This window comes from Pithys albifrons, chromosome 18 (assembly GCF_047495875.1).
Source record: "Pithys albifrons albifrons isolate INPA30051 chromosome 18, PitAlb_v1, whole genome shotgun sequence".
Taxonomy (NCBI): Eukaryota; Metazoa; Chordata; class Aves; order Passeriformes; family Thamnophilidae; genus Pithys; species Pithys albifrons.
Window position 1 is genome coordinate 9733383 of NC_092475.1, and position 137868 is coordinate 9871250.

General features: G+C 50.9%; 9 protein-coding genes across 17 annotated transcripts; 5 read left to right on the top strand and 4 right to left on the bottom strand.

Annotated features, from left to right (window-relative positions):
- The first annotated feature begins 1853 nt into the window (after positions 1-1853).
- On the top strand, positions 1854-4322 carry SYS1 (SYS1 golgi trafficking protein). Its single transcript, XM_071572789.1, has 3 exons — positions 1854-2035; positions 2815-2882; positions 3453-4322. The coding sequence occupies exons 1-3, from the start codon at positions 1874-1876 to the stop codon at positions 3691-3693; spliced, it is 471 nt and encodes a 156-aa protein (XP_071428890.1). The 5' UTR covers positions 1854-1873; the 3' UTR covers positions 3694-4322.
- A 3733-nt stretch (positions 4323-8055) lies between these two features.
- LOC139680423 (neuritin-like) lies at positions 8056-13159 on the bottom strand. Its single transcript, XM_071573005.1, has 3 exons — positions 13117-13159; positions 12579-12726; positions 8056-8995 (listed from the first exon to the last, which is right to left on the bottom strand). The coding sequence occupies exons 1-3, from the start codon at positions 13157-13159 to the stop codon at positions 8770-8772; spliced, it is 417 nt and encodes a 138-aa protein (XP_071429106.1). The 3' UTR covers positions 8056-8769.
- Positions 13160-18127: 4968 nt separating this feature from the next.
- DBNDD2 (dysbindin domain containing 2) lies at positions 18128-25769 on the top strand. The gene is made up of 5 exons (XM_071573144.1): positions 18128-18276; positions 18608-18929; positions 23657-23812; positions 24276-24419; positions 25176-25769. The coding sequence occupies exons 1-5, from the start codon at positions 18136-18138 to the stop codon at positions 25382-25384; spliced, it is 972 nt and encodes a 323-aa protein (XP_071429245.1). The 5' UTR covers positions 18128-18135; the 3' UTR covers positions 25385-25769.
- A 1870-nt stretch (positions 25770-27639) lies between these two features.
- On the top strand, positions 27640-32719 carry PIGT (phosphatidylinositol glycan anchor biosynthesis class T). The gene is made up of 12 exons (XM_071572656.1): positions 27640-27855; positions 28260-28437; positions 28966-29093; positions 29576-29676; positions 29833-29919; positions 30151-30238; positions 30324-30421; positions 30681-30846; positions 30945-31145; positions 31678-31843; positions 31959-32042; positions 32175-32719. Exons 1-12 carry the CDS (start codon positions 27672-27674, stop codon positions 32425-32427), a joined length of 1734 nt encoding a protein of 577 aa, XP_071428757.1. The 5' UTR covers positions 27640-27671; the 3' UTR covers positions 32428-32719.
- A 2705-nt stretch (positions 32720-35424) lies between these two features.
- Positions 35425-44045, top strand: BLCAP (BLCAP apoptosis inducing factor). Of its 3 annotated transcripts, none has more exons than XM_071573002.1 (2): positions 35425-35630; positions 42511-44045. In XM_071573002.1, the coding sequence occupies exon 2, from the start codon at positions 42593-42595 to the stop codon at positions 42854-42856; it is 264 nt and encodes an 87-aa protein (XP_071429103.1). In that variant the 5' UTR covers positions 35425-35630; positions 42511-42592; the 3' UTR covers positions 42857-44045. The 3 variants fall into 3 exon arrangements, with proteins under 3 accessions (XP_071429103.1, XP_071429104.1, XP_071429105.1); XM_071573003.1 differs by lacking the exon at positions 35425-35630 and adding an exon at positions 36426-37713; XM_071573004.1 differs by lacking the exon at positions 35425-35630 and adding an exon at positions 40328-40587.
- A 5320-nt stretch (positions 44046-49365) lies between these two features.
- On the bottom strand, positions 49366-79001 carry SRC (SRC proto-oncogene, non-receptor tyrosine kinase). Of its 4 annotated transcripts, XM_071572799.1 has the most exons (14): positions 78762-79001; positions 65947-66025; positions 62071-62320; positions 61740-61839; positions 61263-61280; positions 57856-57954; positions 56675-56778; positions 54989-55138; positions 54548-54703; positions 54207-54386; positions 54053-54129; positions 53519-53672; positions 53226-53357; positions 49366-52821 (listed from the first exon to the last, which is right to left on the bottom strand). In XM_071572799.1, exons 3-14 carry the CDS (start codon positions 62309-62311, stop codon positions 52613-52615), a joined length of 1620 nt encoding a protein of 539 aa, XP_071428900.1. In that variant the 5' UTR covers positions 62312-62320; positions 65947-66025; positions 78762-79001; the 3' UTR covers positions 49366-52612. The 4 variants fall into 4 exon arrangements, with proteins under 4 accessions (XP_071428900.1, XP_071428901.1, XP_071428903.1 ...); XM_071572800.1 differs by lacking the exon at positions 65947-66025; XM_071572802.1 differs by lacking the exon at positions 61263-61280.
- Positions 79002-88782: 9781 nt separating this feature from the next.
- MANBAL (mannosidase beta like) lies at positions 88783-95805 on the bottom strand. Of its 3 annotated transcripts, none has more exons than XM_071572644.1 (4): positions 95760-95805; positions 93793-93841; positions 91933-92127; positions 88783-89371 (listed from the first exon to the last, which is right to left on the bottom strand). In XM_071572644.1, exons 3-4 carry the CDS (start codon positions 92080-92082, stop codon positions 89264-89266), a joined length of 258 nt encoding a protein of 85 aa, XP_071428745.1. In that variant the 5' UTR covers positions 92083-92127; positions 93793-93841; positions 95760-95805; the 3' UTR covers positions 88783-89263. The 3 variants fall into 3 exon arrangements, with proteins under 3 accessions (XP_071428745.1, XP_071428747.1, XP_071428746.1); XM_071572646.1 differs by lacking the exon at positions 95760-95805 and adding an exon at positions 93614-93655; XM_071572645.1 differs by lacking the exon at positions 93793-93841 and having other exon boundaries at positions 95760-95794.
- Positions 95806-106253: 10448 nt separating this feature from the next.
- On the top strand, positions 106254-110228 carry GHRH (growth hormone releasing hormone). The gene is made up of 6 exons (XM_071573006.1): positions 106254-106343; positions 107148-107279; positions 108137-108241; positions 108832-108969; positions 109263-109322; positions 110225-110228. The coding sequence occupies exons 1-6, from the start codon at positions 106264-106266 to the stop codon at positions 110226-110228; spliced, it is 519 nt and encodes a 172-aa protein (XP_071429107.1). The 5' UTR covers positions 106254-106263.
- A 3227-nt stretch (positions 110229-113455) lies between these two features.
- RPN2 (ribophorin II) lies at positions 113456-133673 on the bottom strand. Of its 2 annotated transcripts, XM_071572925.1 has the most exons (18): positions 133604-133673; positions 133290-133495; positions 130512-130607; positions 129671-129846; positions 128578-128653; positions 128059-128193; positions 125533-125709; positions 125058-125176; positions 124597-124702; positions 122117-122208; positions 121875-121989; positions 121348-121542; positions 120755-120841; positions 120148-120243; positions 118976-119051; positions 117939-118068; positions 116090-116174; positions 113456-113828 (listed from the first exon to the last, which is right to left on the bottom strand). In XM_071572925.1, the coding sequence occupies exons 1-17, from the start codon at positions 133614-133616 to the stop codon at positions 116123-116125; spliced, it is 1947 nt and encodes a 648-aa protein (XP_071429026.1). In that variant the 5' UTR covers positions 133617-133673; the 3' UTR covers positions 113456-113828; positions 116090-116122. The 2 variants fall into 2 exon arrangements, with proteins under 2 accessions (XP_071429026.1, XP_071429027.1); XM_071572926.1 differs by lacking the exon at positions 116090-116174.
- Between the last annotated feature and the right edge of the window lie 4195 nt (positions 133674-137868).

A 137868-nucleotide genomic window follows, 5' to 3' on the forward strand; every position in this document is an offset into this window, starting at 1 on the left:
ACATCCTGGTGCCCGATGGGCTAAAGCTAAAAAATGAGCACAGCTGTGCAGCAGCTGCCAAACAGCCTCAGCACTTACAGGAACTGACCCAGAGATGAAAGGAAATATCCCAGGACAATAATTTCTTGTATGTTTGGTATTTGTGTCTTTTTAGCAAGGGCTGCTCTGCCAAGTTATTGAACATGCTGACATGAACACAGATGGGCAGGTAGCAGGATCTGGGGAAGCTTTAGCTCCAAAATGCTCTGTTGTCCCACAGACCCTTGGGGATTTCACTATCCAGACAGCGACATTTCTTGTATCTGAAGCCAAACAAGCAGGATGGCTCATTGAGGCCACTAAAACAAGACTCAGCAGCCAAGGGCTGATCGCAGAAGGGGTATGGCAAGCACGGCATCAGAGACTCTGTGTCTTTTTAGCAAGGGCTGCCCAGCCAAGTCACTGAATGCACTGGCCCCAGGGCAGGGTGCAGGACTGGGTATGATCAGGGCAGGAGAGGGCTGGGGTTGGTCACTGGGCACCACCTGCTGCTGACAAACCTCTCCGTGTGACAAACCAAACCATGCTGGGGTCCCCTCCCTGCCTCAGCCACCGGGGCAGTGCCCGAGGGGTCGGGGGCAAAGCCCCAGTGCTCACACAGAAACACAGAATAGTCTGAACTGGCAGGAACCCAAAAGGATCATTCAGTCCAGCTCTTGACCCTGCGCAGACACTGCAGGAATGCCACCCTGCTCACTCTGCACTGCTATCTGAAAGGATGTTGTAGCCAGGTGGGAATTGGTCTCTTCTCTCAGGCAACCAACAGTAGGGCAAGAGGGCATGGGCTTAAGCTCTGCCAGGAGAGGTTTAGGTTGGATATCAGGAAGAAGTTATTTACAGAGAGAGTGGTCAGGCATTGAAATGGCCTGCCCAAGGAGGTGGTGGATTCTCCAACCCTGGAGGTTTTTAAGGTGAGACTGGACATGGCACTGAGTGCCATGATCTAGTAATCAAAGTGGAGTTGGTTTAAGGGTTGGACTTGATGATCTCGGAGGTCTCTTCCAACCCAACTGATTCTATGATTCGATGACTCTGTCCCTGAGAGAATCGTCCAAACACTTCCTGAGCTCTGTCAGCCTTGGTGCTGTGCCCACTGCCCTGGGGAGCCTGTTCAGTGCCCAACCACCCTCTGGCTGAAGAACCTTTTTCTGACATCCAACCCAACCCTTCCCTGAGCACAGCGTGTGCCCCTGCACTGTGCACCAGGAGGATGCTGGAGACCTCAGCAAGGTCTCTCCTCTGCCTCCTCTCCTCCAGACTGAACAGACCTGTGAGAAATGCTCACATTTACCAATAAAATTTAGAGGGGACAAAGTCATCAAAGCAAAACTGAACTTTTATTTAACAGATTCGGCCAAACCGTGTGTGTCTCTCTCTGGCCCAAGAGACAGACCCAGAACAAAAAGAAAAAGAACTTTTTATACCCTTTCCCGGCCGAAAGGTCCCTGCCCCCTCTTCCTATTGGCTGGGAATTGGGGTTCGCCTGCATGTCCAAGACCTCCCACCCCTCCAAAAGCGGGAAAAACCGATAGAAACTAGTTACTTCTTAACTATTCTCTTATACCTTCAGCAAAACTCTAATTCTGTTTCTAACAGGCCGAGTGCCCTGAGCCGCTGCTGGGGCGTCGGGCTCATTATAAACCCCCTGAAGCTCCAGCGCCCTTTTCGACCCGCAGCTCCCCGAGCGAACCCGCGGGGGGCGCGGCGGGGGCGGCGCCGGGTCCTCCGGCCCGGCAGGGGGCGCTGCGGCGCTGCGGGGCGGTGCGCGGGGCAGGCGGCGCCGGGTCCTCCGGCCCGGCAGGGGGCGCTGCGGCGCGGCGGGGGCGCGCGGGCCATGGCGGCGCAGTTCCGCAGCTACGTTTGGGACCCCGCGCTCATCGTGGCGCAGATGGTGCTGCTGCAGGCGGGCTACTACAGCTCGCTCGGGCTCTGGCTCGCCCTCCTCGGCACCCTGGGCAGCACCGGGCCCTCCCTCCAGCAGGTCTTCAGCGACGAGGTGAGGGCGCGCCCCGGGAAGCTGCTGTGGGCACAGGCCCCTGGGCTGCGGTGGGAGGGCCTGGCTGGGGCTCTGCTGAAGGAGCCGGATCCCGCTCCCGTTCGGACATTCCCGGTGTTTGGGAGAGCCCAGGGAACGCTGCGGTGTGGGGGGAGAGCTCCCCCTAATACACGGACCCGCTGTCTGTGTAGGTGCCCCCAGTATGGAGGTAGAGCCCTCCCTTTGAGTAGGGGTTACTCCGGGTAGAGGCAGCACCTCGAGGTGTAGGTGATATCCTGGGCTAGAGGCAGCACCTGGAAGTGTAGGTGATATCCTGGGCTAGAGGCAGCACCTGGAAGTGTAGGTGGTGCCCTCCATATAGAGGTAGACACCCTGTATAGGTGATACCCCCTTATAGAGACAGCACCTCGGTGTGTACCTGGTACCCCCATATAGGGATAGACACCCTGTATAGGTTGGTGCCCCTGCACAGAGACAGCACCTCCCTGTATAGGGGATACCCCCATACAGAGACAAACACCTTGTACAGGTACCCCCAGTAAAGAGACAACTGCCCCTCCCCATATAGGAAGGCCCAGTATGGACACACACACTCCACACCTGGTTCCCATCAGAATAGAATCGAACCTTTCCCTTTCCCATAGGTACCCCCAGACAGACAGACAGACCTGCCTGGGCTCCTCGTGTAGATCCTGATTCGTGTGGGGCCGTGCTGGGCCATGGGAGCAGATTTTGGGCTGCAATTTGTGCCGCGGGTTCCTACTAATAGTCCCATGTAGATTTTAGGCTTCTCAACCCCGCCGGGGAGGCTCTCCATGATGGCTTTCATCCTCAATGCACTCACCTGGTAAGTGTGCAGTAGCTGGAGCACCTTGTCCTTTCTTAACATTAAACCATAAGAGAGCTCAGTGTGATGTTCTGCCTCTCCCAAACCCCCTGTGCCTGGCTGACCATGTGTGCTAAGGGCAGCTGGGAACTGCTGACTCCCGGCCTTCTAGAACCTGGAAAAGTAATTTCCCTTCACTGCCTCAATTTCCCAGCTAGGAATGAGCTTTGCTTCTGTGAGAGATTTTACAGACAGTTAGAATTAATGGATCGCAAACAAACACTGAGCTCAGCAAACACTGATCTGTAACGTGTTTTGCCACTGCACAGAGATTACTGGGGGAGGTAGTGTAAACATTCCTGCCTCTTCTTTGTGCTAAAATACCCTTTTCCTGCCATCATGTAATTAAAAAGCTGAAGCATGTAAGTCTTGCTGCTGTGGCCAGGAGAGAGGTCAAAACCAAGCTATTCTTAAATTATTTTAAGAAGTTCTAAAACTGCTAAATAACCAGCACTGCTGACAGCTCTTGCTGCACCCCCTTTTCCGTAGGTCTGGTGCAGTTTTGTTAACCTCTTGTCTTTACTTTTGCAGCGCTCTGGGCTTGCTGTACTTCATCCGCCGAGGGAAGCAGTGCCTGGATTTCACAGTCACCGTTCACTTTTTCCACCTCCTGGGCTGCTGGATCTACAATTCCCGCTTCCCCTCGACACTGACGTGGTGGCTGGTGCACGTGGTGTGCACGGCGCTGATGGCGGCCATCGGGGAGTACCTTTGCATGAGGATCGAGCTGCGGGAGATCCCCCTCAACTCCGCCCCCAAATCCAACGTATAGACTCGTTCTGGCAACAACGTGCTGCGTTATGTCATTGTTTCCAGCACAAGTGCATCTAATATGCCTCAGAATTGCCCCTGAAGAAGCACAGCAGGTCTGTTTAGACTTTATTATTAATTTTTTTTTTTGGACCTCGGTGACTGCATGAGTGTGAGCGACTCCTCTGGCATCAGCTGGCAACGGGGGAGGAGCAGATGTTTATTTTGTTAACACAAAGCATTAATATGACTGTATGGAGAGTGTGCCCTTAAACCCTTCACTCATGAGACTGTTAAAAGCCAGGTAGCAAAACTTGGTGTGTGAGGAGCATTTTGGAATTTAACGATGTGGGAGTGCCCTGTGTGGGTCACACAATGGTCAACTCTTCTTGTGGGAGCTGGCATGGTGAGCAGTGGGGCTGGGAGCTGCTGCTTCCAATCTGTGACTTATTTGGGCTTTGGTTGGGAAAAAAGTCAAGGAAGTGAATGGATGGGGAAATGTTGTACTTACCTGAATCACCAGCTGAGACACTAAATAACCTATAATGTTAGATGGGTTTGTTTGCTGTTTCCATGTTTGATACACAGAGGTGACAGACAGCAGTTTGCTGAAGAAATCTTTTGTAATAATAAAATAATATGTTGCTGTGAGTGTGTTACGGCTCTCCTGGGAAGCTGAGCACTTCAAGGAGTACCACAAGTGTCTGTATCATGGCAACAGAAGGATGCAGCCAGAGAATGCCTGGCTGTGAAATGCCCACTGTTGGGGCACATAAAATTTCCTACAATAAACATTTCATACCTCTGCTCTGAAAGAAAGGCATCAGTGAGTGCTGTCTTGGGAAGTCAGCTGGCATAATCCCACTGCAGGAGGAGTGTCAGCAGTTCAGGGTCTCTACTTGAGCCTGGAGGTGTCCTGGCCAGGCTGCTCTTCCCACTTGTCTGGGTGTTCCCATCAGGCTTCAGAAGTTCAGCGACAGATCTCTGGTAGAGGTGATGTCAATAAGAGACTGCTGTTATTTCTCAAAATAACAGGATGTGCCTTTATTTAGAGACAGTTCAAATAAACTTCGCCCTTACTGCTGCAGGGCCAGAGTTGGGTGGTTCCTCCAGATCCCAAGCAAGGAGACCCACATCACCCACATCCTGCCTGGTTTCTGCTGAGGGATGACCAGTTTATACAATCCCAAAGAAGGGCCAAGCCAGGTCTAAAGACACATTTTTCTCCTGTACAGCACCTTGCTGTAGTAACTTCCCTTTGTATGTTAATATTTGTAAGTGTTAATTTGCATAAATTATTTGCTAATTCAGCTTATTGAAAAGTGGTGGGATGATATGAAGATACAGAAGTTGATGAACTCTTTGAAGCTGCTCTTTTGACTTTTGTTACTGGGGAACTGAGGTGTATTTCAGTCCCTGCTCTCACACTCACACTCTGTAAATTGGAGGATAACATCCTGCTGCTTTACATACTCGGCAGGGCTGCCTCAGAGCAGGATTTCTGTCTAAACAAATGTAACCAGCACTTACTGTATTCTGGGATTTCATCAGGAGCCCTTCCTGCCCAAACCCCCTGTAAGCAGTTTCAGACAGCAGCAGCCTTTCAGAGGAAAGAGTTTACACAAGCGTTTTTCTGGGCAGGAGCCAGCCTGGAGGGCCACCCCGAGGTCACTTCTTGGAGCTGCCCCTGCAGCAAGACAGTCCATCCCTTCTCAAAATCTGCCCATTTATCATATACGGGATATTTGCCTTTCTCCCAGTCACCTCAGCCTGGATATAAACTGGTCTCCAGTAGGTGCCAGTATCTCCCTCAGAAACGAGACGGGAGTGTTGGTGTGGCTGGGATGGGTCAGAGCAGAGGGCAGCTCTGCCTCGGGGTGACAAGGACTGGCACGCTCTCAGTCGTATTTTAAGACTCCCTCAGGGTCATTTTGTCCTCTTCTGCTTTTTATTGCTGTTCTTAAGAAAGAACATCCCAGTCCTGCAGGAACAGGGAAGGTTTGCAGGTTTCCTTCAAGGCATAACATGACACCAAAGCACTGGTGTGAACTCTTGTATTCTCCTGGGCTGTTCTTGAGGCAAGTGGGAGCTAAATAAAAACTACAGTGAACATGAGAGCAAGGAGGCAAAGCCACATTCCTCCAGCTGGTCCCAGAGTTACTGTGAGCCTGCATTAATAGAGCTGCTACCTTTGTTACCCTGCAAGAACAGAGATTGAGGACTTTGAACCAAGGAACACTTAACCCGTTTCTTTTTGAATATACAAGATATCCTGTAACTGCTTCAGCAGCCTCTCCGTGGGGTGAAATCTGGGTACAGCTTTGTATCTGGAGAAACTCAGAGCAAGATCCTGAGAAGAATCCTTGACAAATGTGGATGTAGCACTGAGGGTGCAGGACATCCCAGGACCTGCACTGCGTCAGCATGAAGTGTGCTGTGGGGTCAGAAATGCTTTCTGAAAGAATCATAGAATCGATTGGGTTGTAAAAGACCTCTGAGATCATCAACTCCAACCCTTGGTCCAACTCCAGTCCCTTTACCAGATCATGGCACTCAGTGCCACGGCCAATCTCAGTTCAAAAACCTCCAGGGATGGGGAATCCACCCCCTCTCTGGGCAGCCCATTCCAATGCCCGATTACTCTCTTTCTGCAAACAATTTTTTTCTGATCTCCAATATCCCCTGGCAGAGCTTGAGCCCATCGTGCCCCCTTGTCCTATTGCTGAGGGCCTGGGAGAAGAGACCAACCCCCACCTGGCTAGAACTTCCCTTCAGGGAGTTCTAGACAGTGCTGAGGTCACCTCTGAGCCTCTTCTTCTCCAGGCTAAACACCCCCAGCTCCCTCAGCCTCTCCCCACAGCACTTGTGCTCCAGTCCCTTCTCCAGCCTCGTTGCTCTTCTCTGGACCCACTCCAGCCCCTCAATATCTGCTGACTGTCTAGGAGGTCTGAATCTGTGTATTACTTTTTTAAAAAAGGAATTCTACTGTAATTGTTCTAGTCATAGAGGAAGTTCTGCTAAAAATGAAATATTGATTGAGGAAACTCATCACTCCCATACTGTGAGACCTAATTTTCTCTCACATGCTTTCAGTCAGATTTAGAAGTACCTTTGGCTTTAAAAAAAAAATCTGCTGCTCTGTACCAGAACAGTGACAGATGGTCTTTGTTACTTAATGAATCTTTGTGGGTTTTTATGTGCAATAGTTGAGGGATTTGCTTCCAGGGAAGATTTGTCCCAACACCTGCTTTTCTCAAAGACAGTGGCAGTGTCAGCCAGTATCACTATTTGCATCCATGGCTTTGCAAAAAGAAGACTCAGAGATCTGAGAATTTTACCTTCCCTTTTCTCAAAACTGTTTTAAAGTAGAAAGTTTTAACAGAGAGGAATGCCAAATTCAAAGAGAAAATAAGGGTTGCAGGATACTGGGGGGCTGTGCATGTTTGTTTTCCTAGAGGCATTAAACAGCTGTTCTCAACAAAAAGTACAGGATTTGGACCCAAAATACTCCAGTCTTGGTTGTACGTGATGCCCCACCTGCTTCAGGTTTCCCCAGTACAAGCCACAGGCAGGACAAGAGAGAACAGAGAAGGGGGAACAGGATCAAACAACAAGCACTGCTGGAAGAATAAAATGAATCATCTGAGTGGTTCAGCTCCAGGTTTTGCCATGTTCTGGTTTACCCTTTCTCCTCTGCTCACCCCAAGGCTTTGTGTCCCAGGTGCTGACCACAGTACAAAAGTAACAACTGTGTTATCTGTAGGAAGTCAGGGTGCACTGAAGTGCTGTCTGAACAGCTGCTTCTCCCTGACTTATTTCTTGGAATTTGCCTCAATTTATTTGTCGCCTCCTGCTGCTGCAGGAGTTGTGTTGAGTGATAGTGAAGGTAAGAGGAAGAACACATGAATGCCAGAGGAGAGCAGTGTGACCCAACACCACTGTTGGCAGAAAGATCCTTTGCTGTGGAAACTTGCCCACTGCTGGAATGCATCCAGAAGGATCTGTGGAGCTGGCAGGGCCCAGGATCCCCTGCTCACACTGCAGAGCTCACACCCCATGAGTTACAGCTCCCATCGCCCTCTGCAGCCACGAGGGCACAGAGCTCCATCAGCATCCTGAAAGCACAGACTGCCTTGAAATGTCCGATAATGTTGTTGTGTTTCTTTAACAGACTCAGAAATCACTTGCAAACACCCCTCTGTTCCAAAAACTTCCATTGCTTGCACTGAAACTGCAAAACTAAACAATGCTCTGAGCTGCAAATGAAGAAACTGTGCTGTCAAGCAAAAGCCAGGACAAACAACTTCTAGCATGCTGTAGGCTCTACAACACACTTTAATACTCTGCAATTACACACTTGTACCCACAGAGTTGCTTACAGGTACCTTGGGGGAAGCTTCAAAGCAGAAGAGTGGCTATAAATCCCTTTTGTCCTGCTAGCTTGACATTCTCCCTCCCTAGAAGTATTTTTGCCCTCTATGTCCTTAGAAAAGGGGTTTACACATAACACAGGAGTTACTCAGGAATTCAGATGTGTGCAAGTCATGCAACTGTGATTATTCTTCAACAGAGGTTTCACCATGTCCTTAAATAAAAAAGACCAGTACAGGGCAGTAGGGTCTCCCTTCTGTCTGTGACAGGACAGGCACCATCTTCTGCACTTCAGAAAACAGTGGTAACAATGTCCATCTTGTTTTCACTGCCCAAATCCACTGGAGAGTTGATCTGGTGGAAAGAGTCAGCAAAGTAAACAGGTTTCCTTCCTGTAGCCATAGAAGAGTGCAACAGAGTTCAGCATTCATCATTTTCCCAAAATCTCTAATTTTCCCCAAAATCCTCTGTCCTGTATGTACAAGCTCCCAGATTCTCCAGACAGCCAGATCTGTGCCTGTGTCTTGAAGCAGAAGTGGACAAGCATTATTCCAAAGTACAGAGAAACAGCAACTCCCAGGAGATGCTGCCAAGCTCTCCCACAGGTTCAGGAAGGAGCTGAGTGTTTCTGAGCTCCACACAGTGTATTCCTCAGGTTTGGATAAACAATCAGGTGCCCCAGTACATGCTGCCACCACCTTTGTTGTGATAATCACAGAGCTGCAGTTTATAAGTTCACCCAAGTGACGATGAGGGGGATACTGAGGATGGAAACGTTGGGAACGTGGGTCCAGGCAAAGCTTTGGGCCATGCTGGGGTTGCAGAGGTCGAACAAGCTGCCTTGAAATCTGTTTTTTCGAGACTCCCTTCTCAGCATCTCCCAGACGGCTGCTGCTTCCTTCTGGCACTGCCAGAGCGCCGTCAGGGCACAGGTGTGGAACTCATCCCAGTACCTGCAGCCACAGGAGACACCAAACCATCAGCCCTTTGCATTCCCACAGTGCTGGATGCCAGGCAGAGCCTGCCCTCTGAACAGCAACAACCCCTGTGTTTTGTGCAAGCTGCCCAGACTATGCATCCCCTCCATCATCTGCCAGAGCATCTTGACAAAAACTCCAAACCTCAAAACACTGAAATTATTTAATTTCTTTTTCCCTTTCTCTGGAAGTCAATAAAATCCATTATTTTCCATCAACAAATGTTTCTCTTCAGCACCAAGCACCCTGAGTATCTCACACAGGCTGCAAACAAAGGCCCAGCACATCTCATTCACTGCTTTCTCCAAGCTTTCTTCAAGTGGAGTCAAGGGCAAACACAAGCACTAAGCACAGAGAAGGACAACAGCTCCCACAGACCATTGCAGTCATAGCTGAGGTAGGGGCAGAAGGAATTATTCACTGTGTTCTCATTAGAATCATCTCTATTTATCTGCTGGGTATTGCCTGTGTGAGTAGAAGATGTTCAGTGTACAGAAGCTTCTGGGGGGAAAACAAGACAGGCAAAGATAACCCACAGTCCTGCAGGAATAAACTGGGAGCTGCTTGCTGAAAACCCCCTTGGTTGCCTCCCCTGTGGGCAGCAACTTGGATTTTATTGTCTCTTCTAGACTAGAGCCAGGAAGGGAAAAGCCCCAGAAGAAACAGGGCTGAAAACCACAGCCCCAGGACTCTCCCAGGAGGGGCACAGGGACATCATCCCAGCACACTGGGGCCAGCACCATCTGGAATGACCCTGTGTTGCATTTATCCAGAGTAGTATCCAGCCTGCCAAGGCTTCCCTGAGCTCCTTCCTACCCTTGGTGAAGCAGCATGACTGCTTTGAAGAAGCTGGTTTTGAGCAGTTTCCAGTAAGCTCCTTGCCCACAGGTAGCAGGCTGAGCAGGGAGAGGTGGGTTCCAGCTGTCTGGGAATGAGGACAGTAGGTACCAGGTTGGGCCATATCCCCCTCCATGTGGTGTGAGGAAGGACCAGAACAGGTACCCCTCCTGTGTTTGGGGTTTTTTTGTCTGCTGAGTATGGAAGGACCAAAGTCTGCACCAGACTCCCCAAAGGGTGCTGTAAGTGCTGCTTTGCAACAGGGAAGGCTCCCACAGCCTGGCAAGTTCTGTGCCCTCCCAAGCATGTCTAAGTCCCAACAGCTGAATTCACAGTCACGGTCTCTCTTTTGTAGGTGTGGACTCAGGAAATAAAATAGCAGGAGCCCAAGTCTTAGCCAAAGCCATGGGAACCTCTGGAAGTGGTTCGTCTCCAAATACTTACTCATGGGACAGATAATGCTCTATGACACACTTGCCACTAACCTTCCCCCACGTCTTATTTCAGAGTTTCTTACACCTGAAAGGTAAATCTTCAAAGCAGTGCATGCCCTGAAACTGGGGCAAGGCAAGGACTAGCACAGGCAGCCACCCCTGAGTCCCAGCCAGCTTCCCAGGCTCTGCCAGCCCACAGCACAGAGCAACCTGCACCCTCAGGCACCTCCCTCCACCTTGGCTCTGCTGTCCTGTCCTGTGTGGGCTGGGCACCACTCTAGCCCCCTGCAAGCTGGGCACTGCCTAGGAGAGAGGAGCAATTGCTCTGTCACCTTCCCTGTGTCTGCCAGGACCCCAGGCACATGTTCCACCCTCGGGAAGAGGTTGCAGCCCAGCTGAATGAGCAGGGACCCTGCGCACTGGAAGGAGAGAGGTCAGTGTTGGTGCCCTGTGCTGGAGATGACACCTTGTGCATACAGGCAAACATGAACATTCTGCTTGCTTAGTTTTCCTACCAGGGGTTACATCAGAACACCAGCTGTGAGAGAGTTCATTAAACCGAGTCACTGTGGCAGAATAAATGTCCCCAGATAATGAGAAAAGCTGGTGCCAACCCAGGCAACCTCCAGTGCTGGCTCCCAAGCTGCAGCAGCAGCAGAAGGCAGCTCTGCCAGGTGAGAGTTAAACCCAGCCCATGCCTTTAGGCAAAAGAAGCTTGGAGAAAGGTGAAGAGGGATGACAGCTCCTGCCTGGATCTATTTTCAGCTGGGATGGCAATTCCCAATGTTTCACCCTTTGCAGCCCCATCTGCTCAGGCAGGCTGTTGACAAGAGAGTTGCTGCTCTAGGGCAGCACCACACACAGAGCTGAGACACCACCAGCCCCTATAGCAGCTACTGGTTCCCTGTGCATTCCTCACCCACACTCCCAAAGAGAGGACCACGGCATCAGGAATGCAAACAGCAGTGGATAAGGCTGAGGGTCAAAGGGAAATAATTCAGAAATACCTGGCAGGAAGCAGGGACATCATCAGCTTGCTCCTCCAGGCACAGCAAGCCTGGCTATCAGCACATTAGGGACCGGGAGAAGAAGCTGGCATGTCCCTGAAGGTGCAGAGCAAGGAGGATCCCTGGACCTGTTCTGCAATGGTTTGTGCCCCAGAGCTGTAAGAAAATCTCAGTTTGCACATTTCACATGAGTTTCAGCAAAGGAATTGCTCCTCTGAGCAGACAATGGCAGCATGGGCTGGGCTGCCAGCTCGGGTGTGTTTTCCTACCAAGAAGTCTCATTTAAGGAAACCAGAAGGTATGAATTGCTGTCAAAACCAAAGCAGGTCCCGTTTCAGGCCAGCCTTAGGCACATCCTAGACAGGCTATTCATCCTGAGCCAGGCTGTCTCCCGTAGAAGGGGGAATTCAGAGCAGGTCACAGCCCAAGGAGTGGTTTTGAGCAGCATAGAAAACCTGACCCCAGGCCACTCAGCCCTCTGCCTTGCCCTGCCAGGTTTCCACTGCTCCCAGGCACCTGGGTTTTCCCTTCATTGCTGTCTACATTTCCTTGTAACTCTGTTCACTCCCCACAGCTTGCTGCTTGGGACACAGAGCTGCCTCCCTTCTGCAAAACTTCCACCTTGCTACTTCTGCTTGTCTGCTATTTAAGCAGACCTTTCCCCAAACCTGCCCAACACCATCCCTCGTTACCCAGCTCTTCTTCAGTTCAGCTGAAGTTGATGTCCTCTTAACACCATCATCTCAGGGCATTGCTACAAACTCAGGAAAACCAGGACTGAGGCAAATCCAAGCCGGAAGGATGGAGGGTCTGGGCAGGGAGGGAGGAGACTTGGTTTGGGCAGCAGGACCCACCTGGGGCTGGGTGCAGGCTGCTCCTGGCAGCGCTGGGCCCTGGGGCAGAGCAGCCACCTGCACACCACTGCCTGAAACCCAGGATCCAGGGGAGACTTCCCTCGGCTGCAGAGCAGGTCGGGTCCTCACCAGTCCTGTACCCCCAGCTGTGAGCGTGCGGGGGCTGGCTGGATCTCCTTGATCAGGGATACAAACTCCAGTGGGAGATAAGCAAGAGATGGATGGATGGATGGATGGATGGATGGATGGATGGATGGATGGATGGATGGATGGATGGATGGATGGGAGCTCACCAGGTCTATCTCAAACCGGAGTGAGGTGTGGAACAAATGTGTATATGCAGGCATGACAGGACCCAGAAGGGCAGGAGGAGAAGACTCACACAAGGGCAATGTCAAAAGCCACGCTGGCCATGCACCGTACTCACCTGCAGACTCGGCGAAGCCCCTGCAGCTCGATGCCCTCCTCCTCCTCGTACCTGGCCATGCTGTCCCCCAGCTTGAGGACGCAGTCAGAGAGGCCCCGGTAAGCGCCGGCACACACGGGTCCTGCTGCCATCAGCCCGGCCAGGTGCCCTGTCAGCACCGGGGGCCGAAGTGAGCACTGGCACCTTGGGGGATGGAGCCCACCTCTGCCCCGGGGTGTTCCGGTCCAGCGAGCGGCCCCTTCCGCGGAGGATAGTCCCGAGCCCCCGCCACCCCCCGCCCGTGCCCGGCGCTGCCGGTGTTTGCCGAGAGCCCGGAGGGCTCGGAGCGACCCGTGCCCAGTCCGCCCGGGCTGCAATCCCGGCACCGGCACCTCGGACCCGGGACCCGGCGGGGAGATCCAAGCGGATTCGGCCCGGGACGGAAGGAGAAAAGAAGAAAGGGAGAGAGGGAAGGAGGGAAGGGACCACGCATCACCTCGCCCCCCCGCTCGGACAGCCCAGACACCGCCCTGTTCCCCCGGCCCGGGCACCCCCTCACCCAGGGCAAGGAGCAACACGGCGGGACCCCTGCGCTGCCCCATCCCGCCGCCGGCTCCGCCCGGGCTCGGGCTCCAGCCCCGCTGCCGGTGCCGCTGCCCGCACCCCCGGGGCCGGCAGCGCTCCGCTCCCTTCCCGCCTCCGCGGGGAGGGCGCCTCGCCCCGGTCGCCGCTAATGAATGGCTTCGGCCGCGGCTAATTAAGGAGGAGGCTGGGCCGCGGCTAACGAGCGCCTGGGTCAGGCATCCTGCAGCCCTGGGATCCCGCACCCCTGCCTCTCCCAGCATCGCATCCCTTCTGGGACCCTCTGCCAGCACACACAGCTCCCCACACACTGCACCCACCTCCAGGCACCTGCACCTCCATGGCACCGCGGCACCAGCACCCCCACACCAAAGTCCCCTGTCCCCTCTCCACCACAGCTTGTACTGCCCACTCCACGGATCACCCCGAGTGGGGGACATGGGCCAGTGCCTGCTGCCCGCAACAGGAATCTGTAAAGGCAAGGACCACCTCGCTTGGCTTTGGTCTCTTGAATGGCCCAGAGGAATGCAAGGCAGCGTGGGAAGCAACCAGGAGAGCTTGAAGGTTGAAAACCTTAAACATAAGCACCAACAGCTCCAAAGCTTTTGCCCAGATCCTGGCTACAGCAATTCCCAAGGCTGTCATAGCCTTCAGGGTAAAAGTTGCAATTTTACATCTCTGGCCTGACCATGGCTCATCCCAGGAGTCCCTTTGGCTCCAGCAGGAAGGGGAGCAGGAAGTTCCCTGCCTGCTTTGAGGGCATCGCTGCAGGAGTCTGTCATGTGAGACCTCCCTCTCTGCTGGTGACAGCTTTGCTCTTGGGGACATTGCCCTGCACCAGCCCATGAACTGCAGCACTGCCCAGGAGCTCTGTAAGTGGGACCCCTCTGAGCACAGGTACCCCCACTCCTGGGATGACCATGCCAGTACCACCAAACACCTCCAGCCCCAGGAACCCAGAGCAAGTGGAAACCACAACTCTGCAAATGCTGTGTGTGCAGAAAGCAAATACAACAAGAGCTGAGGTGTTAAAAACAAAGACTATTTATTTACAGAAGGGAGGCAACGTCCATCTCCTCTTCTGCATTCTCTTCCATATCCCTTCCATCATATCCTCAAGATCCACCTTCCTACAAACTTCCATGTCCTCCTCAGTGCCTCTGACACCCTGCATCAGGTAGCAAAACTGCAGAGTGGTCCCTGTGTCATACCATCCCCACAGAACTCCAGCGCTCTCAAGCAGTTGGGGCGTGCTCCTCTCCATGGAATGGCACTGCACCTTCCTTGGGACAACTGTGCACATCCTGCAGGCACTGATGCTGACATCCAGATGGTAGATAGCATTCAGGATTGATGGGCATAGCAGGAAGCATGTGAGGAGAGCTCACTGGCAGCAGGTGAAGATTGTGATGGCAGCAGGCAATTGGCTGCATTCTGCTCCTTGCCAGGCACTGGCAGTTCCACAAGGAACACAGGCTGTGACCTCTCAACTCACAGAAGTTCTGGGGCCACTCTGCAGTGAGGGATGGGGGCCATAGAATGATCGAATTCTTGAATGGTTTGGCTTGGAAGGAACCCAAAAATTCATCTTGTTCCAGCCTGAGCAACTTCCACCAGACCAGGTTGTTCAGGGCCACCATCCAGCCTGGCCTTGAATGTTCCCAGTGATGTGGTGTCTGCAGCCTCTCTGCACAGACTCTGATAGTTCCTCACCATCTTCTTTGGAAAAAAATATCATCCTTAGATCTACCCTAAACTGACCTCCTTCAGTTAAAGCCATCACTCAAGAAGAAGGTAGGATAAGAAAGAGAGAGTGAGAGAGAAAAAGAAGAGAAAGGCGAGTAATCACCAGCTTAGGCTCCAGCAACTTTGAAGTCCAAGAGAGTGGAGCACACCACTTGGAAAACGCCTGCCGGCTTTTACTGGTCCTGGCTGCCTGGAGCCCTCCCCCAGGTGAACTGTGCTAGTTTTGGCACCAAAAGGTGGGAGTGGCTCATATTTAGCACCAAAGTCTCACACCAGTGCTTTACACAGTGCCAGAATGTTCCTGGCACCATTTTGGGGATTACAGTGGTCCCGTGCAGTCAATTGCCCCATTGCAGTTTATTATTTCATAACCGAGTCATGAAATCTGGAAGCAGCAGTCACAGGAGTTCCGGGAACACTCTGCAGCGGGAGTTTGGGATCAAAGAGGATTGAATCCTCGCCTGGTTTGGTGTGGAAGGGACCTTTAAGATCATCTCATTCTGACCTGAGCAATTCTTCCACTAGACCAGGTGTGGTGGGTTGACCCTGTGTGGACACCAGGTGTGCACCAGAGCTGCTGTGTCATGATTCAAAGAAATTCACTCAACATCGAATTTGATCCATGTTAAGTCCTTTTTATTCAGTGCTGGAGAAGTAGTCCTTCATAGGTACTTCCAAAGGAATTACAAAAGCAAAATCCTTGTGTTTTCAAAGGTCATTACATGTTCATGTTAAATCCCACCTTTGCACAATTCCTCGCTTTATAAGTCCTTTGTTTCTAGCCCATAAAAATCCTTTGTATGATGTATCCTTTTCATCTTGAATAAATTGCTTCCCAGCCTTGAATGTCGAATGCTGATTGGTTACTTGTCAGTTTGAAGAGGTAAATCCAATGTCCTTGGTTGTTAGAAAATGGTTAGTTTCTAAAAATCCTAACAATTAAAATCATAAAGAAGAAAATTTATCCACAGTAATAAATACAGTCTTAACTGGGAATGTACACGATTTAGCAGCTTTTTCAATATACGATATTTAACAGCTCTCTTTCAGTCACCCCACTCCACGACTGAACAGGAGACAGAAAATATAGAAAAAGGTTCATGAGTTAGAGGCATTACCACCTGGCAAACAGGGATGTCTGCATGGGTTGGGGCTTGAGGACGTGGGGACATAACATCCCAGGGCTTGGCAGGATTCTCCCACAGCAGGGACTCTTGGCACTGGGACTGGGATCCTTCCTTTGGGACAAGGCATGGCCAAGGCACTGGCTGGTTCCTGGCACAGAGTGGTGCTGTGAACCCTGTCCAGGCTCCCTCCACCTCGCCTCGCCTGTGGACATGCTCGTTTCTCAGCAGCCACATTCCTTCGAGGGTGTTTATGGCTTTTCTGTCTCCCTGATGTCCCGGGCTAAAATCGCCCCATTTAAGGGAGCCACAGGACCACGGGTTACTGGAGCCTTGCCTGGTGCGGGCTGCAGGCTGCTTCCTTGAGATGTATTGCCTCGTTTACTGGGAAAACAGCCTTGCCTTGCCTTGCCTTGCCTTGCCTTGCCTCTTGTTTTTCTCTTGACTCCACAATTTACTGATGGAGTAAAGCTGCAGCTCACTCCCAGCCCCATCCACGCACGCCTCCTAGAGAATAAGATCTATTTTCACCAGCAAATGATTCACCTGTGCCTGGAACACATTTGCCTTTCCCTTAGCAGCCAATTCCTCTCCAGCTCCATTTTCACCCCACAGTTCCCTGACTCACGTCCCAAACCTCTAATAGACGGGAAAAACCTGAGTGGGAAGGTCAGGAGGAACAGGTCACCTTACATTTTCTTCCGGTGACAGGTGCTCTTTGATGCTGGCTCCCCTGGGGATGTTGGCAGGAGCTGGGCTCTATGTTGTGGAGAGAAGAGGTATCATTCTGCCCTGGGCTTGTGACCCAAGGACCTGGGCACTTGCGTTTAGGACAAGGGATGTTGACACAAGACAGTGCTGTGAGCCTGCACTGGAGGCACAAGGGAGGCAGGGATAGTGCAGCAGCCAAGACAGACCCTGTAGGTATCTGGTAAGGCTTGTTCTTAGGGCTCCCTACCAAAAGTGGAGATTCTCCACTGACTCCAGTGCCACCTCTGATCCCTCTCACCTTTTGGCCAGGGGCAGTCGAGCTTTGCTATGAGGAAAAAAAATAATTGTGTGGAGCTGGCTTGCCTGCAATGGTTTAATTGGAATAAAATATGTGCCGCGCTGAGCGGCACGGCTTGTGCTGAAGAGCCAGGATGAGTCAGGCTCCGTGCCGATGATATCACTGCTTTTCCAACGCCCTACCAGCAAGGCAGGACTGAGGGGCTACAGCAGTGAGGGGCCTGGGAACGTGTCTGCTTTGCATGGGTAGCACTCTCATGTGCTGTGCCCGCAGCAGGGATTTGGGAGCCCTGGGGAACTCGGGGTGCTCCAGAAACTCGTGTGTCCACAAAGAGTGTCCATGCCTCGCAGCAGTAACCGGTGCCAATGGACACAGACGTGTCACATAGCATAGACCTGAGCTAATTCCCGGGCCCTGCCTCCTCGCCTCCCTGCTGGCAAGGCAGGGCAGGGGGACAGCAGGGACGGTGGCGAGTGGCTGGTGCTGCCCGGAGGGCACAGGGAGTTACGAGCAAGCCAAGGCTGGCAGGTACCCAGCAGAGATTTGCTCCTGCAGCTCCTCAGAGACCGTAAACCCCCACTCCTGCTACATCAGCCTGGTTCTCTCCCCAAGCCACACTGCTGGCATCCCACGCTGTGGTACAAACCACCAGGCAGATCTGAGGGTGCATATGGATGGGGATAAACCTTTACCTGGACAAAACCACCGTGTGAGCTGAAGCCAGCAGCTACAGGCAAGTGCAGAAGCTGAAGGTTCCGGGTCCTCAGCACAAAGCCGGTTTTTGGCAGCAGGAGGTCCCAGGGGGCGTAGAGGGGGACAGCAAAGCAACAGTAGCCAAAATAGGGCCGGGACACAAACAATACCGAGTTATCTTTCTGTTATGCAGACAGTGAGAGGAACACACTGAGAACGGGACAGGCGAGACACGCCACAGACACTGGAAACTCCCTTCCAGCTAGAGTAAAAGGGCACAGTGGGTGCCCCCCCGTCCCGGCTTGGCAGTGACCAGGCTGTGGGCAGAGCTGGCGCTGGGCACGGCGAGGCACTGACTCACCCTGCTGAGACACAGGAAGGAGGCGGGCGGCCAAGTCCTCTCCTCTGCCAAGGAGCAGCCCTGATGTGCAGGGCTGAACGTGGGAGAAAACACACCAGAGCGGGGTCTGCTGGGGATGAGGGTCTCACAAGTCCAGGGAGTGAGCTGAGGAGGGATCCCCTGGCCCATCCACGCAGCGTGCTGTCCTCTCTCCCGAATGAATGGGTGAGCTGGGCCTTTAGAAAACTAAAGCAAAGCACAGGAAAAGCAAGCATGAATGGTAACTGTGCTCCCTGGCAGAGCCCCTGTCTCTCCCATGCCTTCCCCCTACCAACCTCCTGTCACGCGTGGCACAGCTCCTGCCAGACCAGGGCACCTGCAGCCCAAAACTGCGGGTACTGAGCTCTCCCTGGAGCGGTTGTGGTGGTGGGGACCCTCTGCAGCGACCCTCCTGGGGGCCAGGGACCCTGCATGGGGACTCTCCATAGATCCTGGGGAACATGGAGACCCACCGTGAGGACCGCGTTCCTCGCGCAAGGGACCTTGCTCTTCACAGGGGCTGGGGATCGCGCACGGGGACCCTTTGATTCTACAGGAGGACCGGAGACCCCATCCCTGCATCAGAACTCCCGGGGTGCTCCGGCAGCGGCGGGGCACCAACCGGGAGGGGCCGGGGCCGCGATGCCGCGGTGATGGGAGCGCCGGTCCCGCCCCGCGCAGCGCCGAGCACCGCCCCGCAGCGCGGCTTTGGGCGAACAGTGGCGGCGGCGGGGGGGCCCGCACCGGACCCCGCGCTGAGCCCCGTCCCCCAGCACGGTCCGGTCGCAGCAGCCGCATGTCGGGGCCCGGCGCGCAGAGCCGCAGCCGGCGGCTGCCCGGTAAGTGCCGGCCGCGGGGTGGGCTTGGTGGGATGGCACCGGGGGCACCGCACCGGGCGGTCGGGCATGGCTCGGGTGCCACATCCCCTTCATCCTCCCCGCAGCTCCCACCCAATACCCCTGGCAAAGCAGCTGCGCTCTCCCGTGCCGTTCCTGGAGCTTCCAGCCCCGGCCGCCCCCGAGCCGCCGCCGCACCAACCTGCTGCCGGCCCCGCTCCCCGGCGGCTTTAACGGGGGGCTGCCCGGGGAACGCCGTGCCTCGGATGGGGATGCTCGGGAAACGGAGGGATTTCAGGGACACCCTTCTGGGAAGGGGTTGAGCTCGGGCACCTGTTGCGCAGTGGCATCGGCACCCGTCGGAGTCACAGGGCTTCCGGCAGGAGCGGATCGCCCCGCACCCGCGGAGCTGAGGGGATGAGGATGCTGAGCGGAGCAAAGCCGTCAGCGAGCGGCGGGGCGAGCGGTAGCCAGGGGACTGGGGCTTGCTGCGGGCAGCCAGCCAGTGACAATGCCAGGGTCATACCCGCCGTGCCTCGGGCATCGCGCTGGCCGCCTGGCTGCCCCGTCCTCACGCTTCTCTCGCATGAAAGGAAGCAGCGCCCCGCAAATAGCAGGGTCTTATGACACAGCCTCTGCCGGGGAAGGAGCTCCGGGCGGCAGGGAGGGATATTTTTAGTGCTGAGACGCAGGGGATTTGGAGATCGCTTGGAGGAGTGCAGGCAATCAAACCGCGGCACACACAGGGGTTACGAGGTGCCATGCACTCCCGCTCTAGTTCTTCCCCCTTCCCACTCTTCCCAGCAAGCAGCTTTGCCAAAACCACTGCCTCCCTCGCACTCGCCTGGTGCATTTCCTCTCACCAGGGCTACGGTTATTTTTTGCTGTGCTGCAACACGGGGTCAGACGTGCCGATCGAGAACCGTGCAAGGAATTAAAGCTCTATCAGCCGGTGCATCCAGCATTCTGTCTCTCTGCATGACCTGACCCTGAGTGATTCTCTGGGGCATTCCCAGCTCTCCACACCAGCCACCTCTCCCAAGGCTGAAGGAGCTGAAAGCCCTTGGGAATTACCCTTGTCCCATAAGGATTGTGCTGGGGCAGGGTGATAGGGAAAGGCCATCTCTGCAGAGCCTCCCAGAAGATGCCGTGGCAGCTGAGGAGCTGCATCATCTCCCACACATCTCCTCAGGGGCCTGCACATAGGGATCAGGAGGGCAAGGCACTCTGGCAAGCTGGGCAGCAGTGGGACTATCTGATATTTTCTGGAGGAGCAGAGTCAGAGATTTGAGCTCCAGGAAAGCTCAAGAAGAGAAAAAGCCAGTCTACTCCATCTTTTTTATTCACCAGGGAACTGGTCCATGTTTGGAGTGACCCCTCACACTTAAAGTCTTCTCACCTCGCAGCACCCACTGTCCCTTTCACAGCCCAGATTATTTTCCAGGACCTTTAAATCCTTTGAAATCTTTGCAAAGTATTGCAGAGCTGTGGCCTCAAGAAAAGGCCATCCCCATCCTCTCTTGGCCTTGTGCCTTCACTGACAAGCTTTCTCCCATCCCAAATACACCCCTCCTATCTACCAGCACAGAGGTGGGGGTCCTGTGGGCCAAGGAGGAATGAAAAGCACATCCACGCCCAGTGGAAACACAGCCAAATGATTGAAATGTGCTCCACTCCCAGTCCAGATGCTGGGTCAGAGTACACCCTGAGCTGGTGCTCCCAGCACCTTCCAGCCCTGTCTGGCCCTTGCCCCGTGCTAAATTGCACCCCTGGAGTTGCTCCTCTCGCAGCCCACTTTGGCGAGGGTGCAGATCAGACAGCTTGCAGAACTTTGCTTCTCAGCCAGCCCTCCCACGCCTTTCCCCACCGCAGTGTAGCCATGAGCCCACACCATGCGAGGAGTGGCTCCTTGGTGTGCCCTGGCAGGGCAGAGGGACCGGTGGGGCCATTGTCCTCACCCACAGCCTACCCGGGAGCAGGTGAGAAGGAAATCCCTGCCTGCACCTCCTGGTAGGGATCCTGCCCTGCCCTGCCCTGCCCATCCAAACTCTGCAGCAGTGTTTGGCTCCGGCTTCTCTCCAGGCTGCACTGGCTATTAAGCCATGGGAGCCGGAACGATCTGAAGGCAGCGGGGCTCTCGGTGCCGTCGCAGCCGCGCTGGGTGGTTCAGCCAGCGGAGCGGAGTCCGGCTCTGAATGCTGATCAGGCTCCAGCCGCTTGGCTGAGCGGGCTGTAGTAATAACCATGACAATAGTAATAAAAGCCAGGCCACCAGCAGGTACCGACAGATCCCCCACGGTGCACAGGGGCCGCATTGTGTGTGCGAACGTGTCCCGCGGTGGGAACATGCCAGCCGGATGAGACAATCCCCACGGCTGACAGCCGCGGAGTGTGACCGGCCGTCACATGGGGAAGGGCCGCGGCAGGGAATGCCGCGCTCCTTTATTTCCCCGGCAAGGGTTGCTGAGAGGCAGCTACACTGGCAGGACTGTTCGCTCCCTCTGGGCCCGGAAGAACCCTGGGAGGGGGAAAGGCTCCATCCCCGGCTCTCACCGCGGTCACGGGTCAGGCAGGGCCAAGCACAGCCCCAGCTGCTGTCTCCCGCTGCCGGCATTCCTTACATAATGGGATCTCAGTGCTCGTACCCAACTCCCTGGCGAGAACTCGAAAACAAGTTCATAAACAGGTCCTGCTAATTTCTCCCTCAAGAGAAACTCTGGCGCCCACAGGAATGCTGCCACCAGCAGCCGTCCTCACTCTCCCCAAGCACCTTTACTGCGAGTATCGGTCACGTGCTGGGAGGCACGGGCAGTGCGAACATCAACAGCACACACTTAGGGCACTTGGGACAGCAGCCGATAGCATTTTGGTTTATCCTGTATTTGCACTGTGCGAGAGTTCAGACACTCCTCCTTACCTCCACGCTGGGGTCCCTTTGGCAAGCTGTCCCACAGATGCCCCGAATCCGGGAGCCAGCACAGCCTCTGCCCTGAGCTCAGCCTCTGTATGGCTGGAGCCCGACGGGCTCTCCTCGGTGGGGTGAACAGCGGCAGCTTGCCATGGATTCAGCACAGCTGGGCTTGCGAACACAGCTCTGCCTGGGACAGCCAGGACAGGGCTGGCTCCAGCTGCTGAAGGAAGTCAGTTCCATAATTCGTGCCTTGATCACTCTCTCCTCGTCCCTGGCTCCACTCTGTCCTGCAGATAACACAGGGAGAGGGAGGTTTTTGCTGTACCCCAGTGGCACTGGGCTGCAGCTGCCCGGCGAGACAGCTTTCCTATGAGGAGACCTTCACCGGCACCACAGCTGTTATCCTGGGTCCTGCACAGCACACCAAGCCTTGGCACCAGTGCTGTGGTCAGACATACCAAGGCAGAGATGCCTTCAGGCAGCCAGGAGTGCTGCCCCAGGCAGTGCAGGAAGACGCTGAGCAGCCAGAAGAGGACCAGAGCCTCTTTCAGAAAGCGGATGGTGACTGGCCCTGAGTCATGGTGCATCCCCACGCTGTGCTGCCAGCACAACCCAGCCCGCTGGGGCAGACACCTGCAAATGATGGTGTTTCACTGATGAATGCCCCAGAAACGGAGTGCAGAGAAACCCTGAAAGGGCTCTCAGAAGATGTGACATTAATCTCCAGGACATTTCACCAGGCTCAGTACCTCTCTCCAGTTTGGGTCCTGTGCTGCTCCATACTGGCTGATGGCCAGGCCCTGTGCTATCCTTGCCCCCACTCCTGCCAGACAAGGTGGGGATGCTGCTCCCCAGCCTGGGAGAGCACAGGGTTTGGGTCATGCTTAGGCAGAGCAGAGGGTGTTTGTTTGGTTTCCTTGGTTACTGCACTGCCTGCTCCAGTAATCACATTTTCCTTGTGCTGGCTGGGCCAACAGCACTAGAGAGGAAATGTGGAATGACTGAGGTCAAACACCAGCCTGGGAACAGCTGGGGCCACCAGCCACAGCCCCTCTGTGCCTCTGGGGTCCTTGCTGTTGTGGGTGCCCAACCCAGAAGGGAGTTACCAGGCCCAGGGATGCAGCAACAAGCTCCTTCAGCAAGAGGGCTTCCATCACTCCCTCCAGTGAGCCAGGGACACAGGCACCGGCGGTGAACTGTGTGAGGAATTACAGGAATGAAAATGTTTGTGCAGGCAGAAGCCAAGCTGGCTGTGAGCACGGATGTGAGCGGGAGCCTGCAAGCGTGGGTGCAGCTGTATTTATAGCGGTGGTGGTGGCAGGGGTGTGCACAGGCAGGAGTGACAGGGTTGTGAGCAGCTTTTATTCCTTATGCAACCCTTAGCCCAGAAATCCTGGAGCACTAAGGCCAGTTCTTGTCCCTTGGACTTCCCCTGCTCGTTAGCATTCACAGACAGCCCTCAGTTTGGTAGCAAGGAAACTGAAACTTGAATGTGTGCAAAGTGCAGCTAATCTCTCTCATCAGCACCCTTTACCCCTTGATAATTCCCTTCAGCAGTCGTGAACGTATGAGCTCCCCGTTCCTGGCTGCCTTGCACCTCAGGAGCAGGATATGAGTGAGGTTCCAGCACAGCAAGTGCTGGTGACGCTGCTGTTCTGGTGTGTAACATCTACCCACGGTGGCTAAATCAATGTGTGCTGGTAAAGCAGAGCAGAGGGGAACCACCAGCCCTCCAGCACAGCCATATGGTGTGAGCTGGGACAGACAGGAGGACTCAGACAGCCCTGCCTGGTCTGACTCTCCTTGCCTTTCTCCCCAGCCGACATGGAGCAGCCACAGCGGACCCTGGATGCAGAGCAAATGCAGCAGCAGCAGCTGAAACTACGGGACCGGCAGAAGTTCTTTGAGGAGGTTTTCCAGCATGATGTGGATTTCTTTTTCCCAATGTCTCACCTGCAGATAGAGCATCGGAGACGTAAGTGCTGTGGACACCAGCACAGGACTGGGGGTGTTTCAGGGAATGAGGACTCAGGGGTTAGAGATTGGTGGGACATTCCCAGTCTAAAGGCGGTGGGGACATGCATGTCCTGCACTGAGATGGGACCACACAGGCTGTGTGTGGGTGTGCTGTGCTGTGGATTACTCACACCATTTGCACATGGGTGCACAAGCTGGTGCCCTGCAGAGTCACTGGCTTCAGGCAGGCTCCTCTAGACAGCAGTTTGGAGCAGGCACAAGGACTGCAGTGATACATCAGGGGCTTCCAGAGGAGTGTTTTAAGGAAACATGATCTTCCTGGAGGTCCCTTACCAGCGTGTAGAATTCAGTTCCCTGTGGCAAGGCTGATCTCCCTCCTCCAGGTCCTGCCTGCACAGCGCTGATGGTGCCTTTTGCCTGGCACTGGCACTCACATTTTCCCTGGTCTCTGTCTCTTGCAGCCCCCTTAGGCAGCATTTCCTCCATGGAGGTGAATGTGGACATGCTGGAGCAGATGGACATGATGGACCTGTCAGACCAGGACACAGTGGACGTATTTCTGGGCTGTGGGACAGAGGAGAGCAGCATTGTTGGATCCCTGCCAGGTATGTGCAGTATTGTGCTTTTTGTGGGCCAGGCTGGAAGTCCTTCCTGCCCCCAGTGCCCACACTGGCTTGTTCCTCAGCCCTGGCCACCCTGCAGGCAGATCCACACCCACTCAAAGGCAGACACTTGGTGCTGGGGTCTGTGAGATTGGAGGGGTCCCACCGTGGGCTGCTGCACATCAGTGTCCACGTCCACAGCACAGACATACAGGTCCCTGTAAACACCTTATGCTGCAGAAGACAGGAGAGCCCAGGCACTTTCCAGAGCCTATGGGCCAAATTCCCTTGTCCTGAAGTGCTCCTGGAGCAGCCACTGCGCTAAAGTGCTCCTTGTGCTGAGCAGGAAGACTGCAGGACCCTCTCCACCTCCCAGCCAGACTCCAGGGAGCTGGGCTCGGGCCCACAAGGTGAGCCTGGAGTGCCAGCACCTTCCTCCCCACTCACACACTGTAGTGAGGTTAAGCCAAATACCTCCTCTCCCGCTGCAGCCAACGGCCTCACACAACATGGCTCTGAGTTGTGTTTCTGAGACGGAAAAGGCTCCCCTGCCAAAAACGGGGAAGGAATGTGCAGCAACTGCCCTGAGCCAAGCCGGGGGTGTGAGGTGGGGAACAGCCACAGCAGCCGCATGGGGAGCAGCCAGGAATGCACAGCCTGCTGAGGAATGACATGAGTTTTGGAGGGGCTATCCATGAAGCTTAGAGAGCAATAAACCTCCAGAAGCGTTTTGCTTTCTCATGCTGATTTCTTCTCTAGGGGCAGATGCCAGCAAGTGCTCAGAGGAGATCACCCTGCAAGTGCCCAGTGCAGCCGAGAGCAAGTCTCGTATTTCCTCCACATCCTCTGCCTCCACGGATCTGAATAGCCTGGACACCAGTGAGGAGGGGGCTGAGACCCCCGTGGTGCAGTCAGATGAGGAGGACCTACAGGAGGACAGTTCCAAAGAGCAGGTGGCAAGAAGCTAGCAGCCAGCTTTGGCCTGCTCCCAGCCTCCTCCGTATGGACTTGCCAGCCCAGAGGAAGGGAAGCTGCTGGTGCTCAGTAAACCCCATCCTGGACTGCTGCCCTGCCAGAGAGGAGAGATGGTTTTCCCCTCCTCTCCCTCCACAGGTTCTCCTGGCAGCCAAAAGGAGAAGGAAAGGGGTATTGTAAGCTCCCAAAATTAACTCTTCAGGCTTTGCTGCTAACACTCCTTGCTTCACCTCCCCCAAAATGCTCAGCATCCCACAGCCCCACTATTCCCAGAAAGCCATCCCTTGGGATCCCAGTTGACCCTGTTCTACTGACAAATGTTCTGCCCAGACAAGCACTTAACAACGGCACACAGAGAAATAACACTGATCTAACCAAGCAGTGGTGTGCGTGTCATTGAGAGAAAACAGTGCCATGGGTGAGGGTTTGGAGGGGATTGCAGGAGGGAGAGCAGTCCAAAGCCAGCGTGCAAATGGTGTCATGTAGGAGCAAAAGAATGTTCCTGTTGCACAGCCCAGGGATGGTTCCTGCACCCAGGGCAGACAGCACAGCCCTTGGCAGAGAAGGGCTGTAAGTGCAGCAGGTGCTGAACAACCCGAGCTCAGCCTCCAGGAGGGAGAGAACCAGCACAGACACAGCCAGCCTGAGCAGGGCTGGGGGGGATGGTGACCTGGAACCACCAAACATGAGCACACAGGGGATTTCCCCCAGAAATGCGATGAGTGGAGAACACCAGTACATGCAGCACCAGATGCTGCTGCTCCCCCACAGCTGGGTGACGGCAGCAATGGCTGGAGGCTGCTCTGGATGAATGAAGAGAGTATGAACATGAAGCCACTTTGCAGCTGTGCTTGGTCTCTGCAGGCCAGGCCAAGAGGAGTTGGGCACAAAGCTGGCACTGCCCAGGAAAGGGCTGTCCCTGCTCTGTCTGCATCAGCACAGCCGTGGTCACCACAAAGAAGGGGATTGGGAGATAAGCAGCAGGAGTCGGAATGCTCCTCATCCTGGCTGCTTCCCATGGTGTGTTCAGACATTCCTGCACTCCTGTGTCAGCCAACCCATCGTGACACCAACTGGGTGCCCCATATTTAACGTTGCAGCATAAATATGTTGCATGTGATGCCTTAAGCTGGTTATTACATGGGAAACTGATCCAGAAAGGAGGGACAGGCTTCATGACTTTTCAAGTCCTGGCACAGGGACTTCCCAAAATAGGTATAGGGTAATTAATAGCTACAGATGGATGTTTTCACCTTCAATTTGGCTGATCACTTCCAAAAAGCATCTAAACCTTTATTACTACCAGTATCCTGTTGGAAGGAGTTGCCTGGTTTGGAAAAAAAAATCCAAAAGAAAACCAACAAGCAACAATGAGTAAAGAAACATGACCTGTTTTTTTTTTTTTTGGGGTGGGGGCATGCTACCTTTCTGTTTTCATGTGAAGCCCCTAATAAGTAAGAGGGGGAAAAAAGCTTATCCTTTAGAAACACTGAAGCAATTGGATTTGATTTCAAATTAATGTTGCATGAAGACCTTAGATCTGAGCAAGTAAGTGGATAATCAAATAGGTGTAGCAGCTGGTAAGTGACAACCACGTTGTTACAGTTTTTATGCTTATTTTCTACTGGAGCAAACCACCACTATCCTCAAATCATCACCGGGAATGCCCAGCTAGACTGGCAGTCGGTGTGAGCTCCAAGGGGCTGCAGTGCCTTGCTGGAGCTGTCCTGGGATGGCCGGCGGTGGAAGGGGATGCTCCCGGATGGCTCTGGACCCGGAACAGGAAAGGAGCCGCCAGCAGCGAGGAGAGCCGAGCAGAGGAAGGACCCGAGGGCAGGCAGCGTCCTTGCAACGTCAAGCAAAACAAAGCCTCGCAGGGAACCCCCAAACTCAGGCCCCGGGACTGCCCCTGCAGCACCAACTTCCACGGCGGTGGGAGGGAGCCCCGGGGGGCACCTCACACCCCTCTGCCACCCAAACCATCAGAGATGGACTCGATGATCCTTGTGACTCCCTCCCAACTCCGAATATTCTGTGCCTCTGGGCGGGGCGCGGGCACAGCCAGGCAGGCGCTTCCCTCCGCGGAGGCTCCAGCTCCGCGCAGCAGCTCCCGGTCCCAGGCAGGGGCAGCCCCCTCGGCCTGGAGGGATGAGGGGAGGGATGGATGGAGGGAAGGTCTCCACGGTCCCGTCTCCATGGAGCCCCCAGACGCGGCGCCATTGGCGAGCCGGGCGGAAGCGGAAGCGGCGCGGGGAGGGCCGGGCCGGGCCGGGCCGCGGGATGGCGGCGGCGCTGCTGCTGGTGCTGCTGGCGGCGTGTCCCGGGCCCGGGCGGGCGGGCGCGGGGCGGGAGCGGCGGGACGCGCTGCGGGAGGAGCTGCTGCTGAGCCCGCTGCCCACCGGGGACGTGGCCGCCACCTTCCAGTTCCGCACGCGGTGGGACGCGGACCTGCAGCGGGGCGCAGGTACGGCGGGGCGGGCCGGGGCGGACCGGGCCGCTATTGGCTGGTTGGGGGGCGGACCGGGCCGCTATTGGCTGGCATAGGGGGCGGACCAGGCCTCTATTGGCTGGGGAGCGGCGCAGGGGTGGGGGTCACCGTTGCGTGACTGGTGGGTTGTGGTTTGCACTGGGTGATGACGTCAGAGGGGTGAGTGACGTCAGGGTCGAGCAGGGACAGGGCACAGCAAAGCTGTGGGAGGCTGAGTATTGCCGTGACGTCACACGGGAGGGTCGGGGTGGTGATGCAAGCAGGCTGCGTGTCATGATGAAAGCAGGGGCAGGGATGATGTCATGCTTGGCCAGGCCCGGGTGTGACGTCGCGGGAAGGGATCAGGGGATGAGATGGGCAGGGACTAACGCTGCCCACAGTCTCTCACTACAGGCTCTTCCCGAAGGCGCTGGGGCGGCTGGTGGCGGCGCTGGGCGTGCGGGAGCTCCACCTCGCCCTCACCCAGGGCTTCTGGCGCACGCGGTTCTGGGGGCAGCCGCCCCTCCAGGCACCCGCCGGTGCCGAGCTCTGGGTCTGGTTCCAGCCCACGGTCACTGAGTAGGTACCCCCGCCGTGGATCTGTCTCTGGGTCCCCTCTGTGGCCACCAATCCCAGGAGCTTTTGCTCATTTCTCATGGGGCAGCTGTGGTGTGTGAGGAGCCTCCTGGATTGGAAAATGTCTGCTGGAATAAAGAGCCTGGAACCCCGGGATTAGCCCTAATTAAAATCAGAATGTATCCCCACTCAGTGCACCAGGCAGGATGTGGTGTTGAGGACAAATGCTTGTTCCCTAAAGGACTGAGTAATTTCCTTATGGGCTCTGTGATGACAAACCCCTCACTATGCTAATGGGATGGGTTTATATCTCGACTTCTTAGCCATGACTCGCTTCCTTTCACTCCCAGCCAATACCTGTCACCATCTCCCTTAGCACTCAGCCCCTGTACAAGCTGCAGCAGCTCTGTGGGGACTCACCGAGCTCTCTCTTCACTACAAGTGTCCTATTTATTGAATGTTGCTGACTTAATGCTTGTTGTTCCAAGGATTTGAGCTGCTGAGCAATCTTTGGTATCTGTTCTCACACAGCGTTGACAAAGCCTGGAAAGAACTGAGCAATATCCTCTCAGGAATATTTTGTGCTTCTCTCAACTTCATTGACTCGACCAACACAGTTATTCCAACAGCATCCTTCAAACCCCTGGGCTTAGCCAATGGTAAGCCCAGCTCTTCTCTCTCAGTCTCGCCTCTTGCTTTTTAGTTCTGCCCTGTGTCACTGCCAGGATTCTGGGTGCAGGTCCTGCAGTGACTCTGGGTCTGGGTGCAACAGACTGGGTCTATTAACTTCCTCCTGGAAGCATTTCCTCTCCCTACAAACAAGGTTTGCATTTGAACAGAGTATACCCACACGTGGTACATGGCAGATGCTCCCTGGCCCTTGTCTGTCTCTCTGAAAAGTATTTTATGAAACAGTGAGAACTACAGGATTTAAGGCACTCAGGGAAAAAAATCTGCTAGGATACATCCTTACATGTACATCCATCCTCTTTTCCAAATCACTCTGTACAGAGTGGGATTTATTTCTGATGGACCTCATGGCATTTGGGGAATATTGAGAGGGTGGTGGGTGTGGCACGCACTGAGGGGTGGAACAGCCTGTGGCAGAAGCAGCCTGTTGACCCTCCACCTCCCTGCCCAGGGACAGATCACCATCTCCTGCGATATGCCGTCCTGCCCCGGGAAGTCGTCTGCACAGAGAACCTCACACCTTGGAAGAAGCTGCTCCCATGTGGCTCAAAGGTAACAGCAAGTCCTGCTGCCTCCTTGGGTCACTCCCAATGGAGTTGAGCCCCCAGCAGCAATCTGGGAATGTGTACTGGGAAGTCTCAGCTGGGCCTTTCTCCCAGTGGGAGCAGAGTCAAAGCACAGGCTGAGTCTCTCCTTTGCTCCCTGCAGGCCGGGCTCGCTGTGCTGCTTAAGGCTGAGCGCTTGTTCCACAGCAGTTACCACTCTCAGGCAGTGCACATCCGCCCCATCTGCAGGGTAAGTGCCAGGCTCAGCTTCCTCCTTGAACATCCCAAGAGAACATCCAAAGCCACCTTGTCACACTGTAGGGTGACACACCAGTTTGCCCAGCTCCGCTGTGGTGGGTTCACTGTGTCCTGCTTCTCTGGTTTCACTTACATCCCAGTGGGGTTCTTGTGGAGTTCCAGCTCCATCATGGTGGTGTGCCTTTCCAGAAACTGTGATCAGAGCCACTTGTCTCTTATCCAGGATGCCTCCTGCATGGCTGTGTCTTGGGAGCTCAGACAGACCCTCACTGTGGTCTTTGACGTGTTCTCCAGTGGCCAAGGAAAGAAAGGTAAGGTTGGGGGTTATGCACTGTGGTGCTCAAGTGCCCCCAGCCTGTAGCACTTCACTGCCTGCCACTGACTTTGCTTCCCCAGACTGGTCCCTCTTTAAGATGTTCTCTCGCACACTGACCGACGCGTGTCCTCTGGCCTCGCAGAGCAAGGTCTATGTTGACATCTCCCCCAAGAACAAGGTAAGGTCCCAGACCAGAGAGCACCTCCCGCTCCCTCGTGTGGCTCTGAAACATCCCCAGCTCCACCCCCTGCACAGCCCAGTTCCTGGGAGCCCTTTGGGGCTAACAATTGGAGGTGGTTTCCTTGCTCTGATTAGGGCTGTGGGAATGACCCTGCTGGTGTTAGTAAGAGCACTGAGCTGCCACCTCAGATGCGTGGGAAGGCTCAGGGGTTGCTTCAAGGGACGCTTTTCTATTCATGGCCCATTTGTTTTCTCAGGAAAAGGAGCTGCTGGAAGTCACACCTGCTCCAACATCTGTACACGAAGCTGTTGTCCAGGGAGACAAGAAAACCTATGCTGTCTATGACCTGCTGAGCCCCTCGATCTTCAATACATCTCGCAGCCTCAATGTGCAGCTGAAGTGGAAGCGGCCCCAAGACAGCTGTGAGTGAGCAAAAACTTCACTCCATTTTTAGGCCAGGACTCCAGGCCTAAAAATCACCTGGCCTGGCCCCTCATTTCTGTCCCTTTCTGTCCCACAGCGGAGATGCCGATCCCTGTGCTCCATGCCCAGCGGTACGTGGGTGGGTACGGGCTGCAGACAGGGGAGATCTGCACTCTCATCTACAACACTCACCCATACCGGGCCTTCCCCGTGATCCTGCTGGAGACTGTGCCGTGGTATCTGCGTCTCTACGTGCACACTCTGACCATCATCACCAAGGGGAAGGAAAATAAGCCAAGTAAGTAAATGCTTCTTGGAGCACGTGGCACCCAGTTCCCTTGGCACGAATGCCTCATTCCAGAGAGGGTTTAGTCCCTCCCTTGGGCCCCAGTGATCTCTGGGAAACGGGATTGTGAAATAAAACATCTTGGGATGTTTTCCTACCCTTGAGTTCACTGCTCACAGCAGATGAGACCATTAAGTCTGTTTCATAAGAGGCACATGAATGGTGTTTCACAGTCAACAAGGGTCTAAACCAAAGTGAATTATTTTTTGTAGTACAGGAGGCTCAATTTAAAACTGATGGCTGGGTTTTATTTTGCATTTGTACCTTTCCTTATGAACACCTGACTTTTATGGGTCACCAGCCCTAAAGACCAGCTAGATTTAGCTTTAACACGTGCTTTTTGCTACGGGTACATCTTCACTTGCCTGGAAAATCTCTCTCAGGACAGTGGAAACAGGAGCACTCACTCCATAGGAGATGTCCTGGCAATGTGAGATTGCACAAGGTCTCCCTGGTGCCATTGACAACATCTCTTTGGGGTTAGGTTACATCCACTACCAGCCAGCCCAGGACCGGAGACGGCCTCACCTCTTGGAAATGCTGATTCAGCTGCCAGCCAACTCTGTTACCAAGATCACAATCCAGTTTGAGAGGGCCTTGTTGAAGTGGACAGAGTACCCACCTGACCCCAATCACGGCTTTTACGTCGGGTAACATTCCCCAGCTCCTCAGTCCCTTCTGGGTCTCTTGTAGGACTTGCTGCCCAGGTCTCTGGTGATGTCTTTGTTGGAAGGACTGACACTGGCATATTCTTTGTCTCCTTAGTTCATCTGTGCTCAGTGCCCTGGTGCCCGGTGTCATTGGGATGAAGGATGTGGATGTGGAGCAGAGCCCTCTCTTCACTTCGCTGTGAGTGTGCCTGTGCTGGGGAGTGGGGCTGTACTGCAGCCTGTGGGCTGTAACCACTGTCATCCCGTTTGGTGAGCACAAAGCAGTGGTCCTGTGCAGACTGACACTCCCCTTTCTGCTTCCTCTCTCCAGGTTTCCTTCCTCTGATGGCTCCAGCTATTTTGTGCGCCTGTACACAGAGCCACTGCTGGTGAACCTGCCGACACCAGACTTCAGCATGCCCTACAACGTCATTTGCCTCACCTGCACCGTGGTGGCCGTGTGCTATGGCTCCTTCTACAACCTGCTGACCAGAACGTTCCACGTGGAGGAGCCGATGCGGGGCGGGCTGGCCAAGCGTTTGGCCAACGTCATCCGGAAATTCAGGGGGGTGCCCCCGCTCTGAGCGGAACCAGGACAGCCAGCACTGGCTGTGGGGCTCCATGGGGAGAACCAGGGATCAGAGCACTGATGCCACTTGCCTTGGCTGGAAGTAGCCTGCTCCATTTTGCTCCCTAGATCTCTCTTTGGGATCCAGCAAGCTGAGAGACGGCTTCCATCCTTAAGATGGAAAATGGCTCTAAGCCCATTGACTACTGAACTGCACTGCTATGGGATTGGGAATGGTACAGGACTTCTGTTTGGGAGAGGTGTAACGTGCTGGGAATGATGCTGGAAGTAAACTTGAGTGTTTTGTACATTTGTGCTGCTCCTGGTTGCTTTTACTTTCTCAGCCTCAAAGGCAGAGTTGATCCTGTAAGACTCTGAGCTGCCAAGTCTCTACCCATCTGGGTGAGCTGGGAGGAGATGCAGGCATGACCAGGGGAAGGGCTGTGATCTGCTGCAAAGTGAGGGATTCATCTTCTCTAACATCTCACGTTCCACAAGCTCCCTTCTGTCACAGGTCCCTTCTGTCACACATCACCACATTTGAGCCAATTTGTAAGTTAACTTGTCCACAGTGTATGTCTGTCCCCTCACCCATTTTAAGGGGTTATTTTCTTTCTCAGGAAAAAGCTTCTCTTGCTGCACACTTCTATTTCCAGCATTTATAAACCCATCCACCTGCTCGCCCTTCTGCTGCAGCACAAGATCCTCCTCAGTATAATTTCTGCATTGCCTACCCAGGGGCTCCACTGCACCCATGGTGTCCCCAAAGCTTTGAGGAGCCTTGGCTGAGCAGACCCCGAGTGGGCTGGGAATGCAGGAACACCAGCACCGCTGTGCTCTACAGTTATTTTCACAAAATACAGACTACCACCTTGTGGTTCACAGAGAGCAGCAGGAGGAGGCTGGTGCTGCTGCTTGTTCTCCATCAGTGCTGTTTTCAGAGATACATCGTTTCTATCTTGGATGTGGCTTTTGTGATAGGAACAGACAACAAGCCGCTAAAGAAAGCACAGGGAAACCATTAGACTATTAGAAGAAATATTCCTCAGAACGAAAGCAGAGCACAGCCAGAGGTCCTTTAAAAGCTTCTATTTTGAGCAGAAAAACCATAAAACCCCCACTGTCTCCTTCCTTGCACAGAACAAAGTGTTCCCACTGGCCTGGGATTACCTTTCCCTTTCCTGCCAGAGATGCCCTTTTCTCTGCAGCTCCTTACAGATCCAGTCCACTGGATGGCTCCATGTAGCCTGCAGAGCTGCTGAAATACATGAGTTTTGTGTGATCCCTCTCTGTTCCTACTTGCTGAAAAGGATGCCATGGGGCTGTGAGCTCACACGACTTCCAGCCACGGCTCTGCCAGCCAGGCTTGAAGTGCAAAATCCAATTTCTTTAGAGAAAGCTAAAACTACAACTGAACAAAACCTGAGTGAGCATGCAGCTCCCACAGCAGGGCAGGGGGATGCATCCAGGAGAGTCCCCATTGCAGTTTGCAAAAAGATTTGGAGATCCCAGGTTGTTTAGGTTAGGTCTAGTATAAATCCTGCAGACTGCAACCAACAGCATGTGCCAGAGCAGCTCAGAGCAGCCCAGCTCCCTGGGTGTAGCCTGCTTGCTGCAGGTGCTAGGTGGGATCCAGAAAGTGCCCTGAGTGCGTGAACTGCTCTGGGAATCATCAGCCAAGCACCCACCACCAGAGCTGGCATCAGCCAAAGGCTTTATGGCCATTCCCACACACTGCCATAACCCAGGAATTTCAACGCACCATAAAGAGGTCAGCCCAGAATCATGGCAGAGCAGGAGGAAATTGGATACACACCTGCTGGGGCATCGGGGGAGCAGGTCTTATCACACTCATCAAATGCATGGGCCAGCCAAGCGCAAAACCCTGCGGGGAATGGGTTTTATATGGTTGTGAAAATGCCAAATCTTAGTCTTTGTTTTTTGTTGTTTTTTCCCCTGAGCTTGGGTCCCTTCTCTGTATGACCCCCTCGGGCTCCTCAGTACAGGACAGACATGAAGCTCCCAGAGGTGGGTCCAGGGGACGGCTGTGAAGATGATGAGGGATCTGGGTCATCTCTCTTACAAGGAAAAGCAGAGGGAGCTGAGGCTGCTCAGCCTGGAGGACAGAAAACTGAGAGAAGACCTTATCAATGTCTGTGAGCAGCTGCAGGGAGGATATTGAGGATGGAGCCAGGCTCTTCCTGGAGGAGCTGAGGAACAGGACAAGAGGCAGTGGACAGGAACTGGAACAGTGGATGATCCCCACTGAGACTCGAACTCAGGTCCTTGGGATTTGGAGTCCAGAGTGCTCTCCTTTACACCACGAGACCAACCCTCTCCTCATTCCAAACCCCCATAAACACACACACACACAAAAAAACCCTTAAGAAAACAAGAAAACACTCATTAAGTGATCCTCCCCCCGTACTCTGTGTTGGTGATGCCACACCGTGAGTGTTGTGTTCAGTTCTGGGCCCCTCAGTTCAGGAAAGATCTTGAGGGGCTGGAGGGGGTCCAGAGAAGAGCAACGAGGCTGGAGAAGGGACTGGAGCTCAAGTGCTGTGGGGAGAGGCTGAGGGAGCTGGGGGTGTTTAGCCTGGAGAAGAGGAGGCTCAGAGGTGACCTCAGCACTGTCTGGAACTACTTGAAGGGAAGTTCTGGCCAGGTGGGGGTTGGTCTCTTCTCCCAGGCACTCAGCAATAGGACAAGGGGGCACGATGGGGAAATTGAAGTTGGAGATCAGAAAAAAATTCTTTGCAGAGAGAGTGATCAGGCATTGGAATGGGCTGTCCAGAGAGGGGGTGGATTCCTCATCCCTGGAGGTTTTTAAACTGAGATTGGCCGTGGCACTGAGTGCTATGATCTGGTAAAGGGACTGGAGTTGGACCCAGGATTGGACTTGATGATCTCGGAGATCTTTTCCAACCCGATCGATTCTATGATCTGTAAAACACACGCCCCAACACGCACCCGCCCAGGCCCCGCCCGGCGCAGGCGCAGTGGGGTGCGCGGCGCGCAGGCGCACAGGCGCTCCCGGCGCGCGGCGCTGCCGGTCCCGCAGCCCGCTCGGTCCGCACCGAGCACCGCACCCCGGGCCGGGCCCAGCACACACGGACCGCCGGCCGGGCGGGCAGCGGGGCGGCCCCGGCTGCCGGGCGGCCTCTCCCTCCCTCCCCAGGGCGGCCCCGGGATGGCGGCGTGAGGCGGCGGCTCCGCGCCGTGAGTACGGGCCGAGGGCAGCGGGCGGGCCGGGCTGTGCCGAGCGGGGGTGGCCGCGCTGGCTCCGGGGATAAGGGGAGGACGGGCGGAGGTTTTCCACCTGCGGGAGCTCGGAGCCACCCGGGGTGTGGAAAAGGCTTGAGCCGACCCTGAGCTCGGTGCCGGCACGGAGATAACAGCGCTGTGTGCGCCCTCCCCGCTGTCCCTCTCGGTCGGTTGCGTCTCGTTAGCGCCGGGCCCGTTTCTCCCCAGAGGGACACAACGCTCTGACATCCCAGCAGGGTCAGCAGCTGGACTTGGGTGGTCCTTCTAGCTCAGGAAGTTTTGTGATAGTCTATGAACACAGCGCTGCAAAGCTGCTGTGCCCGGCCAGGCGCCTTCTCCGGGCCCCCGCACATGCTTTGAGCCAGTTGGAGGGCGGGGTTACAACCTGTTCTGTCCTACAGCGTTGCTCGTGACATCCCAAACGTGCAAAATCAAGAGAAGGGAAAGGACAAGCTGTTAAATGCAGTCCGCAACACACTGAATTCTTCCATGATACTGCAACATTACAATGGATCTTGCAAATACTATCATAGGTTGAGTAACTTTTGTCTTTCCAATCTATATGTGATACCTCCTCATAACCCCTTGCCCAAACTGCATTTTTGCCTCTCTATCTGAAACACAGAAAACTGGCCTTTATCAGGCAGTATTCAGACCTCTGAAGCCTGGAAGGCACAATTAGAGAAAGAATCCAAATTGAAACTACTTTTTTTTTTCCAGGGAATGGGCCTGGAATTCCTCATCTTTGGTTGTTAAACAAGAGCTAAAGGCAGGAAATAAGGACCACTGATAATTAATAAAGTAGTACAAATGAAAGTAGCAATACTTCAGATGACAGCTATGAATGCTGACATCCCTTCCCACCACAGCTGATTGAAGCTTCTGCTCTTCTGATTCCAGGCCCATTCCAAGTTCTCTGAAAAAGAAGTACTTTTAGTTTAGATCTCTACCTTTTGTAGAGAGAAACACACATCCTACTGCTGCCTTTCTGCTCACAGGTGGAGGTTTATTCACCTTGATGCTAATCCATCCCTCATCAGTAACAAACCTTGAAGGGCAGTTGTGGAAGGGATGAAAAGAGTGGTTCAACAGAGACCCTCCACTTTTCACAAACTGAGTTGCTTTGGCTTGTCTGTAGCTTGAGAAATCAAAACACTCTGTGAACCCGAGGGTTGGTTAGTCAAGGTTTTGTTGCTCTTTTGGAAACTGCAATTCTATTGCACCATTTCTAAGTCTACATCAAGTGTTCAAGGCATGAACTTATTCAAGACTGGGGTAAGGCCTTTGCCAAAAATGATAGACTCACTCTTTCCAGCTGAGTCATACCAGCAGATAAAGCTTTAAAAAAGTTTTTAAAAATAGCAGAAAGGCTAAAAGAACCCTTGAAGAAATTAATCTCTGATACTGCAAATAGGTCTGAAAGTTTGAACAGCCATGATTCTTAGGTTTACGACAGAGGGTTGGCATCCAGGAAGCTGCTCTGCTGTTACTTTTCTTAGCTGAACTCCTCAAACTTGTCACTTGATAGCTCTTCCCCTCTCTTTTGGTCCCAGTGCTTTGGATGTTGTGTGTTTTTTGGCAGCTGTTTTTGGGGGCTGTGTGGTATTTGAGTTGGTTTTGAGCACACACTGACAGCGGGAAGTGCTGCCACACACAGCAGTGAGTGGCTGTTACGAGGGGTTTGATTTAAACAATGTTAATAAAACTGCTACAAGGTAAGAAACAGTGCAGGGACCTGAGACTTACTCTGAGGTTTGGGTGCACTGTACGCTGAGCCTCACCTAAAAATCCACTGCGCAGGCTGGAAGGGCACACCCACGTGGGGACAGCCCTTCCCAAATCTTCCTTCAGCGAAGCTGAGCCACACACACACACGTGCACTGTATAACTGGAGAGATTTATATCTAACCAATGTGTCTTTTCATTCCCAAGCAGAAACTGCAGCTTTTGGAAAAGGAGGAGTGTGAGATAAAGGAAAGGTTTTTGAGTTGAGAAGAAGGTTTTGGAGTTGCAGACAAATTCTAAAGCCTTCTAGCAGGTACTAAATTAGTTCTGTGAGAAAAACTAGCAAGCTACCAAAACCAAAATGAGATTAAAAAGTTTTGGGTCAAGCTGCCCATGAGGAAGAATATAGAGGAGATAAAATTCACACAGCAATGAGAGCATCTGTCCAGAAAGTTTCATCCAATTAAAAGCTGTAATAAAGTTTATAGACACTGTGATACAACCTATAGAACTTGGCTGTGGGTGAGATTTGAGAATATATATTGCGTAATTGGAAGTTAGAGTGGTCTTTCACCTTTACCTATTTTTTCCTTCTTTCTTTTCTTCATGGAGTGATTTAATAAACTATTTTGTGTGACACCTTTGAACTGTGCCCTCAGTAATATTTTCAGCTGCCACGATGTACTGGGAGCTCTCACAGAGGAGAATGGCCCCTTCACGCCCCAGTAAAAGGTTACTCAGTGTTTCAATGCAGACCTTTCAGCTGCCAGACTGGGTGACTCTTTTGTAGCTTCTGCCAGGGGAGCTCCGTGCAGACAGTGCTGGCTTAAAGGCTGCCTTAGTAAGGTCTGAACAAGCCTACCTTTGAAGTGCTCAGGGGAAATCTGGCTGATCATTCTCCCCTGTAAGGGTAAATGGGCTGTTACGGAATTAAAACGTTCTTGAGAAAGGTGCAGACTTGGTATTGGCACACTGATGTTTAAAACCTACAGTGCAGGAGAACCTCTTGGCATCTTAATTGCTGAATTAGCTTGTAGGATGTGAAGGAACAGATGGATTTATTCCAGAATGTGAGTGATCAGTTTCAGGACAGTACAGACTTGCACTGGCTACACTCTGCACTTCTCATAACTGAAGTTTGTTTCTGGCTGGGAAAGGTGTCACTGCCCTCGCACTGGAATTCCAAAATCCTCCACACAAACACGTGCCAGTAGGACCAGCTGGTTTTGAATAGTCTGGGGAAGGAAAATGACAGAAGGAAGGGCTGGGAACACGATGGAAGGTGATTAATAAGCATGTTGAAAAGTATTGGTGTTTGCTTACAAATGAGGTGCACAGGGCACCTCCCAGGCTGCTGCTCTGCCTGCAGGAACTGGCAGGGAAGAGGCTCTGGCAGCACGTGGAGATCAGAGGGAGCCAACAATGTGGGAGGAGCAGCTGGAGTTGCTCCAGCCCCGCTGGCAGGGGGTCTGGAGTGAGTTCAGGTGGCTCTGAGAGCTGTGGAGGGGCAGAAGAGGTGGTGGTGGTGACGTGGGAAGGAGCCCTTGGGTAAACATGAGTGGCCACCAAGTCAGATGACCTGAGGAGGAGCACAGGAGGCTTGAGGACAGCAGGACACCAGCCTGGCTGAGGAAGGAGGTGAGTCAGGCAGGGGAGAACCAGAGCAACTGGTTGAGGAAAAGCAGGATGCAGTTGTGAAAGTGTTGGGTGACAGGTTATTTGCTCTGGGACATGGTAATCTTTGGCTTAGATCATAAGGAGGGGACAAAGACAACGAGGTAGGACTCTTATTTGCAAGTTTCACCTTGTCTGAGAATCCAGGCAAAACTGAATATTGTTGTGGCTTCCAGAAGGATTTGCCTCTCCTGGGCACCAAGGAGAACGTTCTCGGCTCAGTAAAGAGCTGATGGCAGGAGACTCTTTCTCTTTGATCAATAGTGTGGAAAGAAAACTGCCTCCATTTCCAGCTGTACAAAAAAATCTCTAGTGAAGAGAGTGTATCTTACTAGTGGAAAATCCCTTGAGGGAGACAGCTGCAGGAGTTTCCAGTAGTAGGTAATTTATCTGGGATCAGCTGTGGGATACAGCAAAGGGTCATCAGCCTTCAATTAGTGGATAGTGAGGGGGCACATGAAAATACAAGCAAGCTGACTACAGGTACAAAAAGCAACTGTTCAAATATCTGCATTTGTCAGAAATCCAAGAGGCTTCCAGGTTGAAAGGCATTGGAATTGAAACTTCATAGTAAAACTGCCCGCTATTAAATGGTTCTTTATTCTGCAGAGTGGCTGCATTTGTTGGTACAAGCAACTGGCTCTTGTAGGAAATACTGAAATTTAAAAATGGGTAGCTTGTTCTGAGATGGCTTTGTGTTTGTAGGAATTGCTTAGGTAAAGCTTGGATGTTAAAATCAGCTCACTGTTTAGGGTGTTACTGTGAAAAGCATTGAGGAGCAAGGACACCAGGCCATGAAGTGAAGCTGCATCATGAATTATAATTTTCAAACTGTGGTCAGTTGTAAAGTTTGGAGGCTGAAGGCTCAACAGTGACACATGACCCTGTTTAAGCTGAGGGATTTATGCCATTGGTTCCAAAAGATTCTACAGCTTCGTTCCAGCTTTGTGCTACTCTGACAGAAATATTGTGTTAGAGGTTTTTGACTAATTTCTTTACTCTGGAGACAGGAAGCCCAAAGCAACTGTCTTTAGGCACTGGAAATTAAAGCTTCAAGAACAGGTGACACAAACTGCCACAGAAGCCAAACTGATGCAACTCAGGGCTGGATCTGGCAAAAACATGACACAATGTTTATGCAGTGCTTGTTAGTGCTCAATATTTGGAGCACTTGAGAGGAAAAGATTGCAGGAAACCTCAAGAAAGGAACATTTCAGTTGCTGCAGATCATTGATTTGGTACAATTTTGTTGCATTCAATGCAATCTGAACTAAAAAGTTGGGTGATGAGGTTTAATTACCTTCCTATTCAAATATTTGTTAAGTCTTTTCTGTCCATTCTTTCCCTTTGGAAAAAAGTTCTCCAGTACTGCTACAATCTGTTTACTCCAGGAACATCTGAGCAGTTCACAAAGGCAGAAGACGGCACGTTGTGGTATGAAATAAGGAATTGCCATTTCCAGTTTATAGATGGAGAAAAAGTCTTGGGACTAGACTAGACCTTAAAGATACAAGTGAGTGACCTGCATAAAACAGGACTGATATTGGGAGCTTTATTCCAGTGACTTGGCTTTATCCATATTGTAGTGTAAAGTAACGTCTTCCTTACTCTTTGGCTGCCAAGCTGCAGTTTAGTTTTACCACCTGAATTCCAGCTGCCCTCCCTGTGCTGGAGAACACCCTCCTGCAGGAGCAGCAGCACAACACACTCTCCCCACATAATCTGTGCTGGGAGAGATGCTGGCCTGCATTCTCTGACTAACATCAAAATAAAACAGTGCACGTTGCTCGGCACACAGGGATGGCAGAGTCTTTGTGCTGCTGAGCAGAGCCTGTCGGTACCAGCGAGCTTGCAGAGCTGTGAGATGTGTCTGACCTCTTTTGGAAGAGAACCACGTGTGGTTTTCACTTGGCTTTTCTATGCAATCCCTCATGCTCCCTCCCTTTGCCAGGAAATCCCTTCTGCCAGCAGGAGTCCGTGGAATGTGCTGTTTACCTTCTCACTCTTTCATCTTACTAACCTTCCCACCCTCAAGCTGTAATTGTGACAGACTCGGCTCAGCCCTTCACCCTTCTGACAGAGCACTGCTCTGTTGGGTATCTGCAGATAAAATGCTGCAAGGGCCTGTCCTGACCAGACTCTCCTTAGTGGGGATGAGGCCATGGTATTCCACAAAGCTGGGGCTGGCTTGGCTTTCTGTGCCCTGACTGCTTCCTTCAGTGTTGCTGCCTGTCACCATAAAGTGCTACAGGATAGCAAGGAAGAACACGCTTCCCAGGCTCGTCCCTTTCCAGCATCCCCCTGCAGGGCTTTTCCCCGTTTGGGGGCCATAAGGTAGGAGTGCCCTCTTCTCATGGTTTTACTGCACAAATTGAAGGATAACTTCCAGTTGGTCCCTCCCAGACATACTGGTACCTTCTATCCTGCCCTGCTGCTGCTATCCCAGACTGTTGAACTCCACTCTTCTGCTCCCTTCCAACTATTCAGCACCTGTAAACACACCTGTCAGACGTTTATTATTTTTAAAGCCATCTGAAATTTTCGAAGATATTTGTACTGCTTTGAAAGGAAAAGCAAAACCACACATTTAGGGTTGCTGAAATGGTTGCTAAAGGTAGAAACATGTTTTCTGGACTTAGGGTGTGCTGCCATCCCTGCTTAGGAAAGCCCTCAAAGCTCACTGTTGCCACAGGGTTTTATAATAATCCAAGTGAGGAAATCCTATGTTTACAGCACTTATGGAAATTGCCATTTTGAGCCTGTCCCCTCTTTGATCTATTCACATACTTTGTCTTATCCGACTTGAGCTGTTTGGCAAGGATTATAAATCCTTAAGCAGAGACTGGCCTTCCCTTTGTTTTGGACACTGACAGGGCTTTCCTGGGTAGCCACGTGTGTAGCTGGACCGTTGTGCTGTCCTGGTGGGAGAGACTTTATTGTCTGTGCCTGGGAGGAGGCAGTTTGTGTGCTGAACATTTCCTAGACACTTCTTACACTAACACTTCCTTAACACTTCTCTGTAGCACCCAATTTATCCCTCAGTTGCATTTCTTTATACTGTCACTCAAGTCTTTGGATGGCCTTGGATAAATACGAGTGTAGGAAGGCTGTGGCAACATGTTTTCCTTTCCATTTCCCCTTTTCCTTTTCTGTTCCTGCACCGTGCTAAAAGGTCTCACAGTTGTTAGCCTGGGTAAAAGCCTAAAAAACAAGGCACACAGGATATGCTTCTACACCAGCAATACCTAATCTTGTCCCCAGCTCAGTGGTTCAGAAAGCAGAAAATTTTCCACCAGCTCCAAGACACACTGAAATTTAGTACTGGGAGTTCAAACATCTGCATATGATGCTTGGGAGTAAATGAAGCTGTATAAGAATGTCAGCTGGGTTTTTTGCTGTGCTTCCCTGACAGTCTGACATTTTACCCTCCCTACAGACAGCCTGCCCACCGGAGGAGTTGCCGGAGACTGTTCTGGAGCACGTCCGACTGCTGCTGCCACGAGACCCCAGCCAGCACAATGTACTGCCTTCAGTGGTTGCTGCCTGTTCTGCTCATACCCAAGCCCCTCAACCCAGCATTGTGGTTCAGCCACTCGATGTTCATGGGATTCTACCTGCTCAGTTTTCTCCTGGAACGGAAACCTTGCACAATTTGTGCCTTGGTCTTCCTGGCAGCTCTATTCCTCATCTGCTACAGCTGCTGGGGGAACTGCTTCTTGTATCACTGCACAGGATCCCAGCTCCCAGAATCAGCTCACGATCCCAGCATAGTGGGCACTTAGGAAACCATAGTCTTCCAGTCTGCTGAGGGCTCTTGTTTGGCTTTTAAATAGGGGGTAGGGCTGGGGAGGAGGGAGGTGTTAGGTGTGGGCCTGGAGTAAGGACAGCCTGTTTTTTTGTAACTGTGCATGGACTAGAGTGGCAAATTCCTCCCACTCTGCCTGTGAAATTCGACTCGTTTACTGTGTGAACTCTGGCAGCACCACCTGCTTTTTTAGAAGCAGAAGTCCTTCCCGTATCACTGGGAACAGACACCAGCCCTCCCAGCTGAGAACTGCTGGAGGCCACTGTGGTCTAACTCAGGGCTCTTGGCCCACTGATCCTGCTCAAATAGCTGCAAGATTCTCTCAGTCTGTTTGTGGGGAGCCAGCCTTCCCACCTTGCTGACCAAGGGCAAATGTGACAGCTCTCAGATGCACTTGGCCAAAAGCTGCTGGGGCCAGAGGCAGTTGAGTCATCTCCTCCTGCTCAGCCTGCCAAAGAGATGTGTGCACTGCCCAAGTGCTTTCTGAACTCCGTATGCTCCAAGATGATCCCAGCCTGAAAGCCTAAGTTATGCTGCTGCTTTTATAAAGCCTCACAGGCAGTAGAGACTCTCTCTCCTCCTTCTCCTGTATGTCCAGGGTTTACAAAGGTATTGACTGTTGGGATGTAGAGCTGATGTGCTGCAAGACACAGGGTTTTAGAAGCCACTGTGAGCTTCACCCTACAAAAGCTGTGCTAGGCCAGAAGGCTGGGTGTGGGTGGGGCAGGAGAGGATCCTGTGGTGGAGGCTTGAAGCAGTGAGTGCTTCAGCCTTTTTCAGTGGTAGCAGTTTGGGGCCAGAGGTGACAGAAGGTGCTGGTGCTACTGACTGGAGAAGTGATGAGGCTGGAAAAATGCCTGGTATCTCCAGCTTCTCTGGTAGAAGGATGTCAAGCAGCCAAGCTGGTGGTGGGTCAGTCCTACAGCCTGCAGCAGGGTTTGGTTTGTGAGAAGCCTTAGAGGTTGCCACAGAACACTTGCCTCTAAACTTTAAAGGTTTCCCTTCCCTTTGCCATCTGTTTGTCTTTCCTTCAGTCTCCTGCTGGAGAGCAGAAGTGGCTGTTGCTGTCCTGAGGCGGTTCAAGCTATGAGGTTGTGAAACTTCCAGAGTATTGTTTGTTCATTGCACAGCTGTTCAAAATGTTTAATAAAGCTTTATAAACTTTGGTCTATGGCCTCCTGCCCAGCATGATGCATTGGCTGCTCATTGTGGATGCCTTAGCCCAGCAATCATGTGTTTCTGCATTGTTCTCTTCCCAGCACAGTAACCCTGGAGCTGAGTCTCCAGCAAGAGGCAGAGCCTGTTTGCTCTGTAACTCCCAGTACTGACTCTTCTCCTTGACTGTTTAACCTGACTGTGGGCAAACTGGGAACTAGACTGGCAGTTCCTAAACAGGCTCATCTCACAATCAGAAGCACCCTGTACGTGTGTATCTCTGCACTTACGTGACAGATTTCCCCTTCCTTCCCTGCTTATGAAATAAACCCCCAGAGCTGTGCCCTGGAAGCCGCTAATCCCCGGCGCCGACAGCAAAAGTGTCTGCTGGGAGCCCACGCAGTGTAAGCCCATCCCATGACACCACATCACCCCAACCTGTCCCACTGTTCAGGCCAGGGACTGGCTGCAGCCCAGCTGCCATGAGCTGTGCTGGTCTGAGCCCTTCCCCAGCCTTGGACATCACCCTGTGTAGAACTGGGGGAGAAGGACTGTCAGATCCAACAGCACCCAGGAACACTTCAGAGTGTTAGAGGGTGTTGGAGCTGCGCTCATGGAGCTGGAACTGGCTTGCTCTACCCTTGCCCTGAAGCCCAGGTCCAAGTTGGAAAGAGTTCAGGGCATATTAGTGTTTACACGATTAAAAAAGCGTGTGCCACATCAAAAATAGATGTGACAGCTCTGTCACCTGTCAGACTGAGGGAAATCCCAGTAGCTGTCACATCAGCATAAATGAAGGGAGAAGGAAGGGCATTCACTGCAAGCCATAGCACAGCTCTTGTTTGCTCTCTGAGCGACTAAAGTTTCAATGCACTTAAGCTAATGCAGTCAGTTCTGTCAAGAGTACATTTTTGTTGCTCCCTAGCCAAGTTGTACTTTACAGCAATTTAAATAAATCCTAGCCACCAATCCAGACAGCCCTTTGGATGAGAGCAAGCCCTAACTTTGTATGTGGGGTTCAAAACAAGGTGCAGCTCTGGGCCTTCCCCTCTGTGAGACCCAGCTCGGAGTAAAAAGCACTTCAAAAGAGGGAGGCCGCAGAAGAGCTCTCAGCAGACTATTGGGGTTAGAAACTTCCCACCCCAAATGCAGAGAAAGAGTGCTCTTTGGTATGCACATAGCCCTCCCCAGAACACTTGCCCTCTTTTAGGCCCTGAGATACCATCTTCATTTTAAAGATAGAAAATTAAAGCAACTTTGTCATGGTCAGACAGAAAGCCTCAGGCAGAGTGAGGAATCCAACCAGGTCTCGCATCGCATGTTAATGGCTGGCTTGTCCTCTATAAAGAGATTGAAAAACCAGCCTGTGACTGCAGAACAGGTCAGACCCGATGGCTTCTGAAAAGCATCATCACAACTTCCCTGCCTGTGCGCTGCAAATTGGGCTGACCCCATACAGACACAGCACCTGTGCCTCCAGCCAGGTGTTGCTGGCTGCATGGAAGAACGCTCAGAGATGTTTTGCCCTGGTCTCAAGGAGTTTCTCTGCCAGAAGAGCAGTGGGGGTGGCTCTGTCCCTGGGTATCCTGAAGGCACCAAGGACTCTCTGTGTGGGGACTGCACCTGTGGGCAGCTACTCTGGTGATGGAAAGCAGTGGGATTTAGAACACAAACTGCTGTGTTGTGCCAGGCACCACTGAGCTGGGACACTGCCTGCAAATGTCACTTGACACTTTGGCACAGAGCGAGTCTCAACACCTTGCTGAATTACAGTGTCCATCTGCCTGATGCTCCCTAGATACAGGGAGCTGGTGCCTTAAGCTGTTTCTTTGTCTTTTCGTATGAAGGAGAGATCATTTGCTTTTCTAGGTCACATAACAGATCAGTGACAGCAGGGTCAGTAAAGGAAAAAAACAAACAAAAAAAAAGCCCAAGCTCCAGTCCCTAGAAACAGAGATGTGTCTTGTCTTAGGCTGTTCTTGGACTCAGTGCAGCTTTGAGGTCCAGAGACCTCTCACCCTGTCCTCAACACTGCTCAGGGAGAGGCAGCATCTCCAGGATGAGCAGCTGAGATACAGTAAGGCTTCCCATGGTGTAGCTCTTTAAACCTTAGATCTGCCTGACATCCACAATGGTGCATCATCTCAGGGGCTGATGTTTGGCAGTTGAGCTGCCCAGCACCACTCAGGGTGCAGGTGGGAATCAAAGCTTGGGCTGGACTGCAGTGTCCTGACCTCTCCCAGTACCCTTGTCTCCCTCCTGGCCATCCCACCCACAAACAGTGATGCCAAGGCAGTGTCAAAGAAGGAACACCAGTCACTCTGCTCTCAAAGGGCCTACTATTCCCAAATGCCACCCTACATGTTAATGACTTAATCACTGAGTGAGGGATCCCAGTCAGCACCCACTAATTGCCCAAACAAAGCAGGTCCACTTCTTCTTGTTGCTGATGTAGCACCTTCTGCTGATGAGAGGCTGTTCCTGTTGTGGCCCCTCTAGCCCAGCCTCTGGAGGCCGGCAGTCAGGTCTCCTGACTGCTGGTCCTGGCTTTGGCCAGATCCATGTGCAAACGAGGGTCACTGTGTCACTTCCAGCCTGACAAGGGCCAGTGCTCCATGTGCATGGGCAGAGAGACCCAGGTGTCCCAGCATGCAGAGGCTGGGAAGCACCGATGGATGCACCGAGGAGCCCCTGGAGCGCAGCCACAGCCCCTACTCAGCACTGGCCAGTGCAACTGGAATCCCACTGGTGGTGCAGATGCATCCCAGCTCTGATCAGTGTGTTGGCCAGATCCAGAGGAGGCCCCAAAGACAGTCAGAGGGCTGGAGCACCTCTTCTCTAAGGCTGAGAGTTGGGGTTGCTGAGCCTGGAGAAGGCCCTGGTGAAGTCTCACTGTGGTTATGCAGGACCTGAAGGGGCCCAGATGAAAGATGAGGAAAGAGTGTTCAGCAGGGCCTGTGAGGACAGGACAAGGGGAGATGGCTTTAAAATGAAGAATATTGATTTAGATTCAATCTAAGGAAGATGTTTTTTCCAATGAGGATGGAGAAGCTCTGGCAAAGACTGTGCTGGAGAGGCTCAATCTTTGGAAACACTGAAGGGCAGGTTGAACAGGTCCATGAACAGCCCGGTGTGGTGGAAGGTTGCTCAGGTTGGCATGAGATGATTTTTAGGGTCCATTTCCAAGACAAACCATTCCAGGATTCGATCATTCTTTGGTCTCCATGCCCCACTGCAGAGTGGTCCCACAGCTCCTGTGACGTCACAGCTCCCAGAGCTGTGCCCATGTTTCATGTGGAATGGCCAGCACCCAGCAACGGTCACAACGCAGCCATTCCCCTGCTGGAATTGCACATGTCAGCAGCTCCCAGTGCTCCCTCTGCCCTGCCCACCCTTTGCCGTGCTCTGAGACCACCCTTGGCCCTGCTCAACCCTTCACCTGCTGCCCTGCCCACCCTTCATCCTGCTCTCCGTGGATGCTGCTCAGCTACTCCCTGACCATCCCATCGGTCCTGAACGCTGCCTGCTGCCTGGATCTTGTCACCAATCCCAACAGCATGTGTGGCCTCCTCATGATGAAGGTACAGTGCTATTCCATGGATGTGGGCATCCCACAGCTGTTGGGTGGGCAGGAGCTCTGTGGGGATGGTGTTGGACAGGGACCTCACTCTGAGGTTTTGCTCCCTGATGCAGGCTCCCAGAGACACCGAGGAGCCTATGGATGTTGACATCATATTAGACAGTGAGGAGAAAATGGAGATTGATAGAGGACGTGGAAGAGATGGAGGTGGATGTAGATGACACAGAAATGATGGAACTTGATGAGAAAGATGAGGTGGAGGACATGGTATTGGGATGAAGACCCCCAGCAGCAGCACAGGCAGGTGCTGCCCATCCCTACCCCAGGGGCAGTGGGTCACCTGGCACCAGGCTGGGCTGGGCTGGGTGTCCCCACTCAGGGACACGGTGCCCATGCCCTGCATTCTGGCAGCACAACCCCCACCCCTGCCTTGCCCTGACCTGCTTTGGGCCACACAAGCCCCGTCCCACCACCTGGGCCCAGCTCCCATGCCCAGCCGGGCTCAGGCCTGGCCGCACAGTGCGCTATGCCCAGCGTGTGCCAGGCTGGGGGCAGATGGCACACCCAGCAGGGCCCCCTGCACTGACCATGCTGCTTGTTTTCTTGCAGGACTGATGGAGATGCCAGACATGGCTGCTATTCACCTGTACATATGTTTTGCATCTTGTTTTGTGATGCCCCTGTAAATATGTTGAATTGATTGTTGTTTTTTTATAATGTAAATACGTTTTCCCAATTTTTGGGTATTATAATGTAAATATGTTTTATCAAATATTGTTTTTTATATTGTAAATATGTTCAAAAAGTTGCTGTTTTTATGAAAGTTCTTCCATTGTAAATATGTTTTGTAGTTTGTTGGTTTAGCTGCTTTTCAGTAAATAGTCATTGTATTTCTCACCCCAGCTCTCATTGTATTTGCTCTTGGCATACAGACATTTGCAGAGTTGTGGTTTCCACTTGCTCCAGGTTCCCAGGACTGGAGGTGTCTGGGAGTGCTGGCCCAGGGGTGGGGGTACGTGGGCACAGAGGAGTTCCACTTAGAAAGCTGCTGGCACTGGAAACTAGTGGTGTCCATGGTCTGGGGCAGAACGGTGTCCCCAAGAGCCAAGCTGTCACCAGCAGAGAGGGGGTGTCTCACATGATCAGCCTCTGCAGTGATGTCACCAAAGCAGGCAAGAAACCTCCTGCTCCCCTTCCTGTGGGAGCAAAAGGCACTCCTGGGGTGAGAGCCAGGGTCAGGCCAGCGAGATGCAAAATTCCAGTTGATGCCCTGAAGGCCATGACAGCCTTGGGAATGTGGAGCCAGGATCTGGGCAGAAGGCTTTGGAGCAGAAAAGTGCTGGTATTTAAGGCTTTCAACCTTCAGAAGCTCTGGGCTTTGCTTCCCACGCTGCACTGCATTGCCCTGGGCTGTTCAAGAGACTAAAGACAAGTTAGGGGATCCTTTCCCTGCCGGTATTCCTGCTGCTGGCAGTGGGCACAGTCCCATGTGCCCCACTCGGGGTGACATATTGAACAACCTGGTCAAGCCAAAGGTGTCCCTGCTCATGGCAGTGGGGCTGGGGAGACAGGAATGGCTCCAGCAGCACTTAGAGGGTCCCAGATCCCAGAAGCTTCATCCAGAAAAAGCATCAGAAGCATCAGGACCTTCCCATTGGCACTGCACATGCTGCAGGAACCAGCAGCTCCTCTAACAGGGATGCTGAGGAGCCAGCAAGTCCTCTCATACATCAGCTACACTTTTCTTTTGTGAGGTCTGTTTGTATTTAATTATCAAATTGCAAAGTATTTACATCAATGTTAGAGTTTCAAAGCATCTCCACCCCCCCACCACCCACAAAGCTGGACCTTTTCATTTTTTTTCCCAAAGTTTTATTATTATCCAACAAAAAAAAAAAAAACAAAACTTAAAAAAAAGCTAAATATTTTACTTATACACCGAAAAAGGCAGGTGAGGGGAGCTGGGGAGAGACACAGATCCACATGTTCTCTGCATAGTCGGTTGGAGATCTTACAAAAGACTGTGTAAAAAAATTGTAACAGCAGAGGAGAATGACATGTAGGACTTCATGGGGCCCAGGAAGCCAAAAAGCATCCTTAGGTAGGGGCTCCCCTCTGGAGTTTATTGGCTTAAAAATAAACTGGCAAACAATGGGATGGAGAGGAGGCTCTGCACTCCTGGGGCCTCCAGGCTGTGCCAACCGCAGTGGCGAGTCTGGAGATGCCGAATCCCACCAAAACTGCTGCACAGAAACATGGACACATGGACATGTGGACACGCAGCCCTGTGCAGGGGGCTCCTCTGGCATTGCCTTACTGTCTCCTGCCCTGAAACGTCCCCAGCATGTCTCCTCCAGCAGAGCTTATCAAAATCCATGGGGAGCCGGCCTGGAGTGCTCTTTGCACCTGCTGCTTCCCAGAAAGAGCCAGAGGCTGGATCTGCCCAGTAAAGCCCATTCCATTCCCCTGTGTCCATGCAAGACCCTGCATGTGCTGCACACAACCAAAGGTCAAACCTTAACACGTGTGCCTGCCTTCTCTCTCCCCATCTTCCAGACCAAATGTGGTTTCTGCACGTTAGAGCTGTAAGAGGTTTCTCCTAGGGATAGGGACTTTGTGTCATTCAGGCAGAGCTATGGCACAGGTAATGCCTTGGAAAGGCTGCCAAGGGACAGGATGTCTCTGGCAGTGCCAATGGTGACACGGCAGCTGCCCATCCCAAAGGGCTGCAAACATGGGAAGACCCAGAACACCAAGGTTTGGGGAGTCCCTACCCAAATGCAGAAATTCAGGCACAGCAAACCTGTAAGGTGGCAGGGGAGAAAAAGGCTCAGACTCTCAACATGATTTCAAAAGAATCCATGAATCCAGTTGCTGTTCAAGACATCAGGATCTCTCCATACAGCTGAAAACCTGTTGAAGTTGATTTTGAAGATTTTACTCATCAAAAAAGGGGCCACCAACCAACCAACCAACCAACCAACCAACCAACCAACCAACCAACCAACCACTTGGTTGATAAGTAAGTAGTCAGGGAGCTGTGGGACTGAGTGTGAGTCAGTGGTTTGCCCGAACCCTGCTCTGATGGAGATTTGGGAGTGGGGGTTTGGCCAGCCCTCTGCCCACACTTAACTCCAACCCAGCATTCCTGGGACACTGATGCCCATTGCAGGGGCTGGTGAGATGTGAGCTGGGTCTGCTGCCTGTGAAGAAGCTATGCCAGAGGGAAACCTCAACCCACAAGGAATGGGGAAGCACAGAAAACCTACTGCTTGAGGACTGTGAAGTGGGTGCAGCCACGCACTCCCCTCTCTGGGTCCTTCCCCCTGAACCCCTATCCCACCATTGTCCAGGAGAGCAACCAAAAATCCCCCAGGTCTTTCTAAGTGTGGCTGGTACTCAGGAGGTGAGGGAGCAAGGCTTTGTGAACCACCGCAGTGAAAGGTTTCCAGTTGGGTAGAGCCACAGGAGTGGGAAAACCAACACATGCAATGAAGACTAGGTCTGGGAGATTGTGAGGACCACTCAAGTGTTATGTACAAGCAGGTGCTGGGTGGAAGAGGGCAGGGACTGGGATTTGCCTTGCCGAGTCTGGGAATCAGCCCCATGGGATGTGTGTGGGGCAAAGCTGGGCAGGGCTAGCCACTCACCACTGAAACACAGCTGAGGCCTTTTGGGAGCAAGCACAGTGGAGATGAGTATGTAAATGTGGCACAGCACTTCCCAGGACTCTTCTCTGGGATGGTGGCATGTGGTTTGGGACTCTGCACGGGAGCTGCAACCTGACAGCTGAGACACAAGGGGTTGAGGGAAGCCAGCTAAAAACATACCAGATGAACAAAAGCATCTGTGAAAGATGGGTATTTCCCCCAAAACATTTCCAACACTCTGAACGGCTACATGGGCCATGCACCCAACCCCATAGTGGCAGTAGATTTGGTGGCAGGGCCAGCCCAGGGGACTCTGCTGGTGGGAGAGCTGGTGGCAGAGGTGGGGGTGAAGGCGAAGGGGCACTTTCCAAGGGGGTGGCTGGAAGACCTGGAGTGCATGGTGGAAGAAATCACAGCAGGGCAGCAGAGCTAGCCACGGGCAGGATGAGGGCTCTACCAGTGTGCCACTCCCAGGGGAGGAGAGAAGTGTCCCCTGGGGGAACAGACACAGCTGGAAGATTTCATCATGTGCCCAAGTGCTCCTATGGGATATTGTCTGTCACCACAGCCAGGAGTACTCACATTTCATGATCCCAGAACCCTCTAGCCATTGAGGTCATGGCAAGGCCAGAGGCACCACCAGAGTTCTGCTGCCATCCCACACTGGCACCACCACCCAGCGGATCACCCCATTCAAACCAGCCAGGGATTGTGCCATCATGACACTGAGCTTAGCTCAGTTGGTTAGAACATGGTGCTAATAAAACCAAAGTTGTAGGTTTGATCCCTATATCGGCCATTCACTTAAGAGCTGGACTTGATGATCCTTGTGGGTCCCTTCCAACTCAGTATTCTGTGATTCTGTGTTGAAATGTCTCTACCAGCATCCTCAGGACAACTGGAGCCAACGGGGAGACAGTGGGGAGAGTGAAGAGGCAGGGAAATTTGTGCTGATTTTGAAAGGGGGTGCAGGAGACTGGGACCATGTGTCTGAAGTGGAGTGATGCTGTTCCCCAATTCCTCCAGCCTCACTCCAGAGCTGTAGGGGGGAAAAGTCTCCCAAAAGCCAAGTCTCTTGGCAGGAGATGCTGTGCTCGCCCTCCCAAGCCAGCTCCGCCAGCACCCACAGGCTCCTCCAGCCAGCGGGACAGCACCGCTTCGTTACACAAAGGCCAGAAGTCTTAACGAGCAATGGGGGGACCCAGCACCTCCCCTGGCTGCATCTGGAGATAATGCCCTGTCCTGCCCCAGGGCTGCTCCACAAAAACAGCCCCTCAGTGGGGAGGCCAGCCCTCAGTGCCCTGTGGCAAGGACAGCAGCGTCCCTGGTGCCAGGAGGAACTCCAGGTCTATAGGTTCTCGCCGGGCTGGTACTGGGGCTCTGTCGAGGTGAAGTAGTCCTCCAGGAATGCCTGCAGGTACTCAAAGGTGGGTCGCTCCTCCGGGTCCTTCCGCCAACACTGGCACATGAGGTCGTGCAGGGACTCTGGGCACTCAGGGGGGCAGGGCATGCGGTATCCTCGCTCCACCTGATCCAGCACCTCCCGGTTCACCATCCCTGTGTGGCCAGAGGAAACATGGCATTGATCAGAGCCAGGCCAGGTCCTGCACTGTGTCTGTACTAGGGAGATACTAAGGGTGTCATGCTTGGACATGCCTTAGGGGCAAACCCAGTGACACAGGGAGAGATTCTCCCCAGCCCAACAGTGATTGTCACTGCCAGCCTTGTCACCTTGCTTAGGGCTAGACCCTAGTGAGGCAGAATCCAACCTGGGAAGGGGCAACTCACCCCTGCACCTGTCCTCACTGCCCAATCGGCAGGAGAAACTTTGCTTCAGTTTGTTACTCTGTAAAGATGGTTCTGAGGGCCACGGAGTACCAGGAGTAAGCATGGGGCATGGGCAGCTGGTACTGGGCACTGCAATAGTGACAAGGCTTCTGCTGGTGGGGGCCAGTCCTCACCTGGGTATGGCACTCTGCCCTTGGTGGTCAGCTCAGTCAAGAGGATGCCAAAGGACCAGACGTCTGACTTGATGGTAAACCTTCCATACAGAGCTGCTTCAGGGGCTGTCCACTTGATGGGGAACTTTGCACCTGGATGGAGAGGCAGGGTGAGGGGCTGTGCAGGGCTGCATGGGACCCCTGTGCAACCAGAGCCACGTGTCGGCTCCAGACACAACACACAGCTCTGGGGACCAGGGACCAGTAGCTGTTGCTCTGGTGCCACCTGCCTGAGCACCCTGATGGACACACACCTTGTCGAGCAGTGTACTCGTTGTCCTCGATGAGACGTGCCAAGCCGAAGTCGGCCACTTTGCACACCAGGTTCTCCCCCACGAGGATGTTGGCTGCCCGGAGGTCCCGGTGGACATAGTTCATCCTCTCCACGTAGGCCATGCCAGATGCAATCTGTGGGGACCAGCAGACAGGGCAGTGACACTGACAGGGTGACATGAGGGTCCTCAGGGAGCGTCTGGCACCACTGAGCAGAACAGCTCTGCAGTGGGACCCAGCTAGGGTGTGGAACAATCAGTTGCTCAAACCACTCCATGCAGGCATGGGTTTGGTGGTCTGGGAGCACCAAGGGCAACAGAAATGGGCAAAACAATGGTCCCAGACTGCAACCCAGCGTCTGGATGAGACCCAGCAGGGATGATGGCACCTATGTAAGCAACGCTGCACAACACCCCATGACCTGACCAGTGACTGCCATGACAGCCCAGTGAGGGGTTCAGGCAGCCAGTGCCCTCGGAGGGCTATGTGGGAGACCTGGGAATGCATAAACCCACCTGAGCTGCCATATCCACGAGCTGGGGCAGCCGCAGGTACTTGCCCATCTCACCCTTCAGGAAGTCCAGGAGGCTCCCTGCGAAGATCACGGTTAGAGCAATCTGGAAGAGCAGAGTCCCTCAGCTGCACCCTCAGTGTCCCTGCTGTGCTCACCCTTGCTCATGTACTCAGTGACAATGTAAATGGGCTCCTCTGAAACCACAGCATAGAGCTGAACCAGTTTCTCGTGCCGGAGCTTCTTCATGACCTGGGCTTCCTGCAGGAAGGCCTCTGGGGACATGGTGCCAGGCTTCAGAGTCTTGATGGCCACCCGGGTGGTGCCATTCCAGGTTCCTGTGGCACAGGACACACTGCTCAGGACACATGTATGGGACAGGGGGCATGTCCCTCACCAGCCCACACACCCCACTGCAGGCTCCAGGCACCTGCAGATGGCAGGGGATGGCATGTGGGTGATGACATGGAGGGGACAGCAGGGAGGGAATGGTCCTTACCCATCCACACCTCTCCAAAGCAGCCCTGTCCCAGCTTGACCTCCAGCCGCAGTGATTCCCGGGGGATTTCCCAGGCATCCTTGGCAAGGCCTTGGGTCTGAGGCTTGGATGTGGGGCAGACGTTGGTGAGACGGTGGCACAAGCCATCGGCGTGTTCTAGCACAGGAGGGGACAGCACCAAGGTGACACTTGGGCTTTTTGGCACATGATGTCTTTACCCCACATCTTCCCTGCAAGTACCTCAGGGACCCATACCCAAACCCTCACCCTCTGCCCTAAAACCCAGGCAGCTTTTCACCAGGGTCTGGGGTTCTCCACACAGCTGGTCTGGGGTTCTCCAGCCCTGTGCTGGCTTCCCGGCAGCACCCACCCTGTGGCCAGGGCAGGCACAGCACCCTGGGTGCCACCCAGACCCCAAGGGGACCCCACACAGCTACCCACTGGAGTAGTAGGCCACCAGCTGCTGCAGGCTGTTGAACTGGGTGCGGGAGGTGATGTAGAAGCCACCACTGTCCAGCTTGCGGATCTTGTAGTGCTTCACGTTGAGCCCCTTGGCATTGTCGAAGTCGGAGACGGACAGGCAGTAGGCACCTGTGGGCAGGACCGAAGGGCTGCAGAGAGATGTGCCACAGAGGGGTGCTCCCCCATGGCGTCCCACTGGGGGTGGGTGTGCAGGAGGCAGGATTGGGTGTGCAGGCTCCTCCGTTCATCCAAAGCAGAGGATGGGGAGCAGCTCCTGGCAGCACCAGTTGGCACCAGGTGCCAGGGAGGGATAGCATGTACTTCCAGCTACAGCCATGACATGAAATCACAACCTCCAGCTGCCCTCTGCTTGCACAGCAGCTCTGCTAAGCCTTGACACCAGCCATCCTACAGGATATGCTAACCACGGGCATTGTCCCCCAGCCCCCCTAGACCTGTCAGGTCCTTCTCTGCAGCAACATGTGGCACACAAAACCACTGCCACTTCCTCCACAGGCAAATCTGCTCTTGGCCGAGACACAAAGGGGCCACTGTGGCTCAGAGGAGCCAACACTGCACGGACAGACCTTGTCCCCAAGGTTGGTGACAAGGAAGAAACCCCTCTGGGTTCAGGGGGGCGCAGTGTGTGGAAGGGTAAGCAGCCTCTGGGGTGCAGAGATGAACACAGCTCTGATGGCAGAGAGAGCTGCAGGGGAGAGGACGAGATGGGAGGCACGCTGGAGGAGCTCCCAACCCACCAACTCAGTATCTCAGCATCTCAAGGGGGAGCAAAGGAGCTGGTTGGCTCAATTCCCTCCTTCACAAATACCACTTTAGGAGCGTGGCTCTGCTCTGCCCACATGAGAGCAACATGATGTTGTTGGAACCACAGATAGAGGAAGATTTATGCTTCTGCTTGAATGAGCTGCTTCCACCAGAATAAAATAAATGCTGCTAAGTTCAACGCATAAAAACAGAAAGGCACATCAAGGGGCTTTTCCCAAAGGTGTGTTTGGAGCCAAACTAAACCACATTTTCAGGTAAGAAAAAGCATCCTCAGGCAGTCAAACCTCAAAGATCACAACTCTCACTTTTGGGAGACATAAAATGTGTATAAAGAGTCATCAGAAGGATTAAAGTTCATTGCTCCCTCAGCTTGCCTGCCCAGAAAGCACAAGTTCAGGATTTTGCCACTCAACAGGGACCAAGGAAAGCAAAATAAAATCTACTTGGGAGTGTAAAAAACAAAACAAAACAGGAAAATGAGCATCCCGCTTGGTGGTCCTGCAGGCATGGAGAGGTCACCAGCTCCCTTCCTGCCATGAGCTGAACCATCTCTCTGAAGGGTGCCCTCCAGGCAGGCAGTGGTGGGAGAGAAGCCACCACATCCCCCCAGCCCATGGGCTCAGTGGTGTAATGGCGAATGATGGGTGCATCAGCACTGGCAGAAGAGAACCAGGAGACTGCCTGTGCTGAGGGGCATTGCTCAGCAACACCAAACATCATCTCCCGTCTATGTGGTATGACTCTTTCCCCCTTCTCCACACCTGTGTGCCCAGGCTGGGGAACTTGGATCACACAGAGTGACTGAGGGGACTCAAGGTACTCCCACACCCTTTAGAGAAGGGTGTCCCCAATGCCAGCCCATCCCTGGAACCTGCTTACCTTTTGTGGTCTCACTCTCCCGGACCAGGAAGGTCCCTCGGGGGTTTTCAGGGTTGAGCAGCAGCCGCTCGGACTCCCGACGAGTGATCTTCCCAAAATACCACCTGCAGGAGCAAGGCAGCAGCTCAGCACCTGGCATTTGCCCACCCCCTCCCCTGCCTGCCCAAGAAGTGGACTGAGCTCAAGCCCCTACATTGCAGCTTTTGGGGCACTGCATCTCTGGGCTCGGGAGCCTCAGGTTGTGCCATGTCCCTGTACAGCCCAGGCCAGGAATTGCCCAAGGAGCAACCCGGCTCCACAGGCCATGAAACACCTTCACTTCAAAAGCCTTCCCAAATGAGGGGCTTCAGGGATCCCCCAGTTCTTGCTGGGGGATGCCATGCTGCTGGATGAGAAAGGGACACAGCTGGTACCTCCTGCTCTGGGAGGTACATCTGGCTTTTCCCCTGCCTGCTCGCTCAGCCTGATCTGCACAGGCAGAGCCAGCAGCATCCTCATACACAGATGTGAGTCCATGTGGAAGAGTAAAATCACAGAAACAGGCCAGTTTGGGCTGGAAGGGACCTTAGAGATCACCTTGTTGCAACTGCCCTGCCATACCTTCCTGCCATACCTTCCACCAGACCAGGCTGCTCAAAGCCCCATCCAATCTGGCCTTGAAGACTTTCAGGAATGGGGAAGCCACAGGATCTCTGGGCAACCTGTGCCAGGGCCTCACCACCCTCTGAGTAAACAATTTCTTTTACACATCTAATCTAAATCTCTCCTCTTATAGTTTAAAACTATTTCCCCTTGTCCTCTCACAGATCCCTCTGTCCATGTAAAAAGTCACCCTTTCTCTTTTTATGAATCCCCTTTAAGTCCTGGAAGGGTGCAATGAGATCTTCCTGGAGCCTTCTCCAGGCTCTCCATAAAAACCAGACCAAAAGCATCCATGGCCCCACTATGACACCGCTCACCCCTCCACCACACAAGCACACAGCACCACTGCACTTGTGGGCCTTAAAGAAAGGTTGGAAAACACTTATGGGGTTTGCACATTCAGAGGGGAAAAGAGAAAAAAAAGGAAAAACCCAGAGGGCTTGGAGGCTTCCCCTGAGGAGCAGGGCAGGGACAGGGAGGAGTGCTCGGGGTGTGTTTGCTATTGGTTGTCTTTAAACTGTCTAAAAGATGGCAATTACTCTTCAGCCTGGATGGAGTCTGAGGGTGCGACATAGTTACTGGGTATGTAGCCCGTCTGTCCTGTAGTGAGGGAATGAGCCAGCCACCAGTCACCTTCCCTGCAAGAGAACCAAAACACACTCAGTGTGAAGCCAGAAGCCCCCTGGCCAGCCCCTCGCCCGCCCACAGCGCAGAGCCCTGCTGGGAAGGGGAACAGCCCTGCAGCCCCCACAGCTGGACCCTGCCCAGGAGCGCTCCTTGTGCCAGCCCCTGCCCATGGCTCCATTTGGGTGAGCTCATGTTACTGGGGCCACCCATCTGCATGCAAGATGCTTTAAACTTAAATTGGGCAGGGCACCCAGTGAGCCAAAATCCCTTTGGAGCCACCTGAATGGGACAGGGTCTGGCTGGAGGTTGTGAGGCATTGGGGGTCCCAGCAGCAGGACAGTGGGGAGCAGCAGGCGAGGGTAGGGAAGGGAAAGGGGGAAGGAGCACATTGATGGCAGTGATTAAAAAAGGCAGCAGGAAAACCCAAGAGAGTTAGTTAAACACAGGCTGCAGAAAAGCAACAAGAAGGGGCTGAGGTCTGGGCACGGGGTGAGCTGTGCCCAGCAGTGATGCTCAGCCTGGATGCAAAGGGATTTGTCCAGCCTGGGTGCCCTGCTCGTGGCCTCAGGATGGGCGCCCCATATGGCTGCAGCCCTGACTGTGAGCTTCCTGCAGCTCCAGCAAGTGCAGGCTCTGCCTTCACAATCATGAGTGTGGCTCATTGTCCCCAAAAACCTGAGGCTGAGCCACCATCCATCCCCCCAGGCCCAGGCACAGCAGTCCCAGGCACAACCCCAGGCGCTGGAGGGCACAGGAATCTCCTCACTGTTCTGCCCTCCTTCCCACCAGCTCCTGCTCCAGACAGGGCTGGAAAGGACAATAAATAGAGAAGAACAAGAGGACAGCAGGAGGCAGCTTCCCCTTCCTGCAGACTGCAGGGCTTTTCCTCCAACCATCTTCTTGCCCATCAAAGATGAAGTCACTGAACTCATCCTGACCACAAGGGAGACGAGGCGACGGGAAAACTGCAGATTCGTGGGAACAGCACCGTAAGGATGCAAGAACTTGGCAGGACAACCTCTGCAAACACGTTGCAGAAAAACACTAATAGCCTCAGTCACCACTACAAGGCTCATCAGACCACATCCAGACCCATCCCTGACCCTGCAGATGTGTAAACCTCCATCCCCACTCCAGACACACCAGTACATTGTGACTTCTGCTTTTCCCAGCTAAACCAGCGATGCTTCAAAGGGGCTGGGGGAACCCAGGCACAGCCCTCAGCTCCCCACAATGGTGTCAGTGGGACAGGGGACAGCCAGGACCTTCCAGGTCTCTCTTCCCACCCACAGATGTGGGCTCTGCCCCTGGACCACCCTCACAGCAACCCTGGATGGTAGTTTAATCTCTCCCAGCCCCAGCACATGACATGGCAGGCAGCTGGGTCTCCCCAGCTGGGTGTGCTGCCCCAGTCACCTTTACTGAGGTGGCATTAAAGGGGACCAAAAGCTGGTTGGGCTTCTTTTCCACAGGACCAGAGTAAACATCTGCTTGAAAAATGCCCAGCTTTTGACTTGTGGCTTTATTCCAGCTTGGGTTGCAAAGCTGCAATCTGGGAATTCAGCAAAAACAAACTATTCCAAAAATATCTCAGCAGGGAAAAAAGTAATAATAATAATCATCATCAAAACAAAGCATTTCAACAATTCCCTGCACAATCTTACCCAAAATATCCCACCACATCCCTGCTGGCTGCCAGCTGGCTGGGAGGAGACCTCCTCTGCTGGATTAGGACCACAAGAGCCTTTCTGAACTGGGGGGGATTGGTAGGCTGACCTGGAGCAGGGAGCTGAGTGACACGGAGGCTTCTCCTCTTGCCTTGAGCAACCCCGGTTAAGTCAGAGCAGCCAAAACCTGCCACTACCCTGAAAAGCCACCATGGCCATGGACTCCTGCTATGCCCATGACCTGCCAGCCCCTTCCCTGACTGATCCCAAGCCCCCTCCCCACAGCTCCAGGGCACTGACTGCCCTGCCACAGAGTCTAGAGGAAGGGGACATCACATGCCTGCCTGTTTCTGTCCCCAAAGTGAGGCAGCCTGAGCTGTTCCCAGACTGTCCAAGCATCTCTGGGAATTCAATGAGTGGTGATTCACCCCCTGAGCACTGCACAGACTGCCCAGCTTCCTCCACCGCCTCTCTCCCTGTGGACATCTCACCCACACAGACACTGGGAAGTCAACAGTTATATCCTGCACCCTCCACCAAAGGGCTGTGTCACCAAATGAAGCCCTTTAGCCCCCCAGGATGCTGCAGAGCCCATCCCAGCCTGGCCCTTCCCTCTGACTGAGCCTTTGACAAATAGCAGCAGAGGGAAAAAAGTGTGGAAACCCATAACAGATACAAGGTGTAAAGCAAAAACCCACATATATAGGCCTGTCTGGCAGATAGCAGTTTACAACAGCCCAAATGAGAACTCAAGTGTGGGGCTCGTACACTGCTGAGGCTGAAAGTAAGAAGCACCAAAACCCCCAAATTCAGGCTTTTCCTGCAGCACTAAGGCCCTGCACATCCTGGACTTCAGTGATGAAACAAATCTCCATTAATAAACAGCACAGGAACAACAAGAACAAGGATCAGATTGAAAACATGTTTGTGCAACACTGCCTGAGCATTGCAGGAGAAATCTCACTCTCATGATATTCACTCATCTTTACACCCTTTGACTTTGCAAAGTTGTTTTGGGTGCCCAGGTTGGAAGGCAGTAGTGGAGGGGAACAGGAGCTGCAGACACTCGGGACCTTGTGACAGCTCCATGGTTGGGGATACTGGCTCTGCCAGCCAGGCTCCAGACCATGTCTGCCACATGTCAGGACACACCACACATGGATTTAATACAGGATCATGCTTAGGAGTATCTTCCAGCTGGCCATGATGCCCTGTTCTATGCAGCACATGATGGGTGTGCTGTGGTGACCAGGATGGGGAGCAAACTGGGGGTCAGATACCTAAACAAGGGCTTGAGTCCTCAGAGCCACTCATGAAAAATAAAAGTATAATTAAAAAATGAAAAAAATGCAAAAAAGTCCAGAAGGAAGTGGAGAGCCAACTGGAAAGGAACTGCAGCAGGGAGCAAGGCACAGATAAGGAAAGGGGCCAGGTTCAGAGCTCCCAGGTGCAGACACAGCTCTGAATGGAACAGTTCCCTGTCATGGGAAAGGACTCCCTGCTCTGTCCTGGTTGCTCAAGGAGGACAAACACAACCAACAACAAAACCATTAGTAAACCATCTCCTCCCAGCCCTGCTCCTTCCAACATGGGCAGCAGATGGACTTTGATCATTTAGATCATTAATAACAGTAATAATGTGCAATACACACCTGACATCCACTTTTCTCCTGAATGACAGCATGGAGGGAGAGAAAGAAGAGTCAAGAGAGAAGGTGAGATGAGAGACAGCTCTCAAGCACAGGGGAAAGCACCTGTGAAGCTCAGGAATGTGTCCAGGCAAACGAGAGGCAGCTAAGCACAGATGGGGATAGGGGACCAGTAGGGATGTTGGTCCATGCTGGAGAGCATAGACTGGCCAGCAAGCTGAGGAGGCAGCTTGGTGACAAGGCTGCCAGGCCACAGTGACCAGCAGCAGGGCTGAGAGGACCCAAAAGCAGGCAAATGATTGCTTCTAGTATCAGCATCCTTGGACAAATCACTGCGTCCATGCACATTTTGGTGCATCTCTCTCTGAGCCCCCACGCCTGGGAGAGCTGGTCCCACCAGGCTGCTCTGGGGGGCTATACAGGAGGGGCAGAGATGGCAGTTCACCATATGGGCTTGGCTGCAGGGACGGGGACACTCACGTGTTGTTGACGATTTGCAGACGCTCTCCTTTCTTGAAGGACAAGTCTGTTTCTGTGCGGGACTCGTAGTCATAGAGGGCCACGAAGGTGGTGACTCCACCTGCGACACAGAGCACTCAGGAGGGGCACAGCCTTGTGTGCTGTTGCAGAACAGTGCTGGGTGCCCCTCACCAGGGACCCTCCTCTCCCACCATCCTCCCACTGGTTGGTAACACACAGATCTGCTTCTCCCCCAAGCACAGAGTCCCTCAAAAGCAGGAGAGACCCCAAGAAGCTGGACCCAAACCCACAAAGACTCTCCCTACCCCACCAAGCCCCATCCCACACCAACCAGCCAGTGCCCCAGCACGCTGAGGTGAGGTGACTGTGTCCGAGGTGTTGAAGCCTCCAAAGAGCTTGGATTCAGCAGCCATGGTCCCAAAGTTGCGGCTGGGGGTGCGGTGGGCATCAGGAGCTGCCGCCTTGCTGGGCGTCTGCGAGGCCGAATAACCCCCATGGTGGGTGTTGTCAGTGGGCTCCAGGCTGCGCCGGCGCTGGCTGGGGTCTTTGGGCTTGCTCTTGCTGCTCCCCATGGTCCCAGGCTGGAGGAGACACAGACATGCAGAGGGTTTCTACTATTATAATTATTATTAAGTCACTTCCCAGGGCTTGGGTGACAGGTGCCTGCCCACGAGGAAACAAAACAACCTCTGGAGTCTGTTCAATAATCAGCTGCTGGGAAGTCTGGCCATCCTGCCCTTGCCCTGGGACAGCACTGCCCCTCCTTAACACTAAGCCACCTCCTGCATGGCTGCAGCAGCCAGCAAAACATCAGGGGTGGAGTTGCCAGGACATACTTTGGGAGCTGAGGGAAGCATGCTTAGCCATGGGAATGTGGGGTGAGGATGCTGAGCACAGAGCCTGGACCTGTGGCTGAGAGTGTAGCAGCTCCAGGGCCGGTCACCCACTGTGGGATCCAGGTCAGCCCCATCCAGACACATTTTCTCCTGCGTGACAGTTTGTAGCAGGGCAGGAGAAAACAAGACATAGACAAATAGCCACATGTTTGGATTACTGACAGCAGAAATTTGGAGAACTCACAGCTGCATCATTGCTGGCTCAGGATGGGGATTTAAGTGCTGAAGATGTACCTTTGAAGTCCAAAACATGCAGCAAATGGGATAAAAGTTTAAACCACGAGCAGTTTCAGGCAGTTCACAGCTAAGGACCAAGGGATCTCAGCTTTATATATAGTCAAATAGTTTATATATAGCCTTCCTTTCCACTCAAGATCACACTCTATAAATACCTTCAAGGTAATGATATAAATGAAGGAAGGGAATTATTTGCAGTCTCCAAAGATGGCAGGATACCCAGCAGTGTCCTGAAGCTATGGAAGGAAATATTTAGGCTAGATCATGCATGGCAGGAGGGAAAAGGGAGGTGGAGACAACTGGAGAGGAGACTACCTCTGATAAGAACACACATGCAGGGAGGCAGTAGAGGAGGCAGTCACTGCCTGCGGGGTGTAGACCTGGACTCAGCTGCCAGTGAGGCTTTGCCAGGGGTTTTTCTAGCCCAGCTTTGGAGAGAATTTGGGCCAAGCCCCCATGAGCAAGGCCAGATACATGGGCAGCCCCAGAGCCTGCACAGTCCCAGTGTCAGTGGGGCAAAGCTCCTGGCTTCTGCCATGGGGAAGCTTAGGGGTGCAAGGCACAAGCTCTGTTCCCCTCCCAGCTTCCCTCTCCATGGTGATCAAGGCTTATTTCCCAGAAGACACAACTTCCATCTACTGTTTTCCAGCTCCCACACTGTACAAAGGACTAGCAGTGTCCTGGTGTGACCCGTGTTGGCAGGATCAGACCCTGCTAGGGTTTGAGAATTGGAATAAACTGTTTTATTAGGAATTGGAATAAACTGCTGGGTATGACTCCAGCAGCCACTCTGGTGGGGAGAAGACCTCTTTCCTCCTATGGATTCAGGCCATGAGGAAGGACCAATGCCTCTATCTGCCATGGCACCCAGCCCATGTGTATCTGTTCTGGGCTTTGGGGTTCTCAAAGCAAAGACAGGTCAAATATAAGCTCTGCACTGGCAAATCACCACTGCCAGCAATCCAGAGGCAGATCCTTCAGCCAAGGGCAGGGGCAGGGCATGTCTCCCATGAATAAATGCACTTAAAAGCCTGGTGCAGAAGATGCTAAAGCAGGGGAGAAGAACTGCAGGGGAGAGCAGGACCTTAGAAGCAATGAGAAAAAGCCCTCAACACCCCATCCTCAATGAGTCCCTTGCTCACCTCTGCCCAGGGCTCCGGCACCCACTGGTGCTCCCAGGATGGCAGCAGCAGTGCAGGGAGGAAAGTGGGAGCACAGCAGGGCTGTGACCATGTGGCTTGTGACTGCCCACGCGACCATGAGCAAGGGCAGAGCTGCTCAGAGTTTCCCCTGGAAACAGCACTTCCCCAGGCAGGAAAACTCCCTGGCCAGGGCAGCGGATTTAGCAGAACTTCAGAGGCACAAGACTCCCCTGAGCACATCCAGCCTAGGTCAGTAAAGGATTTATCAACATGCTAAGAAAATCAGAGCATAGAATAGTCAATATGCCCAAAGATTAGCCAGGAGTAGAGCACAGAGAGGGAAGAATGGATTCCCCAGGCATTTCACCAAAGCAGGAGGGTCCTCATCCTCATACCCATGAACACTGTGAACACAGGATGTGCATCTTGCAGGCATATCCCGGTCAGGGATGCCAGGGAACTGTGAGTTCACCCCTCCTGTGCAGTGGTTTGGGCAGGGAGAGCTCTCCAACAGACATGAGAGCTCCCACCCTGTGCTGGGAAGCTGACCCTCCCAGGCAAGGGCTTTGCTGGGTGTGCTGGTCACCAGGACATGATGCTCCAGCGGAGCCCAATCCAGCTGTCAAGACTTTGGCTGCAGGAGCCAAAGATGGAAGAAGAGGAAGAAGGGAAGGTGGAGGAGGAGGAGCAGGAAGAGGAGGAGAAAGAAGCATGAGCCCGTGGTCCTCTGGGGAAGGGACCACAGAGCAGCGAGCTCGGCTACAAGCTCTTCTGTTGCTTTGCACCTAAATACCTGCACACTCTTGCTTCCATTTGGCTAGTGCAAAATGCAGGCTGGCAACCCCAAACTGTGCCCAGAGGCAGTGGCACCCTTGCACCATCCCCACTTGCATCCCAGGTAATTCAGCCGACATGACCATATGGCTTTAGCTCTGTGGCTCTCCACCTGTCCCAAGGGAGGAAGGGAGGCTTGAGAAATAAATATCCTGTGACCCTCACATCCCCCTTGGCAGCCAGGGAGGAAAGGGTGCACATTCCCCTTGGAGAATGCCGGGTTGAGCAAGAGCCTGGCAAAGGAGTGATTAATGTCAGCAGGAATGTGCTGTGCACTCAGGTCCCCAGGAGGCACCAGGGAGAGAACCCCCTGCTGCCGGCAGAGCCATTGATGAAACCCTCCCCCCTAGTCAAAGGGCACAGAAGACAGTGCATGAACCCACTACCCGGTATGGCAGCTCCCAGCACAACCCAGCAGCATCACTGGGAGCTGTGGGACAGCACCACAGCAGCGAGACTGCAAAAAATCCCCATTGCCAGCAGCAGTGCCATGTTTGTCTAATAAATTTATGTCTAATAACTGCATTTCTACACGTAGCAGTCTGCAGGGATACTCTGCCACCAGCATCCAGCCAGGACAGGCTGTGCAATGCCCAGTGGGATATTTCCCTGCTCCCATGCTTTTCACAGCAGAGAGTGCTGGGATGGGGGGCTCACCATCGCTTCCCATCCCGGCCAGTGCCCTGTTTTCCAGCAAGGCTTCCCCACGCCCCCTCCCAAGGCTTGTGTGGCAGGCTGGAGCACGGCCAGCATTCCCGTGCCGGGCTCTGACTGATGCGAGGCGGCGGACGAAGCAGCTTTCCTGCGGCGGGGATTAGCACCCCGGGCACGTCGCAGCCTGCAGGAACTCCCTGCTTTCCGCTCCGGGGGGCAGCGCCAGCAGCACAGCGTGAACCACCACTGTGATAAGTTGCGAGGCCTCAGCTCTGCCCGTCGGCCGGCCACGCGGAGAGAGGGTTCTGTCTTTTGCACCTGCACCCAGCACCCAGCCCACCCACAAGGGCCGAATCGGCTGTGGCAGAGCACCCAGTGCCACAGCTCTGAGCCCCCCAGGAGGTAAAGTAGCTTGGTTTCCCCCTCCCATCAGCGATGCCTTACCGGTGCTTTCGGCTACAGCCTCGCCGCGGGGTGGGTGGGGAGGTGCCGCCGGCGAACTCAGCTCAGCGCCCTCCGCAGCCTATGAGACAGAGGGAGCGTCAGCACCCGCGTCCCCGCGCCCCGACGGTGCCCTCTCCCCCCACACCACGGTCCGGTGCCCAGGACTGCCGCTGCCTTCATCATCATCATCATCATCATCCTCTTCGCCACTTCGCCCGCAGCTCACACCCGCCCGCTCGGATTTCTCATGTATGAAGAGGGGATGATTCTCTTCTCCACCTCACCAAATCCACCGGGAATGGGAGACGAGGCGGCTGGAGCCGCCCTGAGCGATGTCTCAGGATGGGAGGAGAGAGCAGGCACCCTCAGCCCACCGAGTGATTATTCGGGAAAGAAACAAAGCCAGCTCCTCCAGACACACCAGCATTTCCAGCCCTGCTGCTCTACCTCTGGACAGCCAGGACCTGTGACAGGGAGGGCCAGCGACCAACTGGGGACCTTGTCCCCTGGGATAAGTCACCTTTCCCATTCTCAGCAGCACAGACAGATATTACAGCATGAACCATGAACAAGGTCTGGAAGCACCTTGTGCTGCTGAAGCCCTGACTCAGCCAGAAAAGGACATTTTGGCTACATTTTTCTAAATGGACAGTTTTCTGTCACAAAATTGTGAGATGGTGGGACACTTCCCAGCAGCAATGGCTTGGGGCAGATCTTCTGCAGGAAAGCAGAGCAGGATATGGCGCTGAAGAGTCAGGGCAGCCCCTCACCTGGCTCTGCCACACCTTTCCATCTCCCAGATCCTCCAGAAACAGCCCCTACTCCCTCCTCCTACCAAAAGCAAAATCTCACTCCAACCAGCCCTGCTTGCCCAGTGCTGGGCAGAGGCTTCAGCTGCCTCCGAGGGGCTCCTGCATAGAGGCGATTTAGCCCCTACAGCTTCACGGCCCCGAGCAGCATCCCAACAGGTTCCTGTCCCAGCTGGAGCCCAGGTTTCACACATCATCCAAGGGGTACATCCCAGGTTTCACACCTCATTCAAGGAGAACATCCTGGCAGCTGCCATGCCGGGGCCGTGCCCCACCGTAGGTTTGTTTTGATGGCCTTCCCTTCCCGCTGCTAATAAGTTTTGTCACTATTTTTAGTGCATTTGATTAGGATAATGAGCGGGAGCTGACTGACAGCTCTTTAAGATGTTGAATGGTTTGTAATTTGTATTTGACGAAATACTCGCTGGCAGTGATTGCACAGCGGGATGGAGGGGGGAAAGCTGCAGCCCCAACTCCAGGCTGCAGCAAATACAAATAAGGCTGTGCCACCTACACACGTGGTGCTCGTGTCCCCACCACTCGGGCACGCTGTGACACAGGCTCCCTCCCGGGCATACACTGCGAGGCCATGATCATGATTACAACAAACAGGGCCAAAAGAGCCATGAGGGAAACCTAAATATGCCTCAGCTTAGGACCAGCCACGCATCGGGCAGTGAGGTGACAAGTTTTGAGATGGGGAAGGAACGGGTAACCCAGGTGGATGGATGCACTTACAACTTGATGCCAGGCTGGGGTGTTTGGTGGCTGAAAGCGGCTGCCGTGGCAGCAGCCTGGCACTGCCTGGCACATCTGGGCACAGTCCCACTGCTCACTTGGCAGTAGTGCTGCCATCCTCACCAGCATACTGCTGACACAGTCATGGCCAGGCTCAGGCAATCGGCCAGCACTGCCATCCCCATCGCTGTGTGCTGCTGGTTCTGCATTCGGGGTCTTCCCGGCCCCCCATTCCTCCCCAGCCGGAGGGAAGAGTGCCAGGGCTGAGCCCAGTCAAGCACCCTGCCCGGGGCAGAAGCCGCAGGAAGGACAGGCCAACCCCGCCCTCCCCTCTCCAAAAGCAATTAAAAATGAAGCACACTTGGCTGCACAACTCAGCTCGGATCAGATCACGGCACGCGAGACAGTGGCGTTTGCATCCTCCCCCGCCGGCGCTCGGAACGCCGCCTGCACTGCCCGGCATCCCCGCGCCTCCGACACCCGCGCTCCAGGGTTTCTCCCCCCAGGAACCGGCAAGTTGGGTGGCAGGGAAAGGTTCCATCCTCTGCCCTACCTCCCTGTGGCGGGGATGCTCTCGGAAAGGCAACAGCGAGGGGAACCGGCTGCTCTCCCGGCGAGTCCCGCTGTTTTCCGCTGCGCCTGGATCGCTCAAGGATACAATGGCCGTGGTAGGGACAGGCTGACAGCGGGCTGGCAGCGAGGGGAAGCGATCTTATCGTCTTTACAAAGACACTAACAAAAGACACTGATTGGGAGCAGACAAAACACAGCAGAGGCAGAAACCTTGGGAAATGCCGCGACAGGCTGGGGCCCAACACCAGACACCGAGCCTTGGGGAGGGAGACATCTCTGCCAAAAGAGACTCCGTCCTTGGGGCTGCTCTGGGGCCGGGTGGGTGCTGATCGGCACTGCGAGCGGGCGGGATGGAGGTGGTGCTGGGGAGAGCTGGGTGCGGGCTGGGGCATCAGCACCCACCCGCTGATGGAGCGAGCCGAGCTGAGCCGTGTCCCCGGCTCGCAGAGCCCCGGAGAGATTAATCACGGCAACTGTCTCACACCAGACTGAAAAATGAAGCGTGCGGGACGGCGGGCGAGACAAAGCAGCCTGGCGGCACCCAGCCCATGGCAGCAGGAACTGGGGACAGGGAGAGGCAGAGAGTGGCGATCGCAAACCCATCCGACCCCTCCCTCCTCTCTGCACACAACCAACCCCATCCCAGCAGGACTAGGGTCCAGCTGGGGCAGATCCGTGCAGGACAAATGGAAGCCACCTACAAGGTGTGGCATTAAACCAGAGGTCCTACGCTGGAGGCAGTGAAGAGCCAAAGGATGCTTCACTAATCTTTGTGTTCCCCTGCGTGGGTGGCACAGCGACAGGTGACAGCAGTGCTGCCCCTGCCACTGTGGTCCCCAGACAGTGCCAAGGGTGATGAATTGCACTGCCAGGCACATATATGGAAAGGGGCCAGGTGCTGCTACAACCACAGCGAGGTGGTGTTTAAATCATCTTAAGGTGGCACTCCACCCTCCTCCCTGCATCATGCCCTGCTACCTCTCCACATTTTAGTAGGAAACGCAGCTCCGGACATGCTCGCACAGCAGTTTCCCCCTCGGTCCCCGGGGATGCCCCCGGTTTTGCCCTTTCCCACGGCAAGCATCAGTGAGTGGCAGCACATCCCACAGTGCTTCGGGGTGTTTTGGCTCAGCCCACCATCTCCTCTGTCACCCGAACACAGCCGGTCACCGTGTCTTCCATAGGGAAAGTGATTCCTGTTCCTGTCCCATGCCACTAGGCTTTGCTTAGTACACAAGAAGGGAAACACAGGCACATCTCTGCCAGGCTTGGACCTGCCCTATTACAATCAGTCTCAGGCAGTGTGAAAAGTGGGAGCTGCTCCCCCAGCCCTGCAAAGTGGGGTGTGATGCTGCAGACACTTTCTCTGTCCAGCTGATGCAGTGAGGGCATGTCTGGGCTGTGTCTTTAGCCCTTCTCCACAAGGACACTAATTTCTCACTTGCACTGATTCCTAAAACAGGAGGAGAGATGCAGAGAAGCTCACTTCATCTCAGCACCAACTTGGGGAATGGAGAAGCCACAGGCAGGTGCCCCAATGCCTCTCTGGGACCCCCACTTTGCTCAGTTGACTGCATGTCAAAGGCACCTGAGCTAAGGTACCTCTGCCCTCCCGTGGATACCCCCAGCTGATGGAGAGCTCTCTCAGATGAAAGAATGACTGGAAGAGGAGGGAAGCACAGCTGCTGTGTGGGGGCCCAGCCACACACTCCCCACAGATACAAGTCCCAGCCCTTCCTATCTGACCCTGTCAACTCCCATTAAATTTAAAACCATCTTAATTAAAGCTCTACAGCCCAAGCTAGCAGAGGCCAGTGCGTCACAAAAGGGGAAAGGATAATTAGATCAACCATCCAAATTCACTCCCTCTGAGCATGGGGGAGAGTCACAGTCAGGAGCAGTGCAGAATGCCTCCAAAAAGACATGTCAAAACAGGGAGTTAAAAAGACCAAAACAAACCCCAAGAAGCACAGAAACATATTCTGGATGTTCATCTGGCCAAGAAACTAGGAAACTCCAAACGTGCACAGAGCATGCAGGGAGCTCGAACTCTCCCCACCCTCATAGGGCTGCCCCCTGGACAGGCAGATTTTGACTCTCGGGGTGATGGGCAGTGGCTCTGCCAACACCAGTGGCTGAGCACAGCTGCAGGCTGTGCCCCCACGACCCTCCCAGCACTCCAAAACTGGGCAACGGTAGCAGCAGACTAGTGGTGGGCAGCCCCCAAACACCATCTTGCATAAGGCTGGCAGGAGAAAGCCACAAGCCTTATCTCCCTGAAACAATGCAAGCAGCTGCCCAAAGGGGTCGGGATGTGCTGCAAGTTGTGCTTGTTGGTGCTGAGCTGAGCACTCAGTTGTACACCTGCTTTTCCCCCAGGGGATGGAAGAAGGGAAGGTGGTATTTGCCACACCTCGTCACATCCCCATCACTGCACTGCAGCACATCTGGGTACCAACAGGATCCATCAGCATGCAGATGCATCCCTGCACTGTAAACAGCATCCAACAATTGGAGCAAACAGAGCTTTCCCACCCCAAGGGTGGTCCAGCACAGGAACAGGGGCCAGAGTTGTGGCAGGATCTCTGGCAGAAGATGCTCAAAGCTGGCTGGGTGCTGTGCAGCCTGATTGCGCTTGTGCTGCTCCATGCCAGAGCAGAGATGCCTACCACTGCCTCCCAGCCTGACTCAGCCTGTGCTTCCAGCATTCCCAACAGGATGTCAGCCAAAGCCAGGAATTGCCCAACCAGCTCCAGCAAATGCTTTCCAAGGCATACAAAGCCTCTGACCTGCATTAACCTGAATTGGCTTCTCCTAGACAGGTGATGAGGGCACTGCTCTCCTCCTGCCAAATCCAGGAGAAAGAAACTAAAAGGAAATGCTTCCAAGGGCAGGAGTGCCTGTGAGGCTGGTAAGAGACACTGTTGAGCAGGAAAACACTGATGTTGAGCAGGGAAACACTGATGTTGAGCAGGGAAACACTGATGTTGAGCTGGGGTGGCACTACAAGCCGGAGCTCTTCGTCACTGGGATCGCCTGGAGCCACGGGGCAATGCTTGTCCAAAACAGCCCTCTGGCTCAGCACTGGGAGCTCAGCACCCATCAAAATGTACCTTTTCAACACTGGCCCCTGGGCATGCTGGCATCTGTGAGCTCCCACCACCTGCCACCTAATTCCCCAGCTTCCCATGGCCCATCACATCAAAGCTGTTCCCATCCTTCTCCAGGCAAAGCACCAGGACAAGGGACTGGCCCTGCAGGAAGGGGTTGATTACACAGCCGGACTCTCGAAGAGGAGGGAGGATTTCTGTTCCCCATTTCTGCAGTGCCTCTCCCAGCACAGCCAGCCTCAGGCTGCAGGAAATGGAGTTTGCTTCTGCTTTCTGGAAGGGAACATCATCCCTGGGTGCTCTCAGGGGATGGCTGTGGCAGCACCCAGCCTGCTCCATGGCTGGCTCCTGGGGAAGGGGCAGGAGGCAGTGGGAGGCTAATGTGACTCACAGGTGGCTCAGATCCGGTCAAAGTGGTGGTGCCACCTGCGTGTGCCCATGGCTCCGGGGCTGCCGCACCCATTCCAGCCTGGGCGAGGACGGCACTGCAGGCAGGTGGAAAATCTCCAGGGCAGGGGGAGGAAGGGGGCAAGGAACGCAGGAAGCAAAAAAGCTCCAGATCTGAGCAAGTTACAACCATCCCTGGCCACGCTGGCGTCACTGCTAAAACATTTCCACCTTCAGAGAAACCAGCCCAGCCAGTCCAGCCAGGAGAGGAGCTCCTGTGGCTCCACCGGCCCTCTGGGGCCAGAGCTGCAGCCCCACCAGTCCTGCAGAGGGGTCCTGCAGGACCCCCACAGTGGGAAACCTCCCAGCAGTCCTCATGACACAGAGAAGGAACTGAAACACTCACTGGGAAGAGGGAAAATGTGGGGAGGTTATGTAGGTATGTGCACTCACAACGCAAACTCGTGGGGATGGGCATCCCCCTGGTCCTGGCTGGAACTACGGGGACTTGGCAGGACACATGCTGAGGTTCACTGCAATGGGGTTGAAGGAGAAGCCAAGCAGAAGCCAAGGCTCTGCCGTCACCAATTTCCAACACTCTCACTTTGCAGACCCATGAACAGTTTCAAACAAATAAGCAGGATCCAGCACAGCAAATTTATGCTGATTATCAGATTATTTTCCTCTTTTTTTTTTCAACTCCGGGGCATCTGCCCAACATAAGCCATGTCCTCCAGGGAACTGTGGGGCTACGAGTCCCAGCACACACATGCTGCAATGTGGCTGCAAGAACAGGGCTGGATGCATGCTCGACTCCTGCTTTCACTTGCATGGGCAAGGTTGGGACTGGAAGCAGCTCCAGCAGCAGCAGGCACAGCCTGGGACCGTGGCTCTGGTCTCAGCACACTGACACAAGGAGAGCCTGGACACTGCTGGTGACAGCCTTCAGAGATGCTTGTCCCCACAGCCACTCCCTTCTGCACCACCAAAACAAAGCATCGCTCAAGATGTGTTGGAGGAAGCAACCATGGAGGGTCTTAAGGAGCAGAGATCAGCCAGACCTGGAAAGCATTTCCAAGCCCAAAAAGCTGCACTGGATTCCCCAAGTGCTCCCAGGGTGAGTGGGATGCTCAGCAGCTATGCCGGAGAGGATCCAGCTGGGAGGTGCAGCCCCAGACGGTGCTCACTATCAACAGCCTGAGCAGATGAAAAACAAAGAAAAACGCTGAGCTGGTGTCTTTTATCCCTGTCACTCCTGGAGCAGGGAGCCAGGCTCTGCACACCTCCGGCCCTGCACCGCTTCCTGCACTGATGGCAGGGAGCAGAGACAGGCTGTGAGTGAGTGGATGGGACGAGCAGTGTGGGACCAGCTACACACAGACCTTACACCCTTCCATGGCACCTCTCCAACCCTCGCTCGTGCTGCTCATCCTACAGGGACAGAATGAAGAAATGCAGGAACAAAGGGATGAAGGGCATCTCCTCTGCCTTCCATCACCTGTGGCTCATAGTGCCTTCAGCACAGCCCATCTGGACCATGGCACGAGAGCTACCCCTGTCCCACATCTGAGCCCAAGAAGGGCTCAGATTGTGTACACACACGTGCACACACATCCACACACAGCTGTGCACCTGTGCAGGCAGCTGCCCCCCTTGTGTGGCCCCAGCCCCATACACCAATCCCATCATCCTGAGCCTTCCCAACCCATCCATTTCCAAATTCAACTGTCCATGATGCTGGAGCAGGGAACTCTGGTCGCAGTGACTTTTGCAGCTGCAGCTGCTCTCTTGCTTACCCCACAACATCCTCCCTGCCCAGTGCAGCAGAATGCTCACTAGCAGATCTCCCTCAGCTGTGCCAAGGATTCCCAATCCCTTTCCTGACACAGCAGGATGCTACCAGCACTTGCGCAAGGAGCTGGGGAAGGAAAGGGTCCATCTGAGCAGGGAGCAACTCCAACAGACTTTTTATGTAGTTTTTTTTTCGCTTAAGTCAGAAAGCACATGTTTCTGCCCAGGAAAATCCAAAGCCCAGGACAGCACCACCCAATCCCACTTGGAACTGCAACTGCAGCTGCAGCCTTAGCTGAGGTTGAGGAAGGTGGTAGTGCTTCAAGAAGACTATATTGTATTTGTCTTGCCTAAAGAAGGGCTTTGCCCATGTGTGTGCATGGCATAGGGCAGTGCAGCTGGGGATGGGACAGGGGAAAACTGAAGCACCTACTTGATGTAAAACCTCACCAACCTCCAACGGCAGCTTCTCAGGTGCTCCTGAGGGAAACAGAGGTGTGCAGTGATCCTTTTACTGGGTGGGGAAGCAAGGTGGAGCAGGGAAACCCAGAAACAGCACTGCACCTCCAACCCTAAACTCCTGCTAAAGGGTGCCCCTAGGTGAGACATTTTTAGGCTTGATTTAGCACTGACTTGAACCTGTCATGCTGCCTCCAAACTGGTGCATGGCATGGGAGGAGGGACACATGGCTCAGGACAGGCTGGACTTAACCTCACCCATGCAATGCATGGCGATACAGGGCAATGCAGCAGTGAGGTTTTGCCCTTGTTGCCCAGGTGTTTGGTGGCCAAGGTTGCCAAACACGGTCAGCAAGGATTGGAGCAGTTACACCAGGTGGAAGCTATCTTTGCAGCACACACTCAGGTTTTCCTCCATTCAGCCATCCCCATCCATTCATCCAGCCCCAACACAGCAGGCTTTGAGGCCAGTCGAAACCTCATGATCACTGTAGTGAGACCACAACAGGTCCAGCATGAGGAGTGACCAGGAAACTCAGGGCTGGGAAACTCAGGATCAGCCTCCATGACTTGCAGTGTGGAGAAGGAAGCAGGGAACATGCTGAATCACAAGTGTCCCTGCATTACACGTTGGCAGTGGTGCTGATCCACCAAAGCCATGCACCCTCTGTAGACCCCAAAGCCACCCTGGTGCCCTTCAGGCCTGGGGCCCACGCCTGTGAGGTGAGGGAAGTCTCGCTATGCATGACTTAAATTTTTGCCTTAAATGCCTGGGCAGTTCTGTTCCTTGCATTCCTCCAGATGAGCCCACCAAACCCACATGCCAGCGTATGGATATTTCCACATGTTACATTTCCACTGAAACCACCTGGAGTCAAGGGGCTTGCGCAGATTTTTTTAAGGACTAAACTGAAATCAGTGACGGGCCCCACCCTGCCCAGCAGCCAATACCCCCCAGCTTGCCAGCCAGCCCCCAGCCCTCCCAAACCTGTCCCTGCTCCGCAGCGAGGGCAGCCAACAGATCCATAGCCTGAAGCAAAGTCAGCGCAACACGCAGATTTGCAGGTCCTGGTTCCTGGCCCAGGTTCAAACCACATTTGTTCCTGAAATCTGTTTCAGAGCTCTTTCCAGAGTACGCGTGTGCACAGGCATGTGCATGGCAGCGCCGGTTCCCAACGCAGCCAGTGCCAACACGGGGCAGAGCTGGGGGCCTGGGTGCCCCTAGGCACCGACCTCAGCCCTCCCTGACACAGCCATACTCAAACAGTTCATAATATTATTTTTTCCCTTCTAAGCACACGATAGGCAGGACTGGAACTAGATGACCGGGGGTTGGAACTAGGTAAGAGTTAAGGTCCCTTCCAACACAAACCACTCCATGATTCTGTAATATACTGGACTATCTCCCAGCTTGCTGCCCATTTAAAAGATGAGGAACCAAAGGCTTTGAAACAGCCCCATGACACACAGTATGTTTTTTGCTGATGGGTGGAATCTTCAGCAAGACATGAGCCCCTGGGAGCTGGTCTGCACCACCCACAGCTACAGGCGGCCGGGAAGACAGGATTGGACTGGAAGCAGCAACAACCTGTGCTCTTGTCCTTGGAACAGCTACACATGGATGGTTATTGCCATCCAGAGGTTTGAGCTGCTCTCCAGGCATGGGATTAAAGGGTTCTCCCTCACAGGGAGCAGTGTGGGGCTGTACCACTGTTTGACAAGGCTGTTTCCGATGGGATGCAATGCTGGACACATCTCTAGGCAGGCTTTGGGGTGAGAGGCAGAGTGCTGCGGAAGTGAGCTCAGATGGGAAATTGTTCCAGGAGATAAAGAAACAAGTTGGAAACTGAGCTGCAAAATAGACAGTACAGGAAACAATAGCACTTCAGATAGGCTTTCCAATTTCCCTCAGCCATGCCAGGAGTCCAGCACGTTTGTCCCAGTGATGTACAAGTTGGGAGGAGGCACAGGTTGGTTGCTCGCTCCCACCTCTTCTCTTTCAAGATCTTACAGGCATTTGCTGATTTTTAAATGAGAGGTTATGGACCAAGTCCTTCACGTCTCACTAGATAAGAGTTTAGCTCTGTGATGACTTCAAAGGCCAGGCAAGATCCCACACTAGTAGCAGGGAGAGGCAGATAGGATTTTGGAGACATGGCAGCCCCACAGTCTGTCCCCTCCTTGCCTTGGTGAGTCCAGTGAAATGATGCTGCTTCGCAGGAATTGCCCATGCTGCTAAAGGCCATCCCCACCTCAGGATCATTGACGCTCTCTCTGTGCCACCAAGGCAGCAAAGAACCCTCTTGTTTCTGCAGCAAAGGCTCCAGATCAGATGGTCACCACAGTGCTCTCCTCATCCCCCAGCTCCCCAGCCAGAGGCTGGGATGGCCCTTTCTGCCTCCCTGTGGAAACTCCATGATTTTCCATCACTCTGGCACAAAGTCATTAAAGGGCAGAGATATCATTAGGGCATCTCCATCACACAGGGAGCACTGCAAGGCCAGTAACGATCGAGACAGGGAACATTGGACTTCCCTTCGCTGCTGTGCAGCCCATAAATAAACCTGTCTCGAGCGGTTTTGGCAAAGACAGGAGGTGTCTGGAGGAGCCTCTGCTCTGCTGCTCCCAGGTCAAAGCTTGGAAAGTGAGAATTGACCCTCGATCTCCCAAGCAAAGCTGTCCTTCCCTGACAAACAGGCATTAGCTGGCTAATGATTACAGAGACACAGCTCCCCAGGGAGCCAGCACATGAGTCTCAGAGACACTGAATTCCAAGATTTTGCTATGGCCAGATCCAGAGTCAGGCAAAGTGGTGCAGAACAGCTGGCTTAGGCCAGCCAGGATCAGCCTCTCCGGCTGCAAAGGTGTCCGGAGCAGCCCCACAGTGGAAATACCAAAACGGATATTGCTTTAAAGTGCAAGATTGCTGATGTCTCCTGCACATCCTCATCCTCATGCCTTCCCAGACAGGCTTGCCAGCCCTCCACAACTGTCTGACCAACACCTGTCTAACCTGCACATGGAGCCTGGGCATGTGTTGAGCCACTGGGTTCTGAGGGGGCCTCCAAGCCCAGCAGGGATGAACAGGTTTCCACCATCAATAGCTGGACCTTGAGAAGGTTGGTTTGTGACTCAGTTCTTGCACAGGTCACTGCTGGCAGTGGGTACCTCCTCAGCTGACAGGAGAGCAACAAAGCCCCCCAGCTCCCTCCTGCCATACACCTCCTCCTCTGAGAGCAGTAGGAAGAAAAATGAAGTCTTTTGTTGCCACCTTCCCGCAGCTTAGTTTCACAGAGCGCTGCTGGGTACCTGCTGGCCTGTCCCTGTCCCACTGCACAGGCAGGAGCTCACCTCAGGAACCCCTCGGACTCTGCACCTTCCATTGTCCCCAGCTCCCAATGCCATGAGGTGGTGGAATCTGCCTTGGGAGGCCCCCCAGGTGCACAGAGCAGCCACACTGTGTCCCTTCCTTTGCATCCCTTCTGGGGAGCCAGGAGAAAGGGGCCATGGCACACACAGGGCAGCACAACCTGCTCCCTGCCACCTACAACCTTTACTGTTGCTCAGTGTCTTTGGGACTGGGACCAGGACCAGGACAAGAATCACCTCCTGGCCCCAAGTCCAGCGCTGAGCCCTGGCACACCAAAGCAGCCATTGGAGTAAGGCAGGGCCGGGGAAGACTGTGCTGGGCAGGGCCAGCAAAACTCACTGAGATGCAGCAAATCCCCACTCATTCCAGCATATCTCTCAGGAGGTTGGGCAGCTCCCTGAGATGCTGCTCAGCACCAGACAGGACCATGCCAGGGTCAGCACCACAAGATGCCACTCCCACACCATTCCTGACCCCATTGCATACAGCCCTGTGTACTGGCCCCATCACCTGAAGGTTGTCCCCTGTGCCCATCCCAAGTGGCACCAAGATGCAGCACAGCCTATCCGAGCAGTGAGCAGGATAAAACCCCATCTCAAACACAGTGTGGCTCAGGATGAAGGCCACAACTCTCTTCCATGGCACCAAGGGCTGTGACGGGGACAGAGGGAACACAGCAGTGCCACTGCTTGCAGCCACGCATGGGGGTTGGACTGCCCAGGCTGCGATGGAGGAACGTCCCAGCTGGATAAAGTCTTAAATCGCACAAGCTGGGGCTCTGCAGCCCCCCAGGAGGGTGAGTCGGCAGCGGACGGCGAGGAGCGCAGCGAGAGGCATAGCTCGCCAGGCCCACCAGGGCTGGACACTGGCCCCAGAATCACCAGGAAGGGATCACCGACAAGGGAAGCAGATCACGAGACATCAAAGCAGGGGGGCGATGAATATTTCATGTCCTGGCCTACATACAGCCCGGCTGTCCCCGCCCTGCGCTCCCGGGGGTCCCCCACAGCCCCTGAGCACAACAAAGGGGACTTGCAGGCAGGCGGGGCCGCCCCGCCGGACCCCCCGCGTCTCCAGCTCTGCCCCGCCAGGCAGTGACATCCTCAGCCAGACCCACGGCTGACCCAAAAGACCATGTGCATCCCGCTGGACCCACAGCCGCTTGACCGACACGCCGAGCCACACCGCGAGCATCCTTGTGGGGACCCGCCGCCAGGTCTCCGGGCTGCGGGCATCTCCCACTGCTAGACCCACAGCTGCCTCACCGGAGCCTGGGCATCCTTGGCTGGACCCATCGCCTCCTTGCCAAACTGGCAGCATCCCCGATCGGACCCACAACCAGCTCCCGCGAACGCGGGCATCCCCCGCGCCGCCCCGCCGGACTCCTCTGCGGGCATCCCATTGCGGGCATCCCCCCGCCGCCCCGCTGGTCCCCACTCGCGGGCATCCCCCGCCGGACCCCACGGCCGGAACCCGGGCACCCCCTGCCAGATCCACCGCCGGACCCCGCGGCTCCCCTCGCCGGACCGTGGGACCCCCTGCTTGCCCCACAGCGGGGCACCCCCCGCCGCCGCTCACCTCCCGCGCGTCCACTCCGCGGGGCCGCCCCCGCCGCTCGCCTCCAGCGCTCGGCCCCGGCTTTGTCTCCGCGCCGGGGGCGCGGCCGCCGCCCCCCGCCGCCGCCGCGCTGGGTGCCCGCACCGCCCCGCACCGCGCCGGGCTCAGCGCTGCGCCGCCGGCAGCAGCATCGCGCAGCGCCGCGGCCCCGGCGCGCTGGTGCCTCGCCCGCCCCCGCTCACCCCTTCTGCGGGGCGGGGGGGGCACGGCGGGGAGGGGAAAATAAAAAAAAAAAAGGAAGGAAAAAAAAAAAGGAGTAATATGGCAGCAAACCGGAAACGGTGGATGGGGGAAAAGGCAGCAGCCCCTCCCCTCCCTCCGTGGTTTTTTTTTTTAAGGGAGAAGGCTCCGGGCAGCCGGGCTCCGCGGGGCGCGCACGGGCCAAGGGGCCGCCCCCGCCTCCGGCTCTGCCCGCGCGTCCCGGCCCGGGGCGGGGGAACCGCCTGGTCGCGCCAGGGACACCCGTGGGAGCGGCGGCCGCGGTCCCCTGGGCGCGTCACCCCGCGGGTGAGGGGCTGTCTTGGTGTGTTACCTGGAAGCCGGAGCTGGTCACTGAAAAGTGGTCGTCAGGAGGCTGAAACCCGGCTGGGGCTGGAGTTCGCTTTATTAAACAGTTCTAACACACGGCGAGTAGCAGGAAAAATGCTGTTTTGTCAGTTTCTATACCTCCCCATCCCCAGGAGGGACAGGTTGTCTTTCCCAGGGGGCTGCAACCCACGTTGCCCCTTCTCTGAAGTCGGAAGGAGGCAAAACTTCAGCGTTGAGGAAAAGCAGACAAAGGTGCACCACGTCCTGGGTCTCCCTGGGAACCCGGGGAACTGTGGGGCTATTTGGATGCAGCGTGGGCAGACAGTGGTATCTGTGCTCCGCTGGGTTATCTGCCCCGTTTTTGGGTTAACACCCTCCGTCTCCGTCGCCCCTGCAGCCGGTGCCGCCCTCTAAATCAAGGCAGCGTGGAGCTGTGCGTATTCCCGGGATGCCCAGTCGCCGGCTGGCAGCATCACCCTGTGCAGGGCTGGGAGAGATGACTGTCCTCTGAGTCCTGCTTGGGCAAGTGGGCACACGGGGACAGTTCCTGACGTCCCTCCCCTTGCTCCTCAGCATCTTCCCATTCCAGCACTAGGAGGAGGTGCGAAATGCGCACCTTTCCCGTGGCACAGGGCAGTGCCGGGGCGCACACGCAGGGCTCAGCTGGGTGCCCCGCCGCCTGCACCCAGCCCGTCGGGGCTGCCCGACCAGCTCAGCGGTGCTGGCAGCCTTCCCACCTCCCCCACTGGCGATCCACTAAGGAGTTCCCTGTCACGTTATCCTCCAGGAAGAAATGGGGTGAAGCAGTCCGCTCCTTAAACCCCCATTTGGCTGGTTTTATGGGGCATGCTCGGCTGCTGGCCAGCTCCAGTGACCCGTGGGCTGTATTTCCACAGCCAGCACCTTCTCCGCCACCCCTGCCCACCCCTCCGACCAACCTTGCAGCCACTCCGCGGAGTTTTCCGAAACCGCCGTTACTGGGAGCAAGATCTGACACTTCAGAAACAATTTGGGAAGTTAACAAGTTTTAGAGAATCGTGTGGTGTTTTTTCTTTCTGTTTCCCACTCCCCCCACCTTTTTCTTTTGAGTTATGAAAAAAATATTTCCCATGACACTGGCGAAGGCCAGCGAATCCATGAATCACCAGGAACAAGGAGTCATGCACGCGCCGATCCATCACCCCGTAGCCAGCACATCGCGAGGGGCCCTTCCCTGGGAGGAGCCGCCGCTGATAAGGTCCCTACAGCCGGGGAGGGCCGACGCTTTCCCTCTCGGCTCCCCTCCCACGGCCAGGAAAGGGCGGCCGGGTTCCCCGCACACCCGTGGGATGTGTGGTTTGCGGGGGCAGCCCTGCCTGCTCCTTGCCGGAGCATCCAACCACAGCCCAGTTTGTACCGAGGCTTTTTTAACTCTTAGCCCACCCTATCTTATTTGGCTGGTGTGGGGATGTGTAGGGAGGGATTCCTCAACCTCATGTCTGCTGTGGGATGAAGGAATTAACCGGGCAGTGCAGGGCAGTCCCAGGTCCTGCTCTGCTCACCCACACGGATATACCACAGGGAAAAAAGGGAGCATGCCGATGCATGGGGAGCCCCACACCTTTTCCCTGCTGTGCTGCACAGCGACACAGGGACACTCCCTTCTCCTTCCCTATCCCAGGATGCCAGGAGCACTGCCAGAGGGGAAAGCGCTCCAGGGGAGCAGGGACCTGGCCCCAGCCCCGGCTGAGCTGGTGAGGATGACTCAGCCTCTACTGGATCCAGACCCAAATCTAAGATGCAATTATGACTTACAAATATTTGTATTTTGTTTTTCTCTTTTGCAATCAACTCCTTTTCTCCAGGCTGTCCTACAATCAGAGTTTCCATCTCCGGCGGTGCTGGCCCCTTGCTGGAAGGCAAACACCCATGGCCCCTTTCAACATGCCAGACCAAGTCCATGACAGAAACTCTTCCTCTATAAAGAAGATGCCAATGTGCAAAATTAATATTACAAACAGACAGCCTCTAAACCCAGTCTCTTATCTTTTGGGCTCACATTCAGGAATGTTCCCTCACAGGACCAACATTAAACGTGCAGCGCTGGTGATAATGCAATTTAGGACCATTTAAGCAACTTGGCACATCTCAATGCACCCCTGGCTCATCCATGAGGTCCTGAGCCTGATGGACACCCCCAGACTGCCTCACTCCAAGTACTTGTCTTTAAACAGTCTAATGCACAATTACTACTTTTTAAACCCAACCAGGGAGTTCAGTCTCAGGTCCGAAACTTATTTTCTTGATATGACTCTTCACTTTTAAATAGCACTGATAAAACCCACCCTGGGGAGGGGAAGAGGGTTACAGAAACTGAAAACCAGGTACTTTCAACTTGAAAAAAAAGTAGCACTGAATATTTCCAGTGGCTCAGCTATTACAGAATGTTTTGAAATGATATTTTAACAAGAAATGAAGACAAGCCCAGGTATTTCTGTATTTTTTTGCTGACCTTTACGTAAGTTTCATCAGGAACAAGAAGAATGAGAGTTACTGTGGGCAGACTGTCATGCTCATGAGTAAGTGCGTACGTGGCTCCTTCCCCCTCCAGGTGTGCAGATTGAACTGCTCTACAGGGTTCTTGAAATCCTCCTGTGAGGTAAGAGGGTGCTTGTTGGGTCAGAATTTGATCCAAGCCCTGACCTCTCCAAAGTAACTGTGGATTTACAACAAAATATCTATTCATCTCCAGCCAGATTTATTTTTAAGCATCCCCTTGGCATGCGTGAATAAGTTTTGTCTATTGGATTCTGCTCCTGAGGCTGCACTTGGTTCACTGCAAATTCCAAATATAGCTGCAGGAATTATTGCTATTAATGATATAATTGTTGTGTTTGAGATGCTGGACAGACAGAGAGGCAACCACAGCTCTTACCCTGAGATTTTATGATCATTGAGTTTTACAGCCCTCCAAATAGCCAGTGTGTGATGGGAGATGATCAGCACCATCAGCTCTGTTAGGGAAGCTGCGGTTACAGGCTCAGGAGCTGATTCACTAAGGGGGATTGACCATAATAACCCCTGTAGTACGAGCCATTTGGCAATATTTCATGGTAGAAATGCTAATTCTGGCCATTCTCTCCCACACTGAGCATCAGAGCTGCAGGAGCTGAGCAGTGATGGCCAGTGTATTGAAGGTTGTAGGATAAAAAGGGAGAAGTCACCAGGAGGACTCAGGACTTCAGTGTCCTCCAGTGTGGTGACAATTTGCTGTACAAAAGGGGCCCTCAAACCCAGCCAGGAAGTGTCATTGCAATATTTCCCAGAGGAAAGGACTGTGGGGAAACCACTGACTCGGTGACATGCAAATATTTAATAAGGAGGCTCAGAGTTCAGCAGCTGTGGGCTGAAATTATCTGCATGTTCAATAAAGGCACAATGTTTCCTGTCAGGTTTCTGACTGATAAAATATGTTTCAATACAATCTGATTTAGGTATCTTGGAATAGCTCATTTGGGCAAAAATCTGACACTTTGTGTTTCTTGCCTCCGCAGGAAAGCCACACACAAGATGTTAGCATCTCCCAGCATGGAAATTCTGCTTTTTTGTCGTCTTAGTATCAATAGAAATGAGCAGTTCAGAAAAGCCCATGGAAATTCATCTGAATGGGATTCATAGCCCTGTTCCAGCTTGATTTGGTAGCAGAGCAGTGGAGGGATGGCTGGCTAGTGCAGAGCTCTGGTAGCCACATCCAGGTGACCTTGCCCCGAGGCTGTGCTCTTCCCTCCCTGCCAGCTCCTGGCTGCTTCCCGTCCCGCCTGCAGCCTGAGCAAGCGGAGCTGGAGCAGACATGAGGGTGTTTCCACTTAATCATCCAGTCTTGGTCCTTCGAGCAAGGGATGGGCTGAGGAGGCTGAAATCTGAATCTGAAAACCTTAAACCATATGATGTTTGGATCTGTGCTCAGTTTAAAGTGAGTTAAATGAGAGGGAGGCAGGGAGCAGAAATGGTTGCAGCTTCTCTCTTTCTCTCAAAAACTGCTCCTCCTGCGATTCCCTTCACTGCAGATGCCTGACACTGGGGCACATCTGCTTCAGCCACCAAAGCAGACACTGCAGCATCACAAGTAGCTTCTCCATGGGGACCACAGCCATGAGGACCCTCTCAAACCCCAGGAGCTGCAGTCCAGCCCTTCAGCTACAGTGTGGGCACAAACAGTATATGGTCATGGGCAACAGCTGTTCTCAAGGAGCCAGAGGGATGTGACACATCAGCCCTATGCCAACACCACAGCTTTTGCCCATGCTGCCACAGTGGAGGCACAAATAAGAGCAGGAAGCATCAGGAGCTGGTTCCCAGAACTGTGGGAGTGGCTTTGCCTGTGAGAGGTCAGCAATTCCTGTTGTGCTGTGGACTTTGGCTCTTGACAAGGTGAATTTGTAAGCTTAGGATCGCTTTTTCAGAAGCAGCAGCCAAAGGAAAGGCAGCAGGGACAAGTCTTGGGGCCCGGGACAGCTGGGTTGTAGTTTGGGCAAGATATGAGATGTTTCAGGTCAGGGTTGATGCCCTCCATGTCCCCAGTCCATGACCTGGGACTTGGCTGAATTTGACACTTGATGGAGGTGCAGCTCAGAAGCTGCTACAGCCTTTGGCAGGAAACACAGGGGTGTCCAGAGTGCACATTTCACAAAAAAAGAAATGCTGTGCAAGAGGGGCTTCCAACAGAGCAGTACTAGGGATACAGCTCCTTGCCTGGAGCTGGACACAGGAAGAAGTGAGAGCCCTTCAACCCCTCCACCCACAGCATCCCACATTTGGGAGCCGAGCTCTTCACATGCAACAAGTGACATCAGACAGGCAACAGATGTTTTTAAAAAGCAGAGCAATGTGACCCAAAGCAGGTTTACCTTGTACCCACAGCCAGGATGGCTGGACTGCAGCCACAGAGGAACCTATGTCAGCCCCTTTGCTCTAACCACCTGATCTGCATCACTGCAGCCCTCAATGGGACTGCAGTATTCCGGAGCACGGCTGCTCACACTTCCAGGAAACAGGGTGCAAGGGGCATCAAAGCCACACTGGGGCTTCTGGGCACTAAATGAAACCAGGGAAGCTGGGAGGAGGGAAGTGAGCATTGCGAGAGGTTTGGGATTGCACAAGACAAATATGTATGTGCAGGCGAGGAGCAGGGTCTGCATGGGTGATGTGGAGCACGCACAGCACCACACCACTCACTTATCACGATCTCAGGAGGGTGGAATGTCATGCTTTGGGCTTCTTGTGGCTCACGGGTAGGCAATGTGCATGGCACAGCTCCCTGGCTATACCAAGTGCTCCCAAGGCAGGGAGCTGTACTACCCTAGCAGTTACATCTGCTGGCTGAAAAAATCATCTCAGAAGGTTACAAGGGGACACCTTTCTCCATCCTGAATGCTTCGCCACTTGTTCCTTCTTTCTATCAGTCTGTGCAACAGCAGGTTATACCCACTGTCACTGGCAGGTAAAATCCGGCTACTAGGACAGAATAACTGCAGTGGACATAAGTCTACAGCATGGAAGAACAGAAAGGGTCATAAGAGTGACTTACGGTTACAGAAAAGTCATGAATTCGGAAGAATCAACATGAAACAGGAGTATCAGCTGAATTTCAAGGGAAAAGCAGAAAGCCAAGTTCATGACCCTACAATTGCCAGCACCAAACAAGAGACATTTTGAGCAGCTACTGCACATTGTCCCAGTACTGAAAGCCAGAAAACGCCCCCAACAAACCACGGCTCAAAAGTTACAAACTACCAGAGCAGAGATGGACCTTGGACCTGCAGTGATTGCCAGCTGGAGAAGGAATGTATACACTGATTACAGTCCATGCCTGTGGCCAGAGAGAAAGGGAATGCTCCCCAAACAAATCATCCCTTCCGGTTGCATGAGGAAGAGAAGGGTTATATCCCTTCCCAGTGCCAAAGCCAGCTAGCAATCAAGTTAATCATCAATCACACAACCATGCTCACTACTCCAGCACTCTCCATTCATCATCCCATTTTCTCACTGCAGTCAATTTCTCATGCCTCATGAGATTAATAAACAAACAACTAAATCAATACAGTCATCTCAATCCCTGTGGGCCACAGGCTCTGAACAACATAACTTCTGTCTGAAAGAAGTATTAGTGTGGAAGAGACGCTCCCAAGAGAAGTCCAGCACCCCAGTGCTCAGCTGTCCTAAAGTAAACACATGCTCACCAGGGAATGGTTCAGCAGTGCCCTGGGAAACAGAGATACTGAGCAGGTCCTCCCCTCCTACAGCTTCCTTATCGTCTGCCCAAGCATCATCAGATTGCTTGACCCTCCCTAAATCCAGGTACCGAAGGAGTATTTTCATTCTTCACGACAAGCTGGGAAATAATCTGAGTTTATTGACTCAACAAGGGGGCTGTTCTGCAAACATCAATCCCCAGCTGGGGCTGATGGCCTCGGGCTTTTCAGTCCTGTGGGCAGGGAACCTCACCAGAATCTCTCTGAAGCAGAGAGAAGTGTGTGTATGAGAATGAAAGTAAATTAGGTCTGAACAAGATTAACAGGGATTTAATTGAACTATGTGAACTGGAACTCCAGTCACGAGCTGCTTATTAGCCTGTCTCAAGGGATTGTGCTGCTGGCACTGGAGGTGCACAAGGATGCATTGTGAGTGCAGGACAGCGCAAGGGGATGGCGGTGGCCACGGCCCTCGAGGTCAGTGTGGCCAGAGAGGCTGAGCTGCTTGAATGTGATCAAAAACGAAACAGGGAACTCTCAACTCCCAGCCATATTTCTTCACAGCTGAGGCTTGGCCTGCTAAGGGACAGGAACTCAATGACACATGCTGGCAGAGGAAGCCCAGCTCCTGGCTCTGGGTGGCAGAGCAAGGTGCGGCTCTCTACTGGCAGATATTTGGAGACAGACTTTTGAAAACCTCCCCTTCAATAAAATTGACTTAATGAGGTCTTCAGCTCCCTTTGGGATGTTAATTAAAAAACAGCCTGGAGAAAAGTGCCTGGGAATTAAAGGAGTCACCACACTAGTCCTTCTCTGTTTTGTTTTTCTGGTGAGAGAACCAACAGACACTTGCCAGAGCTTGGCTACCACACCGGTCTCACCGCAGCCAAGAGCCACCAGACAGCTCTACACTCCAGCCATGGAAACCTGAGCTCAAGCCACACACCGATGGGCTCCCCAAAATCCCCATTAACAGCCTACTGAATCCCCACCTAATCCCCTGCTTGCATTATTAACAAATGATGCCTTTATTATGGCTACCTTCGTGGGGGCTCTCGGAGCCAAATTCTCTCATGAGAGGCAAACTGATTGAGTCCCTGCACCACTTCCTCCTCCCTTCCACGAAGGTGAAGCTGTAATGGGACATAGTTTCCTACTTCCAAGTCAAACAGATACAGACACACACATGCCTGACAGTATTAACTAACCAATTTCTCACAGATTAAAGGATCTGAGAGGATTTCCCTTAATGGATCATTTTAATGAATAGGTTATTTATGTCCCTGTGTTCCTATAGTCTGGGAGTTCTGGCAGCTTTCACAGTGAGTGTGAGGGAAGAGGCAGCACAACTTTAAAAACATTTCTTTTTAAACAAAGATTCTGATTGCATTTATTACACATTTCAAGAGAAACTAAAATACATGGGATATTGGTAATCTCTAAACAAGCACATTAAAATAGGTGTAAAGCTGTTAGGAACAGACTGGGGAATTTATCTTAATCCGTGTTCCCCCCAACAAAACCAAACTCCAACATCCATGATTTCTACTGAGCAATGAGTGAGCCAGCCTGTAAATAGCTGGATGTAGACGTTGATGTAGTAGCTGCTATTTCAGGTAACAGCCACACAGTGCCCAATGCTAACCAGTTCTGAGCTGCAGAAATGCTCCTCTATATTGGATAACCTGTGTGTTGCTCTTTCTATAGCTGCGACTCTGTTAAAGAACTAACCCCCCACTCTGGGTAACCTGCAGAAAGCTGGAGTTTAGATAAAACCATCTTCATGTACTAAAATGGAAGGAGTCACCTGCAGTACCTAACCAGGGCAGTAGCAATGATTTTTTCTCCTGCAGTTCACAGACAAAGCACAGGTTCATCATGGAAACTCATAGCACAACACTGTTCTTTGTTATTTGCGTGGGAAATTTTTGTAATATTTCTTTGTACTGAGAGCTCAAAGCAACTCTACAGTGCTTGTGCCTCCTATGCTTTGTTCTGTCCTCTTGGTATTGCCTTCATGTAGCTCAAAAAAAAAAGAAAAGATGCAGAATGTAAAGCAGAAGTCTCAGCTGGATTTTAAGCAGTGCAACTTGGTGTCAGCATTCTGGCTAAGAGAAGCAGAGAGTGTGGAGCAGGGAAGCAGTGAGAGATCAGAGTCACACCGGCACTGGGATCCATCCATCCCCCCTCACCAAAAGCAAGAGTGAGCAGAGAACGTGGCTGTTCTCAACACTGATGGTTTCTGTAAGTGTGTTGTTGTTCAGCTCCTGTTCAGGAACACACATCTGGGCTCACAAGGCATTTGTGAATTGAGGATGAGAGTCTGTGTATGCAAAAAGGATTGGAGATTTGCAGCCCTGCCAGAGAGAATCCTTCCTTCAAAGCTGCTCTGAACCCTGGGTGCGCCTCAGAGAGCAGGTTCTCCTCCCATTGACTCATTCCTGATCAAACAAACCAAGATGTGAGCTGGCATCAGGAAGCTTGAGCTGCCCTACAGAGACTGTGTGGCTACATCACGACCTATCTCCTTCCAGTCCTGTCTCGCCGTATTCAAATCTAGTACCAGATTGTCCCTGGGCCTGGAGAGCCAGAGCCTGAAGGAACAGAGTGTCTGTGTCTCCTGCCACAGAGCCATGCTACACAGCCAGCTTGTCACCCCTCGCATCTTAAAATACCACATCTCCCCAGGCTGAGAACGTATTTACCCTCAGGAAGAATTCAGCCAGAGGAGATAGAGCAGACTGGAGCAGGAAAGGCTGGGAGGGAGTTTGCAAATGCAACGAACCCCAGCTGTGTTGAAACAGGGCCCATGGTCAGGGCTCAGCCAGCTGGCAGGAGGGCTGATCCACAGCACAGCCAGGCAGTGCTGGCTGATGCACCACCTGTGCAGCATTCCCAGACTCCCACCTAAGGAGCTTTTCTCCAACATGCAGTACCTGGTCTTCCTAAGTTTCCAAGAACAGCCCCACAAGCACAGGTATTAAATTCTGTGCCTTCCAGAATCAAATGGTTCCCTGATTCTTGTAGTCATCACAATCCCCACCACAGCCTCAATTCCCTGAAATGTACCTGCTTTCAAAGGTGGGAATAGAAAGGAACAGTGCATGGGTGGGGAATAAGACAGAGGTAGCGACGCTGGGGAAATGAAAGCTTTGATCTCCAAGAGTCTGGAATCTGGTGAGTTATTACCTAAAGAATTAAAGAATATGACAAAGACATTATGATTAAGCCATAAAATGCAGCTATGTATTTCAGACTAGATGACAACAGAGATGAATACAAAACTGTGTAGTGTGGTATCCTTGATCCATTTGATCCCTTTGCCTTCAAACAACACAACACAAACTGGTATCCAAAGCAGGAAGCCTATGCTCCACCTTACACAGGGACTTTATTACAAATCCCAGCCAGCATGGAGGGGCCTCTCTACCCATCAGAACTGAGAGAAGTCACTTAAATAGCGACTGACGCATTAATTGTGTCAAATGAAGTTCTGGATATATGAAGTTCTCTTTTGCTTGCAAGAAATATCTATCAGAATCCCTCCCCTTCCATTCTTGTAAGTTCCTTCTCCCTTGTCCCTGAAAGGTAAAACATGGCAATGCCAGAAAACCATTTAACAGAGTTAGTTGCTTTTGATGTTGTCTCTGAGGAAACATGATTACAAGTGATTATTTGGTCTTTTGAGGCTCATCAGTCGTGCCTTTATCGTTTCTTTTTGGTTTCCTTCTTGGGTTTCTTGCTTATCTGTGGAGCAGTTGCCTTTGGTTTCTTCACTGTCTCTGAATTCTTAGGCTCAAAACTGTCCGAGTCCTACAAGAATCAATTAAGAAACAATCAGTAACTTTTTTTTTACCATTTGCTGACAGCTTGCTTTGGGGATCTGAGTATAGGCCAGAGGAAAATAGTGCTGGGTATCTCTTGGAACACACCAGTATCAAACTGAGGCCACATTTAATGAGACACAAGCAGCACCATCTCTGCTCCTTCTGCATGTGCTTTTTGATGAGTGTGAGTTTATGCATAGAAACAGCTCATTACCAGAGATGCATTAAAAGCTTAAGTGTCTAAAACAGGCTTTGGAGAAGAAAAACAAACCCAACTTTGAAGGTAAGAAGAAAATCAACACTAAATGAAAACTGTATGAATTAGGAAAAGATAACATATAACCACCAGGGTACATGGAAACATTCAACAGGTATTTCTGCCAAGCATTAATCATTATCATGTGCAAAACAAAACATAGTCCCTGAAACAACAGTATGAATATAAAGTTTGGAGCCTCTAAACCAACCCTAAAATCCAGAGAGGGAATTGCAGGCAAATATTTCTTCACCTGGACTAACAAAATGCTTAGATATGTTGCTTGTTTCCTTCAGGGAAGATAAGAGATAATATTGCAGCCATGGGAAATAAAGTCTAGTTATCTTGGGAAAACACAAGGGAACAGTGCCAGTCTCCTCTGAGAAAGCACACACATGCAGATTGCCTCATTTCATTAAATGCATTTGAGTATAAATATTGCTTTAGCATCTTGGTTCCTCTCAGCCTGAGCGTGCCAACTGGAAAAGGACACACAAAAAATGGCTGAGCAAGACATGCTACTTTCAAGCTTCCAAGCCAGTGCTCCAGATAATGGAGGGGGAGGCAGCATCTGACAGAATCCTTTTAATCAAAGACCTTGGTTCAAACGTCTCTCAAGTTACTGGGCTATTACAGTTCACATCTGTGTGGCTTTCCAAGGAAGGAGACTTGGCTGGCTTTCCAAAGGCTGTGATCAGTGCACGGGGAGCTGGCAGGCTCTGGAGAGATGAAGCAACGTGCAGTTATTACTCAGGGATGCAGAGTGCTGCTGCCATACAGGGAACACTGCTGCCTTCTAATGTCCAAACCATGCTAGACTTCAAAATCTGAGGCCTCCAAGACAGAGAAGCTCCTCAATATCCTACCCACACTCAAGCACCATTCCCAAGATCCCAAGGGGTAGCCTCTACTTTTTTTTCCACAGCCTTGTAAACCAGTCATATGGACAGCAGATCAAGAGGACAGTATACATATGGAGCAAATAAAAAGTAGAATATGCAAACATCAAGGCATGCTTGCAAATGTAAGCAGTAAAAGGTCCTTGAATTTTACTGTTAACTGGGGTATGGTCTCCAGTTTCCCACTCCAAACCAAAGCTCTCTATCTTTTCAGCTTTCAAGAATGAGATTAATTGGTATTTTCAAAAATTTACTGGGGAAACCATGAACTCTGACAGATGGGCACTGGTGGCTGCAGGATAACAGTGCAAAGGTTGAACTCAATGGTTTTGGAGGTCTTTTCCAACCTTAATGATTCTAAAATTCCCAGACTTGCAATGCCACTGCATTGTGCTGAGCAACCACCAGTTTATCTCCCTGCAAGGAGCTGCAGCTCCTGGGGCAGGAGGAGCAGGAGGGAGCATGACCCATGCCAGGACAGCATCACATCACACCAGCAGCTAAAGGTAAAGAAGTTGGGTCATGAACTGTATCCTTCACACTATACCTCACCCTCAGGCATTCCCTTCCCCAGACACGCTGAATATTTCCATGCTTCCTCTGCACAGGAGGGAGCAAACATGGCAATTAAGATAAGCTGAAAAAACTCCCCATGCTGAGTTGTTATATGGAAATATATCATATGCCTTTAGATAAAATCTGTATCAAAGCAACAAACTTGAAGCCTGACCACCACTGAAATACCTGTGCCCAGCACCACAGGCATTGCCAAGCACACGGAGCTCTTTTATCACAAAAGCCAGGCAGATGCAGGACATCCCTCAATCTAGAGGAACCAGAGTCTTGTAGCTCACATCAACCTTTCACTTTCACCTTCTCCTGTGGTTCTCCTCTGGCACTGGACAGGGTGTCAGTACTGAAAACTGCCTTCCTAGAAATTTCACTTGCATCTTGTTTCCAAAATATCAAACACAAACTAGATCCCAAAGTCACTTCCTGAAAGGCAGGACCTGCAAAAGGGTTGCCCTGCCTGGCAATTAATGGAGGAAATCAGAAGCACGATGACAGTATGTGTATAGGGACAAAGCCTTCTCATGCAGCCAGGAACATCATGTACATTTAATACTTTGCCAATACTTCAGGTTGTTTTTAACACTGATATTGAGAGAGACCCTGGCTCAGGTGTTTGTTCCTGACTTTCCTATCTGGTGGTAAATCAAAAGACAAAAGCTGGAGGTGGGCAAGCTAGAGGGAAGGAAAGAGAATGAACAATGAAACTGTCACCAATCCCAGGGGCAGACTGCTGTGCCTCCATTAGTTACTCAACATTCCCTCCCATCCTGTTTTCTCTGACTCTGCCCATCTGTATCAATATTAAAGAGCACTGCTTACTGTCTTATGGGACTTTGGCACTGGCAGGATTATGGCCAGCACACAGATCAGCTGGAAAATGGCTCCAAAGAAGAGTCCGTAGCGTAGCACGTTCTCCATGAATGTGGGCTCAGGGATTTCAGGAGGGGAGAAATCCAACTCTGCAGCCATTGTGAGTGCACCCTTCTCCTCTGCTGCTCTCAAGAAGACTGGTTGCTGCAAAGGGATAAAAACCCAGCAATTATTTGCATCAGGCTTTCTGCTACTCACTTCCCATTATCCAAAAATGGCAGACTCCCTCATGCAGGTGTTTTGCAGATACTCTACAGAAGCAACAGCAAAGAGGAAAATGAAAGTTACATTTAATTTGGATGTTTGTCTTTTATCACCTGCCTGCTAAAATAGTCCTCAAATGCTGATATTAGTCTATTTGCAGGTGAGGGGCAGACAAAAATGAAAAATGTTCATGAAACAATAAGGGAAAAGCATAATAAACAAGAATATACTTGTCCCTGAAGTAATTCACGCATGCAAGGTGATGATTATTCATTTTCACTTACGTTGTCTATGTGATCACAGCCTTGTTTTAGATGCTGTACAAACCCAACTACTTAAATAAACCACACGGGAGTAGAGCTGATGAAGGCAGATTTATGTGTATAAATTTAAGCATGCCCTTAGTGGCTGGTTACACTTAGCCCCATATACCTTGCAACAGTCACACAGGTAGTTTGTGGTGGAGTTCAATATTGATCTCCTTGGTCCCAAGTTTCTCAGCCTCAAGACCATCCTTTATTTCTCCCTCTGTGTTTTGCTAATGGAGTTGTCAATTCATTCTATGAAAGACTAATGTCTTTCCACAACAAGGGAGAACTATCCTGCCAGAATTGCTGGAGTATGCCACAGGAAGTCCCCAAAGGGAAATCCAATTAGCCTGAGATGCCATCACACTCGGCTGTGATTACTGCCCTCCTCAGGTTTCCTGACCTGTGTGATCTCAGTGTGCACTCACTGAATCAGCACCACTTACTGATACAATTCTCTGTATCACTAAAGCTTGGGTGTGAGATATTCTGCACACACGCCTCAGTTGAATCTGCCTCCTAGAAATAATCTCCAAAGCACACTCTGCATTTCTCAGGCTGGGAGGAGGTTGCTACAACCTGTAGATGTGACTCAGTCCAGAAAAAAACTAAATTTAAGAGCGTAATTTGAGTAAAGTAACAATTGATAAATTTGAGACTCAATCAACAACTCAGAGGCAAATATCACTTGAGGACATACTAAAAAGAGTGGTATATAAATTACAAGAAATAATTATTTTATTTCATCTGAAGTACAGAATCAAGACAGGAAAACATTCCCAACTGCACAGACTGGCAGCCACTGGAACAGAGAGACTGGAATTCCTGCTACTGGTGATTCAGAAGAGCAGGTCAGATAAGCACTGGCCTGGGATGGGGTGTGGGTACATATAATCCTGCCTTTCCATCAGGAAATAAGAATAGGTGACCTCTCATGATCCCTTCCAGGTCTGTACTTCAGTGAAAGGAAACTCAGCAAGGGCTGTGTGGGACCTGTACATAAAGGCAGAACACACGCTGGCCCACGCAGGTTCAGCCAGTTCCAATGCAGACCCAAAAGCTGTGTAACAATGTGAACAAAGACTTCATAGATGTGGCTCATCCCCAGCTGCTTTTACCTTTTAAGACATCATCTCCCCCAGTCTGCAAGGCAGCAGTCCCTAAGCAAGAAACAGAATGGCAGGAAACTCCACCCCTGAGTTGCATTTATTTCATCCTTATTTATCAGGATATCTTTTATAAACATTATTCTTGCCCATCCCCATCCTTAAACAGAGCAGGAAGGGATGTTGCTCACCTGGAGTTTTCTCAGGACAAACCCCTACTGATAATCCTGACTCACACACCTGAAACACAACACAAGAGATAAACCAGAAAAGGAAATTGATACAGTGAAAACAAAAACTCTCCATCCATTCTCATCTTCCTCAAGTCTCTCCTCCTTTCCTGTTTCCTACCTCACCTCCCTTGAGGAAATTAGTAATTCTCTAACAAATCCCAGGTGACATGACCAGAATCAAGGGCTCTCACACAGGCTGGTGGCAGCTGCCACACCCCCATTTTAAGCATGAAAAACACTCAGAGAAGACCTGACACCATTTTCCACCTTGTCACAGCAGAGCTGCACAGGCAACCCACACTCAGACCATTAGTCTTCCTGCCATCAGTGGAGCTGAACTAATACAGTAAAATTCTTTCCTATTTTAAAAAATCCTGTGATTCACACAGTGCCCAAAGCTGTACATGCTGAACCTCCCCCAGCTGAGCAGGCCAGAGCTGATGCCTGTGTGCTGGGTCTCAGCACGAAACACATGCCTTCTGCACCCAAAACAGAACCTGCAAAGGGAGTTCCCTTACCCAGAGCATCACCTCCTGACACTCTGCCTTGCACCTAAGCCAACAAGTCCCTGAATGACTGAGTCTTCCTCCCTGTTCCTGAGAAGCTGTTTCACCACCTTTTCCTTGGCTAACATCTCTTCTTCTCCACAGGTTATCAGCTGCCTTTTTCCTCTAACCACTTCACCACTGCTTTACTTACTAATTAGTTTTAAATTGCATTTAGAGATCAATAGTCCTATTTTAAACCCTGAGAGGAGGCTTTTACCAGCCCCTCCAACTTATTCATCTGGTCTAACACCCAGCGAGTAATCTAGAGGAGTGGGATGATACCTCCTCTCCCCATAAACCTGCCCATCTCAGCAAAACATAACATCAGAAATTGGTCACAAACAGTTGCACTACAGGAATTTATTTTGATTGTCTGTTTAAAAACACCCAGTCTTGCTTCTATTCCAATAGGGTTTTACAACAAGCCAGCTGCCCCCCTGCAGCAGGACCAGGGCAGTGATCCTTCCCCTGGACTCTGTGTTGGTGAGGACACACCTTGACTGTTGTGTTCAGTTCTGGGCCCCTCAGTTCAGGAAAGAGATTGAGGGGCTGGAGCGGGGCCAGAGAAGAGCAACGAGGCTGGAGAAGGGACTGGAGCACAAGTGTTGTGGGGAGAGGCTGAGGGAGCTGGGGGTGTTTAGCCTGGAGAAGAGGAGGCTCAGAGGTGACCTCAGCACTGTCTAGAACTGCCTGAAGGGAAGTTCTGGCCAGGTGGGGGTTGGTCTCTTCTCCCAGGCACTCAGCAACAGGACAAGGGGGCAGGGGCTCAAGCTCTGACAGGGGAAATTGAAGTTGGAGATCAGAAAAAAAATCTTTCCAGAGAGAGGTTATCAGGCATTGGAATGGGCTGCCCAGAGAGGGGGTGGATCCTGCTGAAGGATGAGGCGAAAAAACTCAGACTGAATTTTTTGTTGTGATGGAGAGCGGGCAATTCCTACAGGATTGGGAGGATCTGCGTGTGCTGCAACTCCGCGGGCATTGGCGCGGCCCAGGAGGCTATCCTGGGATAACCAGGATATCCTGGGATAACCAGGTTTTCCTGGGAGGACCAGGATATCTTGCGATAACTGGGCTATACTGGGAGAACCAGGCTATCCTGGGAGAACCAGACTATCCTGGGATAACCGGGCTATCCTGGGATAACCAAGCTATCCCAGCCTGTAGGATAACGGGCCGGGGACTGTGTGAGAAGCGGCTGTGCCGCCCTACTGCGGGGACACTCCGTGCTCCTCCTCCTCCTCCTTCTCTCTGCCCAGGGACCAGCCAGGGTCCCTCGGGCTCTCCACCCGTCTCCCGGGGCCGGGGCGATGCTGAAGCCACCGCTGTCCCCGCTCCCAAAGCCCTTTCCCCGCAGATCCCCCCGCAGGTCCCGCTCACCACCCGCTCCGATCGCCGCCAGCGCCGCCCCGGAACTGCTCCCGCCCGGCTGGAAGTGCTTCCCGCCCTTCCCACCACCCATCCCTCCACTCATCCCTAGCAACCATCCTTAGCAACCATCCCTAGGCCGGCCGGAGGGCAGCTCGGGGAGCCCCCCGGTCCCTGCGCAGTGCCCCGAGCCCGCCCGGCCGCACACGCCGCATCCCGACTACGGGAGCCGCATCCCGCCTGAGGGAGCCGCATCCCGGCTAAGGGACCTGCTGGGTACCGGCCCCGCTGGGTTGCAGCATCCATCAGCGTGGAAAACACCTCTGAGGTCATCCAGCCCAACACCGCCTCCTCAGCTAGACTGATAAAGAAATTGTATAAATATGACACTTTAGCTTAAATATTTTTGGGTTTTTTTGGTATAACTTTGGGGATTTTAGTTGTAAGATTTAAGTTTTGGTTAAGGAGGGGGTGAGGCTTTCTGACTGTACATATGAGAAAAGTTACAAGCTATGGAATTCACTTGCTGAAAATATATCTTTTTCCAGATGCTGGAAGGACTAGCAGAAGCTACAATAGAACTTAATTCAAGGTTATACAATCAGAATTCAGCTAAAGCAACTAGAGGACTGATCAACTGGGATTTACCAGGAATTTCGGCATCAAGACCAGGGCACTGAGTGCCACATCCAGTCTCTCCTAAAACACCTCCAGGGATGGTCACTCCACCATTTTAATGTCTAATCACCTTTTCTGTGAAGAAATCCTTCCCAGTGTCCAACCTAAATCTCCTCTGGTGCTTTTACACCTCAGGGTTCATGTATTCACCCCCAAAATCTGTGTGAGTGTTTTAATCCTCCCATCAATAGCGTGGCCTTTCAGTCCTGGTGGGTTTCTCTTTATCTACAAGGTTTTCATCTGCTCCCTCAGCACACTCTGGCAGCAACAATTAAGATGTGCTCTGACTTTGCTCTCGCCGAGACCCAGCTCTGAACTGGAGATGTCTTGATAGGATGCCCTACAAAGGGAAAATTGGCTTTGGGCTCCACTTTACTGTTTGTGGTATTTAAAGAATCTGATTTATTTTGCCCTTTTCCTAACCCTAAACTATCAGAAGTGCCAGGTTGGTTTTGCTGCAGAGCTTTATGACCAGAGAGCCTAAATACTTTAGTGAAAACCTAATCAGTTATTTATCTACTGAGGGAGCAAGGTATGGCATTTGTAATAAAAGGATTTTCTAAGCTGTTACCAAGCAATAGAATTAAATGAGTATTAATGAAAACTATTTCAAAGGTTTTCAGCAATTGGATTAGAAGTCTTTCATGTTTTTTAGTGCAGAAGACTTTACAGACAACTGGAGGATGTACATGGCTGTGAGTGGTAAAGGCCAGAGACACTTGGGCACAGAAACTCTTCTGGCATAAAAATCCCAAGAAAACAAATTACTCTTAAACAGAGCTTTCCCAGCCCCTGGTGAGTGGCTGTAGAAGCAAAGGGATAACCCCAAATCTCAGGAAAGCAGTTAATTCTGCCCTTTCATCTCCCAAACACCGACTATTTAGGATGAAAAAAATGCTGCAGAGGGAGAAATAATTCTTGAAAATGTCAGGAGGGATCCTATCAGTATGGATTAAAGACAGATTAAATTCCTCCCAATACTACCAATACAGTGGATGTGGTGGCACTGCTCTCCACACACACCTTCTAAGGGGCTGAGATCCTCGCAGTTCAAAGTTTGCAGGCAAAGGGAAAAACACACTGGTGGATTGCAACCAGTGCTGTACATTTTATTTTATACTTTGTTTTACTTTTCTCCGCTCCACAAAAGAAATGGCATTACTTACTCCAAGTAGAAACAGGCAAGTGAAACGTGCAGGTTTTATGCACCTCCTGCCCATTCTGTGCCCCTCTGTCCTGGCCCCGAGGCCATCAAACCCTCCACAGACAGGTCAGGAGTGCCCCAGCCTGGGAGCCACAAGCAGGTGGTGCCATCGGCCCACTGTGGCTCTGTGCCTTCCAACAGCACCACACTGACCCACTCCTTGTACCTGATTGGGGAATGATACAAAATAAAGCTATTTATTTAAAAAAAAAAGGGGAGGATTTTTCTAAAGCCTATGAGAAGCAAATGGGTTTCAACAAAAATGCAGTAAGTGGACATGGCAATTTTGTCAGCACTCAGTTCTACGTAGAGACAGAGCTCAGGCAAGAAGTCTTTCTCCAAATCCAAATAATCCTTGGCTTTTTTAGTCCTTTCTATGTTTCTTATTTTGTTTACATTGCAGTATTTCCTACATGTCTTTGTGGTGAGGCTTCTTTATTACCACTTACTGTACATGTGCCAGATCCTTGTGCACCAAGGTCTTGTCATCCTAAGGACACACATTAACATTTATCTAGGAAAAAATCATCAGCAACTGCTTTAATTTTTCAGCCCTTACTGGAAACACAGTCTTCCTCATTCCCTCTCCATAAACCACATTTTACTTTCTTGATGCCAGTAACATCTCACCCAAATTTTGGTTTTTATCAGAAGCTTTTCAAGGGACTGAAGGTGCCTCTCCCTGTTCATTGATTCTGGCTGTAACATGCTGTGTAACCTTCTAGTGAAGGCTCCTTTCCAAGCTGAAATGGGAGTGGTAAGACAAAAGACCAGCTCCTTAATTACTGAGAGTCACTGCTGGCATCTCGACTCTGCTGTCTGCTGGGCTTGGAAGAGGAAGGAGATGGTATTTAGAGAGCCAGAAATTCAGGAACCAGTAACTCTTAAGCCTACAACTGAGTGTAACGTGTTGATGCCTGGCTGAAACTCTTGGCAGTTCACTTGGGTAATGCTGAAATGCTCCAGGAGCTCTGCTGGGAAATAAACAGAGCCAGACAGGTATAGGCTCTATAAATGGATCCCACCTGCAGAGCCCATTGGGCCTCCTGACAGATGCACATCTCACAGCCTGCTGCCATTTACTCTATTGTACAGTCTCAGGGATAGTTAATGTTTGAAGATTAAATAGGCTTTTCAAGCAGGCTTTTAACACCATGAAACACTCCTTTCCAACAGCACTTTTTGCACATTTTGAATTTCTGATTTATTTTGTCTGTTTTTAATCTGATCCCTTGCTTCAGACTCATTCACAGAGTGCAAACTGTGCTCTCATCCAGAGGCCCTCCCTCCTTGAGATTATTTTGATAAGTGTTTGTATTCAGCTTCCTCCCAGTTTGAATTCCTCAAGGGAAAATTCTCCCCAGGAGATGTACTGATGTTCAAAAGATGAAGTCTGGAGGATCTGAAGATCCAAATCTTAGCACTTTATCCTTCCAAGGATGAGAAACCGAGATTTTCTAAGTCTCACCACACCTGCTGCGTATAAGTTTTGGGTTTTCCTTAGAAGGAAATGGCCGCACAGGCTAAATCTTGTCTTTTTCATCTCATTTTTGTTTGCTTGTCTTCACACAATGGCTACATTTGTGCAAAGAACTTAGGAATGAAATTAACGAAAGTTATTGTACACAGCAGTAATGGATAATGTAATTACATGACTGATGATCAACTTACTTGTAATGTGCCTTAGTTTTGCCACTTCAAATAAAACATTTGAACCAAAATGGGTCTCATCCTACCTCTGTGATTTCAAACCCAGGCAAAACCCCATAAATTTTAGTCTTAGACAGTTCTGTTTAATGTATCATTAGGGCATTTGCAGTGTCAGTCAACACCACATCTCTCAAGTTAAAGAAAACCAGAGGAAACTGCTGTGTGGGGCTCTCAGGAGTGCTGGAGGCTGGAGAAACTGAGGACCAACAGCCACTGTTTGTGCCATTTTGGAGTAGTGCAGAAAAGCTTTTGAGAGCTTAGAATGCAGGATGGTTTTGCCATTTGATGAGTTACTTGTGACTGTTATTAGTTTCAACCTCACAACGTGAGCAGGACCATTTCACACTCTGCTCAGCTTGTCTGAAGCTGTATGTTGTGCACCTAGAACAGACAGGGGCAATTTTTTAAAGCATGGCATGGAAACCAGGGGAGGTAAAGCTAAGAGGAAATCAATACCTGGGAAATTGCTTTAGGATCCTAACTCTGTGTCCTTTGTCAGCAAAGGATCGGCATTGAAATATAAAAGTAGCTGTTGTGTGCTTCACCCAAGGACCCTTGGGAGGTGGCTCTGCTTAGACATGAGTCCAAAATCCAGCTGTTCCAGCTGCAGAAGATATGTGTGGCAGTTTGTACCTGGCTGTAGATTCCATCAGGCTTGGTACAGGCTCAGGTTTAGAGGGCAAACAGAGTTACACCCTGCACGTTGCAATGTGAAGTGATCTGTGGGAGGTAATGAGTGTTACATACGTCAGGTTTGGGAACCAGTAGATGCTGACAGCATTAGCTGAGGTAGGAAGGAGAGGTGGGGAGAAACTGGGAAAGTTCTAGAGACAAACAAAGAGATGCTCTAAAGAGAAAAAGCTGTTCATGTTGCAAAACAAGTTTCTCATCTGTTGTGCCAAATTATTATTGATACTACCCCTGAAATGAAGTTTCCATGAGGAATGCTGTCACACAGCCAGTATGCTCAGCCTTTGAACACCACTGATAGTCCCAGAGCAGCTGTGGGAAGCACAGAACTGCAGGCAATTCCCCCCTCCTGCAAGTACAGGGGACACCAGCTCTCCATGTGGGACTGACCTACTGAAAAAATGACCCTGAGAACAGAGACTGTAGCTGCCACCTCAAATCCACATTGCAACATGGATGGATGCAGCAGTGGCTCCAAACACGTGTGGATCCTATCATAATCTGTGTCTACTTCATCCAGGGATATTTGGAGCCAGAACACCCACGGTGGGAATCACAGCAAGGCTGAGTTGCTGAGAGCTGTGGGGATCACAGACATTTCTGCTGCAGAAGCAGCTTCACCAGCCAGAGGGAGAGCCTGTGGAGTCTGGTGGAGGAGCTCCACAAATGACCCTTCTGGGTCCTGGGAAGACAGGAAGGTTTTGACTCAAGCTGGGACAGGAAATCCCAGGGACAGAAAAACTGCTCTATTTATGCTATTTCAGAACTCCTAAGCTGGATACACCTGACACGGCCTGGAGGGCTTTTAGAAATTTCTGCTGCCTCCCATAATTAATCTGAAGTCATAAACAGAGCTTGCTGTTGTGAGTCTTGCTATGTCCAGCTGTGCAAGACACGAACCCAACCCAGGCAGCACAAGGAAAACCCTGGGATAATGGAGCTTTATACAGCCTTCTCTGAAAGCAGCTCACTTGAGAAATGAACACGGCTCAGAGCCCTCCTAATCCAAGCTGGGCAGCAGGCAGTTATAAACAAGTCAGTTACAGACTGATTCTCCTTGATGTGAGAAATACTGCCTGGTATTGTACAGCAGCTCTGTATCAGGCATGGGACCCGGTGGATGGAGAATTAGCTCAAAACCACACTATAGGATAATACCTTGAAATAGCATTGGCTCTTGACTGGTTTAACACCACAGTCTGATTCATCTGTTCAGCCAGTGCAGCATCAAGGCAGCGGAAGGAAAATAAGTCATGCTGAAAAATTAGTGCAACCGGCCTCACACATGAGAGAACATGAGCAGATTGTTTCGAAAAAGCAAACAAAATCCCTTTCCAGTTAGCAAAGCATAGACAGCGTGCAGCTGTGTGCACCAGGACAGGGATTCTGGAAAACCTGCTCTGCTACCCAGAAATCCCCTTCTCCAGTGCCCACCAGTGGATGACACAGATGATATACCTGCCTGATTTGCACAGCAGATCCTCTCCCTGTGAACAGGCTGGCACCATTTCCTTTTACAGCTGGAGGAAAGTAGTAGTTCTTGCTTCTCTTCATGTAGTTCTGGATTCCACTAGACAGGCCCTTGTCAGATGCTCAGTTCTGGGTCAGCTCAAGTGTCTGCTTTGGTCTGTTCCTCTTTTCATAATTTCCCTGATCTGATCCTGATTTGATACCAGGAATGTGAGCCTTTGGAGTACTCAAACGCAGGAGGAGCCCAAAGGTATTGATGCACATCTGTCCAGGTACAGTGTGACTGTTCTTTAACACACAGTAACTTGGCATGCAGAGCTCAATTCAGCCTTTCCAGCTGTGGGGTTACTCTTACTGGGAGTCCAGGGTTTGGAAGAGGGATATTGCCTCACTCACCTCAGCAAGAAGCAGAGGGGCAATGGTAGAGAGTTAGACCAGCACTGGATGCTTCTGACCCCCTGCACACACAAGCACCCATGTGTACACCAGCTGCACGTCCTTCCTACAATCCCTCTCTGCCCAGACAGTTGCGATGTGCTCAGGTGCAAGGTGAAAGTATTCAGCAACAGGCAGATATGAGTCATCTCACGTGCTGAAACTTCTCCCCAGCATCAAGTCACGCAAGCCCTGAAATGGGAAGGCTCTGGGTCCCCATCCATTCTGAGCATTTCAAAGTCAGTATGAAAAATCTGTCAGGTGGAGCTTGTGCTGGTACCTCATTTTTAACTCCTCTCAACTGTGCTGGTCTTCTTGCCACCAAGGCTTTGTGTTCTTTTTAATGGGGCTTTCATAAACCTTGTTCCAGGAATGAAAACAGCTGCCAGTGCACGCAGCACCCCAGGGAAGACCCTTGCCTTTTGCCAGAGCACAGGAATGGAGCAGGACTCCCTGGCTGCTTTGTGTGCTTGATGTAATGCTGTGATGTTTGCGAGGGACTGAAGTATGAACTGTCCTGCTAATGCGGGTCTGAGTAACAAAGGAAAAGGAGGGAAAGGCTCATAATCAAAGAAAAATAAAATAGCAAAAAGATAAACCCTCCTGTTCAAGCAGTGTGAGAAAGTATTAATGGTTAACTCATACTGTCATTGTGGGGTAGAAGGAAAAAATTGCAAAGGGAAATGGAAGTTTACCTTGCAAAGTGAATTTGTCATTTGCTCTGTCAGATTATTGCTGTTTTTACTTGCCCTTCACTATTTAAAAGATAAAGTGTGCAAACGACCCTCGATTACAGGCATAACCCTCTCCCTGCCATCTCCCTGCACACACACAAAAAGAGGATGCTAAACACAGCTTTTGAAATTCAGGAGGATAATTGATTATCTGACGCGTGGAAGCCCACAGGACTCCTGAGGGAGCACAGGTATAAAAAGCAGGGATGCATCTCCCTGGCAGTCAGAGGACAGTTGAGGGGAGATCCGAGAGTGTCCTCCCTGCCCAGCACAAATCCAGGTCCTACCTGGCACCTCGTGGGGCACCTCGTGGGACCCATTAGGACCAAGAGGCAGCTCCGAGAAGTGTTTACAGCAGGGGAAGGAACACCTGGGCAGGAGCTGATCTAGGAAGCGCTTGTTTTCTACGGGAACGGTAAGTGGGAGTCTCTCTCTGTGCGTTTAACAAGATAATGCCTGTTCGAAAGTTGGAGACAATTAAATTATATTGAAATGTAATCAAAGCTGGCAGCAGGAATTAGCTTTGCCACATACAACAGCCTTTGTACCATACCAAGATTTTGTACCAAGATGTTTTTGTACCAAACTGTAGAAGGAAACAATAATTTAATTACAGGATAAATGCAAATCAATAGAATTATACTATAGATCTTTTGTAAAAACATGTTAAATGTTTACCAGCTGTTGCACAGTTTTTGTCTTTTGCTATAGTGATGTGAGTTCCTTTTACCCTGACAAATGAATGGTGTTTTACCTCACCCAGCAATGAAAACTGTGTTTGAGACAAAGCCAAGTGTGAGGAGAAACACAAAGGTGTGTTACAGGTAACATGAAGCCAGAATTGAGTCAGAAGGAGGTACTTAACAAGGATTTCTGCTTTTCTAATGTAGCATTTCAGAGTATACAATTCTCAGCTTTACCAAACAGCAGGCATGGCATTTCATCTACATAGAAGTATTTTTAAGGCTGCTCAGGTTAAGGTTTCAGAAGTGGTAAGAGATACCCATCTCTCCAACATCACTGTCACAATGCTGCTGTTCCTGCTGCACGGAATGGAACGAAGCTATTATGCTTCAGCTGCTGGAAAGGCGCTAAAAGCTTTTCATCTTAAGGGGAATTTATTTATTAATCATTTTTTGACATGCTGCCAGAATGGAAAGTGAGCTGTCCCTCACCTCAGGAGAATTTTGAAGGTGACAATGTTTTGCAGAGCTGCCAGGCTGCCTGCATGCAGGGTGACACTCCAATTCCCCAGCTTCTCCTCTGAAATAGCAGACACTTCTGGGAAGGGGTGTAGGACTTTAATTTCAGATTTATTCCCAAGGGAAAAAGGGAGACAGACACACCCAAAAGCTGGATGAGCAGCAGGCTGTAGCTGAGGGAGGGAAGGCAAAGCAAGACAGGTGAAGAAAGACAAACCCACAAGCAAACAAAAAAAAACAAATCAGAAAAAAGCAAAGAAACTTATAGAAAAGAAAGAAAAAAATATCTCAAAGGTTCAAAAAGTGGTTCTGAAGAAAACTCTAACATTCAGAGAAGGGAAATGAGAGAGAGGAAGAAAGTGATAATCAGGGCTGTATCTGAGGAAGAGGAAAGGAAATCAGACCATGTCGGGCTAGGTTTGCATTGACACTGGCACTTAGCTTATACAGTAGCTTCCCTGGCACTGATTAAATTTCCTGGTTGGCACTTTCTATAGATGCTGGTGCCACAGTCTCCTGGTACCCTCTGAGAGATGCTTTAGACCATTTCCTCTATCTAAAACGATCTGACTTGGGATTTGCCTTGAAGGTACTTCGGGGAGAGGCACAGAAAAGGCATGCTTTTTCTAGTTCAAATGAAAAAGGAAAAAAAAAAGGAAGCAGTAAATTTGCTCTAAAAGCAAAAGCCCTGTAAGTCTCTCAAAGTCCCTTTTTTCATTCTTTTATGCATTCCTTGGCTCTCTGGGGGTCCAAAGTGATTCTGTAATAGACCAGGAGGTAGGAGATGCCATCCATGAGCACAAGAAGCTCTGCAGGAGTCTGGAGCTACTGTGCTGCTCCCAGGGTAACTGATGGGGAAGCTGCTGGTCCCTTGCTGGGAGCACAAGCAGCTGAAAACAGAGACTGGGCTGAGAATGAGTTGGTGACAAGAAACACCTTTTCTCATGTCTGTCATGGACTTCTGACACTGCCCCTAATTCTGTTATTAACTTCCACAGTGTCAAGGTTGGGCCCACGTGCAAGTCCTTAATTAGTCTCCCCCCGTCAATGTTGGATCTACTGTGTTCCAGCAGTAAAGCAGAGCTCACTGCTGATGTTTTCCCTGAGAAAGGCTCCCCCCATCAATAAAACCCACTGCCGGTAAAGTTCACTTGGACAATCAGAAGCCCAACCAAACCCCTTCCATCTGAAAGCCGCTCCTTTTGCAAGAAAGTATTGTTATATCTTTGGAAGGATTATTTTCCCCCTTCTTATGGAGATCAAACATCTTTCTGCTCTTTTCTTGTGTAAAATAAGACAGGGAGCAGAGGAACTTGGTATTTTAAAGATTTCTATCCACATTCTTAAAGAATCTTTTTGTGAGCAAAAGATCAATCGCTTCCCATCAAAACGCAGGAAGAGAAGCATTCACTGAAATACCTTCCTACTGTCCCTCGCTTCCAAGGACAAAAGTATGGCATTCAGCTCCCAGGGTAGGTGACCTCAGGCCACTCAGTCCTGAGTCATTCGCAGCTCTTCAGCCAGCCCCAGGGCACGAAGCAGCGCAGCCCGGGCTGCACACACAGCTCGGTCCCTCCCACCTTCCGCTAAAGCTGATGCTCAGAGCTGCTCAGGCACCTGCAGGGTGGCAGTTTAGCCCCCCCCAAAGGGACATATTCCAGTCCAGTCCCCTCTCCACCCAAGCACGACTGAAGGAACAGTCTGTGTTTTGTTCGGCAGACTAAGCTCAGCACTTGTCTTCGATAAACGGCTTTGACAGAGTTACCTCTGTGCCAGTATTACCCCACTGCCCAGGAATTTTATGTGGATTTTCCTGTTTCTCGCAATCTGTGGACTGCCATTGAGGCAGCCCAGTCAGCTGTTAGGCGTGGACCTTTCCCAGCCATGTGAGCAGACAAAGGTCCCTGGGAGAGGGGAGGGCAGGAGAGATCCCAGAGGCTGGTTCCGGGTGGTCCAGTGCAGGCAGTGAAGTTGCTTTCAAGTCCCTTCTAACTGCTGCCCTCCATCCAAGTGATTTTACAGCCCATGCAGTGGTCCCTGGAGCTCACCCCAGCTCCAGAGAGCTCTCCTTCAACCACAGCAGTGGGACAAGTCCACAAGGGGGTCCCACAGAATTTAACTCTCCTGATCAGCCCTGCCTCCTGACCCAAGGGAGGCACACAGCCACTCCTCCAGGAATTGCACTCAGTAGGGAAAAGCTTGGCAAATCAAGAAATTGCTGCATTGGGAAACATCACAGCCACACACAGAGGCAAATTTCCAGGCCCTTTATGCCAAAAAGTGAGCAGAGGGAACTGAGAACACAAAGGCTGCACTTGGCATCCCCACCTGGCCTGGAGCACCTCACTGCCCTCAGAATGCTGTGTGTTTTAGGTGACTCCAAAGGATAGAAGATGTTGGATAAGGCCACCCTACTCCTGTTCCTACATTTAGTCACATGCTCTATCTCCTCTCCTCTCTACCCAGCTCTCAGGTAAGTGCTGAGTGCTTTATTCACACTGTCACTCCCTGCCTCATCTCTGACCTTGTGCCAAATAAGCATGTGCCAAATTAGGGTTGAAAGGCAGATGAACTCTAAATGTGTTGCTAAGCCTATTTCTTAATCTTAATTTTTTGGGTACACTGCTAGCCTAGGGGTGGATTTCAAAGAGATAGGCACCTGATGGAACATTTCAGCCTGAACATTGGTTTTAGAATTGAATGCTGGGTTCCATAAAGGGAAATCTGGCAATCTCCAGAGCAGGTAGCACCACCAGCTTCACTACTGATTAAAATTTGTGTCTGCAGGGCAACTGCATTGAAATCAGAACTGCAGGTATTCCATAGCTCAACAGCTGCCTATTAATATTTCAAGTATTTTCTTGCCAACTCTTAACAGTTGTATTTCTTTCTACCACTACAAATCAAGAGAAGCACAAAATCAAGCACTGGCTTCTCTAATGTGGATTTGCAACATCCCATAGAAAATGCTTTGGTTTTGTGTCAAGGCCATGGCTCAATGATACCAGAATCCCTGGAATTTTCCTCAAGGATGCTGGGAGCTCAGCGAGGGGGAAGTGTGTTAGAGGCAGCTCTATCAATTGTCTCTTCACTGCTGGAGGAGCTTCAGGGCAGTTTCTAGGTGGGAGAGAATGATGGGCAATACTCGTGTTAGTGATAAGATGGGATGGCAAAAGGAGAAGCAAAAAACAGGAGCATAGGGAATAATGGTCAAGAAGACCGAGCCCTAACTGGCAACTGAGCACATCTCACAGTATGCCTGGGGTTTGTCTTGCAGGTACAGTCCAGGGCCAGTTGCTGGCAAGGCCATGAACTTCCAACTACAGCACAGCAGCCCAGTGCAGAGGCAGAACCCCTCTGCAGAGGAACAGGTGGAGGAGGGTTTGTTAGCAGACCCTACTGAGAAAAGGTTTGTACCTCACCTCTCAGTCCTGCTGCTGCAGAATGTGCTGGTTATGATCTTCCCCCAGCCCAGGAGCAGACCAGCACATCAGTTAGTCCCAGAGCACCACAAAGTCCAGGCTCTGGTGGAAGAACCTGAGCCCTGCAATGAGAGCAGAAGGCTGGGACTGTGTTGACTCTCACTATTACCCATGTCCAGAGACATGTCCTGCTGTCCCCCACCAGCAGGGACATACTGACAGGGGCAGGGTCATAGGGCCAGAGCTGCTGCAGGGAACAGAATTTCCCACCGAGCTCTGTGAATCCATCTGCACAGTTGCTAGAGTCTCTTTTCCATCTTTGCCTTGAAATAGAGCATGGTTATTTCTGTCTGAAGTCCTTAAAACAGTGGGACCAGCCAAGTGGCTTGTGCTTCCCTTACCTGTGGCTTTTCTGGAGTCTGGGTCTAAGCACAGGCTGGAGACCTGCAGGAGGCTCCTGTGACCCAGACACAGCCATCCCAGGAGGTGATGGTGTTGCTGCAGAGCACAGAAATGTCTCACCCAGCTTGTCCTCTTCCAGTTTGTGGTTCTTCGCCTGCTTTCCACTGGTTCTCTAACCTCACCTTTGGTTTGCAGGCACTTCTCCTTACTTGTTTTAATGTGGACCCTGATTAACAGACATTTTTTGCCTGCTGCCTCCATATCAGGACTGAACCTCTTCAAATCCCTTCATCCCACAACACTAATGCCATCCAATACCCAAAGGTGTTTGCTGTGGTCACCTGCCACTGATATCAGGACTGTTACACCTGGTGTGTTATTTCTCACCTGGAGGGATCATTGGTGCCTCAGAGAGCACACTGTGCCTGCCTTTCACCCCTAGGATGCAGCGCCATGCTGATGCCATATTCACTGACAACTACCGGAAATTCCTGGGGCAGATTTCCGCCCGAAAATTCCTACAGACCATCATTGGCAAGCGGCTCGGGTAAGCCCCAGCATCCTGCTGTCCTAGGGCTAATGTTTTACTTATTATACTGGGCAGTTTCTTTCCAGCATATAGCAGGAATAGCTGCCCTTCACTGCAACAGAAGCAATCCCTCCTGCTGTTCCATATCCTGAAGGGCATCCTGCATCCCTACATCTTCGATCCCCCTGATCACAGCTATCATTATGTAGTCTAATTAATCCTTTCCTCCGAGGGTGTAAGCATCAGATCAGCTTAGAGTTCTACTGTAATATCAACAAGCAACAATATTTGCAAATAATAGTTGCAATGATCATTCACTGGTAGGAAACACTTATCCCTGGCCTGGTTTGAACACAGAAAGCAGCCTCTCCACTACCTTTGGCTGGATAGATCACTGACTGCCACTAAATAAGATCAACTGGTCAGATATGAGCCAGGTCCAATCTACCTTTTAACAGAGCAGCAGTTCCTTCCTGAAATTAAGCAGAATGGCCCTAGGCTCAGACCCAGCAGGTTCCCTTGCTCTGCAGCTCAGCCTGAGCCACACTTTGAGCAGGGGACAAAAAAGCATCTCTGAAACAAAGATGTTTCTCATCTTCACCAAACAGAAGCAGTGGGAGCAGACCAGGGGAGGGGGTGCAGGAGTTCCTGACAAGGCGCCAGACTGACAGCATCCTGATGGACAGCCGCTACCACCAACAGATGGTACTGAGGGACTTCCTGGGAGCTATCCTGCAGAACCAAAGGTAGGTGGGAATCAATTCATTATCTGCTCAGTGCAAGGAATACAAGGTCCTTATTGCTGTCTGCTTCCAGCTGTGAAGCTACTGGATTAAATATCAATTCAGGTAGTCAGGGAAAGAATAAAGCTCTTACTTGAACCCAAGCAGGGAGCAGGTAAGGAACAGCCTGTCCTCAGCCAGCCCACTCCACACACAGTGGAGCTGACTTCTCAACCTCATAATGCAGTAGAACAGCAGTGGAAAAATAATTTCTCTCCTGATCCAAATCACACCATCCCTGTCCTCTTCCTTGACAGGCCTCAGGACATGGACAGCAGTCAGTTAGAAGTCTTTCCCAGCACCCTGGCTAAGCTCATGTAAATACTTCTCCCTTTTCCATCTCCCCATGCTGTGGTGAGTAACATTCCCTGCTCAGTCCTGTACATAACACATTGCTGCTGCACTGCTCAAGGTTTGAAGGCTCTCCTTCAGCAACTCCAGCTCCCACTGCCGTCCATGGAAAAAGGTGCTTGCTCCAATTTGAGGGGAAAAATCTTCCAATCAGTTTTGTTAAGGACCTAAAACCCTGTTAGTCTGAACAGACAGGCCATGAATGCTGCGAAGCTGCACATGGGTGCCTGGAAACAGGCTTGCAGCAACCCAAAGCAGCCCTGTAAACCCATCTGAGACGGTGTGCCCAAGGGTCTAAGCCAGGCTAAATACAGACAAATGTCTTTCCCCAGAAGCAAAACTTGCCTTTAGATCCTTGGGACATTTCAGGTTTTCTCTGCACTGAACAGGAGAGAAGTTTTACTGTTTTCTGGACTTCTCACTCCTAAAAGCAGTCACCCGGAACTGGAATTACACTCTAAATGTTGCCAGCCCTGATGGACTGAAAGCCAGCAAACAGGTCCATCCTTGGGAATACCTTCACTTGTACAAACATCAGTTGTCCTGTGTGAAGCAACCTCATCTTACTCTCCTGTCCCACAGAAAGTAAGCCTGTCCAATGCTGCCAGCACAATAGAAAGGGGTGTGGAGAGACCTGTGTGCACACTAAACAAACAGGGGGTGGGGATGGGAAGATCAGAACTCTGCATAAATCATGCCTATGGATTCAGCTGAGAGAGCATGGCATTCCAGCATCTCTTGACATGCTTGACTTGGTTACCTTTTCACAAATAAGGTCAGCCAAGAAAAGCCTCCAAAGGATGAAAAAACTTCTGTATGTCCTCACAAAATTTTGTCTAATTCTCTTTTCCTCCTCCTTTTGTCTAGAATAATTCAGAGCTCATGGACCTGACTGTACAGTGAGCCCTTCACAGCAGTGAAGACATTCCCAGATGTGAGCAGCTGGAAACTGATGCATACACTCCTCAGATCTGACCAAAGGAATGCAGTGCTGATGCACTACTTAATTTACTTCAGTCTTTACAACTTAAACTCTTCTAAATACTTCTTGGTACTGAATTAGAAAAACCCACCTCTGTGGTTTAACCTCAGGCTGCTTTACACACAGAGACTAAAACAACCCATGCACTTGTAATCCCGGGGATATTCTGTCTTCTAATTAAGGCTTTCAAATCACTAAGAGTAGCAAAATTTCTGCCAAGTCATCATTCTGTTTGAGGGCCTGATTAATAAACATGAGGCCACCAAAAGGCACCTTTAGGCAACTCGGTAAATTGATTACAGCCTCCTCTAAATAGATGCTGATGGCACAACCACACACATAGCTTGGATCTGAGCGACATGAGACATGAATCCACACGTCTCCCACCCATTAGAAACACTGCCATGGGGGCTGCTGCCTCACTTCCTGACACAGAGCCCTGGCAACAGAACTGAGCTCTAAAATCCTCTGCTATGGTTAATGCTCAACCTTGAGGCATTCAAACTGAATCCACAGCTCTGCAAGTTAAAGGAGATCCCTGTGCATCAGATTGGGCTGTCACTATGTTTTAACTCAACATCCCTTTGAGTGCCATCTCATGGCTCTGAACTCCACTATGACAAGTTACAGCTGTAAATGTTTTCAAAGGAGTAAGTTATTAACCCCATGATGTCATACAGCTACTTCCTCCCTGTCACTTCAATTTGTTTGTGTAATAGTTATGTCTTCAGAAATGTAAATGACATCAGGATGGGGTCTGCTTTCCCTCCATTAGAGGAAATAAAATTGTTCTAAATAAACCTGTCCAACAGCAGGTCAAGATGGCTCTTTTGTTAAGTTAGTTTCTTAATTCCAGGCCCAGAATGGAAGATGCTTCTCAAAAACAGTGGTCAAGTGCACTGAGGGGGACTCAGAGCTGGGCTAATGAAGGCACCACCTTCAGTACCAGAAACACCACCAGGCTGGAAATACAGTGACATGCAAACATGTATTAAGGCCTCTGAAATCATTCCTCCTTGTTCCACAAACAGTTTTTTGATAGTCTGCAGCAGGTACCACCTCATTTCCCCTCAGGTGACCATGATTTAGGAGAGTAAGCTCTATTATACTTGAAGATTAGTTCATAACTTGCACCAAATCCCTACCCATTACATCCTCCTGCTCAGGTTTTACAATTCCAGCACTACAAAAGTATTACAAGCTTGCCCAGCAGGATGGGAAGCACTGAGGGAATATTGAGGGAGATCAATGAAGCTGTGACAGCAGCAAGTGCACTAATGGGTGACTGTTACCTTTCCATGGGCAGGCAGATCTCAGAGATGTGAGCCATCCTCTGCTTCACAGTAGAGAGACACACAAAAAGAAAAATCATCTGAGTAGCCTGGCTCAAAATGTGTCTGTAAAGCTGTTCTGTAACTACTAATGCACTTGAAGCCATTAGGACTTATTTCCTCCAAGAAAAGGAATTCTAAAAAATGAAGCAGCTTCCTAAAGTAGTAAGTAGACATGGCAGCAAAAAAATTTTAATTCCGTTAAGTGGCATAAAAGGCATTTGCAAACACTGGTTTGGATACTCCCAATAAAATGAAAAGACCTGTCAAAAACATTTCAGAAAGTATTTGCATGACTAAGTTTGTGTGATTAAACAGCTGGGGGAGTGCAGCTATTTCAAATGAAAGACTGTTTTGAAAGTTCAGTTTGCATCAAAATGAGGAAACAAATGCTCAGACTCTGGGAGATTAAATATAAACCCAAATAAAGCAAAGCTGAAAATATCTGCAAAATAAAAGGCCAAAATATTAAAAACTATCTTTCCTACTGCACACCCAAGGAATTAGAAAATCAAAAGGAATACGCACAGCTTAGAGAAGACAGATCACAGAGGCACTCTGTGGTTTCCTTTTGCATATGTGCTGTCTTTGGATAACGTGCTGGAGAGCTCTACAGGCACAGGGAAAGTTCTCTCCTAGCATGAAGCATCAGCAGAAAGAATGTTATAAAACAAAGCTGCTAAGTGAGTAGTAACAAAATATGAGACTCAAAAAATTCACCACAGTGAAAAGGAACTCCAGGGTAAATTACTATGAATAGTAGCTTAGTTATTTCTTGCCCAAAACTCCTTTATTCCCAGAGGACTTGAATGTGGCCCGAGATCCAGTGTTTGGAGTGCACAGGAAGTAAATGAAATTCATTAAAACTCTGTAGGTCCAGCGTAATGTTCAACAAAGAGGCAGGAACTGCTACAAAGTGCAGGAACAGTGAACTAAGTGTGAGTAACCACAGTGGGGGAGAAAGTGGATTGTATAAAGTGGAGTCACGTCTCACACCTGTGAAGTGCTTTGGAGGATTCAGCTCCACCCTTTATCCACATACTTACTTGGTGATACAATTTTTCCTGGTAATTTGATAAAAGTCCTTTGCCAAAAGGCCTTTATAGAAACTACCCTGACATGGGACAAACAGGAGAAAATCTATGGATGCAGGGGAGGGAGTAACTTTTAAGTTTCCATGTGGAAAATGAGGAGGAGGTTTTGGCCTTTGGTTACTATCAGTGAGTCCAATAAAGCCCAAATCTGCTGCCTCATGTCTGGCGGTCCCGAAGGAAGTAACTAACTTGGAAATTAGAGCCCGAATAACTCAGAACATGACCACATGGCAGCCAGCAGATTCCTGGCTTTTGGTTTCATAGAAGGCCAGAGGCAACAACCCCCATCAAAATTGTGTTTGGAGTGAAACGGTTGCCTCCAGAGACTGGAGAGAAAGTGAAACCCTCTGAAGGGACCCCCAAACCTGCCAGGCCAGACACAGTCAGGCACACTAGCACCACAGCTGGCTCTCCCTAAGGGCTCCTCCTGCCTGACCAAGGGCCCAGAGCAGCTCAGCACAGTCTGGAGTGGGAGAGAACAGCCATTAGTGGAGAAATGCTGCCAACAGGGACAGGCAGGAGTGGGAAGTCCCCCCCAACAAACATGTCCCTCTGGGAAAGGACATGAAAGAACAGGAAGTGTCACACATAGCAGTGACTCACACTTAGAATTACCCACCAGAAAAAGCTCTTTTCATTCCCATGTGAGTCCAGCTTCCAATCACCGCCTCTGACACAGCCAAAACACAACATTCAGGACCATTCTTTCCTCTTTATTCACAAATCTTTAGGATGAGGAAAGGGTATCTGGGGAAAGGCAGAACCGTATTTTCTTTTTCCTCTTTCTCGAAAGGAAATTCAAATGTCCTGGGAGAAAAAGGGGGAGGGATCCAGGGAAGAAAGGATTTTCCAGATTCATATGAAAAACACTCCAGTAGCATGAACACAATGATGAAAATCAAGATATTTATAAAAGCTTAACTCGCAACCTTTTTACTCAATATGTAAAAAAAAATCATCTTCTGCCTTCCTTTTTTTGGTCTTTCAGTTATTTATTCACTTCTATTCTGAAGGCATTTGCTTTGTTTTTTCACATTTCTCCCATTCTTCTGGTACTACTGTGTCCTGGAAAGAAAAATCAAAAAAATTAACTCTTCCAGGCAACAAAGCACTTCCTTACACAGTAAAAGTGTCCCCCAGAACCCTCATTTTCTCTCAAAGGAAGCTTGTCAGACAAGCTTCCCAAAAGCAGCCTGTTGGAATGACAAAACCAATACTGTAATGGAATGGGGGGTGGAATTCAAGGAAGATGGAATCGGTCAGAAAAAATGAAGGTTAATTTCTGGTGCAAAAGGGATGAACGAGCCCTTTAAACTACACAACTGAACAAAAAACCTCAGGCTGAATGCCAGGCCTGGAGGTAACTCAACTTTTCTTCTGCTTTTAACAGGGCCAATCCATCTGCTGGGAATCACTGGTCCATGCAGACACAGAGATCTTCATGGCCCCAAGAAGATGAAGTAGTCTAATGTTGTTAGCACAGCAGATCCAACTTTTTGGGGTTCTTTTTTCAGACACAAGCATAGCTATGATGCTGAGCTCTTGACAGTCCATCCCATCCCTAAGACCTGGTAACAATACACTCTTTAACTGACATATCTGGGGTATTAGAAAACCCAGCAATGAGGAAAATGCTTGTGACTGCACACAGCAGCAAAACCTCACTAAGGGTTTGTGAATGACAAGTTATTTGTAAGATCTTAGGGCCATGAAGATGCTCTGAGAGCTGAAGCACCTCTGCTCTGAGAAATGGCTGGGAGATTGGAGTTGGTCGGCCTGGAGAAGAGAAGGCCTAGGGAGGACCAGCTGGACAGGGCTTAGAGCAACCTGGGCTAGTGGAAGGTATCCTTGCCCGTGGCAGGGAGTTGAAACTACACAATCTTTAAGGTCCCTTCCAACTCAAGGAATTTTGGATTCTGTGATCTTCCAAGATTACTCACAGCCTGTAAGGAATGGAGGATTTAAACCACCAGGCTGGGACACAGGAAACATGCAAGCTATGGAGAACACACTGGGGAGGCACTTGGTTAACAGGCCATCAAAAAGCTGAAAAACACTGGCCCAAAGCCGAGTTAAAAAGAGGCATCCAGGGACCTGAACAGCACCTTCAAACAGTCAAGATGCAAACACAGCATTTGTTAAGTAGGTAAGTGACAGCCATCTACAGTTCTTCTCAAGTAACTTGTCATAGCTTGTTCTGTGCTCAAATACCTCAGAACACTCCAGGGAGACAAGAGACAGTAACAGGGTGTTTTCCTGAGGGACTTGGTGCCAAATTCTTCACAGGTAATTACCATGAAACCATTCTTCACATTCCCTGATCTGCACACAGGAGCTGTGCCCACAGTGGGCACCATTTGCGTGGCACAGACTCCCACACTGGTTCTGTTTCACAACAAAAACTGAGCTCCATTCAACTCACCGTGTCTGTGTGCCTGGAGCACTGACTATGGATGTGAGAGAAAGCAGATGCTCAGGAGATGCACCAATGCAGCACACTGCACACTGATTCGTCTCACCACAGGAGCCATCCCAGATGCTCTCCCTCTTCCCCACAACAAACCGGTGCACTAAACGAGGAATGAAGCCCCCATGCACACACACTCAGAACTGGGCAGCATGTGGAGTGCCAGCCCAAGCCTCCTACACCACAGTGGACAGAGCAAACCTGGACCTTACCTCTTGGAATGAAAGGAAACAAAGGGCTTTGTGTTGGGAAATGATAATGGAGACCTATCACTGTATGGAATAGAGGAGGCCAGGAGCTGCTGCTCCCTGAGCCATCATGGCCAATTCAGTCTAATGGGAGGGTGAACCCAGGACCAGGTCATGTTCTCAGCTCAATGAGGTGGTGCTGACCTGGCTTTGCTGCACAGAGTTCTCACCACCCCAAGCAAGGGTGTAATTCAGCAGGAAGAGTGCCTGGCAGCTGAATAACTGCCAGAATACTGTGGATGGGTCCTCCTCCACCCAACATTACTAATAATTTATTTATGGGAACAATAATAGTGTTTAAAAATAGGTTTATTTTATCACCTGAGATCTGTGTGGTGCCCAGGACAGCATATTTACATGTGCACATATCACCATGCAGATTTCAGACAATTAAGGAAACCACACAAATGCAATTTAGTCTCAGAGAATATGTACTGCTAATATGCCAACCCAGCTGCAGCCAAGGACACCCAAGGACTGATTTAAAGACCAACACGTGATGCTGGGAGGAAGCAGCTTCAGCTCACATCTTTTCTCAAAAGGAGTGAGTGATGAGGTGAAATGAAACAGGCAGCATGCCCAGGAAAGGCAAAATCCAAAAAGGCCCTTACTTCCTGAAGAGTTGGTCACTAGCAAACCCCCTTTTACCGCAGCGTTCTATACTTTGCCAACCTACTGCTCTGCTCTGCAGCGATCCTGCCAAAAGGAGAGAGGGAGAAAGGTTCAGAGAAGATAGGAAGGAGGAAAGCAGCCCTGCTCCAGGAATCAGAGCCAGTCACAGAAATGCAAAAAGCAAAACCAGGCCTTCTGGTAACTTCTGTAACAAGATGGTTTATACAGTCCCCTTCCCTTCCCACGCCCACCAGCAGCCTCCACAGCTCTGCCTCAAAGTGCAATCTAGTTAATTGTCACTGCACCTCAGCCTCTGAGACAGGCAGGCAGCGCCTTAACAAGATGTCTTTTTGAACTTTAAAGTCATGTACAAAGGGTTTAACTTCAGCCTCAAGTAGAAGTTTTACTTTCAAATTTGCCATTGTAGTTGCAGCTTCGTGTCATTTACAGTGAAAAAGCAAAACGGGCACCCCCTGCAGTGATTTGAAGCAGGAACCAACCACCTGCATTTATGTGCTAACAGAAGCCCTGGTTAAGCAAAGACACTTTATTTCCCCCCAAATCTGTATCCCAGGCAATCTGCATTTAATAATGATTTCACCATTACTCTTTAAAGGAAAAAAGGAAACATTATTAAATGACATAACATAGTCCTGTTGGCAACAAAATCCCAGTAGGAGCTGTTATGCTAACAAGATAAAGTGCCACAGTGGAGAGGGCTGGATATCCAAGGCAGCAAGGCTGAGAAAGCTGGGAAGATACTATGAAAAGGGTTAATTACCTTAATCACCCTCCCTGCTAAAGCCATGCAAGTTGACATGTTTTAAAGACAACAAATCAATGCAACCCTCCCGAAAGTTATATACTTTTTTTTACAGGTCTTGTCCTGGTTTTAATAGACTGCAATCAAAAAAGTGGTAACCCAGGAACATCTATGCAGATAGTATAGAGGCATAAGATCCCAGTGGCTCAAAAAGGGGAAAGTAAGAAAAGCACAGATCTGATGGCAAAGCAGGTCAGTAAGATCATCTTCAAACCCAAATGCTACATTAGTACAAAAGGGCTAAAGCTTAAGTCTCACATGGAACTGTGTGAGTCAGAAGTGATAGAGAGGGAATGACGCAACCTCTCATGAATGGGCTGCACTGGAAGGTTGGGTCAACAAACTGCTGGCTGCTCAAGCCATGGCAGTCATGAGGCACTGCATGGCAGAAGACACAAGTGTCCAGAATCATCCCATGCCAGCAAAGAAATGGATGCTGTATCCCTCCTATCTAGAATAATTTTCCCTGGGTTTGCTTTTGTGTATTGCCCATTGTCTGTTACTGCACATGTCTGATAAGCACGAGCTTCCCTTTTCTCCGTAATTCCCCTTTATATAAAAGAACACAGCAGTAAGATACCCCTGCCTTGCCTTCTTTGTCTTGAAACTTTTATCACAAGCAAAGCTCCTGAAGATTTGGGCCTCTCCTGCACTTATAATAGCTTTCATAACCCAACAATATTCTAGGAGCTTGATATATAGCAAAACAAATTTGTCAGTGAATGTGTCTTGCCAGCGGTGGGTTTCCTGATGTCAAAGCACACACACTCACACCCTGTGCTTTCTCCATGTCCTGGATGCTTCAGCTCGTGCCACGTGGCCCGTTCTCTGTGTGGGAGCTGCACTTCGGGGACAGCCCCTCACTGCCCTGCTCAGCTCAAGCCTCAGGGAGACAGGCGGGAAAGTGGGACTGAGCAGTCTGAGGTCCAAGACCCCAAGGCAGTGTTTGTTACTGTGTCACTCACTGGCACACGACAGCACCACTGACTCCTCCCCACTGGTGGCAAAAGCAGCTCCCTCCTTACCGCTTTACAGCTTTCTGAGCCAGCATCCTGTTCCCTGCCAGGAATGTGATGCCACCCAAAATGGCCAAGTACTTCAGTGTCTGGAACATGTTGAGCTGAGTCCAGTAGACATACATGAGTCCCAACATTGCTGTTAAAGAAATAAAAAGACAGAACCCATGGTTGAAACTGCATTTCAAAGACCAACCATTTTTTATCCTCTGAAGAATTGTACTAATTGTCCTGAGCATTTGTTTCTATCTCAGCTCTGAAGCTCTGAAGGGCAGATCTAAAGACTCTACATTATTGCCAGGGAATTATGGTGCCTTGGCCTCCATACAGGAAAAAAATGTCATGGACAGCTTGCAAACAACCCTCCTGTGGCAGAATTATAGACACATTACAGACATTAATGGCAATTAAAAAGAGGAGGATACTCTGGACTTTAATAGGAGATATTAACCCTCACACATCTGGAAAGGCTTACACCTTTATGAAGCTTCCAAGGAAACCAACTTGGACTGAGAAACACAATGACCTTTGGGAATCAGTAGATCCAAAGCTCTCCCAACCTGCTGTTTTTGAAATTCTACCAAGACAGTAAATAACTGAGTGACAAAGGACACAAAAAAAATTGATGAAAACACTTGGTCCAACCAAAAAACCAGAAGTGTTTTCATGGGAAGAGCTTTAAAGATGTAGCCTTACACTATTAACAAGTCCCAGAGGTTTCAGTCCCCACAGAACCTCCTTGCTCTGAGAGGATAAACATGCAATAAAGAAAGTGTAACCTCTGGAAATAAGAAGTTCTATTAAGTACAGATAAATGGTGAGAGAGAGGGGCCTGGATAATGATGGCTGTTATAAGCTGATGGCCAAAACAGTTTTATCACTATATTAACAATCATGAAAAGCAGGAAGGCAGATGGAAACAAGAGAACAAATGTTATGCTGTTATGTCATTATAGTTAATAGACCACAAGTCCATTAACCACAGGCTCTCATCTGTAACTCCCAGGTGAGGAGGTCAAACAAAGCAGAAAGCCTCTGACACTTACCAGCATGTCCCATGTGAAAAACAATGGTGCTGGGAGAAAAGCTGAAGTTGGAGATGTTGGCACCTATCTTGATCCACTAAAAGGAAAAAAACCCCAAAATCTGAGTTACAACAGCCTTGTAACCTAAGATTTTATTTTCAACTTCACTATCTTTCAAGCCTAAGTCCTTCAATGAATTCTCTGTACTCAGTGAATTCTCTACAGAAGTACTTGTTTACTACTGCAAGAGAAGTAACTTTGCTAAACGCAGCACTGTTGAGCTCCTTTAGTGAAAATCTCTCCTGTTGCTTCTGACTGCCCTAATGCAGTTCCTCAAATATTTTAAACTGATGAGAAAGTACTGCTTCAAATCTAAACTGTAAAAAAAAAAAGACATCGCTATTTCTATCCAGCTGAATTAATTTCAATTAAAAAGAACAAAACAAAAAGGTTGAGGTTTTCATTTTGGACTCAGACAAAAAACAGTTGTAGATACAAGATGGTTGCTCATAAAAACAATTGGTTTTGGAGTACAAAAGACAAAGGCATGAAGGATGGGAAGAAGGAGCAGCAGCAGTAAGATTTTTTATTAAAGTGTCACCAATATGTATATTGTGAACTCCAGTGACCAGAGGACAGACTGCCTGAATGCAGCTTTCAGTGACACTGGATAATGGGAAATTACTCCTGGAATCAGTTTCATCTTCCAAATAAGGAAACTTGCCTCAATGAGACTTTGTATTGCATTACGTTCAGAACACTGCCCTGATGATACAGTGAGTAGCAGCAGATTGTTTCAACTAGACACTCCAATATGATGTCCATAAATGGGAATCAAGCTGATAGGATTGAGTAACACAGATTTTGTGATAGATTTATTATGTGTGAGGCAGAATCCCTGATTTTTTCCAGTGGAAATCTGATGTTACTTATAACTTAATCTGCCTACTGTTACTCACCATCCCCAGCTAAAGCTGAAGAAACTCATCCACCTACTTCCACCTGGCAGCAACGTTTTCCTGTTTCCACTATAAACTTTTAACAACCAAACCAGACCAGTGATCTTCACTGACATTTGCTAGCTGTGACTCCAGCACTGCTTTGCCAGTCACAGTAAGAGTTGAACTGCCCAATCTCCTAAGTGACTCTGGACTGGATGGGAAAGGTGTTCTTTTGTGGCCCAGTTCACTCACCAGGATGAGCAGCAAGAGCAGTGGAGAAAGAACCAGCGCTGTGAAAGTGTTAGAGACCACTGTGGGAGGCCTTTTCTCAGGTTCCCTGAAGAGGTGCTGCAAGCAAACAAAACCAACTCGTGAGTAGGAGTATTCCAACAGAGCAGCTTCTCTGCTCCCCAGAGAACCAGCTGCAGCCGTGGTGCTGTTCCCAGATGTTCCTTTGGATGAGAAACATTCCTCTTAAGGCAAAGACTGACTCTACTGTCTCTTCCAGTCTCTGCACATTTGATCTCTTGCACAGTTAACTTTACTTTGCACTCACAGCAGCACTTGTTTGCTTGACACCAGTACAGTTGGCTGGAATGAAGCAGAGACCTTTCTGTGGTGTTTACCCACTCACCTGGTCAAATTTTCATGTTTGGATCTTCTCACTGACACAGTTGCTCTTGCACAGGTAGGACACACAGCTTATGTATTCATACTCCAGAGGACTGCAACAAATTTCTTTCCATTAAGCAGTAACTCTGGCCTTCCTTTAATTACTTTACTTACAAATAAACTATGTTGACAACTAATAACAACAACAGGACTCGCTCTCCATCTCCACACACAATTTTAACTCTACCTGGATTTCAGGTTTGGGAACAAAGAGGTTCTTGGACTGGACTGTGGATGGTGCATCCTCTTCTGGGAATGTGATCACAACATCAGCCTGAAATGAAATCGTGCAGCTTCATGAACTTTGACCTTCATGTATTAATAAAACCTATTCCATTACTGTGGCATATTTCATTATTTGACAATCTACAACTGACATGATTTTCAGAGGAACCTAGAGAAAAAGCCCTCAGATTTTTTAAGAAGCAACTTCTTCTAAGCAGAGGCAGTAATGCCATTTACCCACAAACAAGAACTGGATTTATTTCCAGCACAAAAAGAATAGAAAACTTGAACCTTGAGAACTTGCTGTGAAATTACAATCAAGGCCATAAATATTCTGAAGTTTCCACTCCATCACATGATGAACTGAAAGTTTATTTCTGTTTTTCTTTGGTGTTTACTTCAAAACTTAAGATGAACCTCAGAGCCCATAAATGGCTAAAAGGATTCTGGTTCAAAAAAAACAAAATATCTGAGCTTTTAATTTCCAAGTCTGTACCATGCCCTCTGGTTAGTCAGTAATCTGAAAACCACATCACCCAACTGCCAGCAACATACCACATTCCAGAGGATTGGATTTTCCAGAGTGGCATCTCCAATAATCAAGTAAAGAGTGTAGGTACCAGAGGCAGAGTCAAATTCAGTCTTTCTTTCAGAGGTATCCAGTTCAAATTTGTACACATTCTTATTATCTGGTTCTGCAACAAACACCACCTCCTGGCCAGTCTTTTGGTTGTGAAGTCGGACAAAAGTCTGAAAGGAAGATTGTAATGTTGAAGGACTTTTTCAGCCAACAATCTATATTAAAAAAAACCAATCAGAAGTGTGCTTTACAGTGCTTTTACCTGTCCTCACTTTGCTGAGTTAAACATGACACAGTACCAGAGTCAGATGTTTCTTTTAACAGACACATAAAATAAATGAACTGAATCTTCCATCTATTGATACCAGTGATCTTCATAGTTCATGTCAGAATCATAAGGCTTTTCTAAACCTATGAAATCCTTTCAAGAGCAATTGTCACCCTAGGGTAATTCATGATGGAACATCTTGGTGTCACAGCAATGACAAAAATTTGTCCTAACCTGGTGAGGGGTGAGTTCAGCTCCACTGTTCACATCTATCAGCTGGAAGGATAAAGCAAAATTCTGATGGCTGTCAGCAGTGAATGATCCCTTGGCTTTGGCTGGGTAAGCTACCCTAGGAGTTAAAAACCAAACAGAATTCAGGTGAATTTCCAAGAGAAAGTCTAGTGCTCAGATAAGCCAAGGCTCCAGTCTTGTGCCAGAGCTGTCCTTAAAGAATCACACACACTGTGTTGTTTTACCTGGTTGTTTTTGGCGCAATGCTCTGATCCTTATCCACAGTAGAAAGATCTACATTAGTAATCCCAACTTCTGTGGAAACTTTTACTTTCAGCTGCAACAAAACACAACAGAAAATTACTCAGAACACTCTACATATACCACTTATGGTCAAGTTCACTGCACATGCATCTTCTGTCCTCCTTCACCAAAGAGGGTTGTACACTAAGCCTGAAACAGGGCCTAATTTGAGCAGAACAATCTACAGCAACTTACCTTCTGGCAAAGCTCCTGCAACAGTCACTTAGCCTAAGCCACCCCCTTCCTCCCTGCACAAGCAGCCAGCTCTACAGACCCCAGCTCCTCAGGCATGCTGGAATTAGCTGGCCTTTGGAGAACCGTTTTTAATGAAACAGTCCAACTATCCAGACCCAACTAGTTTTCCTTTTGAACTAACAGAAACTAGCTATTAAAGATTACATCACATGTGATACAACTTAAAACTGCACGTGCATGAGAACTTCTGCTTTCCAGGCAACAACTGGAGACAAGAGGTCTCTGGACAGCAACCAGTTCTGCCTCTCTTGGCTCCTAAAGCTCAACAGGTTTCTGCTGATTTTATTACCAGCAGGCAAACCCCAAAGCATTCCTGCAGACCTGCCCTTTGCTCACAAGCTTTCCTTTGGAGTCACAGCGTTTATCACTCAGCGCTGGGCAGCCAATAAAGCCCTGCCATTTATCACACTCCTTTGTGCTAAGTGCAATATAAACCCCAAGCAGAGAAATTACTTCCTGCCCTCTCTGCAGCCCCAAACCACAGCCCATCTGGGCAGAGAATCCCAGTGGGTTTGACTGATTTCAATCCTTCTCTCAAACATAAGCAGTTACTGCAGACTGTAGTTTTTAATTAGCACATTTGTTCTCACAGCTTACAAATGCTCCCCCGGAGAATTAAAGTTTCACTGCCAAGATATTTTTCATCTTATACTACAATTTGTTATTACAGGTTTGCTCGTGTGAACCAGACCCACACCCTCAGCCTGAAAAATAATTCACAGGGAACCTGTGGGAAAAATATGTAAAAACATTAACCAAACTATTCAGGTCAGACTTCAAACACAAGCATCTTGGCAGTTCCTTTACAAAAACAAGTGTAATTTAAGAAAGAGGTTACCCCTTAAAATGAATCCTTTAACATGCAGATGACTCAAGCTAACTTTAGCAAAGCCTTACTTTGTTCCAAGACAGGAGCAAAGAAAGATGGACTAATGAAATACTAATTTTTTAAAAAGTGACGTGAAGGCAACTCAGAGCTGCTGCACACAGCCCCTCCAACTGCACAGTACACAAATATCTCTCAAATATTTTAATGCCAGGAAATGTCATCTCTGCCGGAGTAATAACCCACTGGTTTAGCTCATTACTGTCAAAACGATGGTGCATTAAGGACAATTAATGCTAATAACAGCAAGGAAAAAAGCAGCTCCCCAGTAGTCCTCCCCCATAACAATGTGTCTTATTAGCAGCAGTTCTCACACAGCTGCCAGCTCTAAAACATTCCTGGCGGTGCCTCTGTGTGCCAGCACTGGCTTAAGCAGGACAATCCATCCCCTTCTGACACCCCTGAGTGCCATTACCACTACACTGGCAGCATCAATTTGATACTCAGAGTAAAGGTCAGCAGTTGTAAATAAGTGTCTTCTTCCTCCACTTCAAGCTGAGTGTGTTGAAAGACTTGAAAAGCTAATTGTTTCTTTAAATAGGTGATTGAGGGCAAAAATTAACCCTGGGAATAGAACCCATTGGAGAGGAGCATTCCCAGCTGTTGACACTGAGGTGACTGTGTGAACAGTTGCTGAGATCTCATTCTGCTCACTGTGACAAACTTGAGGAAAGGAAAACTCTGAGCATTTATATAAAACTGTATTTCAGAAAGATGTGGTCTAACAGCCACAAGGGGGTATGTACCTATGAAAAGAAGACTTAACTTCCATTTACTTTGGTCACTGCTTCTCCACTGCTTAATTATATACACAGCTCAGAGATGTCAAAAGACCTCCTTGACACTTTCCGAGGGCTCTAGAGCTTATAAAGACAAACACAAATGCTCAGCTTCCATACATTAGGCAATCACCAGACAGCTGATAGCTGAGCCTTGAGATTTATGGGTTCAAACCCAGAATGCTCTGAAGAACTAACACTCTTAATAATCATTTTTTCATAGCTACTTTGGGCTGCCATATAAACATTTCCATTGTTACCCTTTGTTTGTCTGCTGCCAGATCAGCACCTAAGTGGTAAGTCAGGTTTGAAACTTACACAAATTCCTTTTGATCATTTATTAATCTGGTTATGGGTCATAATCCTGAGTCAAAATCCAACGTATTACAGAAAAACATGTGCTAAAAATCCGATACAACTGGCAACATCCTTCATGGATATAAATGAGAAGCTGTTTCAGAGAATAGGCACAGAATTAAAACACCACAAAGAGCACACCCACCTCCACTCTGTTAGCAATAAATCGCTTATCTCCATCTACACTGATAGAGAAGTCATAATATCCACTTGCAGGTTTCACGTTCATGAAGTTCAGCTCAAAGAAATCTCTGTAACAAAAAAACCCAAAGATGTTAAGGAGCCTCCAAATATGCCACATTAAGCAGGCAAAAAAAAGGAGTATAAAGCATTGCTAAGTGCAGCAGGAAGTAAATTCTTCAAAGCTTCCCCAAAGTCAGAAGAACATTGGAATTTACCACTCCCAATCAAAAGAAAAAGCAACAGAAATTCACCATCACCATCCAGTGTGCTCAGTCACCCCCTCACCAACAAACCACAGCATTTTTAGTTTCCCATCACACACACATTTCTCTGGTGGAAGAATACATAAGGAAAGTAAGTCCAATACTGTTTAGGTAAAACCTGTTTGCCTTACAAACTGTAAAAATAATCTTATTTTCTTACCCTGATAGAACAAATGGTGTCTGTTGAAGGACAGTGGCTTTGCTAGACACAGACTTGGCTTGGTCGAGCTTTACAGAAGCTTGAGTCAGTGGCTGAGACATAACATTGGTCACTTGTAGCTACAAGAGACAAACCAGCAGTTCTGTGAACCCCACTGTACCAGAAGGAATGCAGCAGCACAGACAACTCAGGACCTCTCTGTATCACACACCCAGAGTTCTCCTCTGCCCACTATCCCAGACTCCCATGTTCTTTCTAACATAATAGGGAAAGGTGAAGCAAGAAATAGCAGAGCTGAGTGACTTCTCGAGGAGTGTCTGGTAAGCCCTGAGTAAGCAGAGATCTCTAAGAATCACTTCACAAAAGCACTCAAGATCTACTGGAACCTGAGAGCTAAAATTAAAGGCATCACCTTACACATTCAGTGAGCCCAGAGCTACAACACTCCAGAGCGAGCTGAGGGCTGAGGACTCACCCTGAGTATGGGCTGATGGTGAGACACAGCCGCAGGCCCCTCGGGGACAACAATGACAGGCAAGTGGTAGCGGTTCTGGGACAAGGAACCTGCAGCACAAGCAACACTGAAGGCCTCTGAGAGCGTCTCGAAGTTTTTCTTACTAAAAATTGCGTTCATCAACTGGATAATTTGATCCTGAAAGAGGAAAAGCAAATCACATATAAGCACCAGCAGCCTACCACAACATTGCAAACTGGCTTGCTGTAATGTTATTCATAAAAACATCATTCACAAAGACTGTTTAATTTTCCATTTGCTTTAAAAATAATGAAGTTTTTCCAGAGGCTGCTAATTTTGGGTTACCTCACAACACATGTGCATTCTTATTCTTGGCTGGGAGGTTCCAACCATGATGGCTGTAACTGTGCTAGAAACCTGCAAAACCAGAACTTGGACCCACATCTCCAAACAGAAGATGTTGTCAGCTCAACTCCCCAGACTGCACGTGGCTGCAAAGAGACACCTGGGCTCCAGGAGCTCTACAATTGTCCTCATACAGAGCAGCAGGACTGGGCTCCATGTCCTGGCTACTTGCCAGCATGGGAAGGCCACAGAGCAGTGATGCAAAGCATCCCAGTGGTTGTGGAAGGAGCCAGTCTAGGCCCATGCAGGCTTATCCCCTTAGGCTCAGCAGTGTCCTCAGGCTAAGAGGATTAGCCTAAAGCAGCACCACCAGGAGCACAGAGCCAGTTCTGGCTCTGGGATGTGCCAAAGCTGATTTGTTCTCTCCAAAGCAGGAGTGGGGCTGCATCCCCCCAGCTGGTTCTGCAGTCTGACTCAGGAGGGTTAGGGCACCTGTGCCACACTCTGCAGGCTACGCCTCATTATTCAGCTTCTTCCATCACTCCCTGCCAGTCTGGAAAACACAGGGATTGGCTCCCTGTACTTTGATCCAAGCAAAGGATTGTGGGCTAAATTCCAATCAGAATGAGAATAATCAAAGCAATCCCAAATAAAGCAACAGGCACACAACTTAGTGACCTACAAAGAACACTTTTAGATGAAATCCACTGCATCTCAAATTTTCACCCTCCTGCTTGTACTGATGAGCACCAAATTGGAGAAAGTATTCAGACAAATGCTACAGAACTGCACAGTGAAAATCCTGCAGTGTTTTACAGTTCTGTGGAGGGCATGGCATTGCTCCAGAGTCTAAGCAACAACTGACATTCTCATTGAAGCTGTGTGGAAAAATAAGGGGAGTTATTTTTTCAAGTACTACATATTGTTCTTTAAAGACAGTTTTGTGGTATTCCAGAGACACTCACCATTCACCAGAGATAAAGCTTTTAAGCCCCAACAACAGCACTTCTGACAGCACAATTCTGAAACAACACTAAGCAATTTTTCTTAATTGGATTTTTAAGTATCATTTGGATGCTGACAGTTTGAATTGTGTGTAGCAGAATCACCATCTCAAAAATGACATCAAAATTACTCTGCATTGGTTTGTTTGGCAGCAGTGTGGAAGAGAGCCAGGAATGACCTCAGACATCTTAGCTGGCTTTGGTCTCAACCCTGCCACTTTGGCTTGTGCTTTAGGGAGCTGTGATTTTCAATCCAAAGTACATCTAACTCTGTTAACTTGTGGAAAAAAAACTACCAAGTGGGCAGTAATGATTCTTAGCTTAACCAATCTCAAGAGAAATTTTCAACAGCCTTTAATTTTAGACAACAAGTCTTTGCATCTGGATTCCTGCAGGCACATGGTAACGTTGTCTCTCTTTTGGGCACACCTGAATTTCCTCACAGATTTGCAAAACACTTTGAAATGCTAGAAAGTGCCACACAAGTCCCAAATTCCAGAACAAACTCTGAAACAAGGAGGTTTTTCTCCCAACACCTTGTCTCAATAAACAATGAAAAGCTAAGCCTCACTAGCCATTTCCTTCTGTATATTTGAAAAGAAAAAAATCAAACCAAATTTAGCCTGTGATCCTGAAGGTGGAATTTCCTCTTAGATTCTGTTCCTTAGCACTCCCTATGCGATCACAGAATCATAGAATGGATTGGGTTGGAAAAGACCTCCAAGATCATCAAATCCAACCCTTGGTCCAACTCCAGTCCCTTTACCAGATCATGGCACTCAGTGCCACGGCCAATCTCAGTTTAAAAACCTCCAGGGATGGGGAATCCACCCCCTCTCTGGGCAGCCCATTCCAATGCCTGAGCACTCTCTCTGGAAAGAAGTTTTTTCTGATTTCCAACTTAAATTTCCCCTGGCAGAGCTTGAGCCCATCGTGCCCCCTTGTCCTATTGCTGAGTGCCTGGGAGAAGAGACCAACCCCCACCTGGCCAGAACTTCCCTTCAGGTAGTTCTAGAGAGTGCTGAGGTCACTGATGTCTCTTTTCTCTGACTGTGCTCATTACTTTTTCCAGCAGGAATTCTGCCCAGTTACACTGAGCTCTTGCACTGCACAACAGGGTCTGGGCAGATCCTTTTGTGAGCTGGAGTGTGTAAGGGAGGAAAAGGCAGGCACCAACCTCCTTCATGGCTGGCTCTGTACCCACGTGGTCTGACAGTTTATAGGCAGCAGCAACAAACAGGGCAGTTGTCTCAATCCCTTCTTCAAACTGCAGGTAAACTCCACCCAAGTCATCCAGGCGAGCAACAAGATCCTGACAGAAAGAGTTAATTAAAATTTAAATTGTATTCTAGCAGATCCATAGAAGTCAACTCTACTGTTGAGCCTGTAATCAAAAAACCTGTATGGGATCACTAATGTATTTTGTAATAATCATTTAGAAACAGGAAGAAAGAGAAACCTCCAGCCTTTAGTGGATTTAATTCTAATTAAATGTCATGACTTTCTATGTTTCAGTCCACTGTGAAAAAGATAAAAGAATTATCTGCTTGAAAGGAAGAGCCAAGCCAAGCCACATCATTCAGGCAAGCAATTTGCCAGGTTGTTTTCTCATTCTGTGTTTCACATTGATGCATCTTTTAGTACTACAGAGGTCTAGCAAATTTCTCAATGATTAGAGAGCACAGTGAGTTCCTACCTCAATCTCCTCAACAATGCTACTCAGATCTGCCTGCTGGGACAAGTAAGATGCTGTCTCCAAAGCCTGGATGGTTCTGAAACAAGAACAAACAAAAGTATGATTATTCCTTCCTTAAAAGCCAAACAACATTTAAATCAGAGAAACTTCATTTTCTATTCTGAATGAAGTGTAAAACAGCTGTTCCTGCCTTCAGTTGACTCAAGACAATGAATCTAAAGTGATTTAGTATGAACTTGGCATTCATTACAGAATGTTCCCTCAGCTGCATCAGCACTGCAATAAACTCATAGATTCAAACGCAGAGAAGAAACCAAACTTCGATCCCTGCACAGCACAGATCTCAGACATGCTACTGACACTTGTAGGAATTCTTTTTTTTGTCAACAAAGCAATTATTTCACAGACAGACTCACAGACTGTTCTGAGTTGGAAGGGACCCACAAGGATCATTGAGTCCACCTCTTAAGTCAATGGCCCACACAGGCATTATTACAATGCCCATGACTTTGGCATTATTACAACCGAGTTTTAACCAACTGAGCTAACCTCAGGGTCTATTAAAGTTTCCCTTCCTTTCCCAGCTTTTAAGGGATGCTTTATTATCTTTTTTCACAGAAAAATGATGAAATTCTTTGGTGATAAATGTCAAGATTCCTTCCGCTTACTGGCACATATTTTCCAGCTCCCACTACAAGCACTCCAAGCTACAAACAACAGGGCTGAGGAAGAGCATCGAGTCTGTGCAGCCATAAATGATGCAGAACCTTTGCTGGGTATAAGTCAAAATGGGCTGTCAATCTTCTTAAGAGGAGGCCTCTGTGGGATACCAACTCTTTCTTGACCATTATTCCTGAACTAAACTGAATATATAAGTTCATTTAAAAATCACACAGAAAATAGACCTAAACCACATTTTTTCCCCAGAGGGACAATAATGCACTGGACAAACACATCACACGGAAACACAGCACCTACTCTACTACATCTGTATTACAAACATCAAGCATTATTAAAACAGTTTTTACTCCAAAATCCAACTGCCTGGAGGATAAACACACAACAGTGAGTAACTTCTGTCTGAGACACTCACGCCAGCACACTTTCTTCTTTGCTGAGACGAGCAGTAAGAGCACTGAGAGCTTCCTGGGATGCTAAAGGAAGGCCAAAGCCACTCAGGGCACCAACAGCATGGAAGATCTGGGCGATGGAGGAATCCTCACTGACAGCTGCAAGCAGCAGCTCCCTGGTCTCATTTGAAATGGTGACCTGAGGAAGAACACAGAGATTCACACTTGAAAAACCACAGCCCATCACTGCTGATTCCTTTCTGAGGCAACACATGTGATGGTGAACTACTACAAGCTTTTGGGAAAAGTCTCTTTATCATTCATTACCTTTTAGTGTAATTAATTAAATTCCTAAGTTTTGCTGTCAACTATCAGTTCATCACTCAGATTTATCCTGGTTAACATGCTACTGCTTTTCATGTGGCATCACATCACTGTGTAGCAGCTGGTGGCACTGATGACAAATGAGCCTTGGACAACCCACCCCACTTCAGCAAGGGTGGTCTGGATCCGTATCCAGCAGCGTTCCAGCACAAGGAGTCACATCCAAATAGTGTGTTATCCATCCAAAGAGTTTCTAATTGACACAGGTCCCAAGAATTCTAATAAAATGTGCTTTTTTCCTTAGCCACCAGTGTTTAATCAAAAAACATCCCCTCAGAATTACTCTGGACCAAATACTTGTGTTATATCTTTGCACTGTGCCTTGTGGAGGCTTCACCCAAACACTTCCTAAGTTATTTACAAAAGAGCCCACTAAAAAAAGGAAAAGTAGAAGTGATACATAAAACAAAACCAAGAAAAATATCAAGGCAAGTATTTCCTTGTCACATCTGCCTGCAGAGGTGAGGGCTCCACACTCACCTCACAGCCAGACAGGACTCGGATGGACTGGGCAGCATAAAAGAGGGATTCAACACTGCTGGAGTCCACATGGGACTTGATGAATTTGCAGGCAGCCTGTGAAGAAACAGCAGTTAACTTACAGCAGCAGTTGAGACTTAAACCACTGAGGAGAGACTTACAGGATTCTCTTATGACAATTTCATGAACACTGTTGTGCATTTTTATACCCCTCAGATCCTACTCTGCCAAGTGCTGCACAGAAATAAGGGTGGTTCCTGCTAAAAGGCCTAAGTAATTTCCACACAAACTCCACTGCAACCACAACTCAAATCCAAACTAAGTATCAAACCTATCAAAATAAAAAGTCCCACAGGTATATTTAGTAGGGAAAATCTTCCAGGATAGAGAACAGATGAACAGAAATCCTGTGGGTGAGTTTCCTTTCCAGTTGTACATCACACAATCATTAGTGGATGCAGAATACAGAATTTCAAAGCAAGCAGAGAGAAAAGCAGGGCAGGAAGGTACAGCATGAAGTTGAGCAATGAGAGAGCTCATTAATCTTTACTGAGCTTATTATTAACTGACAACTGGAGGGAGTGATCATTAAGATTCAATTCAATCAGAAAATAGCCAAGCATTTAACCACTCATTCTCAAACCCCAGTGATTTATGTATGTGGAGCACAGGCCTTTGCAAGCCAGGCCAGGATTTCATGGTACAGTTACCTGGGAATACTGATATTCCTGGACTCCCCCTTAGTCAAGGAGGATCAGGTTAGAGATCATTTAATAGCACCTGACACCCACAAATCCATGGACTCCAAAGGGATGCACCCACTGGAGCTGTGGGAGCTGGCAGATGTTATTGCTAATCCACTCTCCATCATCTTTGGAAGCTCATGGAGTACAGAAGTGCCTGAGGACTGGAGGAAAGCCACTGTCACTCCAGTCTTCAGAAATGGCAAGGAGGAGCGCCCAGGAAACTACAGGCCAGTCAGCATCCCTGGAAAGGGGATGGAACAGCTCATCTCCAAGCACATGAAGGAGAAATAGCTTATGAGGAGTAGCCAACATGGATTTACCAAGGGGAAATCACACTCGATTGATGCGACAGCCTTCCAGGAGATGAGCTGCTGGAAAGCAACTCTGTGGAGAAGGACTGGAGGGTCTGGGTGGCCAACAAGCTTTAATGAGCCAGCAGAGTGCCCTGGGGAATGAGGTGGCCAATGGAATCCTGGGATGCCTTGGGAAGAACATAACCAGCTGGTCAGGGAGATGATCCTGCACCTCTACTCAGCCCGGGTGAGGTGCAGCTGGAGTGCTGTGCACTGTGCTGGGCTCCTCAGGACAAGAAAGACAAGGTGCTGCTGGAGCAGGTCCAGTGGAAGGCTGTGGAGATGAGGAGGGACTGGGGGATCTCTGATAAGGAAGGTTGAGGGAGCTGGGACTGCTTAGCCTGGAGGAGAGGGCTGAGAGGGGACCTTATCAATGCACACAAATGCCTTAAGGGGGGGGTGTCAAGGGAACAGACTCCTCAGCAGTACCAGTGACAGGATAAGGGGCAATGGGCACAAACTGAAACGTGAGTTTCCATTTGAACATGATGAAAACTCATTTCCTTTGAGGGTGACTGGAACAGGCTTCCAGGGAGGCTGTGGAGTCTTCTGTGGAGATAAAACCCATCTGGACACGATCACACTGGACAACCTGCTCGAGGTGAAGCTGCTGTAGCTGGACTAGACATCTCCAGAGGTCCCTTCCAACCCCAGCTATCCTGTGATAGATGTTAAAGTGTTATAGCTAACTATTATTTTTACTATCTACACTTTTTAAATAGTCTCACCCTGTGAGGAAGGGCACTGTTCAGAAAAAAGCCTCATCACAAACCACAGGCACAAAGAAATAACTCCTGCTTATCTGCAGAAGCAAAGACTGCACTATCATGAACTAATAAAACCCCAGCCACAATGACCCACAGCAGCAACTCCCAGTGTAGCCACAGATGACCAGGAACCAGCCACATCAAGCACTGAGGTGAACCACAACATCTTTAGGAGCCTCAGGGTTTATGATGCAAATAAGCAACACTCAAAGAGAAACCAGCACCAAATGGTTTAGAACCCTGTACTAAATGAGTCTGTGAGGGAAGAACAAACTTGCATTCACAGCTCACATGCACAGGTAAAAGTGCACGTGAGCAGATGGGCCTATGTGAGGAGATTGTTATAAGGAAAACCTGCAATATTTAAATTAGAAACGCTTCAAGACGTAACAGATTAAGCACGATGCTGATACTACAGACCTGTGTGGTGTTTGCACACAAGGGCTTATATTTTATATACACAAACAGCAGGACAGCGTGACCTGGCTGAATTCAGTACTTGAATTTAAACAAATTAACGAGAGCTCTGTTTAACAGGACAGCAAGGCAAATGTGCCACAGGCAAGATAACTTCCTTCACAAGGCAGTGAAACAAATCCTGATAGGGAAGCGCGAGCCCAGAAGGCACCATTTAGAAGGCAGGAAGTGTAAGAGAGCCCGTGGCACGGCACTGCCCGGACAAAGGCACAATCCACGCACACAGCACAAGTAAGAGAGGTGGGAATTACCAGTGATTTGCTCTGGCACTTGCTAAGGACATTTACACTTCCCACACGGTCCTGCCCAAGCAGGGCTCGCTACACACTCCCACGACACCCCGTCTCTCGCCGCTGTTCCGCAGCTCCCTCAGCCCCGAAAGCGCCCCCGGGGAGCGGCAGCACCTGCGGCCCCGCCGGGCCCTGCCCCGCTCACCTTCTCGTCCGCCACCCGCATGCCGAGGCTGCCGAGCCCCACGATGGAGTAGTAGGCGGCCCGCACGTCGGCGAAGGGCCGCTCCAGCGCCGCCCGCAGCCGCGCCAGGTCGCGGGCCGTGAGGCGGTGGCTGGGGGCGAGGGCCCGGGCACCGGCGAGGAGCAGCAGGAGGAGGCTGAGCGCCGCCGCCAGACGCAGCCGCGGGCCTGCGAAGAGACAAGCGCGTTACCCCGAGCCCTACCCGCCGCACCAGGGCCGCACCGGGGCCGCACCGCCCGCCCCGGCCCGGCCTTGCCCCGGCCCCGCCGCCTCACCCGGCGCCGCCATGATGCCGCCCCTGCTCGCGCCACGGCGCCGCTTCCGCCCCGCGCCCGCCCCGCCCCGGCACGCACCATCACTCCGCGAGGGGGGCAGGAGGGACGGCATATTTTTGCGAGGGTGCCTCAGCCCCGCGGACACCGGCTGAGAACACCGGGAGACTGTGAGAGACAGTGGGAAAAGCGGAGTGGGAAAAGCGGGGCGGGCGGGGCACCAGGCACCGGAGGCGTCGGGGATACAACGAGGAGCGGCGCCCCCCCCCGGGCGGCAGGAGTGGTACGGACCTCCCGGCAGGCCGCGGGGGCGGGGATGTGGGCTGCGCTGATTGGCCGCGGCGCCTTAAAGGGACCGCGCGGGGGAGATGGTGTTGAGTTCGCGTCGTGACATGTCATGTCGTGACATATTATGTCATGTCGTGACGTGTTATGTTATGTCATGTCATGGCGTTTTCGCACCGTGTACAGCCCTGCCGAGCCGTGCTGTGTCGCACCGTGTCGCGCTGTCCGGCCCTGTGCTAGCGATGTCGCGCCATGCCGTGCCTGCTCTGTCACTGGCACTGAGCCCCCCGAGACTGGAGTCCCTCGGGATTCAAACAGGGCTCTGAGTCAAACTTTGCAGTTTTTTAGCTGTTAGTCAGCAGCGGCAGCTGGGCAGTTGTGACTGAGCAGCATCGTGGGCTTGGCTGAGATGGGAGAGATTTAGGTGGGTGTGAGGGAAGAGTTCTGGTCCCAGAGGGTGGCCGGACACTGAACTGGCTCCCCAGGGCTCCCCCAGCCTGTCTGAGGTCAGGGTTTGGTGGGATTGTTGGGGTGTCCTGTGCAGGGCCTGGATTCGATGATCCTGGTAAGTTCCTTCCTACTCAGAATATCCTGTGATCTATGACACTAATAGTTTGTTTTTAAGGAAAAGAGAAAACCCCAAGAGGAATGGGCTGTCTGGCCAACAGCCAGCAGGAGGGAAGTCAGCAGAGCTGAGCAGTGATGTGGGAAAGGTAAATCCAGCAGTGGGAGATCACAACTCATTGTTCACCTACTCCAAACTGACCCCAGACTCAAATATAGGGAAGAGCCGTGTCTGAGGACTAATTGGCACGAGAAACGAGAGGTACAACCAGCAAATAGAGAGTGGAGTACTCATTAACAAAAAGAAATGTAATTTGTAACCAATGAGTGCTCATGGGTTTGTTTGTTAGAATGTATAAATAATGTGAACTGTTGATGATCAGGGAACAGCCTTCTGTGGGTTACCACCCAGCTCTCAATTTTGTGTAAATTAGAATAAAAACCAGAAATACCTCGTCTTGGTGTGTGAATTGGTGCTGCACTTTGGAGAACGAGCTCGTGTTCGGGACAGCACGGCCGTGCCATGGACTGTGCAGTGCCATGTTGTGCTGTGCCAGCCCACACCTGTGAGAGCCCCACACCTGAGAGCTCCTCACGCCCCAGGGCACCATTTCCCTGCTGACAGTTTGGGTTGTGGTTTCTGAATCTGCTTCATGAAAACCTCTGCCAATCCCGGACTATTCTGAGTTGGAAGGGACCCACAAGGATCATCGAGTCCAGCTCTTAAGTCAAAATGGCCCACACAGGGGATTGAACCCATGACCTGGGCATTATTGCAACCAAGTTTTAACCAGCAGGGTCCCACCAGCTCCATGTGTCTCAGCATCTTCCCTGCAGCCTTGGTGGGAAGGCACTTCTCCCCCTTCTGAGGGAAGGGCAGGGGTCCCCTGGAGCACCAGCAAACCCCTCAAATGCCCCAGGATTCCACAGAACTCTACATGGGGCTGCCAATCCACCTGGGATGCTGTTACCTCTGCCTCCCTGGAGTGACTTCCAGCCCTTGGTGACAGCTGATTGCCACTGGCAAAGCCACCAACTCCTTGGCTACTGATGGCCTAAAGCTTTTGGGGCAGAAAGGGCAGTGTCCCAGTGTGTGTTTCCTGGGGTGTGGGCAACCTCTGACAGCCTGGAGTGGGAATTTCTCATAGGTGAGACCCTGGGAGCAGAGCCCTCCTTTCTGGCACAGGGTTCATGGTGAGGGGAGGAGCTCCCAGGGCAGCAGAGAGGTATCAGGAAGGGCATTTGGGAGTGAACAAATAAACCTGTGCAAGGCTGCTCGCTCAGATTCCACAATGGAAATGTACAAGGCTTTAAGGGATTGTTTCAGCAATCCCTGCTTTAGGGGAGCCTTATATTCCATTTTCTCATTTCTTCCCTCTTGTTTTTCCATAAGTACCAAATAAAATGAGAGAAAAAAGCAAGTGTGATGTTAAGCCCCAGCTCTGCTAAGCAAAAATCCAAACTTCTCAGTTATCCAAGACGGATTTCCACAGGAATAAATAACACTATCTATCTGCCCCATGTTGATTATTTCAGGTGACTCTTGGGAACAGCCACAGCCACACTATTGGGCTCCTCAAGTTCCTTCAGCAAAGTAATGCCCACATCAGTGTCCATGCAAGCCCCTGGGGGTGGGCAGGGGGGCCTCTGGATCCGTGTCCCCACAGGGGATACAGCAAGCCAGGGGTGACAGACACCCATCCCACTGCTCACTGCCCTCCTGGAAGGCCCCAAAATTTGGGGAAAAGGGCCATGCTTCCTCCTGCAGAGGGCACTGGGAACTTGTGCTTTTTGCTTTCCAGGAAAGATCCCCTGGAGCTGGTGCAGCTCCCACTTACACACCTATCCTGCTCCCTCTGGTCACTCTGGGGTTTGGGGCACTTGGTGTGATGTGGACAGGGCTCTTGGTCTTGCTGGGGGAAGCCAAGGAGCCATGGAGCTGCTTAATGTGGAAAAGCCACTGCTGAGAAGTCAGGCTGCTCCCCGCTCTGCCCCGGCTTCTCCCTCTGTGCCGAGGGGTGACGAGATGTTGGCTCCTCCTTGGGTGACACGGAGGTGTGCTGGGGAAGGATTCCCTGGTGGTTTATAAACTTCAGCCGAGGAGTGCTGCCCAAAGGTCGATTTCCACAGGGCTGAACCACCAATCTCACCTAATTCCCCCCATTATTGAGCCTGGATGTGTTTGAGCACCTCAGCACAGGAATTCTCACAGCACAGATGGGTACCCATGGCACCTGTCCAACAAGGATGGATACAGGCACCAGTCCATCATGGATGGGCATGATGGGGAGAGGATACAGGCACCCATCTGTGCCCTGAGCATCTCCCATGCTGAGGATGCTCTCTTTGCAGTGGGTTATTCCTCTCCCTTTCTCCCTTGTGAGATGTAGCTCCTCTGAAGTGTGTTGCAAAATCCTGTCACTGAAGCTTCCCTGGGGGAAGGAAAAAATGTCCTACATCACAGTGACTCATTTTACTATTTGGTCTGAGAAAAGGCTTTTGTTTTGCCAAGTTGGGTTTGCATCACCTCACATTTCTCAGTAACCAAATGACACATTTTGGCCAGCTATGACAGCATTTCCCCTTCCATTGCCCTTCCTGGAGAGAAACCAGGCTGAGGGGAAGATGTTTTGCCCACAACTGGAGCAAAGCCAAACTAAAATGAACTCGAGATCCTTTGTGAAATGGCATTTCTGTTCTGTTCAAGCCACCAGATGAGTCTTTGACTTTGCCCTCACCTTGCTCTAGTCTGTATCAGGAGATGACCACACAATGTCTAGGGATGCTGGAATCCCTCCGGGAGGCTGCAGGGTAGCTGACCTCATCACTGCCTTGGGGGAAGGTTCTTTGGGAACCATGGAGTCTGGTGTGCTCCAGTGCCTTCTTCCAGAGCTGAAACACCACACATGCACCACCCCAGCCTCAAGATGAGGATGGAGACCCACAGCCAAGATCTTCCCCTGTGACAGATGGAAATGGGAAGGCTTTTTTTTTTTTTTGTTTGAGATGAGAGAGGAAAAGCTAAAGGCCACTTGTGCAATTAAGTGCCTTAAATGTGGATTTTATTTCGATGTAATGGGATGGTTATTGCATATAAGGGAAGAGCCAGATGGTTGTTAAAACCACATTTACTGAGTTCTAATAAGTGTGCATTTCACCTGCAGCCCCTCAAGAGCTGCAATCTCTCATTATAAAACAGCTTGGGAATGTCACCTGGGGCAGAGTCTCTGGCTGGTCCTTGCTGGGACCTTTGGACAGCAGCACTCACTATTCAGGGCAGGATTTGGCCTCATGGCACAGCTCTCCAACTACAGGGCACTTTGCCTGGTTCTGAGCCTCAGCCTTGGTTGGTGATGGGGACGACGACAGAGGGATGAGGAGATGTGCAATACGTCTGCCAGCTGGGGGAGAAGGGCCAG

What these genes read in the sequence shown, in the direction of transcription:
- SYS1 (XM_071572789.1), top strand. Translation starts at nt 1,874, where the DNA reads ATGGCGGCGCAGTTCCGCAGCTACGTTTGGGACCCCGCGCTCATCGTG. An exon ending in AGCAGGTCTTCAGCGACGAG is followed by an intron (nt 2,036 to 2,814) that starts GTGAGGGCGCGC and finishes AGTCCCATGTAG; the next exon opens with ATTTTAGGCTTCTCAACCCC. An exon ending in ATCCTCAATGCACTCACCTG is followed by an intron (nt 2,883 to 3,452) that starts GTAAGTGTGCAG and finishes TTACTTTTGCAG; the next exon opens with CGCTCTGGGCTTGCTGTACT.
- LOC139680423 (XM_071573005.1), bottom strand. Translation starts at nt 13,159, where the DNA reads ATGGGGCAGCGCAGGGGTCCCGCCGTGTTGCTCCTTGCCCTGG. An exon ending in CGTGTTGCTCCTTGCCCTGG is followed by an intron (nt 12,727 to 13,116) that starts GTGAGGGGGTGC and finishes CGGTGCTGACAG; the next exon opens with GGCACCTGGCCGGGCTGATG. An exon ending in GGGCTTCGCCGAGTCTGCAG is followed by an intron (nt 8,996 to 12,578) that starts GTGAGTACGGTG and finishes CTGTGGCTGCAG; the next exon opens with GTACTGGGATGAGTTCCACA.
- DBNDD2 (XM_071573144.1), top strand. Translation starts at nt 18,136, where the DNA reads ATGTGCAGGGCTGAACGTGGGAGAAAACACACCAGAGCGGGGTCTGCT. An exon ending in CCTCTCTCCCGAATGAATGG is followed by an intron (nt 18,277 to 18,607) that starts GTGAGCTGGGCC and finishes TGCTCTTCACAG; the next exon opens with GGGCTGGGGATCGCGCACGG. An exon ending in CATTGTTGGATCCCTGCCAG is followed by an intron (nt 24,420 to 25,175) that starts GTATGTGCAGTA and finishes TTTCTTCTCTAG; the next exon opens with GGGCAGATGCCAGCAAGTGC.
- PIGT (XM_071572656.1), top strand. Translation starts at nt 27,672, where the DNA reads ATGGCGGCGGCGCTGCTGCTGGTGCTGCTGGCGGCGTGTCCCGGGCCC. An exon ending in CAGTGGCCAAGGAAAGAAAG is followed by an intron (nt 30,239 to 30,323) that starts GTAAGGTTGGGG and finishes TTGCTTCCCCAG; the next exon opens with ACTGGTCCCTCTTTAAGATG. An exon ending in GAAGCGGCCCCAAGACAGCT is followed by an intron (nt 30,847 to 30,944) that starts GTGAGTGAGCAA and finishes TCTGTCCCACAG; the next exon opens with CGGAGATGCCGATCCCTGTG.
- BLCAP (XM_071573002.1), top strand. Translation starts at nt 42,593, where the DNA reads ATGTACTGCCTTCAGTGGTTGCTGCCTGTTCTGCTCATACCCAAGCCC.
- SRC (XM_071572800.1), bottom strand. Translation starts at nt 62,311, where the DNA reads ATGGGGAGCAGCAAGAGCAAGCCCAAAGACCCCAGCCAGCGCCGGCGC. An exon ending in GACTCCATCCAGGCTGAAGA is followed by an intron (nt 56,779 to 57,855) that starts GTAATTGCCATC and finishes TTGCTCCTGCAG; the next exon opens with GTGGTATTTTGGGAAGATCA. An exon ending in GGAGAGTGAGACCACAAAAG is followed by an intron (nt 55,139 to 56,674) that starts GTAAGCAGGTTC and finishes TCCTGCCCACAG; the next exon opens with GTGCCTACTGCCTGTCCGTC.
- MANBAL (XM_071572644.1), bottom strand. Translation starts at nt 92,082, where the DNA reads ATGGCTGCAGAGTTGGATTTCTCCCCTCCTGAAATCCCTGAGCCCACA. An exon ending in TGCCAAAGTCCCATAAGACA is followed by an intron (nt 89,372 to 91,932) that starts GTAAGCAGTGCT and finishes TGATTCTTGTAG; the next exon opens with GACTCGGACAGTTTTGAGCC.
- GHRH (XM_071573006.1), top strand. Translation starts at nt 106,264, where the DNA reads ATGTTGGATAAGGCCACCCTACTCCTGTTCCTACATTTAGTCACATGC. An exon ending in CCTCTCTACCCAGCTCTCAG is followed by an intron (nt 106,344 to 107,147) that starts GTAAGTGCTGAG and finishes TTTGTCTTGCAG; the next exon opens with GTACAGTCCAGGGCCAGTTG. An exon ending in GCTATCCTGCAGAACCAAAG is followed by an intron (nt 108,970 to 109,262) that starts GTAGGTGGGAAT and finishes CTTCCTTGACAG; the next exon opens with GCCTCAGGACATGGACAGCA.
- RPN2 (XM_071572925.1), bottom strand. An exon ending in ACACCATTTGTTCTATCAGG is followed by an intron (nt 124,703 to 125,057) that starts GTAAGAAAATAA and finishes TTTTTGTTACAG; the next exon opens with AGATTTCTTTGAGCTGAACT. An exon ending in ATTGCGCCAAAAACAACCAG is followed by an intron (nt 121,990 to 122,116) that starts GTAAAACAACAC and finishes TTTAACTCCTAG; the next exon opens with GGTAGCTTACCCAGCCAAAG.